The 121,896-nt window shown below is 39.8% G+C and overlaps 1 protein-coding gene across 1 annotated transcript; it reads right to left on the reverse strand.

The window, feature by feature from the left end:
* Positions 1 to 14,696: 14,696 nt before the first annotated feature.
* On the reverse strand, positions 14,697 to 120,493 carry MVB12A (multivesicular body subunit 12A). The gene is made up of 10 exons (XM_053721738.1): positions 120,436 to 120,493; positions 118,538 to 118,640; positions 106,929 to 107,021; positions 99,025 to 99,121; positions 90,116 to 90,245; positions 62,089 to 62,220; positions 50,726 to 50,841; positions 20,122 to 20,183; positions 16,944 to 17,003; positions 14,697 to 16,568 (listed from the first exon to the last, which is right to left on the reverse strand). The coding sequence occupies exons 2-10, from the start codon at positions 118,628 to 118,630 to the stop codon at positions 16,506 to 16,508; spliced, it is 846 nt and encodes a 281-aa protein (XP_053577713.1). The 5' UTR covers positions 118,631 to 118,640; positions 120,436 to 120,493; the 3' UTR covers positions 14,697 to 16,505.
* Positions 120,494 to 121,896: the final 1,403 nt, after the last annotated feature.

A 121,896-nucleotide genomic window follows, 5' to 3' on the forward strand; every position in this document is an offset into this window, starting at 1 on the left:
GACGCTCCAGTCTTTGAACAATGACGGAGGAGGAGTGCTGATTGTCTTCCACATCTGAAATCCGTTGCTCCGCTTGCTGCAGACGTGTGGAGTATTGTCGTATTTCTGAGGTGAGAGTATCCATGCCCGCCTGCAGGGATTCCATTTTCGGAAGGAAAAAGGCTTTTAAGTCCTGTAGTATTGTATGAGAAGTGTCCTGAGGTGTTTCCCTGTCAGGGGGGCCCGGTGGCTCCAGCTGAGGTTCTGGTGTCAGTTTTTGCCTTCTTTCTGTGGGTTTGTGTCTGCTTGACATGATGGGTGTAGCTTGTGTAGCAGAGACCTTGAAGTATTTGTCCACTTTCATGTGGGTCAGTGAAGCAAAAAGTATGGCAATTCTTCTCTTGGTGTAAGTGACTTGCAGGCAGGAGTTATATTGGCGATGCGTAGAAGAAAGAGACAGAGCGTCCCTGTCAGTTCACAGCAGGGCAGCCAAGTTCACGCTATGTTACTGTATTACTGCCGTTTCTGGTGGGAGCTCAGCTGCAGCAAACTGAGAGACTACTAGGGGAAGAGCGAGTGGGGCAGCCAGCATGTGTCAGGGCCACTTGTAAAGACAAGCTTGGGCGATATTGTATTGCTGTCTCATGCAATGGCGTACAATTTGATTTGATGTCCCTTATGAGCGGTCTTCCCTGCCAGGAGAGGCCGGTTAGGAGTGCTGCTGTAACTGCGCAGTTTAAAATGTCTCTCACTTCCAATCACTACTCCCCCTCACTCCCCCCCCCAACCAAGAAAACAGATGTGATATTTCTCTCCCCACTGCACCACAGATACCTTGATGGGAGGTGTGCAGGAGCGGGTATTCAGGTGAGGCGGGCAGTTATGAGGGTGTCTGCAGGGCCTTGTGTGGTATTATGCAAGATAGCCGTCCTCCCGCTCCCACCCGTGTCTCACTGATCTCACCCAATTCCGCCGGGTATTTACTCCTGCAGGTAGCAGAATGTGGCTCCGTTTGTTGGTCCACAGGTCCTCTGGCGACCGATAGGTCTCTGTTGCAGCTCTCGCGCCGTATTCCAAGATGGCGCCTGTCTCCCTATCTCTCCTTACTGTTTCGCGCCTCCGGGGACAAGGGCTGATCAAAAATGCCCTTCACGCTGAGTTTTCAGTTGGGGCTAGATTGGGTATGAACACCCAACAAGAAATGTGCGTGGGGAGAAGCGAAGCAGCACACTTAGACAGGTTTTTTAGGCCGTGTAGTGCCGGAGCTCTTCACTAGTGCTGCCGCTCCGTGGCCCCGCCCCTGTTTCTTTTAATGTTTACTTTATTTTAACATATTTATTTTTACAAAAGGAGCATTGTTTACTATCCCTTTAAGATACTCATTATCTTAAAATATAGATCCTGCAATAACAAATTGTTTGCAAGTGGAACTGGCTAATTATATACTAAGGGACTTGTTACAATGAATATAATTATATCCTAAAGTTACAAATGCTATAATGAATTAATATTTCTATAAACAACAACTGTAGCTATTAGATCAGAGGGAAACTATACATGTGGCAGGGCATTAATTAAGAGATGGATGAATTATCAGGAGATATAAGCTCTTAATTGGTTAAAATGCAAAGTATTTGTATTTCATTGTTTCTAACAAGAAATTTGGATTATCCAGGCATGATAATGACATTTTATTATGTTCTATAGTCAAAAATACCTGAAGATCTATAATATTACGTCCACACACATTTTAATTGAAATAATTTTTATTGCAAAAAACATATACACGGTATATCACATCTTTCACATTTTTCATATACATATCTACATCTCCCTTTTCTGAAAAATGTCTCTGAAAAATGTCTCTCAGATAGAAGTCTCTGATGCTTTTTATGTTTCCACTATCAGAGTTTGAAGAAAGCAAAGTTCCTCAGTGGAGTAGTTGATGGTTGGGTAGTCCGATCTGTAGGTTCTAATAGTTAGTGTGATTATACCTGCGCTCCACATTAGCACCATGGATTAGGGGGCATAACAGATCGTTATCAGAAGATTTGAAATTTTCCTTAATAACCCCTTTCTCACCATGTCACTTCTCCTATATTTTCTTAAAAAACTTTTCTTTCTAACCCTCCCCTTAATTAATTTATAGCAACAATCAACAGTAAACTTTAAACTTTCCCCTTCCCCCCCACACTCAATGTATCCTTAAAATTTCAACTTGCCTGTTCCTCCATTCCACCTGCCATCATTCCGGGGGGAGAGTCCAACCTTTCTTGTCTAGTTCTAACTATCTGCAGTCGCTTGTCTTCCTCCCACCCCCGGGGTGTTATGGGTCTTATCTTGGTGTTTAGTCAGTTGTGTGTCTATCCTCTCAGTCTATGTCGGGTTAGTGTCCATTTAAGATCCAGTAATTCCAGATCTTCAAAAATTGCTCGTGGTTAGCTTGTATGAATGAGGCTGTTTCAGATAGCTTGTGAATTAGATTAATTTTTTCCATAATCTCTCCCCATGTGGGTGTCCCTACCTTCCAGTAACGTGCCACACATATCCTGGTAGCTGTACAGAGAATGTGTATAAATGTGTTTGTGGCTGAATTGAAGGGTTTTATATGTTCATTTAATAAAGCTTGGGTCGCGGTCAGAGTGATGTTTTCTGAGAGCACCTCACTCAACAGTTTAGATAACTTAGCCCATAGCAGTTGTACCCGAGGGCATTGTCCACACACATTTTAACAGGACAGTCTACTCCAAATCTACTCTAATCTAAAACAATAGATAATCCCATTAGCACCATCCCTTTAAAACCTAAAAATTATGGAGTTGACTGTCCCTTTAACTTGATTTTGCTGTCACTTTGTTTACTAATCTGAATGTTTTACCAGTTATTTTATGGGATTGGAATAAATAAAAAAATCACATTGCACAGAATGGGGCTCTTTGTGTTTTATGTAATGGATCAGTGAAGATTCACAGCACAGAATATTCACAAAATAGCAACAGAGCAGCCAAATGTCAAGGTGAACTTTAATAATAAAATGAAAGTGTGGGAGAGGGATATAAAGAAAGTGGAAAAAAAAAGAAAGAATATATATATATACTGTATATTACACTAGTGCTTTGCTCCACAGTGCTACTTGTTCTATCCAATTACAGGAGGACCCACAATTATTGTTTGAAGCAATGGTAGAAACAGAGTAATTACAATTCAAGTAACAGCTACTATTGCAGGGCCCTGGAGTCTGCATTTTTATTCATTAAAAGTAAATACTTGTAATTGTTTTGGTCACTTTGGTAGCACAAACAGTCCTTTTGTGGTGTGCTTAACCAAAAAACCCCTCTGTTGTATCCCTTAAATGAACATTTACCCACAATTTTATTTCAAAGTAGCTGCACATTTCCACTAGTCCCAGTCTCCAGACAAAGAAAAAGCTGCTGTGGACCAATAAAAAAAAGGTGTATTTTTCCCATTTTTTTTAATTGTTATTGCAATGTTATGTATCTTTAGCTTAAAATCTAATACATTTAAATAGTTAAAAGTCAAGTAAAAGATTGTGGCACATGACCTCACCTGCTGCTGAGCTCATGAGCTGCTCTGTATGTCACTGGCAGTGCTGTCTCTCTCTTCTACTGCTGCAGCAAGCTGAGACTGTGGAAACAGTTTAACCACCCATCCCACCAACAGGAAATTGTTCGGGTAGAAGATTTTAGAACACGTGTCGCCACACTTGTAGTCCCCATATACAGCCGCAGAGTAATAGCACTCACTGGGCTGGTACGAGTAACCACCAGACAGACATAGCCTCACCTGCTGCTGAGCTCATGAGCTGCTCTTCCCAGACCCATAGTAATGCTGAAAGTGCAGCTGCGGCATAAGCTGTACAATGTGTGCGACACTCATCGTGCATGTGCGCACGACAAACATTGCATGATCAGCTGGATCAGGGTCAAATATTTTAGAACAAGCCACTTGTAGTCCCCATATACGGCCGCAGAGTAATAACACTGGGCCGGTACGAGTAAACACCAGACAGTGTTCGGCCGGTATTATATGGCAATGACATGTTGCATATCATATGCATTAAGCAGCATAACAAACAATCATTTATTACACAAATAATTAATACAAAAAATGCAGTCGCAGTGGGCAGGGCTAAACTACTGCGTGGCCCACCGGGCATTTCCGGTATGCCAGACGTTCAGTCCGGGCCTGGAGTACAGTGAACTTATTGTCATGTTCAAGAAACCAGTTTGAGATGATTTGAGCTTTGTGACATGGTGCATGATCCGGCTGGAAGTAGCCATCAGAAGATGGGTACCCTGTAGTCATAAAGGGATGGACATGGTCAGCAACAATACAGTGAACTCATTGTCAGGTTCAAGAAACCAGTTTGAGATGTGGGGGGCCGTGGCATACAAACGATGCTCAATTGGTACTAAGGGGCCTAAAGTCTGCCAAGAAAATATCCCCCACAGCACCACCAGCCTGAACCGTTGATACAAGGCAGGATGGATCCATGCTTTCATGTTGTTTACGCTAAATTCTGACCCTACCATCTGTATGTCGCAGCTGAAATCGAGACTCGTCAGACCATGCAACATTTTCCCAATCTTCTATTGTCCAATTTTGGTGAGCCCCAGCGAATTGTAGCCCCAGTGTGATCTTCTGCTGCTGTAGCCCATCTGCTTCAAGGTTCGACGTGTTGTGCGTTCAGAGATGGTATTCTGCATACCTTGGAAGTAACGAGTGGTTATTTGAGATATTGTTGCCTTTCTATCATCTTGAACCAGTCTGCCCATTCGCCTCTAACATCAACAAGGCATTGTCGTCCACACAACTGCCGCTCACTGGATATTTTGTCTTTCGGACCATTCTCTGTAAATCCTAAAGATGTTTGTGTGTGAAAATCCCAGTAAATCAGCAGATTTTGAAAAACTTAGACCAGCCCGTCTGGCACCAACAACCATGCCACGTTCAAAGTGACAAATCCCCTTTCTTCCCCATTCTGATGCTTGGTTTGAAGTTCAGCAAGTCATCTTCACCACGTCTAGATACCTAAATGCATTGAGTTGCTGCTATGTGATTGGCTGATTAGCAATTTGTGTTATCAAGCAATTGAACAGGTGTACCTAATAAAGTGGCCGATGAGTGTAGGTATATCCTGTGAATCTTGCACATGCCCGGTAGGAGCTGGTGCTTCAGAAAGTGTGTTTGTAAAAAGATTGTTAATTTTTAGCTAATGGAAGTGAATTGGAAAGTTGATTAAAATTGTGTTCTCTATCTGATTCATGAAAGTGTAATTTTGACTTGACTGTCCATTTAAGGACTAAAGTTATAAACAACCTTTTGATATTGATTTCCAAAAATGTTATTAATCATAATTCTATATATATGATTTAGACAATACCTACTGCATATTTAAGTTTTAATTACCTCAGAAGTAACTGTATGCAAACACTGCCGGATTGGCAAATAGGGACACCAGGAGATTTCCTGGTGAGCTGGATGTGATGGGCTGGCTGGCAGGCCTATATTAATGACTATAAGCAGGACAGTTTACAAAGGCAGACAAAGAGAACTGAAGATAGGATTTCTCACTAGGGGCCTGATTATCAAAGATTCTCCTGCTTGAAGAGCAATTATAGTGCAAACTTTACAGGGACTGAAATATCTGAATTCCCTAAGAAAAAGGGCAGAACCTGGAAGTACCAGAGAGATGAGAGATGTCTTACATAAAGTTTTCCACTCAAATAAGATAATCTAAAACGATCCTCCAGCGGTGCAAGATCTCTCAAAAGAAATATAGAGGCACATTTTGGTATATTTGGCTAAGGGGCATTCCCTGCATTTATGTATGTGAAGGAGACAGGACCAGTGCAGTATGGCACATGAGAGTTTTGTTTAATTTACATTTTGTGCTTTATATTTTATATTACTTTACACTTCTGATAAGGTTAATTTACATTAAAGCTTTGCACTTTCTATTTTGTATTTTAATGCATTTAGATCGGATTATGATTTGAAAGTTTCTGTGCTGCTTTAGCAAATAAGGATCATACTTCGTTTATTTCTGTATAATTGTTACATACTGCATGGCAATTAGTATTTCCTCTATTGTAAAATAAAACTGACAGTTTCAGAAAGTGGGAGGTACAGGGGAGATACATGGGCTGAAAAGGGGAGTTTCCCAAGGTATGTCTGAAGCTCTCTCACAATTCTAATTGTAATTCTAATTGTAGTGAAAATATTTCAGTTTAATTTGTATTTGCTGCAAACTTAGACTTTATATCAGTCCCTAGTGTTCTGTTAAATTCACTCTCCCCTGTGAAAATCTGTATCCGAGAGAGCTCCATTACGTTCTATGAAAGGCATCTTGTGAAATCTACACTATAATTTCTTTCCAAAATAGAGAATCTTTGATCATCAGGCCCATAGAAAGTAATGAAACTTTCTGTGAAACTGAAGCTGTCAGTTTTATTTGCAAAATATACAAATACATATATAAAGTATGACCCTAATTTGTTAAAGTTACAGAAAAATTGTCAAAACATAATCAGCATTTTAAAAATCCCAACTCTAAATACACTGCTGTATACATAATCTATATGCATTAAAATACAAAATAGAATGTGCAAAGTTCAAATGTAATAAAACTTAAAGGACAAAATCTGTAGTTTAATGTGATATAAAATACAAAGCAGAAAGTGTAAAATTAACTAAACTCTAATGTGATTCAGTGTTATATTGCACTGGGCTTGTCTTTCCTTCACATCCAGAAATGCCCCTAAAAGATATATAGCAAAATCTGCCTTTTTTAATCTTGTGAGTGATCTCGCAGTGCTGGAGGATCATTTTATATCATCTGATCTAAGTAGAGAGCTTTATATCATCAGGACTCTGAAACCATGCAGGGGCAGAGGCGCACAGCAGACTTCTCCCCCAACCTCTTTATCTTCAGGAGAGGGCGATTGCCAACAGTGATGAAACTTTTGACGCTGCACTGTGCATATCATGACTGTTGGCGAGCTGAGGAGCAGGACATAAGAGGTACCTAAACAATAGTAACAGGAAAAGCCGCTACGGAGCAATGATAAAAAAAGAAGCATTATTTAGAACAAGTAAAAAATACAAAATTCACCATGGACGGGCCCTTTCCATGGTGTATTTTGAATTTTTAACTTGTTCTAAATAAAGCTTCTTTTTTTTATCGTTGCTCTGTGGCGGCTTTTTCATGTTACTTTGACTCCACGTCCGCCACACAGCCTCAGTATTCTTTGACCCACGCCAGGCTACACGCCAGAGGAGTTCTGAGTGGTGTTACTTTTTCTTGTACCTAAACAATAAACACGTTTCCAGAAACATAAGAGGAAAAGGACAGTTTTATTCAGCATAGAAACATTAATAAAAAAATACATTTTAAGATGTGTTACTTTTAGTCAGCACTAACACTGAGAACATTTTCCCTTTATAATAAACATTTATAAAATTCCTAAAAATTGGTCGTAGGCTTCTCCTTCTGGGAAAGCATAAAAGGGGCATGATACTAATTTTCTATGTATCTGAAAGCGCAGCCGGTAAATATGTTCTTGGGTAAAAACAAAGGCTAAGTAAATCTGTTTAAATTTAAAGGGACATGAAACCCAAATTTTTTCTTTCACGATTCAGATAGAACATACAATTTGAAACATCTTTCCAATTTACTTCTATTATCAAATTGTCTTCATTCTCTTGGTATCCTTTACTGAAGGTGCAGCAATGCACTACTGGGAGCTAGCTGAATACATTGGTAAGCCAATGAATGATAATAGGTATAAAGGTGCAGCCACCAATCAGAAGCTACCTCCCAGCTCCTGAGCCTACCTAGATATGCTTTTTAACAAAGGCTACCAAGAGAACGAAGCAAATTGGAAACTTGTTTCAAATTGTATACTCTATCTGAATCATGGAATTTTAATTTTGACTTTACTGTCCCTTTAATGGGAAGCTAACAGGAAGTGCATGATTTTGTACAATTCCTTAGACTATTACTCATTGGCCGATAGAGACAACTCCCACAGAAAAAAGTTGTTTATTCATCGCATGAAGATTCATTATTCAAAATTAAAAAAAGCAATGAAATATTCTCTTTTTTATGATACATATTGAGTATAATGTGCCTTTAAGAGTAATTACACACATGCCCATTTCATATTACACACGAAAGTTGACATCAAATTAAAAATATATTACATTTTAATTAACAATATATATATTTTTATAGGTGACACAGACATGCACTGCATTGTCTAATTACTACACAAATCCCCCTACCTGAATAGTTTATGTAGTGCATAAATGGTACAAGGAAAGACCATATTTAAAAAAATAAAAAAAATAAAAATCATCAAAACTAAATTTACCCAAATTACCATAAGGAATTACCAACATGATTATTTTGTATATCGATATATACCAGTGATGTCCAACCATGGAGCCCAGGTGTTTTGGAACTACATTTCCCATGATGCTTAGGCACACTGCAGTCTACTTGAGCCTCGTGGAAAATGTAGTTCCAAAGCATCAGGGGTTCCAACGTTACCCATTACTGATATATATCAATTTTCTGGAGTACAAATGGAATGTAAAACTGAGTAAACTTAAAGGGACAGTGTACTATACAATTGGTTTCACCTTAATGTGTTTACAATGACTTGTTATACCAGCTGTAGAGTTTAAAATGTATGGGGAAATTGCACCTTTAGGTATAATTTATTGTAAATAAAATAAACTGCTAATTAAATCCACAAACCAATGAAATGGTGGGGCTAAGATAGCAGGGAAAGCAGACTTCATTATCTTTTCTGTCTAAATTATTAACACAAGTCTACCTTATTTTCTTTTTTATGGTTTACCCAAAGGCCAATACTTAGAGAGAACAATGCAAAATGACCATTTTAGTACCTCTCTGTCACAGACACCAACTGGGAGAATCATTATCTAAATTACATGTTTTGCTTGTCAAGGCAAGGAGACAACAGGCAAAAACAGAGATTTTAAATGAGAAAATAAAGGTGAACACGCTATTTGTAAACAATTTAATACACTGCAGTAGGTGAAATGGATAATTGGGAACATTTTAAAGGGAAGAAAATATTAGTGTACACTATCCCTTTAAAGGTTTGCATTGTACACAATAAATGTGATAAAGGAATAAAAAAGATAAGCGATCTGCACAGAAACCAGGAGCGAGTGAAGCCAAACGCACATCTGAATTTAGACTCCATCTTAAAGTTCTTCAGCCTAGGCACTACATCACCACGCATCTAGAAGTAAAAGCTAAAATGTCTAAACAGATGTTTGTTTTGTTTTTATCATGAAAATGCATCTTATATGCCAAAAAATGCTAATATTAAATAAACTAGGTTAGATTATAATGTGTATTTTGGTCTTAAAAAGAAAAAAAAAACTTCTTGTAAGAATACTGACGTGCTGTGGCAGGTTGCACTACTAAAAAAAAAAAAAAATAAGAGCAGTAAATCAGTAATAAAGATTTGATTTCCTTCATGTGCTATAATATTATAAATAAATAGTAGAGAAACACGCTTATAGGTTTAAAAAAATAAATACAAAATTGTATTGATCCATTTAAAGGGATTTGAAAGTCAACATTATATTTTAATAATTCTGAGAGAGCATATAATATTAAAAAATAATAATAATAAAAAGTTCCAATTTACAGCCATTATTAAATTTACTTTGCTGAATAAAATACCTACACATATATAGAGGTATACTGGATTATTTTGTTAGTTTTGTATTTAAAGGGACATTAAACACTAAATAAATGCTAGATACGATGCATTCAAAGAAAAGTTTAGTCTGAGAATAACATGTAGATGTATTTTTTTAAAGTTTCTTTAGTTGTTTAAATATTGACAAAATAAGTGTAAAGTTTTAGTGTCTATAAAACAATGGGAGCTGCCATGTTGTAACTTAGGTTACCTTCTCGGCTGTGGCCAATTAGGGACATTTATAATTAGGTCACTAGAGTGTACAGCCAATGGCTGTGTGGAATATAACAGTGTTCTGCACTTCCATTTCTAACACGAGCTGAAAAGCTCACAATTTTAGAATGGAATTAAAGGGAAAGTGGACAAAATAAATAATGAAAGTCAATTGCAATTTTTTTTTATATGTATACGATTTAGCATTTTACAGAGTGTTTAATGTCCATGTAAGCTATTTTGTAAAAAAAAGTGGTTTACATAAATTTCTGGTTAAAAACTTATTCAGGGATTTGATTGCTTGTGTTAAATGTGTCGGCTTCTAACTGAATTAATATAAGTTCAATTGCCAGTTTTGTATTGTAAATCATGTAGTATGGACTTCTGTCTTCTTATGTAGTTTTTTTTTTTTTTTAAATTAAATGCTCTATCTGAAATGCAAAAGTTTATATTTGACTCTCATGACCCTTTAACCCTTTGAGTGCTAATGACCACTCAGAGCCGTCACTAGCACTCTCCCACCTTGAGGGAGATCTGGGGGCTCCCACCCTGGCGATCGGGCCTGCATAGTGACAGGCATCGCCGGGGCTACACGTTAAGCGCGGTGACGTCACGTGCAATAACGTGATGACGTCACCGCGCAACTTTATTTATACTTAACAATGTTAAGTATAGGAGCAGGGGGCATGCTGCTTAGAAGCCTGTATCTCAGGCATCTAAGCAGCTACAGACCCCCCATTGGAAAGGTAATCGCCTAACCTTTCCAACAGTGTAAGTCTTGGGGTCTGAAGAAAAAATAAATAAAAAATTAAAAAATCTTAGCACCCAGGTGGGAAAGTGCTTAGCACTCAAAGGGTTAAAACATAAAACCTATGGAGGTACTGTATTTTACTTTTATTTTCTAAGAAAAAATATCTGAAAGTTTAGGGTATTGTTGATGTCATAGGGTTAAGTACAACTTTGATTGGCTGCCACGATTTTAAATAAAGCATAGGTAATCTATGAATATTAGACATGCACATTTGTCAGTTTCGTTCCCTGTTTAATGCGGAATGAGGCGGCTGCTCGAGGCGTTCTGGTCTTTTCAAGAGCCGCTATTTTTTCTTGAGAAAGTGAGCTTTTACAAAAAGAATTTCGGGAGTGAACGAAACTGCAGAATACACTGTCTAATGATTATGCTCCTGCAATCGTCTCAAACCCCTTACAATTTCCTTTACCGATAATCTATATTTCTTATCGTAAGGCATTAATACATTTTATTTCTAACCTGATAAGCTTTAAAGTCTGACCATTTTTGTCTACTCTTTCTGACCGTTCCGCCCTATGGCCTGCTCCCTGATGCATTGTGGGATGTGTAGTCCCTTCTCTCTTAAGTCTGAAAGAGGTGCAGTTTCTTAAAACAAATAAAGGTAATGAGATCTCTCACGATTAGATTAAATGTGGACACACAAGTATAAAAAAACTTTTTGCTTTTAAAAGGCATTAAATACATAGGTAAATTTGTGTTCCTGTGACACTCCTAATGAGGATAAACCTGGTGAGCAAATAAAAAGTACAACCGTGAAGGTGTTATATATTTAGTAAAATAAGGGAATGTGTTTAAAATGCTAACAAAATAGAGCACTTTATTTTTACACTTTAGAAGGACAATAGACACCACCTGCTTTGGTGTAAAAACAGAGCTTGTTCCTTACTCCCTAGAGAGGCCATAAAGCAAATTATGTAATGGCTTTTGATTTACAGCAGTATGAGGAAAACTTAGGTAGAGGTTTTGCTTTTTGGACTCTCTAATGAGTGTGGGATAAGCACAATTAAAGCTTTAAAGTAAGCTCTAAATGTAGAGTAACTGGGTTAACGATTGACTGCCATTTGGACAAATATATAAAAAATAAATATGCATCAAATGGAGGCTGGGATCTAAAATGAACTTGACATTATTTTGAAGCAGCTTTAGTTTAAGAACTGGGCCTACATCTACCATAATGAGCTCTGGTATAAATTAAATATACCCTGATCATATTTAGCTTACTTATGGGGCCCCATATATCATGCTCTCTTTGGACAAGGTACCTAGCCAGGGAACCTGTCCACCCAAGTTTGGGGTGAGCGGACACTGCCTGCTGCCCACATTTATCAGTGCACAAGCAAATCTTGTGCAGCCCTGCTCCCACGCAACCAGCTGTGCGCTAGATTACAAGTGGAGCTCTAAATATCGCCTTCGCCCAATCGATATTAGTTCTCCACTGAGTAATACCATCGCACGCTAATGTGTACTGGTATTACAAGTTAAGCGCAATGCGAAAGCGTGCTCGCCTTCGCATTGCTGGGAAGCCCTGCTCTCACGAGAATGCGCTTTCATAGGCTTTTATGGGAGCCTCGTTCTGATGCCGTCAGAGACGGAACAGAATCGAAGCGCAATGAAGGAGGTAAGTAGTGCAACAGCATATACATATATATTTACTAGGAACACACAGTTCCCATAGACCCCAATGTAATCCACTTTTCAGAGCAGTTTTTTTTTCCTAACACCCCACTCCCACAAACCTTACCCCCCAAAATACTGCCTAGAGCAGTAATTTTATTAAAAAACAAAAATGCTACAATTATTTTTTTTACTAAAATACACTTTACTGTATTTTGGGGGCATTTGGGGCACATTTATAAAATTAACCAGAGATCTGATCTCTGGTTAATTTTTTAAGTGCTAATTGCTTCCACGAGCTTGAGGTAGCAATAACCAGCCACTTGTAATAGCTGGTTACTTATTGCGCACCCGCAAACGGGCAAATTTGCCAGTTTGCTGACGCGCTATAAATTAGCGCTCATCTTGTAATCTAACCCTGCGTGTGATCAAACACCATGGATGGATCAGTCTGGAATGATTTAACTCCGTGTCTGAGGTGATGAAGAGGTTAAAGGGACACTGAACCCAAATTTTTTCCTTTGTGATTCAGATAGAGCATGCAATTTTAAGCAACTTTCTAATTTACTCCTATTGTCAATTTTTCTTCGTTCTCTTGCTATCTTTCTTTGAAAAAAGAAGGCATCTAGCTTTTTTTTGGTTCCGAACTTTGGACTTTGGAATTTATCCACCAATCAGCAAGAACAACCCAGGTTGTTCACCAAAAATGGGCCGGCATCTAAACTTACATTCTTGCATTTCAAATAAAGATACCAAGAGAATGAAGAAAATTTGATAATAGGTGTAAATTAGAAAGTTGCTTAAAATGTCATGCTCTATCTGAATCACGAAAGAAAAAATGTGGGTTCAGTGTCCCTTTAATATACATAATAATTCCTCATTATATAAATGTATTGTTTAAAACCATAAAAAATACATTAATTATACACAGAAGTCTGACACAGATTTAAACTATATATGGGTCTATTGCTGTTGTCTCAGCTCAGTTGATTAGACGTAAGAGATCCCTAACAAACAAATGTCCACATTTTGGGGACACATTTCTTTTTAAATAACAATCTGCTAATGGAATGATTCAAGTGGATTTAATGTGAGAAATAAATTTAAGTTTGTTTGTGGCTCCCACGCACAAGAGTTGGACATCCCTATGTGCCAGATGCATAAAGGGACACAAGTTAAAGGGACATGAAACCCAAAAAATGTCTTTCATGATTCAGACAGAGAATACAATTTCAAACAACTTTCCAATTTACTTCTATTATTTAATTTGTTTCCTTCTCTTGTTATCCTTTGCTGAAATGTTTATCTAGGCAAGTTCAGGAGCAGCAGAGAACCTAGGCTCTAGCTGCTGATTGGTGGCTGCATATATATAACGATTGTGATTGGCTCATCAATGTGTTCAGTTAGAAACCAGTAGTGCATTGCTGCTCCTTCAACAAATGATACCAAGACAATAAAACAAATTAGATAATTGAAGTAAATTAGAAAGTTGTTTAAAATGTAATTCTCTATCTGAATCATAAAATATTTTTTTGGGGTTTCATGTCCCCTTTAAGTCAAAATAAACTTTCATGCTATTTTGAACAACTTTCCAATTTACTTCTATTATCACAATTACTTTGTACTCTTGGTATCATTTGTTGAAGAATACATCTAAGCAGGCACTCAGGACCAAAAGAAGTGCCTGCCCCTTTAGTACTCTATGGGAGAGGTCCTACACAAGTGTTTATAGCATTGTTGTACATTAAAGTGCCATAAAACCTGTTGAGATCTGTGCATACCCTTAAAGGCTAATTAAGTAAAAAATTGTTTGCATTAAAAAAAATTTAAAAAATTGCTGGCAAAGTATTTTAAAATCATTTTCAAAAATAAGCAAATTTAGTTACAAAGCCATGCTGTCTGGAGTAGTCCTGATCCACCCCCCCTTATCAGTGTTTTAGCATCAGAAACATGGGCATTGTATTTCAACTGAGTTCACAGCAGCTTATTTGCTTCTAGGCATGCTCCCAGCAGATAATGAGTGTTAAAGTCTGCATTCTACTAAATCAAAGGTGGATATAGATGCAGCCATAAAAGAAATTGTGTGGGGAGTTAGAGCTGTACAGTTCAGAAACTAAAGGAAAGGGTTAATGGCGAGGCACTGTAGTATAAATTTGCAGGTAAAATAATTAAAGTACATATTATATTTTGTCTCTATCCCATCTAGTTTTATGTCCCTTTAACACACATACACACTACTGAGGTCATATGAGCATACATCGATTTACTCTCCATCAAAGGGTACCAAAAGAACAAAGCAAATTTGAAAATAGAAGTAAATTTAAATGTTGTTTAATATTGCATGCTCGATCAAGCATTAAATCAAAATGTATGCTTACCCGATAAATTCATTTTGTTCATGGTGGTGAGAGTCTGCGAGACATTACTCATGGAATTCAACTCCTGGCCACTAGGAGGCGGCAAAGATACTCAACATTCCACGAGCTTTTAATCGCTCTCACCTCTCTGGTATCCCAGTCTAACGTATAGCCAAGAAAAGAAGAAGAATAGAGAAGTAGGAAAGGACAAAGCTGGGTAAATAAGGAGCAAACTAAAACTGACAACTATAGGAAAAATACAAGAGGGCAGATCTTGTGGACTCTCACCACCATCATATAAATGAATTTATCAGGTAACCATAACTTTGTTTTTTTTCATAAGGTGGTGAGAATCCATGAGCTAATACTCACATGATCTTATAACCAAGCTGTGAAGTCCATGAGTAAATAGGTGGCAAATTAAGGCAGTCACCTATTCAGTTTAGGACTACTTAAAGGGACGGTATACACCAATTTTCATATAACTGCATGTAATAGACACTACTATAAAGAAGACTATGCACAGATACTGATCTAAAAATCCAGAATAAAACTTACTTAGAAGATCCCAATTTAGCACCGTTGATGAGGTTAGGCTGGGACACACAGTTAGAGGGGCGGGGAAAGCAGGAAGAGCAGACACTTCCCCCCCCCCCGCATATGAAAAGACCCATTACACAAACAAGAGCAGCAGGAGTCTGTAGACATCAGAATACATCTAAAACTTTGGGGCTTGGTTAGGAGTCTGAAAATCATCAAAGTTGCTTTGTTCTCTTGGTATTATTTGTTGAAAGCTAAACCTAGGTAGGCTCATATGCAAATTTCTAAACCCTTGAAGGCCACCTCTTATCTCAGTGCATTTGACAGTTTTTCACAGATAGACAGTGCTAGGTTATGTGTGTCATATAGATAACATTGTGCTCACGCACGTGGAGCTACCTAGGAGTCATCACTGATTGGCTAAAATGCAAGTCTGTCAAAAGAACTGAGATAAGGTGACAGTCTGCAGAGGCTTAGATACAAGGTAATCACAGAGTAAATTGTCTATTATTATAACTATGTTAGTTATGCAAAACTGGGGAATGTGTAATAAAGATATTATCTATCTTTCTAAACAATAAAACTTCTGGAGTAGACTGTCCCTTTAAAATATCCCTGGTTCTGGGAAAGGATCTGGAATAGAGAGGATAAAACTGAGTCATGAATACACAAACTGGTGTAGAACCCACTGAATAAGAAACCCTTTTCCCAGATGGCACAATAGTAAACTGAATCCGCCTAACAAAATTAACTACAGAAGAGTACAGCACTCAGTTCAAGTCAAAATCAAGTGACTTCCAATATTGGTAAGATACATTGACTCACTTGAATAACAAGAGACAGGGATATCATAGAGGTGAGATGGATTAAAATCCTGAGGAATGTTGGATAGCTTTGCCTCCTCCTAGTGGCCAGGAGTTGAATTCCAATGAGTAATGGGCTTATGGACTCTTACCACCTTATGAAAGAAAGTTAACATTTTGACTTTACTGTCCCTTTAATTTTTTTCCTGCTACATAGGACTGAGCAATTGCATTTGGATTCTTTAGAAAGCTACTAAAATGTATGTTGATGTTGCTAAATCACTTTCCCATAAAAATATAACGCTTCTGACACAAACAATACAATAACCTATCACTTAAGTGCAGAAAATGTGTAGATCTTTTTCTCGGTATCCAAAAATTCCCTTTTTCCAACAGTTCTCTAACGGTCAAGTCATTAGGAAATCTAACACACTTCTGGTGGCATTCTGGCCGCAGCACTGCGTTCAACCACAAATCCATAGTTGTACTGGAAAAGAAGTAAAGGAAAATATTAACATAGACTCTATTGTGATAGACATTTAAAGCTAAACAATATATATTTTGAATAGTTTGTGACGGATCCCTTATGAATAGAAGTGGACTGCACTCTCAAACCGGAGTGGGTAACAATCCAAGCCAATTGCAATAAAGCAGGCCGCTGTGTTCGCAATCAGTGACACAGACAGTTACCCCGAAGCCCAATAGGAGAAATCACACGAAATTAGCAGACAACATACAAAATAGTCAGCACACAGCTTGGCTAAAAGCATCAAAGTGAAGAGTTTGTTACAGCATTTGGGCAAATGGTGATAAGCCAAGGAACCACTTTACTGTCTCTACTTAGTATTTATTTAATACTCACTTCATTTTCAATGTCAGACAGAGTTTTGACGCGAAAATTGTTAAAGCTTGAGGAGACAACCTAAAAAGAAAGAATTATCGTTATATTTTACCGTACAAACTTTAAAAGGGTATGAAACCCCAATTTTTTTTTCATGATTTAGAAAGAGCATGTGATTTTAAACAACGTTACAATTTACTTCTATTAGCTAATTTGCTTCATTCTCTTGATATCGTTTTAAAAAAAATATATATCTAAATAGGCTCAGTAGCTGATGATTGGTGGCTGCACATAGATATCTCGTGTGATTGGCTCACTCATGTGCATTGTTATTTCTTCCAGAAAGGATATCTGAAGAATGAAGCAAATTAAATAATAGAAGTAAATTAGAATGTTGTTAAAAATTGTATTCTCTTATGAATTATGACAAAACAACAATTGAGTTTCATGTCCCTTTAATATTATCTAATACAGTCTGAATGTTGCGGAGTTGGTCATGTAATGGAACTTAATTTTTTTCTTTCATGATTCAGATACAGCATACAATATTAAATAACTTTCCAATTTAAATCTATGGTCTTATTTGCTGTGTTCTTTTAGTATTCTTTGTTGAAAAGCTTACACAGGACGGCTCACAATCAGCAATGAACTACTGGGGGCTAAGCTGCTGATTGGTGGCTACTAATATATGTCTCTTGTCTTTGGCTCACCAGATGTGTTCAGCTAGCTCCCAGTAGTGCATTTTTATTATTATTTTTTATGGAGGGTTTTACTTAATATTTGTGTCTATTTAAGATAAACACAACATTTTATATAGGAAGTGAGTTTGGTTATTAATGAACACAGAAGTAAAAAAATGGTGACAAAAATAATTAAAGGGACAGTTTACCATAGAATTTGGTATTCTTTAAAAAGATAGATAATCCCTTATTACTGTCTATTCCCCAATTTTGCATAACCAACACTGTTATATTAAAGGGACAGTCTACACCAGGGTGGGCAAGACATGGGACCGTGACTTTGGAGGTGACCACCTGGATTTTCAAGCCTACTGGCTCTCTACTTGCGAACCTGTCCTCTGCAATCGTTATACATTTTAACCGTGCAGGGAGTTATTACTGTACACACGTAATGAAGACTATAACCAGGTTAGGTGAGTAATGGCTTCAGCATTTATTTTAGTGAAACCTCAGTGAGTACTGCACGGGGACTGACAAGAAGTCACTCATAAAATTAGCGCATTTATCGCATTCGCAACGTCACGGCCTCTGACCACGCCTTCGCTAACAATTCCGCCCTTTAACCGTCTCTGGAAACTCCCTCATTCATAACCCCCTATTGCTGCTACGGGCTGATTGGCTGCCCACTCAAGCGTACACCCAGCAGCGCCCCATGGAAGCGAAAGGAGCCGGTAGTCAGTGCAACACTGGATTAGGGTAGGACGAAACTCACAGAGGAATGAGTAGCCTGCAGAGGGGTAAGCGGAATGAGTGTGGTAGCTTCCATAAAAGTAAGCAGAACATATACCATAGATTGTTCTTAAGTTAGAGGAGCTCTGGGAGGCAAAGGGTTACGGCGGGAGTGTGCGTGGACACGGACTTGGAATCCGAGGAGTGTTTGGTCTGACAGTGCTTGAATCTGACAGTGCTGTATAGCAGATGGACATAAGCAGATTCTATGTAAAGTTGTATCTACTTATGTTTGTCTGCTATACAGCACTGTCAGACCACACACTCCTCAGATAGAATTCCAAGTCAGTGTCCACACCCACTCCCGGTTTAGCTGCTTGTTCACTGCTGGTATTGTTGGAGAGACATAAAAGACCACAATGTTTGTAATAGTTTTTGTGCCTTACCCTCTCCTCAATGTGTCACAGTGCTCAAAATTTATGATACGAGTTTTAATAAGACAGAGTATTGATATAATGTGGAGTAAAGGGAAGCATGAAAGGGAGGGACTGAAGGCTGCTACAAGTGCAGTGAATGGATTGCAAAATGAATGACATATAAGCTGACCAATGATGGGGAATCATGTGATGCAAAAAGAAAAATAAGTAAAACTTTGCTTTGAGTGACAGGGTGGATCAGATGAGAGCAGGAATGGTGGTTGTTTAGTGACTCACATAACGAGCCCCCTATTGAATTGTGCTGTACTATTCTTTGTGTTTTTTGAATAAATACATTATTGTCATTATTATTATCAAGACTGGTGTGTTTTTTTTCAGTTAGGTGATCACGTCACTTGGAAAAAAATTTGAGGTAGCCCTTGCCTTACAAAAGTCTGCCCACCCCTGGTCTACACCTTAGTCATCTTAATGTCTTACCTTAGATTAAGCTGCAAATAGCTTCCTGCACTTTTTCTATATCATGCAGCAGGGATAGTAAAAATTTTATTTTAAAATAAATATTGTCTCTGGCCATTTTGAAATGGCTGCCAAGCTCTGCCCACTGATGACATCACAATCTGGGCTGCATCTAGGCACTCTGCTAAATAGCAATGACAGCCTGTTGAATTCAACTAGTGAGCCTTTTGCGATTGGATGACATTAGCAGCCCAGATCATGATGTTATCATTGGGCTGAGCTTGGCAGCTATTTCAAAGTGACCAGAAACAATATTCATCGTAAAATAACTTTTTTACCATTCCTGTTGCATGATATAGAAAAGGTGCAAGTGGCTGTTTGCAGCCTTATCTAAGGTAAAACTTTAAGATGACCAAGGTGTAGACTGTCCCTTTAATACACGTATTACCTCTGTGATAAACTTGTATCTAAGCATCTGCAGACTGCCCCCTTATTTCAGTTCTTTTGTCAGACTTGCATTTTAGCCAATCAGTGCTGACCATAAACAACTCCACGGGCGTGAGCACAATGTTATCTATATGGCACACATGAACTAGCACTGTCTAGGCTTCAAGGGCTTAGAAATTAGCATATGAGCCTATCTAGATTTAGTTTTTAACTAAGAATACCAAGAAAACAAAGCAAATTTGACGAAAAAAGTAAATTGGAAAGCTGTCCTATCTGAATCATGAAAGTTTAATTTTGACTAGAACTATCCCTTTATTGAAAACTAATCTGTATTTTTTTCTCTTTATTATTATCCATCGGTCTCCTCAGCACCATTTATAATAACCGGTTGTGTGTCTTTGATAGTCACGGTGTATAATACCAATGACTGTTTACTCTGCTCACACTTACACCAGTGTTTGGAGACCTGTTTTCAAACATTGGGTGGATGGTAAATGGAATCCCGTCGATAGCTAAAATGAAGAAAATAAAATGTAGTTAACGGACATTACAGAGAGTGAACAATGATGTGAAAAGACAAAACGATGTACAAAAATAAACATAAACCATTCACACAATCATTTCCTTAAATGATGACACAAATGCAAAACAATAAAAAGTTTTTATCTGTTAGAATTTTTTTTTTTGCGCTGTTACTTGCCTATAACTAAGAGTTTCACCTATGTAAAGCTATAGAGCAGCTCTATACTACTGGGAACTGGGTGGTGTTGGTGTCTACACATATACGCCTCTTACCAGATGTGTTAGCTAACTCCCTGCAGCGCATTACTGCTCTGAAACTGACTTTAACTATGTGTTTAACCCATTTGCAGAGGTTAAAGGGACAGCCTACTCCAGAATTTTTATTGTTTAAGAAGATAGATAATCCCTTTATTACCCATTCCCCAGTTTCGCATAACCAACACGGTTTTATTAATATACTTTGTACCTCTGTGATTAGCTTGTATCCAAGTCTCTACAGACTGCCCCCTTATCTCAGTGCTTTTGACAGACTTGCATTTTAGCCAATCAGTGCTGACTCCTAGGTAACTCCATTGGAGTGAGCACAATGTTATCTATATGGCACACATGAGCCAGCACTGTCTAACTGTGAAACATTTTCAAAAAGCATTGAGATAAGAGGCGGCCTTCAAAGGCTTAGAAAATAGCATATGAGCCTACTTAGGTTTAGCTTTCAACAAAGAAATTCAAGAGAACAAAGCAAATTTGATGATCAAATTAACTTGGAAAGTTGTTTAAAATGACATGCTCTATCTGAATCATAAAAGTTTATTTTTGACTAGACTGTCCCTTTAAGCTCAGTTATATGCAAACAACAGTGCAATAATAACATGCTCTAAAGGGACACGAAACCCAGAATTTTTCTTACACCATTCAGACAGAACATCCAATTATTTTTATTTTCTTCCTTTTCATGATATTCTAGGCATATCTAGGTAGGTAGTGTTCCCTTTTCTAGAGGATTATATGGGAGCAATCTGTGTAAACACTGATGTGGTGCTCTTACAACTGTGTAACAATTGTTAAAAACATTCTTGCAAAACTGCTGCTATATAAATGCTCCAGACACGTGCACACCCCTGAGTTGACCTACCTTCCTTTTTTTTTTAACTAATTGAACAAAGTAAATTTGTAACACCGCTATATCTTATAAATGATCTGCTAAACCTGGTATCAGCTGATGCAGTAACACCGCTATATTTTAGTAATGATCTGCTAAACCTGGTATCCGCTGATGCAGTAACACCGCTATGTCTTAGTAATGATCTGCTAAACCTGGTAGTATCAGCTGAAACAGTAACACTGTTATATCTTATAAATGATCTGCTAAACCTGGTATCAGCTGATGTAGTAACACCGCTAGATCTTAGTAATGATCTGCTAAACCTGGTATCAGCTGATGCAGTAACACCGCTAGATCTTAGTAATGATCTGCTAAACCTGGTATCAGCTGATGCAGTAACACCGCTAGATCTTAGTAATGATCTGCTAAACCTGGTATCAGCTGATGCCGTAACACCGCTATATCTTAGTAATGATCTGCTAAACCTAGTATCAGCTGATGCAGTAACACCGCTATATCTTAGTAATGATCTGCTAAACCTAGTATCAGCTGATGCAGTAACACCGCTAGATCTTACTAATGATCTGCTAAACCTGGTATCAGCTGATGCAGTAACACCGCTAGATCTCAGTAATTATCTGCTAAACCTGGTATCAGCTGATGCAGTAACACCGCAAGATCTTACTAATGATCTGCTAAACCTGGTATCAGCTGATGCAGTAACACCGCTATATCTAAGTAATGATCTGCTAAACCTGGTATCAGCTGATGCAGTAACACTGCTATATATCTTACTAATGATTTGCTAAACCTGGTATCAGCTGATGCAGTAACTCCGCTATATCTTAGTAATGATCTGCTAAACCTGGTATCAGCTGATGCAGTAACACCGCTATATCTTAGTAATGATCTGCTAAACCTGGTATCAGCTGATGCAGTAACACCGCTATATCTAAGTAATGATCTGCTAAACTTGGTATCAGCTGATGCAGTAACACCGCTATATCTTAGTAATGATCTGCTAAACCTGGTATCAGCTGATGCAGTAACACCGCTATATCTTAGTAATGGTCTGCTAAACCTGGTATCAGCTGATGCAGTAACACCGCTATATCTTAGTAATGGTCTGCTAAACCTGGTATCAGCTGATGCAGTAACACCGCTATATCTTAGTAATGATCTGCTAAACCTGGTATCAGCTGATGCAGTAACTCCGCTATATCTTAGTAATGATCTGCTAAACCTGGTATCAGCTGATGCAGTAACACCGCTATATCTTAGTAATGGTCTGCTAAACCTGGTATCAGCTGATGCAGTAACACCGCTGTATCTTAGTAATGATCTGCTAAACCTAATATCAGCTGATGCAGTAACACCGCTATATCTTAGTAATGATCTGCTAAACCTGGTATCAGCTGATGCAGTAATACCCCGCTATATCTTACTAATGATCTGCTAAACCTGGTATCAGCTGATGCAGTAACACTGCTATATATCTTACTAATGATTTGCTAAACCTGGTATCAGCCAATGCAGTAAAACCGCTATATCTTAGTAATGATCTGCTAAACCTGGTATCAGCTGATGCAGTAACACCGCTATATCTTAGTAATGATCTGCTAAACCTGGTATAACCTGATGCAGTAACACCGCTATATCTTAGTAATGATCTGCTAAACCTGGTATCAGCTGATGCAGTAACACCGCTATATCTTAGTAATGATCTGCTAAACCTAATATCATCTGATGCAGTAACTCCGCTATATCTTAGTAATGATCTGCTAAACCTGGTATCAGCTGATGCCATAACACCGCTATATCTTAGTAATGATCTGCTAAACCTGGTATCAGCTGATGCAGTAACACCGCTATATCTTAGTAATGATCTGCTAAACCTGGTATCAGCTGATGCAGTAACACCGCTATATATCTTACTAATGATTTGCTAAACCTGGTATCAGCCAATGCAGTAAAACCGCTATATCTTAGTAATGATCTGCTAAACCTAATATCAGCTGATGCAGTAACTCCGCTATATCTTAGTAATGATCTGCTAAACCTAATATCAGCTGATGCAGTAACACTGCTAGATCTTAGTAATGATCTCCTAAACCTGGTATCAGCTGATGCAGTAACACCGCTATATATCTTACTAATGATTTGCTAAACCTGGTATCAGCCAATGCAGTAAAACCGCTATATCTTAGTAATGATCTGCTAAACCTAATATCAGCTGATGCAGTAACTCCGCTATATCTTAGTAATGATCTGCTAAACCTGGTATCAGCTGATGCAGTAACACCGCTATATTTTAGTAATGATCTCCTAAACCTGGTATCAGCTGATGCAGTAACACCACTATATTTTAGTAATGATCTCCTAAACCTGGTATCAGCTGATGCAGTAACACCGCTATATCTTAGTAATGATGTGCTAAACCTGGTATCAGCTGACGCAGTATCACCGCTATATTCTAGTAATGACCTGCTTAACCTGGTATCAGCTGAAACAGTAACACCGCTATATCTTAGTAATGATCTGCTAAACGTGGAATCAGCTGATGCAGTAACACCGCTATATCTTAGTAATGATCTGCTAAACCTAGTATCAGCTGACGCAGTAACACCGCTATATCTTAGTAATGATCTGCTAAACCTGGTATCAGCTGATGCAGTAACACCGCTATATCTTAGTAATGATCTGCTAAACCTAGTATCAGCTGACGCAGTAACACCGCTATATCTTAGTAATGATCTGCTAAACCTGGTATCAGCTGATGCAGTAACACCGCTATATCTTAGTAATGATCTGCTAAACCTGGTATCAGCTGATGCAGTAACATAGTAACATACATAGTAACATAGTAGATAAGGTTGAAAAAAGACTGAAGTCCATCGAGTTCAACCTATACAAATCTAAAATACTCACAAAAAGCTCCAGTTAAGCTTAAATAACCCCACTAAAAGGTGACATTTAATACTAGCAATCATATCCATGAATTTTGTTTATATACAGAAATGTATCCAGACTATTTTTAAATGTATCTAGGGTATTGGCATTCACTACCTCCTTTGGTAATGAGTTCCACAATTATATTGCTCTTACAGTGAAAAAATGTTTCCGTTGCAGGAGATTAAATCTCCTTTCCTCCAACCTTAAATTGTGACCTCTTGTCAGAAACAATTTTCTAGGAATAAACAGAGCTTCTGCCATCTCTGAATATGGGCCTTGAATATATTTATATAAAGTAATCATGTCACCTCTCAAGCGCCTTTTTGCTAAAGAAAACAGACTCAGTTTGGCTAGCCTCTCCTCATAGGTTAATTTCTCCAATCCCCTTATTAGCTTTGTGGCCCTTCTCTGAACTTTTTCTAGTTCTGCAATATCTTTTTTTGTGATTGGTCCCCAGAACTGCACTCCATACTCAAGGTGAGGTCTTACCAGGGCTTTATATAGTGACAGAATTATGCTTTCCTCCCTTGAATCAATGCCTCTTTTAATACATGCAAGTATCTTATTAGCCTTTGAAGCCGCTGTCCTGCATTGTGCACCCATCTTTGCTTGTTATCTATTACTACTCCCAAATCCCTTTCCTCCTCTGTTTGGCTAAGTCTTGTCCCATTTAAAAAATACGTTGCCTGCTTATTTTTACTTCCAAAATGTAGAACCTTGCATTTTTCTGTATTAAATCTCATTTTCCATTTACTTGCCCATACTTCTAATTTTTGCAGATCCCTTTGTAATGAAAGTTCATCCTGCTCTGACCTAATGACCTTACTTAACTTAGTATCATCTGCAAAAATAGAGATGTCGCTATTTAATCCTTGCTATATAAAGAACGGGGCCCAGTACTGATCCCTGGGGGACTCCACTGATTACCTTTGTCCATTCTGAGTATGATCCATTTACTACTACTTATTGCTCCCTATCTTTTATCCAGTTATTTATCCATAAGCTAACATTTTCAGCTATTCCCAGTCCCTTAATTTTGTGCATTAATCTCTCATGTGGCACTGTATTGAATGCCTTTGCAAAATCTAAGTATATCACATCAACTGATTCCCCTTTATCTATATTTTTACTTACTTCCTCGTAGAATCTAATTAGATTAGTTTGACATGATCTATTTCTCCTAAAACCATGCTGATTAGAACTCATAATCTTGTTTACACGGATATGCTCATCAATATAATCCCTTATAATCCCTTCAAATATCTTCCCCACTATTGATGTCAGTAACACCGCTATATTTTAGAAATGATCTGCTAAACCTGGTATCAGCCAATGCAGTAACACCACTAAATCTTATAAATGATCTGCTTAACCTGGTATCAGCTGATGCAGTAACACCGCTATATCTTAGTAATGATCTGCTAAACCTAATATCAGCTGATGCAGTAATACCGCTATATCCAAGTAATGATCTGCTAAACCTGGTATTAGCTGATTCAGTAACACCGCTATATTTTAGTAATAATCTGCTAAACCTGGTATCAGCTGATACAGTAACACTGCTATATCCAAGTAATGATCTGCTAAACCTGGTATCAGCTGATGCAGTAACACCGCTATATCTTAGTAATGATCTGCTAAACCTAATATCAGCTGATGCAGTAACACCGCTATATCTTAGTAAAGATCTGATAAACCATCAGCTGATGCAGTAACACCGCTATATCTTAGAAATGATCTGCTAAACCTGGTATCAGCTGATGCAGTAACACCGCTATATCTTAGAAATGATCTGCTAAACCTGGTATCAGCTGATGCAGTAACACCACTAGATCTTAGTAATGATCTGCTAAACCTGGTATCAGCTGATGCAGTAACACCACTAGATCTTAGTAATGATCTGCTAAACCTGGTATCAGCTGATGCAGTAACACCGCTGTATCTTAGTAACGATCTGCTAAACCTGGTATCAGCTGATGCAGTAACACCGCAATATCTCAGTAATGATCTGCTAAACCTGGTATCAGTTGATGCAGTAACACCGCAATATCTCAGTAATGATCTGCTAAACCTGGTATCAGCTGATGCAGTAACACCGCTGTATCTTAGTAACGATCTGCTAAACCTGGTATCAGCTGATGCAGTAACACCGCAATATCTCAGTAATGATCTGCTAAACCTAGTATCAGCTGATACAGTAACACCGCTAGATCTTAGTAATGATCTGCTAAACCTGGTATCAGCTGATGCAGTAACACCGCAATATCTCAGTAATGATCTGCTAAACCTGGTATCAGCTGACGCAGTAACACCGCTATATCATGGGTAGATGTGATATGCTATTATCTACTAAGCATTAGTGTACTCCATGTAGAGAATTCCACCCCCACATCTCTTGACTCACCATAATTTATTTTGAGATGCCCTATACCAGCGTCTCTGTCATGTGCTGATGAAAACTAAAAAGACCAAAACAGTTGTCCTCATGTGGAGTCTCTTGCTGTACTATCCTATCCTGATATACTTTAAAGCTGCTCAGGGTAAACAAAATGGTTAGGGCACAGTGAAGCTCATAATATATGTATCCAGAATCCTTTGCCGCAAGGAAAACAATGTTGAGGTGCTCGGTAAAAAATGTGCATGTGTCCTAAAAGGGACAGTATACACCAATTTTCATATATCTGTATGTAATAGATACTACTATAAAGAAGAATATGCACAGATACTAATCTAAAAATCCAGTATAAAACCTTTTAAAAACTTACTTAAAAGCTTAGCACTGCTGATGAGATTAGTTTGAACATCCAGTGAAAGGGACTGGGTGCAAATACCCCCCCCCCCCTTCCCTGCATATGAAAAACAGAATTTATGCTTACCTGATAAATTACTTTCTCCAACGGTGTGTCCGGTCCACGGCGTCATCCTTACTTGTGGGATATTCTCTTCCCCAACAGGAAATGGCAAAGAGCCCAGCAAAGCTGGTCACATGATCCCTCCTAGGCTCCGCCTACCCCAGTCATTCGACCGACGTACAGGAGGAAATATGCATAGGAGAAACCATATGATACCGTGGTGACTGTAGTTAGAGAAAATAATTCATCAGACCTGATTAAAAAAACCAGGGCGGGCCGTGGACCGGACACACCGTTGGAGAAAGTAATTTATCAGGTAAGCATAAATTCTGTTTTCTCCAACATAGATGTGTCCGGTCCACGGCGTCATCCTTACTTGTGGGAACCAATACCAAAGCTTTAGGACACGGATGAAGGGAGGGAGCAAATCAGGTCACCTAAATGGAAGGCACCACGGCTTGCAAAACCTTTCTCCCAAAAATAGCCTCCGAAGAAGCAAAAGTATCAAATTTGTAAAATTTGGCAAAAGTGTGCAGTGAAGACCAAGTCGCTGCCTTACATATCTGGTCAACAGAAGCCTCGTTCTTGAAGGCCCATGTGGAAGCCACAGCCCTAGTGGAGTGAGCTGTGATTCTTTCAGGAGGCTGCCGTCCGGCAGTCTCATAAGCCAATCGGATAATGCTTTTAAGCCAAAAAGAAAGAGAGGTAGAAGTTGCTTTTTGACCTCTCCTTTTACCAGAATAAACAACAAACAAAGAAGATGTTTGTCTGAAATCTTTAGTAGCCTCTAAATAGAATTTTAGAGCACGGACTACGTCCAGATTGTGTAACAAACGTTCCTTCTTTGAAACTGGATTGGGACACAAAAAAGGTACAACTATCTCCTGGTTAATATTTTTGTTGGAAACAACTTTCGGAAGAAAACCAGGCTTAGTACGCAAAACCACCTTATCTGCATGGAACACCAGATAGGGCGGAGAACACTGCAGAGCAGATAACTCTGAAACTCTTCTAGCAGAAGAAAACAGAATTTATGTTTACCTGATAAATTACTTTCTCCAACGGTGTGTCCGGTCCACGGCGTCATCCTTACTTGTGGGATATTCTCTTCCCCAACAGGAAATGGCAAAGAGCCCAGCAAAGCTGGTCACATGATCCCTCCTAGGCTCCGCCTTCCCCAGTCATTCGACCGACGTAAAGGAGGAATATTTGCATAGGAGAAATCATATGATACCGTGGTGACTGTAGTTAGAGAAAATAAATCATCAGACCTGATTAAAAAACCAGGGCGGGCCATGGACCGGACACACCGTTGGAGAAAGTAATTTATCAGGTAAACATAAATTCTGTTTTCTCCAACATAGGTGTGTCCGGTCCACGGCGTCATCCTTACTTGTGGGAACCAATACCAAAGCTTTAGGACACGGATGATGGGAGGGAGCAAATCAGGTCACCTAGATGGAAGGCACCACGGTTTGCAAAACCTTTCTCCCAAAAATAGCCTCAGAAGAAGCAAAAGTATCAAATTTGTAAAATTTGGTAAAAGTGTGCAGTGAAGACCAAGTCGCTGCCTTACATATCTGATCAACAGAAGCCTCGTTCTTGAAGGCCCATGTGGAGGCCACAGCCCTAGTGGAATGAGCTGTGATTCTTTCAGGAGGCTGCCGTCCGGCAGTCTCATAAGCCAATCTGATGATGCTTTTAAGCCAAAAAGAGAGAGAGGTAGAAGTTGCTTTTTGACCTCTCCTTTTACCAGAATAAACAACAAACAAGGAAGATGTTTGTCTGAAATCCTTTGTAGCCTCTAAATAGAATTTTAGAGCACGAACTACATCCAAATTGTGCAACAAACGTTCCTTCTTTGAAACTGGATTTGGACACAAAGAAGGCACAACTATCTCCTGGTTAATATTTTTGTTAGAAACAACTTTCGGAAGAAAACCAGGTTTAGTACGCAAAACCACCTTATCTGCATGGAACACCAGATAAGGAGGAGAACACTGCAGAGCAGATAACTCTGAAACTCTTCTAGCAGAAGAAATTGCAACCAAAAACAAAACTTTCCAAGATAATAACTTAATATCTACGGAATGTAAGGGTTCAAACGGAACCCCTTGAAGAACTGAAAGAACTAAATTCAGACTCCAAGGAGGAGTCAAAGGTTTGTAAACAGGCTTGATTCTAACCAGAGCCTGAACAAAAGCCTGAACATCTGGCACAGCCGCCAGCTTCTTGTGAAGTAAAACAGATAAAGCAGAAATCTGTCCCTTCAAAGAACTTGCAGATAATCCTTTCTCCATACCCTCTTGTAGAAAGGACAGAATCTTAGGAATTTTTACCCTGTTCCATGGGAATCCTTTCGATTCGCACCAACAGATATATTTCTTCCATACTTTATGGTAAATTTTTCTAGTTACAGGCTTTCTAGCCTGAATAAGAGTATCAATGACAGAATCTGAGAACCCACGCTTTGATAAAATCAAGCGTTCAATCTCCAAGCAGTCAGTTGGAGTGATGCCAGATTCGGATGTTCGAACGGACCTTGAACAAGAAGGTCCCGTCTCAAAGGTAGCTTCCATGGTGGAGCCGATGACATATTCACCAGGTCTGCATACCAAGTTCTGCGTGGCCACGCAGGAGCTATCAAGATCACCGAAGGGACGAAAATTTGTTTTATTTTTAGCCTTAAAAGACCTATCCTGAGGAAGGGCGTGGCCCTTTCCCCCAGTGATGTCTGAAATAATCTCTTTCAAGTCAGGGCCAAACAGCGTTTTCCCCTTGAAAGGGATGTTAAGCAATCTGTTCTTGGAGGACACATCCGCTGACCAAGACTTCAGCCAAAGCGCTCTGCGCGCCACAATAGCAAAACCTGAATTTTTCGCCGCTAATCTAGCTAATTGCAAAGTGGCGTCTAAGGTAAAAGAGTTAGCCAACTTAAGTGCTTGAACTCTGTCCATAACCTCCTCATAAGAGGATGCTTGATTGAGCGACTTTTCTAGTTCCTCGAACCAGAAACACGCTGCTGTAGTGACAGGAACAATGCATGAAATTGGTTGTAGAAGGTAACCTTGCTGAACAAACATCTTTTTAAGCAAACCCTCTAATTTTTTATCCATAGGATCTTTGAAAGCACAACTATCTTCTATAGGGATAGTGGTGCGTTTGTTTAGAGTAGAAACCGCCCCCTCGACCTTGGGGACTGTCTGCCATAAGTCCTTCCTGGGGTCGACCATAGGAAATAATTTCTTAAATATAGGGGGAGGGACAAAAGGTATGCCGGGCCTTTCCCATTCTTTATTTACAATGTCCGCCACCCGCTTGGGTATAGGAAAAGCTTCGGGGGGCACCGGGACCTCTAGGAACCTGTCCATCTTACATAATTTCTCTGGAATGACCAAATTGTCACAATCATCCAGAGTAGATAACACCTCCTTAAGCAGAGCGCGGAGATGTTCCAATTTAAATGTAATAACGTCAGGTTCAGCTTGTTGAGAAATTTCTCCCTCAGACAAAACCTCCCTAGCCCCTTCAGACTGGTGTAAGGGCATGACAGAACCATTATCATCAGCGTCCTCATGCTCTTCAGTATCTAAAACAGAGCAGTCGCGCTTTCGCTGATAAGTGGGCATTTTGGCTAAAATGTTTTTAATAGAATTATCCATTACAGCCGTTAATTGTTGCATAGTAAGGAGGATTGGCGCACTAGATTCACTAGGGACCTCCTGAGTGGGCAAGACTGGTGTAGACATAGAAGGAGATGATGCAGTACCATGCTTACTCCCCTCACTTAAGGAATCATTTTGGGCAACATTATTATCAGTGGCATCATTGTCCCTACTTTGTTTGTCACATGCATCACATATATTTAAATGGAGAGGAACCTTGGCTTCCGAACATACAGAACATCGTCTATCTGATAGTTCAGACATGTTAATAGGCATAAACTTGATAACAAAGCACAAAAAAACGTTTTAAAATAAAACCGTTACTGTCTCTTTAAATTTTAAACTGAACACACTTTTATACTGAATATACGCAAAAGTATGAAGGAAAAGTTCAAAATTCACCAAAATTTCACCACAGTGTCATAAAGCCTTAAAAGTATTGCACACCAAATTTGAAAGCTTTAACTCTTAAAATAACGGAACCGGAGCCGTTTTTACATTTAACCCCTATACAGTCCCTGGTATCTGCTTTGCTGAGACCCAACCAAGCCCAGAGGGGAATAAGATACCAAATGACGCCTTCAATAAGCTTTTTCAGTGGACCTGAGCTCCTCACACATGCATCTGCATGCCTTGCTTCTCAAAAACAACTGCGCATTAGTGGCGCGAAAATGAGGCTCTGCCTATGACTAGAAAAGGCCCCCAGTGAAAAAAGTGTCCAATACAGTGCCTGCCGTTTTTTTAAACAAAATTCCCAAGATTAAAATAACTCTCCAAAGTTAAAAACCATTAAATATGCTTATAAAGTAATCGTTTTGGCCCAGAAAAATGTCTACCAGTCTTTAAAGCCCTTGTGAAGCCCTTTTATTCTTATATTGAAAATTAAGAAAATGGCTTACCGGATCCCATAGGGAAAATGACAGCTTCCAGCATTACCAAGTCTTGTTAGAAATGTGTCATACCTCAAGCAGCCAAAGTCTGCTCACTGTTTCCCCCAACTGAAGTTAATTCCTCTCAACAGTCCTGTGTGGAAACAGCCATCGATTTTAGTAACGGTTGCTAAAATCATTTTCCTCTTACAAACAGAAATCTTCATCTCTTTTCTGTTTCAGAGTAAATAGTACATACCAGCACTATTTTAAAATAACAAACTCTTGATAGAAGAATAAAAACTACATTTAAACACCAAAAAACTCTGAGTCATCTCCGTGGAGATGTTGCCTGTGCAACGGCAAAGAGAATGACTAGGGAAGGCGGAGCCTAGGAGGGATCATGTGACCAGCTTTGCTGGGCTCTTTGCCATTTCCTGTTGGGGAAGAGAATATCCCACAAGTAAGGATGACGCCGTGGACCGGACACACCTATGTTGGAGAAATTGCAACCAAAAACAAAACTTTCCAAGATAATAACTTAATATCTACGGAATGTAAGGGTTCAAACGGAACCCCTTGAAGAACTGAAAGAACTAGATTTAGACTCCAGGGAGGAGTCAAAGGTCTGTAAACAGGCTTGATTCTAACCAGAGCCTGAACAAACGCTTGAACGTCTGGCACAGCTGCCAGCCTTTTGTGAAGTAGAACAGATAAAGCAGAGATCTGTCCCTTCAGAGAACTTGCAGATAATCCTTTCTCCAAACCTTCTTGTAGAAAGGATAGAATCTTAGGAATTTTTATCTTGTTCCATGGGAATCCTTTAGATTCACACCAACAGATATATCTTTTCCATATTTTATGGTAAATCTTTCTAGTTACAGGCTTTCTAGCCTGAATCAGAGTATCTATTACAGAATCTGAAAACCCACGCTTTGATAAAATCAAGCGTTCAATCTCCAAGCAGTCAGTTGGAGGGAAACCAGATTCGGATGTTCGAATGGACCTTGAACAAGAAGGTCCTGTCTCAAAGGTAGGTTCCATGGTGGAGCCGATGACATATTCACCAGGTCTGCATACCAAGTCCTGCGCGGCCACGCAGGAGCTATCAAGATCACCGAAGCCCTCTCCTGATTGATCCTGGCTACCAGCCTGGGAATGAGAGGAAACGGTGGAAATACATAAGCTAGGTTGAAGGTCCAAGGCGCTACTAGTGCATCTACTAGAGTCGCCTTGGGATCCCTGGATCTGGACCCGTAGCAAGGAACCTTGAAGTTCTGACGAGATGCCATCAGATCCATGTCTGGAATGCCCCATAATTGAGTTATTTGGGCAAAGATTTCCGGATGGAGTTCCCACTCCCCCGGATGGAATGTCTGACGACTCAGAAAATCCGCTTCCCAATTTTCCACTCCTGGGATGTGGATTGCAGACAAGTGGCAGGAGTGATCCTCCGCCCATTGAATTATCTTGGTCACTTCCTCCATCGCCAGGGAACTCCTTGTTCCCCCCTGATGGTTGATATATGCAACAGTCGTCATGTTGTCTGATTGAAACCTTATGAATTTGGCCCTTGCTAGATGAGGCCAAGCTTTGAGAGCATTGAATATCGCTCTCAGTTCCAGAATGTTTATCGGGAGAAGAGATTCTTCCCGAGACCATAGACCCTGAGCTTTCAGGGGTTCCCAGACCGCGCCCCAGCCCACCAGACTGGCGTCGGTCGTGACAATGACCCACTCTGGTCTGCGGAAGCTCATTCCCTGTGACAGGTTGTCCAGGATCAGCCACCAACGGAGTGAATCTCTGGTCTTTTGATCTACTTGAATCGTCGGAGACAAGTCTGTATAATCCCCATTCCACTGTCTGAGCATGCACAGTTGTAATGGTCTTAGATGAATTCGTGCAAAAGGAACTATGTCCATTGCTGCAACCATCAATCCTATTACTTCCATGCACTGCGCTATGGAAGGACGAAGAACAGAATGAAGTACTTGACAAGAGCTTAGAAGTTTTGATTTTCTGACCTCTGTCAGAAAAATCCTCATTTCTAAGGAATCTATTATTGTTCCCAAGAAGGGAACTCTTGTTGACGGGGACAGAGAACTTTTTTCTTTGTTCACTTTCCATCCGTGAGATCTGAGAAAGGCTAGGACGATGTCCGTATGAGCCTTTGCTTTTGACAGAGACGACGCTTGAATCAGGATGTCGTCCAAGTAAGGTACTACTGCAATGCCCCTTGGTCTTAGAACCGCTAGAAGGGACCCTAGTACCTTTGTGAAAATTCTCGGAGCAGTGGCTAATCCGAATGGAAGTGCCACAAACTGGTAATGCTTGTCCAGAAAAGCGAACCTTAGGAACTGATGATGTTCCTTGTGGATAGGAATATGTAGGTACGCATCCTTTAAATCCACCGTGGTCATAAATTGACCTTCCTGGATGGTAGGAAGGATCGTTCGAATGGTTTCCATTTTGAACGATGGAACCCTGAGAAATTTGTTTAGGATCTTGAGATCTAAAATTGGTCTGAATGTTCCCTCTTTTTTGGGAACTATGAACAGGTTGGAGTAAAACCCCATCCCTTGTTCTCCTATTGGAACTGGATGAATTACTCCCATCTTTAACAGGTCTTCTACACAATGTAAGAATGCCTGTCTTTTTATTTGGTTTGAAGATAATTGAGACCTGTGGAACCTTCCCCTTGGGGGTAGTTCCTTGAATTCCAGGAGATAACCCTGAGAAACTATTTCTAGTGCCCAAGGATCCTGAACATCTCTTGCCCAAGCCTGAGCAAAGAGAGAAAGTCTGCCCCCCACCAGATCCGGTCCCGGATCGGGGGCCATCCCTTCATGCTGTTTTGGTAGCAGTGGCAGGCTTTTTGGCCTGCTGACCCTTGTTCCAGCCTTGCATCGGTCTCCAGGCTGGTTTGGGTTGAGAAGTATTACCCTCTTGCTTAGAGGATGTAGAATTAGAGGCTGGTCCGTTTCTGCGAAAGGGACGAAAATTAGGCTTATTTTTAGCCTTAAAAGACCTATCCTGAGGAAGGGCGTGGCCCTTTCCCCCGGTGATGTCTGAAATAATCTCTTTCAAATGAGGACCAAACAGTGTTTTACCCTTGAAAGGGATGTTAAGCAATTTTGTCTTGGAAGACACATCCGCCAAAGCGCTCTGCGCGCCACGATAGCAAACCCTGAATTTTTCGCCGCTAATCTAGCTAATTGCAAAGCGGCATCTAAAATAAGAGAGTTAGCCAATTTAAGTGCTTGAACTCTGTCCATAACCTCCTCATACGAAGATTCTTTATTGAGCGACTTTTCTAGTTCTTCGAACCAGAAACACGCTGCCGTAGTGACAGGAACAATGCATGAAATTGGTTGTAGAAGGTAACCTTGCTGAACAAACATCTTTTTAAGCAAACCCTCTAATTTTTTATCCATAGGATCTTTGAAAGCACAACTATCTTCTATAGGAATAGTAGTGCGTTTGTTTAGAGTAGAAACCGCCCCCTCGACCTTGGGGACTGTCTGCCATAAGTCCTTTCTGGGGTCGACTATAGGAAATAATTTCTTAAATATAGGGGGAGGAACAAAAGGTATGCCGGGCCTTTCCCACTCCTTATTTACTATGTCCGCCACCCGCTTGGGTATAGGAAAAGCATCGGGGGGCACCGGAACCTCTAGAAACTTGTCCATCTTACATCATTTCTCTGGAATGACCAAATTGTCACAATCATCCAGAGTAGATAATACCTCCTTAAGCAGTGCGCGGAGATGTTCTAATTTAAATTTAAATGTTACAACATCAGGTTCAGCTTGTTGAGAAATTTTTCCTGAATCTGAAATTTCTCCCTCAGACAAAACCTCCCTCCTGGCCCCTTCAGATTGGTGTGAGGGTATGTCAGAACAGTTATCATCAGCGTCCTCTTGCTCTTCAGTGTTTAAAACAGAGCAATCGCGCTTTCTCTGATAAGTAGGCATTTTGGATAAAATGTTTGCAATAGAATTATCCATTACAGCCGTTAATTGTTGCATGGTAATAAGTATTGGCGCACTAGATGTACTAGGGGCCTCTTGTGTGGACAAAACTGGTGCAGACACAGAAGGGGGTGATGCAGTATCATGCTTACTCCCCTCATTTGAGGAATCATCTTGGGCAATATCATTATCTGTGGCATCATTGTCCCTACTTTGTTTGGACACTATGGCACAATCATCACATATATTTAAATGGGGAGAAACCTTGGCTTTCATACATATAGAACATCACTTATCTGATGGATCAGACATGTTAAACAGGCTTAAACTTGTCAACAAAGCACAAAAAACGTTTTAAAATAAAACCGTTACTGTCACTTTAAATTTTAAACTGAACACACTTTATTACTGAATATGTGAAAAAGTATGAAGGAATTGTTCAAAATTTACCAAAATTTCACCACAGTGTTTTAAAGCCTTAAAAGTATTGCACACCAAATTTGAAAGCTTTAACCCTTAAAATAACGGAACCGGAGCCCTTTTTACATTTAACCCCTATACAGTCCCAGGTATCTGCTTTGCTGAGACCCAACCAAGCCCAGAGGGGAATACGATACCAAATGACGCCTTCTATAAGCTTTTTCAGTGGTTCTTAGCTCCTTACACATGCATCTGCATGCCTTGCTCTCCAAAAACAACTGCGCATTAGTGGCGCGAAAATGAGGCTCTGCCTATGACTAGAAAAGGCCCCCATCTGAAAAAGGTGTCCAATACAGTGCCTGCCGTTTTTTTACAACAATCCCCAAGATTATAATAACTATTAAGAGTTATAATCTGCCAAATATGCTTGGCAAAGTAATCGATTTAGCCCAGAAAAATGTCTACCAGTTTTTAAGCCCTTATAAAGCCCTTTATTCTTTTACTTAATCTAAGAAAATGGCTTACCGGTCCCCATAGGGGAAATGACAGCCTTCCAGCATTACATAGTCTTGTTAGAAATGTGGCCAGTCATACCTCAAGCAGAAAAGTCTGCCAACTGTTTCCCCCAACTGAAGTTACTTCATCTCAACAGTCCTGTGTGGAAACAGCAATCGATTTTAGTAACGTTTGCTAAAATCATCTTCCTCTTACAAACAGAAATCTTCATCTCTTTTCTGTTTCAGAGTAAATAGTACATACCAGCACTATTTTAAAATAACAAACACTTGATTGAAGGATAAAAACTACATTTAAACACCAAAAAACTCTTAACCATCTCCGTGGAGATGTTGCCGGTGCAACGGCAAAGAGAATGACTGGGGTAGGCGGAGCCTAGGAGGGATCATGTGACCAGCTTTGCTGGGCTCTTTGCCATTTCCTGTTGGGGAAGAGAATATCCCACAAGTAAGGATGACGCCGTGGACCGGACACACCTATGTTGGAGAAAGACAGATTATACAAACAGATGCCAGCAGGAGTATACATCTGACACTTTGGGGCTTGGTTAGGAGTCTGAAAATCTGCACTATGTTATTAAAAAATAAGCAAAACTAAACATTGTTAATAAAACACTCCCAGATGGGCTATATAAATCATCTACAAAACATTTATGCAAATTGAAATTTGGTGTATAATGGCCCTTAAACAATGATCCTGTGGTCATAGTCCCCTGATGTAGGAGAAAGCAGGGAGCCAGAAACACACAGGGTGGGTAGGGAAATAAGTCTGTCCATACTGTCAGCAGGACAGAAACAAAAGGAAAGTAGGCATATGGGTGGGGTGGGACTTATATAACCTATAAGGTGGAGCTTTGGCTTTCTATCCCATCTCCTTGAAGGGAACAGTCATTGGGCTAGATTACAAGTGGTGCGGTAATGTTAGTTCACAATATTAAAATACCACGCCCGGGCTAATTAAATTTGCACTTGTCCTCACGTAAAGGGTTAGGACTAAATAAAATGTTGCACCAAATACAACATAAATACATTAAAATAAAAGTGTTACACTCATATATAAACTATCTGATAACAAATATTAATAGATGTCTCGGGGTCACATTTGACTCAGATCTTTCTTTCACTCCTCACATTCAGTCTTTGGCTAAAGCCTGCCGCTTCCACCTTAAAAACATCTCTAAAATTAGACACTTCCTTACACAAGACACAACTAAGATTTTAATCCACTCTCTCATCCTCCCCCGCCTCGATTACTGCAACTCTGTCCTCTCTGGTCTCCCCACCTACCGCCTAGCTCCTTTACAATCCTTAATGAATGCCTCTGCCAGACTCATCTTCCTTACAAGTCGCTCTTCATCTGCTGCACCTCTCTGCCAATCTCGTCACTGGCTTCCTCTTGCCTCCAGGATCAAACACAACATTCTCACTCTGACATACAAAGCTCTCAACTGCACTGCTCCCCCCTATATCTCAGATCTTGTCTCCAGATACTCTCCTTCCCGTCCCCTTCGCTCTGCTCAAGACCTCCTACTCTCCTCCTCTCTTGTCACCTCATCACACTCCCGTTTACAGGACTTCTCCAGACTGGCTCCCATCTTGTGGAACTCTCTTCTAGTTTTAAAAGCTTCAAGTGCTCCCTAAAGACTGTTCAGGAATGCATACAACCTACGCTAACCTTACTTTATACCAGTTCCTCTCCTCCATTGCTATCCCCTGAACCCCCCTAGCATGTAAGCTTAAGAGTCCAGCTGTTTGTTGATCACCTTCTCAAGAGCTGACTACAACAGTGCAACTCTTGGCAAGGCCCTCTACCCATTTGATCCCTATAACTGTTTTTTGTACTCCGCCTTTGTTAATAGCACTGCGGAATCTGTTGGCGCTCTACAAATAACCGATAATAATAATAATAATAGAAATATTTAAAAAGGTATATGACAAGGTTTTTGAATGGAAAAAAACTATAATGTATATATCTATACAAATACATGTCTAAATATGTGTGTATGTATATATATATATATATATATATATATATATATACACACATAGGTAGATATGTGTACTTATGTTTAAATGTGTATATAATTTATATACATACATATATACACACACATGTATATATACACTTTTGGAGCCCTTTCCACTCAAATACCTGAAGACATAAAAAACATAATTTATGTAAGAACTTACCTGATAAATTCATTTCTTTCATATTAGCAAGAGTCCATGAGCTAGTGACGTATGGGATATACATTCCTACCAGGAGGGGCAAAGTTTCCCAAACCTTAAAATGCCTATAAATACACCCCTCACCACACCCACAATTCAGTTTAACGAATAGCCAAGAAGTGGGGTGATAAGAAAGGAGCGAAAGCATCAAAAAAATAAGGAATTGTAATAATTGTGCTTTATACAAAAAAATCATAACCACCACAAAAAAGGGTGGGCCTCATGGACTCTTGCGAATATGAAAGAAATGAATTTATCAGGTAAGTTCTTACATAAATTATGTTTTCTTTCATGTAATTAGCAAGAGTCCATGAGCTAGTGACGTATGGGATAGCAAATACCCAAGATGTGGAACTTCCACGCAAGAGTCACTAGAGAGGGAGGGATAAAATAAAGACAGCCAATTCCGCTGAAAAATTAATCCACTACCCAAATCAAAAAAAGTTTCAATTTTTATAATGAAAAAAACTGAAATCATAAGCAGAAGAATCAAACTGAAACAGCTGCCTGAAGTACCATTCTACCAAAACTGCTTCTAAAGAAGAGAAAACATCAAAATGGTAGAATTTAGTAAAAGTATGCAAAGAAGACCAAGTCATTGCTTTGCAAATCTGATCAACAGAAGCTTCATTCTTAAAAAGCCCAGGAAGTAGAAACTTACCTAGTAGAATGAGCCGTAATCCTCCGAGGCGGGAATCCACCCGACTCCAAATAAGCATGATGAATCAAACGTTTAAGCAAGATGCCAAATAAATGGCAGAAGCCTTTTGACCTGGCAGAAAAGATAAAAAATAATAGCTTCAACATAGAATTTCAAAAACTCTTACCATATCCAAAGAAAGTAAGAATCTGACCAAAGAAGTCTTAGGAAAACAATAATTCCTCCCTAATGTTTGTTAGAATTTACAACTTTAGGTAAGAATTGAAATGAGGACAGCAAAAACCACCTTATCCTGATGAAAAAAATCAGAAAAAAGAGATTCACAAGAAAGAACAGATAATTCAAAAACTGTTCTAGCTGAAGAGATGTCTAAAAAGAACAATACTTTCCATGAAAGTAATTAATGTCCAGAACAAGCATATGCTCAAATAGAAGAGCCTGAAAAACCTTCAGAACCAAATTAAGACTCCAAGGAGGAGAAATTGGCTTAATGACAGGTTTGATACGAATCAAAACCTGAACAAAATGATGAATTTCAGGAAGTAACACTGCCTTATCCTGATGAAAAATCAGAAAAGGATATTCACAAAAAAGAGCAGATAACTCAAAAACTCTTCTAGCAGAAGAAAAAACCAAAAGGAACAATACTTTTCCAAGAAAGTAATTTAATGTTCAAAGAATGCATAGTTTCAAACGGAGGAGCCTGTAAAGCCCTCAGCACCAAATTGAGACTCCAAAGAGGAGAGATTGAATTAATGACAGGCTTGATACGGACCAAAGCCTGTACAAAACAATGAATATCAGGATGATTAGTAATCTTTCTGTGAAAAAAGAACAGAAAGAGTAGAGATTTGTCCTAACAAAGAACTGAAGACAAAACCTTATCCAAACCAACCTGAAAAAATAAAATTCTATGAATTTTAAAAGAATGCCAAGAAAAGTAGGTCTTCCAGACTCAATAATAAATCTTTCTAGAGACAGATTTACGAGCCTGAAACATAGTATTAATCAATGAGTCAGAGAAACCTCTATGACTAAAAATCAAGCGTTCAATCTCCATCCCTTCAAATTTAATGATTTGAGATCCTGATGGAAAAAATGGGCCTTGAGAAAGAAGGTCTGGTTTAAACGGAAGTGTCCAAGGTTGGCAACTGGCCATCCGAATGAGATCCACATACCAAAACCTGAGAGGCCATGCTGGAGCCACCAGCATAACAAACAAATACTCCATAAGAATTTTGGAAATCACTTTGGAAGAAGAACTAGAGGCGGAAAGAAATAGGCAAAAAGATAATTCCAAAGAAATGTCAATGCATACACTACTTCCGCCTGAAGATCCCCGGACCTGAATAGGCCCCTGGGAAGTTCTTTATTCAGATGAGATGCCAACAGATCTATTTCTAGAAATGCTCACATCTGAAAAATTGAAAAACATATCTGGGTATGAAAGACCATTCTCCCGGATGTAAAGCTTGATTAACAGAGATAATCCGCTTCCCAAATATCTATACCTGGGAAAAAAAACACATAATTTAGATAGGAGCTGGATTTAGCCCAAGCTAATATCCGAGACACTTCTGTCACAGCCTAAGGACTGATAGTCCTACCCTGATGATTGACATACACCATAGTTGTGATATTGTCTGAAAAATAATAAACGTCTCTTCTTCAAAAAGAAACTAACTGAAAAACTCTGAGAAAGCACGGAGTTCTAAAATATCAAATGGTAATCTCGCCTCCTGAGATTTCCAAATCCCTTGTGCTGACAGAGATCCTCAGACAGCCTCCCAACCAAAAAGACTCACATCTGTAGAGATCATGGTCCAGGTTGAAAGAAACGAAGAGACCTGTAGAACTAAATGATGGTGATCTTAACCACCAAATCAAGAGAGATAAATATTAGGATTCAAAGATTTAAAATGCGAAATCCTAGAATCCCTGCACCATAATTCAGCATAAAAGACTGGAAAGGTTCTTTCTATTGAAAATGAGCAAAGGGAATTGAATCCAATGCTGTGGCCATAAGACCTAAAACTTCTATGCATATATAGCAACTGAAGGAAATAAGAGAGACTAAAGGTACCGACAGACGGAACCCAATAAAATTGTCCCTTGTCTGATAAAAAGACAGTGACACAAACTATCTGGAAACCTAAAAAAGGTGACCCTTGTGTGAGGAATCAAGAGCTTTTGTTCCTGGAAGAACAAAGTGAATCATATGAGATTCCGCATCCTCAGAAAATAATCTGAATGAAAACAGAAAAAAGAAAATATGCATTTATTGTATCTAATGAAAACAAATTATGCTATCACTGACCAAAAAAAGGCAGAATAGTTTGAATAAAACTCCAAAATCCAGTTCCTAAAAATGGAACTGGAAGAAATACCCCAGAAGATTCCAGGTCTGAGCAGCGCTTGAACCCCACGGGTGATCAGCCATGCTTCAACAGTACCCAAAATATATAGGACCGAAACACACTTAAAAAAAGTGTTAGTCTTACTGGAATAAAATCAAAGAAATTTGGACCGAATAGAACCAAATAAATTTCAAAAAAGTCTAAACCTGCCCCTTGCCAGCCAAGCTGGAATACGGCACGTACATCGCAATTTTAGGGAGCTGATTTCGAACTGAAAAATTTCCAATTAAAAACATGTTACTTGGGAAAGAATTCAGGAATTCGTTCCTTAATAAGAACAACCAAACTAGTATAAGCTTAAAGTTTTAGTCTTAGAACTCAATCTTGAAGCCCAGAGTAACAGTTACGAATTGAATCCAATTATAAAACAAATAATTGATTATCTTAGAACAAAAGAAATATGGATTTTTAGAAATCACAAAATTCTTCTAGCTAAAACAGCTAAAGACATAGATTAAACCTCATTTGCGAAAATATTCAATAAAAAGAAGACACAAATGAAATTATTAGCATGATAGTCCAGTTAAAGGACCAGTCAATACACTGGACTTGCATAATCAATAAATGCAAAACAAGACAAATGCAACAGCACCTAGTCTAGTAAATTTTGTCCCTTTAACAATGCTAAAATAAATCATAATCTGATACTTGATCTTAAAGTAAACAGAATTTTTTTTTCCATAAATAAGATACAACCATCTAAAGGAAAATAAATACTATTTTGCTATAGAAACAATAGCATAATTAGTAGGAGTAGAGATAGCCCCAATAAATTGGAGAACCCTCCAAATTGAATTTAACTGCCGGCAAATATAGTTTAAAACCTTTGAAGAAGGAATAAAAGAAAATTCTCAGCCTATTCCATTCTCTAGTATGAGGAACTGGAAAAAAAAAAAAAAACCTCTGAAAACACAGAAGAATAAATAAGCAGAAATAGTGTTTAGCTAGTCTTGAAAAAGAACTAGTTACCTTAATATACAAAATAATCAACACCTTTTCAACAAAGAACAAATGTACTTTAATAAAAAAATAAAATAAAAAAGTAGATTTGTTAGTGTCAATATCTGTTGAAAAAAATTCTGAATGAGAAAAAACATCATCAGAGAAGGATAAATCAGTATGTTGTTGGTCATTTGAAACTTCAATAATTAAAAAAGATGTCAGACAAAGCCTTTAAAATAGAATCAGAAAAATATTCTTATAAATTTTCTAAATATTTCTTGTACATAAGATGTAAAAAGAATAGCAATATATAAAGCATAAATACTAATGGATTCTGCATGTAAAAGTTTATCATGATAACTTATTACAAACCATAGCTAAAGATAAACATTCATAACATTTAAAATAAATGAACTTAGCTTTGGTAGGACTAAACTCAGTCAACAGGAATCCCTTAGATTGTTTTGAAACAGGAACAGTGAAATCTTGCAATATGTAATAGAAAAAACACAATATTTAAAGCAAAATTATCAAATTCCTTAAATGACAGTTTCAGGAATGGGAAAAGAATGCAAAATAATAAGCTTCTAGAAACCAGAAGCAATAAAAAAGTGAGGTTTAAATAATGTGAGGAAAAAAAGTGGAACAAAAAATACGCCCACATTTTTTGGCGCCAAATATGACGCCCACATTATTGGCGCTAAATACAACGCCCATATATTTGGCGCCAAGTATGACGCCACATCCTCTGACGTCAGAACCAACGCCCACATTTTTTGGCGCAAAAAAATGTCTGAATACACATGCGTCAAAAATGACGTTTAAACAGAATACAACTTCCGGCGTCAACTACGGCGCCGGAAATGACGAAATTTTTGCGCCAAAAAAGTCTGCGCCAAGAATGACGCAATAAAAAGAAACATTTTCTGCCCCCGCGAGCCTAACAGCACACAGGGAAAAATGATCAATTGAAAATTTTCAAGGTAAAGAAAAATAAATTGAATTAAAATGCATTATCCCAAATAATGAAACGGACAGTCTGGATTTTAAAGGAATACTGATTATCCTGAATCATGGCAAATATAAGTTTAAAGACATATATTTAGAACTTTACATAGAAAGTGCCCAACCATAGCTTAGAGTGTCATAATAAAATAAGACTTACTTACACTAAGACACTCATCTACATATAGTAGACAGCCAAACCAGTACTGAAACGAGAATCAGTAGAGGTAATGGTATATAAGAGTATATCGTCAATCTGAAAAGGGAGGTAAGAGATGAATCTCTACGACCGATAAAAGAGAACCTATGAAATAGATCCCGTAGAAGGAGACCATTGAATTCAAATAGGCAATACTCTCTTCACATCCCTCTGACATTCACTGCACTCTGAGAGGAAAACCGGGCTCCAGCCTGCTGCGAAGCGCATATCAACGTAGAATCTAGCACAAACTTACTTCACCACCTCCATGGGAGGCAAAGTTTGTAAAACTGAATTGTGGGTGTGGTGAGGGGTGTATTTATAGGCATTTTAAGGTTTGGGAAACTTTGCCCCTCCTGGTAGGAATGTATATCCCATACGTCACTAGCTCATGGACTCTTGCTAATAACATGAAAGAAAAATCATTTATATTCAATTTTAATATTCAATAATGTGTTTTACAGTGTATGTACTGCAGATATTTTACATTCCAATGTTCTTTACATGGGAGAAAAAGTTCTATGTATTTTTAAATATACATATACTGTATGTTACAAAACAAAATTCAGATATATAAAGAAATATTTACTTAAAAATAAATAGAACATTTTCTACTATGTGAAGAACTTTGGAATGTAAAAACAGAATTTATGTTTACCTGATAAATTTCTTTCTCCAACGGTGTGTCCGGTCCACGGCGTCATCCTTACTTGTGGGATATTCTCTTCCCCAACAGGAAATGGCAAAGAGCCCAGCAAAGCTGGTCACATGATCCCTCCTAGGCTCCGCCTACCCCAGTCATTCGACCGACGTTAAGGAGGAATATTTGCATAGGAGAAACCATATGGTACCGTGGTGACTGTAGTTAAAGAAAATAAAATATCAGACCTGATTAAAAAAACCAGGGCGGGCCGTGGACCGGACACACCGTTGGAGAAAGAAATTTATCAGGTAAACATAAATTCTGTTTTCTCCAACATAGGTGTGTCCGGTCCACGGCGTCATCCTTACTTGTGGGAACCAATACCAAAGCTTTAGGACACGGATGAAGGGAGGGAGCAAATCAGGTCACCTAAATGGAAGGCACCACGGCTTGCAAAACCTTTCTCCCAAAAATAGCCTCAGAAGAAGCAAAAGTATCAAACTTGTAAAATTTGGTAAAAGTGTGCAGTGAAGACCAAGTCGCTGCCCTACATATCTGATCAACAGAAGCCTCGTTCTTGAAGGCCCATGTGGAAGCCACAGCCCTAGTGGAATGAGCTGTGATTCTTTCGGGAGGCTGCCGTCCGGCAGTCTCGTAAGCCAATCTGATGATGCTTTTAATCCAAAAAGAGAGAGAGGTAGAAGTTGCTTTTTGACCTCTCCTTTTACCTGAATAAACAACAAACAAGGAAGATGTTTGTCTAAAATCCTTTGTAGCATCTAAATAGAATTTTAGAGCGCGAACAACATCCAAATTGTGCAACAAACGTTCCTTCTTTGAAACTGGTTTTGGACACAGAGAAGGTACGATAATCTCCTGGTTAATGTTTTTGTTAGAAACAACTTTTGGAAGAAAACCAGGTTTAGTACGTAAAACCACCTTATCTGCATGGAACACCAGATAAGGAGGAGAACACTGCAGAGCAGATAATTCTGAGACTCTTCTAGCAGAAGAAATCGCAACTAAAAACAAAACTTTCCAAGATAATAACTTAATATCAACGGAATGTAAGGGTTCAAACGGAACCCCCTGAAGAACTGAAAGAACTAAATTGAGACTCCAAGGAGGAGTCAAAGGTTTGTAAACAGGCTTGATTCTAACCAGAGCCTGAACAAAGGCTTGAACATCTGGCACAGCTGCCAGCTTTTTGTGAAGTAATACCGACAAGGCAGAAATCTGTCCCTTCAGGGAACTTGCAGATAATCCTTTTTCCAATCCTTCTTGAAGGAAGGATAGAATCCTAGGAATCTTAACCTTGTCCCAAGGGAATCCTTTAGATTCACACCAACAGATATATTTTTTCCAAATTTTGTGGTAAATCTTTCTAGTCACAGGCTTTCTGGCCTGAACAAGAGTATCGATAACAGAATCTGAGAATCCTCGCTTCGATAAAATCAAGCGTTCAATCTCCAAGCAGTCAGCTGGAGTGAAACCAGATTCGGATGTTCGAACGGACCCTGAACAAGAAGGTCTCGTCTCAAAGGTAGCTTCCAAGGTGGAGCCGATGACATATTCACCAGATCTGCATACCAAGTCCTGCGTGGCCACGCAGGAGCTATCAAGATCACCGACGCCCTCTCCTGCTTGATCCTGGCTATCAGCCTGGGGATGAGAGGAAATGGCGGGAACACATAAGCTAGTTTGAAGGTCCAAGGTGCTACTAGTGCATCCACTAGAGCCGCCTTGGGATCCCTGGATCTGGCCCCGTAGCAAGGAACTTTGAAGTTCTGACGAGAGGCCATCAGATCCATGTCTGGAATGCCCCACAGGTGAGTGACTTGGGCAAAGATTTCCGGATGGAGTTCCCACTCCCCCGGATGCAATGTCTGCCGACTCAGAAAATCCGCTTCCCAATTTTCCACTCCTGGGATGTGGATAGCAGACAGGTGGCAGGAGTGAGACTCCGCCCAAAGAATAATTTTGGTTACTTCTTCCATCGCTAGGGAACTCCTTGTTCCCCCCTGATGGTTGATGTACGCAACAGTCGTCATGTTGTCTGATTGAAACCGTATGAACCTGGTCCTCGCAAGCTGGGGCCAGGCCTGGAGAGCATTGAATATCGCTCTCAGTTCCAGAATATTTATCGGTAGAAGAGATTCTTCCCGAGACCAAAGACCCTGAGCTTTCAGGGATCCCCAGACCGCGCCCCAGCCTATCAGACTGGCGTCGGTCGTGACAATGACCCAATCTGGTCTGTGGAACATCATCCCTTGAGACAGATTGTCCAGGGACAGCCACCAACGGAGTGAGTCTCTGGTTCTCTGATTTACTTGTATCTTCGGAGACAAGTCTGTATAGTCCCCATTCCACTGACTGAGCATGCACAGTTGTAATGGTCTTAGATGAATGCGCGCAAAAGGAACTATGTCCATCGCCGCCACCATCAACCCGATCACTTCCATGCACTGAGCTATGGAAGGAAGAGGAACGGAATGAAGTATCCGACAAGAGTCCAGAAGCTTTGTTTTTCTGGCCTCTGTTAGAAAGATCCTCATTTCTAAGGAGTCTATAATTGTTCCCAAGAAGGGAACCCTTGTTGACGGGGATAGAGAACTCTTTTCCACGTTCACTTTCCAGCCGTGAGATCTGAGAAAGGCCAGGACAATGTCCGTGTGAGCCTTTGCTTGAGGAAGGGACGACGCTTGAATCAGAATGTCGTCCAGGTAAGGTACTACTGCAATGCCCCTTGGTCTTAGCACCGCTAGAAGGGACCCTAGTACCTTTGTGAAAATCCTTGGAGCAGTGGCTAATCCGAAAGGAAGCGCCACGAACTGGTAATGTTTGTCCAGGAATGCAAACCTTAGGAACCGATGATGTTCCTTGTGGATAGGAATATGTAAATACGCATCCTTTAAATCCACCGTGGTCATGAATTGACCTTCCTGGATGGAAGGAAGGATAGTTCGAATGGTTTCCATCTTGAACGATGGGACCTTGAGAAATTTGTTTAAGATCTTGAGATCTAGGATTGGTCTGAACGTTCCCTCTTTTTTGGGAACTATGAACAGATTGGAGTAGAACCCCATCCCTTGTTCTCTTAATGGAACAGGATGAATCACTCCCATTATTAACAGGTCTTCTACACAATGTAAGAACGCCTGTCTTTTTATGTGGTCTGAAGACAACTGCGACCTGTGGAACCTCCCCCTTGGGGGAAGTCCCTTGAATTCCAGAAGATAACCCTGGGAGACTATTTCTAGCGCCCAAGGATCCAGAACATCTCTTGCCCAAGCCTGAGCGAAGAGAGAGAGTCTGCCCCCCACCAGATCCGGTCCCGGATCGGGGGCCAATATTTCATGCTGTCTTGGTAGCAGTGGCAGGTTTCTTGGCCTGCTTTCCCTTGTTCCAGCCTTGCATTGGTCTCCAAGCTGGCTTGGCCTGAGAAGTATTACCCTCTTGCTTAGAGGACGTAGCACCTTGGGCTGGTCCGTTTTTACGAAAGGGACGAAAATTAGGTCTATTTTTTGCCTTGAAAGGCCGATCCTGAGGAAGGGCGTGGCCCTTACCCCCAGTGATATCAGAGATAATCTCTTTCAAGTCAGGACCAAACAACGTTTTCCCCTTGAAAGGAATGTTTAGTAGCTTGTTCTTGGAAGACGCATCAGCCGACCAAGATTTCAACCAAAGCGCTCTGCGCGCCACAATAGCAAACCCAGAGTTCTTAGCCGCTAACTTAGCCAATTGCAAAGAGGCGTCTAGAGTGAAAGAATTAGCCAATTTGAGAGCATTGATTCTGTCCATAATCTCCTCATAAGGAGGAGAGTCACTATCGAGCACCTTAAGCAGTTCATCAAACCAGAAATATGCGGCAGTAGTGACAGGGACAATGCATGAAATGGGTTGTAGAAGGTAACCCTGCTGAACAAACATCTTTTTAAGCAAACCTTCTAATTTTTTATCCATAGGATCTTTGAAAGCACAACTATCCTCTATGGGAATAGCGGTGCGTTTGTTTAAAGTAGAAACCGCTCCCTCGACCTTGGGGACTGACTGCCATAAGTCCTTTCTAGGGTCGACCATAGGAAACAATTTTTTAAATATGGGGGGAGGGACGAAAGGAATACCGGGCCTTTCCCATTCTTTATTAACAATGTCCGCCACCCGCTTGGGTATAGGAAAAGCTTCTGGGAGCCCCGGCACCTCTAGGAACTTGTCCATTTTACATAGTTTCTCTGGGATGACTAAATTTTCACAATCATCCAGAGTGGATAATACCTCCTTAAGCAAAATGCGGAGATGTTCCAATTTAAATTTAAATGTAATCACATCAGATTCAGCCTGCTGAGAAATGTTCCCTAAATCAGTAATTTCTCCCTCAGACAAAACCTCCCTGGCCCCCTCAGATTGGGTTAGGGGCCCTTCAGAGATATTAATATCAGCGTCGTCATGCTCTTCAGTAACTAAAACAGAGCAGCCACGCTTACGCTGACAAGGGTTCATTTTGGCTAAAATGTTTTTGACAGAATTATCCATTACAGCCGTTAATTGTTGCATAGTAAGGAGTATTGGCGCGCTAGATGTACTAGGGGCCTCCTGAGTGGGCAAGACTCGTGTAGACGAAGGAGGGAATGATGCAGTACCATGCTTACTCCCCTCACTTGAGGAATCATCTTGGGCATCATTGTCATTATCACATAAATCACATTTATTTAAATGAATAGGAATTCTGGCTTCCCCACATTCAGAACACAGTCTATCTGGTGACATGTTAAACAGGCATAAACTTGATCAGAAAGTACAAAAAACGTTTTAAAATAAAACCGTTACTGTCACTTTAAATTTTAAACTGAACACACTTTATTACTGCAATTGCGAAAAAACATGAAGGAATTGTTCAAAATTCACCAAATTTTCACCACAGCGTCTTAAAGCCTTGAAAATATTGCACACCAATTTTGGAAGCTTTAACCCTTAAAATAACGGAACCGGAGCCGTTTTAAGCTTTAAACCCCTTTACAGTCCCTGGTATCTGCTTTGCTGAGACCCAACCAAACCCAAAGGGGAATACGATACCAAATGACGCCTTCAGAAGTCTTTTATAAGTATCAGAGCTCCTCTCACATGCGATTGCATGCCATGCCTCTCAAAAACAAGTGCGCAACACCGGCGCGAAAATGAGACTCTGCCTATGCTTTGGGAAAGCCCCTAAAGAATAAGGTGTCTAAAACAGTGCCTGCCGATATTATTATATCAAAATACCCAGATAAAATGATTCCTCAAGGCTAAATATGTGTTAATAATCAATCGATTTAGCCCAGAAAAAGTCTACAGTTTAAATAAGCCCTTGTGAAGCCCTTATTTACAATCGTAATAAACATGGCTTACCGGATCCCATAGGGAAAATGACAGCTTCCAGCATTACATCGTCTTGTTAGAATGTGTCATACCTCAAGCAGCAAGGGACTGCAAACTGTTCCCCCAACTGAAGTTAATTGCTCTCAACAGTCCTGTGTGGAACAGCCATGGATTTTAGTTACGGTTGCTAAAATCATTTTCCTCATACAAACAGAATTCTTCATCTCTTTTCTGTTTCTGAGTAAATAGTACGTACCAGCACTATTTGAAAATAACAAACTCTTGATTGAATAATGAAAAACTACAGTTAAACACTAAAAAAAACTCTAAGCCATCTCCGTGGAGATGTTGCCTGTACAACGGCAAAGAGAATGACTGGGGTAGGCGGAGCCTAGGAGGGATCATGTGACCAGCTTTGCTGGGCTCTTTGCCATTTCCTGTTGGGGAAGAGAATATCCCACAAGTAAGGATGACGCCGTGGACCGGACACACCTATGTTGGAGAAATATTCATAACTACCTTCAGGTTAGCTCAGTTGGTCTAATGCGGTGTTGGGTTAGCAGTGTTAGTTTTTTTTCAGTTTGCGCTCTCATTTGAAGTCTAGGGGAGAAGAATTTAGTACGGTCGCAATATCTGAAGTCATCGAGTTAGTGTGCGTCGGCTTTCGCTTGCATGCAAATTTTACTTTCAACTTGTAATACGCAAACATAACACTCCTTAAAAATAATAACTTACCAGATATCCCATAGAAATTGGAAGAGTCGTATATGCTGTTCTCAACAAGGGATGATTTTCCTATAGTTTTTGGAGACAATTTCTCTGCTGGTGGATTTGGGGTGGTAGCAGAACTCCTACGGAATATAAGGTTTAGTAAGTTTTTCATAAGCTTATCTAACAAAGATAACAATTTGATTTCCAAAACCTAGAAAAAGGTTCTAATATCTGTACGCTTGAACCTTACTTCAAGGTCAAACCTAAAATACACCTCTTCACAGAATGCAGACACACACCAGTACACAGTGAACAAGCAGAATGCAGACACACACACACCAGTACACAATGAACAAGCAGAATGCAGACACACACACACCAGTACACAACGAACAAGCAGAATGCAGACACACACACACCAGTACACAACGAACAATCAGAATGCAGACACACACACACCAGTACACAATGAACAAGCAGAATGCAGACACACACACACACCAGTACACAATGAACAAGCAGAATGCAGACACACACTAGTACACAATGAACAAGCAGAATGCAGACCCACACACCAGTACACAATGAACAAGCATAATGCAGACACACACACACCAGTACACAATGAACAAGCAGAATGCAGACACACACACACACCAGTACACAATGAACAAGCAGAATGCAGACACACACACACCAGTACACAATGAACAAGCAGAATGCAGACACACACCAGTATACAATGAACAAGCAGAATGCAGACACATACACACACCAGTGCACAGTGAACAAGCAGAATGCAGACACACACACACACACACACCAGTAAACAGTGAATAAGCAGAATGAAGACACACACAAACACACAGCGAACAAGCAGAATGAAGACACACACCAGTACACAGTGAATAAGCAGAATGCAGACACACACACCAGTACACAATGAATAAGCAGAATGCAGACACACACACCAGTACACAGTGAATAAGCAGAATGCAGACACACACACCAGTACACAGTGAATAAGCAGAATGCAGACACACACACCAGTACACAATGAATAAGCAGAATGCAGACACACACACCAGTACACAGTGAATAAGCAGAATGCAGACACACACACTAGTACACAATGAATAAGCAGAATGCAGACACACACACCAGTACACAGTGAATAAGCAGAATGCAGACACACACACCAGTACACAATGAATAAGCAGAATGCAGACACACACACCAGTACACAATGAATAAGCAGAATGCAGACACACACACCAGTACACAGTGAATAAGCAGAATGCAGACACACACATCAGTACACAATGAACAAGCAGAATACAGACACACACACCAGTACACAATGAACAAGCAGAATGCAGACACACACACACCAGTACACAATGAACAAGCAGAATGCAGACACACACACCAGTACACAATGAACAAGCAGAATGCAGACACACACACACCAGTATACAATGAACAAGCAGAATGCAGACACACACACCAGTACACAATGAACAAGCAGAATGCAGACACACACACCAGTACACAATGAACAAGCAGAATGCAGAGACACACACACCAGTATACAATGAACAAGCAGAATGCAGGCACACACACCAGTATACAATGAACAAGCAGAATGCAGACACATACACACACCAGTGCACAGTGAACAAGCAGAATGCAGACACACACACACCAGTAAACAGTGAATAAGCAGAATGAAGACACACACAAACACACAGCGAACAAGCAGAATGAAGCCACACACACACACACACACACAATGAAGAATTGTGTAATTCTTGTGTTATTCTTTGTAGAAAAGATATCTAGATAGGTAGCGTGCACATGCCTGACGCACTACATGACAGGAAATCATGCTTCCGCCTAGTGCTCCTGCTAATGTATAACATTGTTGCAAAGCTGCTGCCATATAGTGCTGCAGACACGTGCACACTCCTGAACTTTTTTTTTTTTTTTTACTTATATGTCTGAATCACAAAAGAAAATGTCAGGATTTCATACCCCTTTAAATCTATGATTATCTTATTATGATTCAATCTGGCCTTTAGTCCACAGACAACAAGGCTAATCACAGTCATACTGTTAGTATAACGTAACCTGTTCTGCAATTATTATCTGATAAAGCCAATTAGGAACAAACATGCAGCAGAGAGCTCAGCAGGGTACATTTCAAGCTGTGAGAATTAGAAATTGCTCAAATTTTCAGAGCTAAAAATTACACGAAAAGGGGGCAAAATAAAGAAAAGATATTGTAAAGTTTTTTTTTTTATTATTATACATAACTTAACATTTTATATACAAATCTCAAGGTATTTACTGTTCCATTATGAGAATATACTAGAGTGGACTTTTTTTTAATAGAGGTTTTTCTTCTTTTTTTAATCTGCTTGTTTTGTAAGGATTTGAAGGTGTTTTCGCCGGCATCCTTGACAGTGGAACTTTGTGAGCAGAAGTAAAATATTGCAAGTTAGATGCAACTGTATTGATTATAAATATTATATTGTATTGTATTGATTATAAAGAATCTGATCTCGCAAAATGACAGCAGTCAAAATAAATAATAAAACATAATTTATGTAAGAACTTACCTGATAAATTAATTTCTTTCATATTGGCAAGAGTCCATGAGCTAGTGACGTATGGGATATACAATCCTACCAAGAGGGGCAAAGTTTCCAAAACCTCAAAATGCCTATAAATACACCCCTCACCACACCCACAATTCAGTTTAACGAATAGCCAAGAAGTGGGGTGATATAGAAAGGAGTAAAAAGCACCAACAAAGGAATTTGGAAATAATTGTGCTTTATACAAAAAAATCATAACCACCACAAAAAGGGTGGGCCTCATGGACTCTTGCCAATATGAAAGAAATTAATTTATCGGGTAAATTCTTACATAAATTATGTTTTCTTTCATGTAATTGGCAAGAGTCCATGAGCTTGTGACATATGGGATAGCAATACCCAAGAAGTGGAACTCCACGCAAGAGTCACTAGAGAGGGAGGGATACAAATAAAAACAGCCAATTCGCTGAAAAAAATTAATCCACAACCCAAATATAAGTTTATTCTCATAAAAGGAAAAACTTAAATTATAAGCAGAAGAATCAAACTGAAACAGCTGCCTGAAGAACTTTTCTACCAAAAACTGCTTCCGAAGAAGCAAATACATAAAAACTGTAGAATTTAGTAAATGTATGCAAAGAAGACCAAGTTGCTGCTTTGCAAATCTGATCAACTGAAGCTTCATTCTTAAAAGCCCAAGAAGTGGAGACTGATCTAGTAGAATGAGCTGTAATTCTCTGAGGCGGGGCTTACCCAACTCCAAATAAGCTTGATGAATCAAAAGCTTTAACCATGATGCCAAAGAAACGGCAGAAGCCTTCTGACCTTTCCTGGAACCAGAAAAGATAACAAATAGACTAGAAGACGACTTCCTGAAATCTTTAGTAGCTTCAACATAATAGTAGCTTCAACATAATATTTCAGAGCTCTCACCACATCCAAAGAATGTAAAGATCTCTCCAAAGAATTCTTAGAATTAGGACACAAAGAAGGAACAACAATTTCTCTATTAACCTCTTAATGACCACAGCACTTTTCCATTTTCTGTCCGTTTGGGACCAAGGCTATTTTTACATTTTTGCGGTGTTTGTGTTTAGCTGTAATTTTACTCTTACTCTTTTACTGTACCCACACATATTATATACCGTTTTTCTCGCCATTAAATGGACTTATAATTTACTATAATTTTTTTTATAAAATATGAGGAAAAAATGGAAAAAAACACACTTTTTCTAACTTTGACCCCCAAAATCTGTTGCACATCTACAATCACCAAAAAACACCCATGTTAAATAGTTTCTAAATTTTGTCCAGAGTTTAGAAATACCCAATGTTTACATGTTCTTTGCTTTTTTTTGCAAGTTATAGGGCCATAAATACAAGTAGCACTTTGCTATTTCCAAACCACTTTTTTTTTTTAAATTAGCGCTAGTTACATTGGAACACTGATATCTTTCAGGAATCCCTGAATATCCCATGACATGTATATATTTTTTTTTAGAAGACATCCCAAAGTATTGATCTAGGCCAATTTTGGTATATTTCATGCCACCATTTCACCGCCAAATGCGATCAAATAAAAAAAAAAAGTTCACTTTTTCACATATTTTTTTTACAAACTTTAGGTTTCTCACTGAAATTATTTACAAACAGCTTGTGCAATTATGGCATAAATGGTTGTAAATTTTTCTCTGGGATCCCCTTTGTTCAGAAATAGCAGACATATATGGCTTTGGAGTTGCTTTTTAGTAATTAGAAGGCCGCAAAATGCCATTGGGCACCACACGTGTATTATGCCCAGCAGTGAAGGGGTTAATTAGGGAGCATGTAGGGAGCTTTTTTGGGTAATTTTAGCTTTAGTGTAATGTAGTAGACAACCCAAAGTATTGATCTAGGCCCATTTTGGTATATTTCATACCACCATTTCACTGCCAAATGCGATAAAATTTGGAAAAACGTTAAATTTTTCCAAATTTTAGGTTTCTCACTGAAATCATTTACAAACAGCTTGTGTAATTATGGCACAAATGGTTGTAAATGCTTCTCTGGGATCCCCTTTGTTCAGAAATAGCAGACATATATGGCTTTGGCATTGCTTTTTGGTATTTAGAAGGCCGCTAAATGCCGCTGCGCATCACACGTGTATTATGGCTAGCAGTGAAGGGGTTGGGGTTAATTAGGTAGCTTGTAGGGTTAATTTTAGCTTTAGTGTAGAGATCAGCCTCCCACCTGACACATCACCCCCTCCTGATCCCTCCCAAACAGCTCTCTTACCTACCCCACCCTACAATTGTCCCCACCATCTTAAGTACTGGCAGAAAGTCTGCCAGTACTAAAATAAAAGGCATCCCCCCCCTTTGCATATTTACATATGCTGCTGTGTAGGATCCCCCCTTAGCCCCCAAACCTCCCTGCCTCCCCCCCCCCAAACAGCTCTCTAACCTCCCCCTCTACCTTCTTGGCAGCCATCTTGGGTACTGGCAGCTGTCTGCCAGTACCCAGTTTACAATATATAGTCTCCTTTTTATTTGTTATTTTATTTTTTCTGTAGTGTAGCCCAAGACCAAACGCCACCCCCTCCCAGATCCCTTAGATTACTTTTTTGGGGCATTTCTTCCCCCCCCCCCTTCTTCCCACTTATACTTGATAATTTCTGTAGTGTAGCGGTTCCCACCCGCTCCCTCCCCATGCACGCGCCCGCCCGCCGCCCCCCGACTGTCCCGCCCCCCTCTGTGTCTTAGAACCCATCGATGGCCGCCCACCCGCCTCCCACTGCAGCTCCCACCCACCAACGAATGCGGCCATCAATGTCCGGTGTAGAGAGGGCCACAGAGTGGCTCTCTCTGCACCGGAGGGGTACAAATTGTTATTGGAGGATGCCTCGATATCGAGGCATCCTGCAATAACCGGAAAGCAGCTGGAAGCGATCAGGATCGCTTCCAGCTGCTTTCCAAACCGAGGACGTACGCCATACGTCCTCAGGCGTTAACTGTATTTTTTCTGAGGATGTATGGCGTACGTCCTCGGTCATTAAGGGGTTAATGTTGTTAGAATTCACAACCTTAGGTAAGAATTAAAATGAAGTCCGCAAAACTGCCTTATCCTGATGAAAAACCAATAAAGGAGAATCACAAGAGAGAGCAGATAATCCAGAAACTCTTCTAGCAGAAGAGATGGCCAAAAGGAACAACACTTTCCAAGAAAGTAGTTTAATGTCCAAAGAATGCACAGGCTCAAATGGAGGAGCCTGTAAAGCCTTCAAAACCAAATTAAGACTCCAAGGAGGAGAGATTGATTTGATGACAGGCTTGATACGAACCAAAGCCTGTACAAAACAGTGAATATCAGGAAGTTTAGCCATTTTTCTGTGGAATAATACAGAAAGAGCAGAGATTTGTCCTTCCAAGGAATTTGCAGACAAACCCTTATCCAAACCATCCTGAAGAAACTGTAAAATTCTAGGAATTCTAAAAGAATGCCAAGAGAATTTATGAGAGGAGCACCATGAAATGTAAGTCTTCCAAACTCAATAATAAATCCTTCTAGAAACAGATTTACAAGCCTGTACATAGTATTAATCACTGAATCAGAGAAACCTCTATGACTAAGCACTAGGCGTTCAATTTTCATACCTTCAAATTTAATGATTTGAGATCCTGATGGAAAAACGAACCTTGAGACAGAAGGTCCGGTCTTATTGGAAGTGGCCAAGGTTGGCAACTGGACATACGAACAAGATCCGCATACCAAAACCTGTGAGGCCATGCTGGAGCCACCAGCAATACAAACAATTGCTCCATGATGATTTTGGAGATCACTCTCGGAAGAAGAACTAAAGGCAGGAAAATATAAGCAGGTTGATAACACCAAGGAAGTGTCAACGCATCCACTGCTGCCACCCGAGGATCCCTGGACCTGGACAGGTACCTTAGAAAGTTTCTTGTTTAGATGAGATGCCATCAGAACTATTTCTGGAAGACCCCACATCTGAACAATTTGAGAAAACACATCAGGAGGGAGAGACCACTCTCCCGGATGTAAAGTCTGACGACTGAGATAATCCGCTTCCAAATTGTCTATACCTGGGATATGAACCGCAGAAATTAGACAGGAGCTGGATTCCGCCCAAACAAGTATCCGAGATACTTCTTCATAGCTTGAGGACTGCGAGTCCCACTCTGATGATTGACATATGCCACAGATGTGATATTGTCTGTCTGAAAACAAATGAACGGTTCTCTCTTCAATAGAAGCCAAAACTGAAGAGTTCTGAGAATCGCACGGAGTTCCAAAATATTCATTGGTAATCTCGCCTCTTGAGATTTCCAAACCCCTTGTGCTGTCAGAGATCCCAAAACAGCTCCCCAACCTGAAAGACTCGTATCTGTTGTGATCACAGTCCAGGTTGGACGAACGAAAGAGGCCCCTAGAACAATACGATGGTGATCTAAACACCAAGTCAGAGATAGTCGAACATTGGGATTTAAGGATATTAATTGTGATATCTTTGTATAATCCCTGCACCATTGATTCAGCATACAAAGCTGGAAAGGTCTCATATGAAAACGAGCAAAGGGGATTGCATCCGATGCTACAGTCATGAGACCTAAAACTTCCATGCACATAGCCACTGAAGGGAATAACTGAGACTGAAGGTTCCGACAGGCTGCAACCAATTTCAAACGTCTCTTGTCCGTTAGAGACAAAGTCATGGACACTGAATCTATCTGGAAACCTAAAAAGGTTACCCTTGTCTGAGGAATCAAATAACTTTTTTGTAAATTGATCCTCCAACCATGTTTCTGAAGAAACAACACTAGTTGATTTGTGTGAGATTCTGCAGAACGTAAAGACTGAGCAAGTACCAATCGTCCAAATAAGGAAACACCGCAATACCCCGCTCTCTGATTACAGAGAGTAGGGCACCGAGAACCTTTGAAAAGATTCTTGGAGCTGTCGCTAGCCCAAAAGGAAGAGCAACAAATTGGTAATGCTTGTCTAGAAAAGAGAATCTCAGGAACTGATAGTGATCTGGATAAATCGGAATATGAAGATATGCATCCTGTAAGTCTATTGTGGACATATAAATGCCCTTGCTGAACAAAAGGCAGAAAAGTCCTTATAGTCACCATTTTGAAAGTTGGTACTCTTACATATCGATTCAAAATTTTAAGTTTCCAAAACTGGTCTGAATGAATTTTCTTCTTTGGGACAATGAATACATTTGAATAAAACCCCAGACCCTGTTCTTGAAACAGAACTGGCATGATTACCCCTGATAACTCCAGGTCTAAAACACACTTCAGGAAAGCCTGAGCCTTTACTGGGTTTGCAGGGATGCGTGAGAGAAAAAATCTTCTCACAGGCGGTCTTACTCTGAATCCTATTCTGTACCCCTGAGAGACAATACTCTGAATCCATTGATTTTGGACCGAATTGGACCAAACATCTTTAAAAAATCTTAATCTGCCCCCTACCAGTTGAGCTGGAATGAGGACCGCACCTTCATGCGGACTTGAGGGCTGGCTTTGATCTCTTAAATGGCTTGGATTTATTCAAATTCAAGGAAGGCTTCCAATTGGAAACAGATTCCTTGGGGGAGGGATTAGGTTTCTGTTCCTTATTTTGTCGAAAGCAACGAAAACGGTTAGAAGCTTTAGATGTACCCTTAGGTCTTTAACCCTGAGGCAAAAAAACTCCCTTCACCCCAGTGACAGTTGAAATTATTGAATCCAACTGAGAACCAAATAACTTATTACCTTGGAAAGAAAGAGATAGCAATCTGGAATTATAAGTCATGTCAGCATTCCAAGATTTAAGCCACAAAACTCTTCTAGCTAAAATAGCTAAAGACATAGATTAAACATCAATTTGGATTAAATAAAAAAAATGGCATCACAAATAAAATTATTAGCATGTTGAATCAAGTTAACAATGCTAGATAAATCATGATCCAATACTTGTTGCGCTAAAGATTCCAACCAAAAGGTTGAAGCAGCTGCACCATCAGCCAAAGAAATTGCAGGCCTGAGATGACCCGAATAAAAATAGGCTTTCTTTAGAAAAACTTCAAGTTTCCTATCTAAAGGATCTTTAAAAGAAGTACTATATTCCGTAGGAATAGTAGTGCATTAAGCAAGAGTAGAGATAGCCCCATCAACTTTGGGGATCTTTTCCCAAAACTCTAAAGTAACTGCTGGCAAAAGATACAATTTTTTAAACCTTGAAGAAGGAATAAAAGAAGTACCAGGCCTATTCCATTCCTTAGAAATCATATCTGAAATAGCTTCAGGAACTGGAAAAACCTCTGGAAAAACCACAGGAGGTTTATAAACAGAATTTAAACGTTTACTAGTTTTAATATCAAGAGGACTAGTCTCCTCAATATCCAATATAATCAACACTTCTTTAACAAAGAATGAATGTACACCAGTTTAAATAAAAAAGTAGATTTGTCAGTGTCAATATCTGAGGAAGGATCTTCTGAATCAGATAGATCCTCATCAGAGGAGGATAATTCAGTATGTTGTCGGTCATTTAAAATTTCATCAACTTTATGAGAAGTTTTAAAAGACCTTACATTGATTAGAAGGCGGGATGGCAGACAAAGCCTTCTGAATAGAATCAGCAATAAATTCTTATAAATTCACAGGTATATCTTGTACATTAGCTATTAAAGGAACAGCAACAGGCAATGTACTATTACTGATGGACACATTCTCTGCATGTAAAAGTTTATCATGACAATTTAATACAAACCACAGCTGGAGATATAACCTCCACAAGATTACAACAAATGTACTTAGCTTTGGTAGAACTGTTATCAGTCAGCAGGGTTCCAACAGTGAATTCTGAGACAGGATCAGATTGAGACATCTTGCAAATGTAAGAGAAAAAACAACATAGAAAGCAAAATTATCAATTTCCTTATATGGCAGTTTCAGGAATGGGACAAAAAATCTTGCGCCAAAAATGACGCAATATACTTTGGCATTTTGTGCCCTCGCAAGCCTAATTCTGCCAGCGAATTTAAAATGACAGTCAATTGAAAAAAAGACTATACCCCAGGTAAGAAATACATTTTCCTAAAAATGCATTTCCCAGATATGAAACTGACAGTCTTGCAAAAGGAAATATACTGAAACCTGAATCATGGCAAATATAAGTACAAAACATATATTTAGAACTTTATATAAATACATAAAGTGCCAAACCATAGCTGAGAGTGTCTTAAGTAATGAAAACTTACTTACCAAAAGACACCCATCCACATATAGCAGATAGCCAAACCAGTACTGAAACGGTTATCAGTAGAGGTAATGGAATATGAGAGTATATCGTCGATCTGAAAAGGGAGGTAGGAGATGAATCTCTACGACCGATAACAGAGAACCTATGAAATAGATCTCCCGTGAGGAAAAACATTGCATTTAATAGGAGATACTCCCTTCACATCCCTCTGACATTCACTGTACTCTAAGAGGAATCGGGCTTCAAAATGCTGAGAAGCGCATATCAACGTAGAAATCTTAGCACAAACTTTCTTCACCACCTCCATAGGAGGCAAAGTTTATATAACTGAATTGTGGGTGTGGTGAGGGGTGTATTTATAGGCATTTTAAGGTTTGGGAAACTTTGCCCCTCCTGGTAGGATTGTATATCCCATACGTCACTAGCTCATGGACTCATGCCAATTACATGAAAGAAAAGTAGATTGCAATGATGTTTTTCTTTGCATATTTAAACATTTTATATTGTATATTTTATGTCAATTAAAAGGGACAGTCTAGAACCAATACATAATTTTGATTACTTATTGTTACATACCAGAGAAGAAGCATTCTGCAAATGGTCCCACATCTATAATATTGTTAGATATACATGAAACTTTTAAATATTCATCAGTTAGGAGCCAAAAATGTCCACCAAGCTCCGCCCACTTACTGCGTGTATATTTTGGTATGTTAAGTTTCTCCAATCACGATCGAATCGTGAATACATTTTCTTACTAGCACATGCTGATTTGTGAATGCGAAACTTTAAATAGCTAACTGAAAAACATTAAACGTGCACGGCTAAACTGTCATACAAGAAAACAGCTAACTGGACAAAAAGAAAGCTGTGGGCGGAGCTTGGTGGACATTTTTGGCTACTAATAAACAATGATTATTTAAAAGTTTTATGTACGTCTTACAAGCTTATAGATGTGGAACCCGATGCAAGATGCTTGTCTGGTATGTAACAATAAGTAATAAAGAATAAGTATTAGGTCTAGACTGTCCCTTTAAAGGGATACTAAACCCAAATTTTTTCTTCTGTGATTAAGATAGAGCAGCAATTTTAAGCAACTTATTAAGTTACTCTTGTTATCAATTTTTTCTTCAATCTCTTGCTATCTTTATTTGAAAAAGCATGAATCTATGCTAAGGAGCCGGCCCATTTTTGGATCAGCACCCTGGATAGTGCTTGCTGATTGGTGGCTACATTTTGCCACCAATCGGCAAGGGCAACCCAGGTAATGAACCAAAACTGGGACAGCTCCTAAGCTTACATTATTGATTTTCAAATAAAGATAGCAAGAGAACGAAGAACATTAATAGGAAAAAATGAGACAGTTTCTTAAAATTACATGTTCTATCTGAATCATGAAAGACAAAAATTGGGTTTATTACCCCTTTAAGTACAATATCCAAACTAAATTCACTTCTAACGCAGCTTATAGGGTGCAATATTTATAACAGATGAAATTCCCAAACCATAAACTCACATGTCACAGAAGAAACTTACATGGACTGAGCCAAGCTGGCCCCGTCTAAAGAAAGTCCTCTAATACCAGCGTTAACACTTCTTGGTTTTGGAGTAGGACGTAGGAGAATAGTGTTGACTTTCTTGCACCACAATGCCAGGCCGCTGATCTCACTGGAGAAGACACCAGAGACAATCATATTAACATAAAAAATAAATCAGGATCCATCTAGACCAGTGATGGCGAACCTTGGCACTACAGATGTTTCAGAACTACATTCCCCATGATGCTGGACTGCAGAGTGCCTAAGCATCATGGGTAATGTAGTTCTGAAACATCTGGAGTGCCAAGGTTCGCCGTCATTGATCTAGACTGTATGTATATACCAGGCTTTCTTGAATACCATTACTGTATCTGACCCTACAATTTCTGATTGGAGGCTAATCCATTATTACCTCACTGTTGTACTTTCAACTTAAAGGGACAAGAAACACAATTTTTTTCTATTATGATTTAGGTAGAACATACAATTTTAAACAACTTTGCAGTTTAATTCTATTATCTAATTTCCTTCATTCTCTTGGTATCATTTGTTGAAGAAGCAGCAATGCACTACTGGTTTCTAACTGAACACATGGGTGAGCCAATGACAATCAGTATATATATGCAGCCACCAATCAGCAGCTAGCTGCTCCTGAGCTTTCCTAAATAAACTTTTCAGCAAAGGATAACAAGAGAAGGAAGCAAATTAAATAATAGAAGTAAATTGGAAAGTTGTTTAAAATTGTATGTTCTGTCTAAATCATGAATGTCTTATTATGACTTTAGTGTCCCTTTAATTTCAGTGTCTCTTCAGTTTTTATTTTAATTTAATTTTTTTATCAATGAGCTTGACATCTCTACAACACCAACAGGAGCGAACCTGAGTGCAGAGTACATAGCGCTAACCTTGCAGTTAAACTAAAAGATATAGAATGTACACAGCACCTTACTCTTAAACAATTCCTTTATTAGGACAAGATGAAATACATGTGACATTTCGGGCCTTTCAGCCCTTAATCATGCATGAAATATTGCATGTATTTCATATTGTGCTAATAAAGGAATTGTTTAAGAGTAATGTGCTGTGGACAGTCTATATCTTTTGGATTTTTGTGAGGTTCTAGCAGATAACGTCAGTTTGTACTGGCACACCTGCTGTATTATTGCTGGGAAGCTTTTCCATTACTTGCAGTTAAAACTAAGAGACATCAATATTTTTGATGCACAGTGTGTTGCAATAGTTTGCTAGGGCTGTTTAGTATTATTATACTACTGTTTGCAATGTCCCTTTAAGAAACACACAAACGTACATTCCTAAACTTTTTAATAGCCTTAGCATACTATAGTATCTTCTTAAATCACAATTGTCTTCAAAAAGGAGATACAGACAACATAGTATCATTTTTTTTATTTTTAAGGGCCATTATAACTGGAAAATGACATTTACAGTACTAATCTGTTTATAGCATAATATTTTAAGACTATCAACCCTGTAGCTCTGTGTGTTTAACCCCTGCAATTATAGGGTTAAACACACAGTAGAAATCCAATCCGAGCACATCGGCAGTAAATGTGAATCTCAGCAGTGTGGAGGGTGCATATTTTCAAAACAGTTTACATAACATACAGGGCTAGATAACGAGTGCGCACTCTTGTGCACAAGCGCTACTGTGTTTTTCCAGCTTTTTGCGTGCAACGGAACTAGTGTGTGTATTAGTTGAAATCAAGATTTACGCTTGTCTGTTTAGTGCTTGTGTAAAGGGTAGGGGAAGGAAAAAAAAGTCGGAATAAACAACACAAATACACTTAAAAAGTACAGATCAACACTATCTGATAAAAATGATTTAATAAAAAAAAAATATTAACATTATAAGGCTCAAAGATATATGGCATAAGGTGTTTTAACAAAAAAGGCAGCAAAGGGCTTTTACACACACACACATTATATATATACATGCTAAGCCCTGGGTGCTAATAGCACTCTCAGGAAGCTGTGCTGTCTCCAGAGTCACAGGCAGTTAACCCCAGACAAGTCTGGGTGCAAGACCCATAGGGGAAATTACAAAATAAATTAATACAACACACAGAGAAAGGCCAGCACTCCTGGATTAAAAGCAAACCTGGAAGAGTTAGTTACCGCATCTGGCCAAATAAGACAAGACCAGGTACCACGTCAAGGTCTTTTCCAAATCCTGGGTCCCTAAAACAGCCAAGTTTAAGTCTGTGAACCCTGACTTGTTCCCAGTTTGTTTTATTGGGAGCTGGCATTTGTGTGGGTGTATTAGGGACCCAGATTTTGGAAGAGACCTTGACGTGGTACCTGGGCTTGTCCCATTTGGCCAGATGCGGTAACTAACTCTTCCAGGTTTACTTTTAATCTTAGCGTAGAGCTTGTGAGAGCTGGACTTTCTCTGTGTGTTATATATATATATATATATATATATGCACACACACACACATATACTGTATATATATATATATATATATATGCACACACAATCACATTCCAATGGTCTTCACATAAGGGAATATATTCTAAGTATTTTTAAATTATTATTATAGGTTATTTGTAGAGTGCCAACAGATTCCGCAGCGCTATAAACATAGGCGGAATACAAGGAAACATTTATAGGGATCAGACAAGTAGAGGGCCCTGCCAAGACTCGCACTGTTGTAGTCAGCTCTAAAGAAGGTGATCTACAAACAGCTGGGCTCTTAGGCTTATATGGTAAGGGGGCTCAAGGGGATAGCAATGGGGGAGAGGAAACGGTATAAAGAAAGGTTAGTGTAGGTTGTATGCATCCCTGAACAGTAGAGTCTTTAGGGAGCTCTTAAAGTTTTCAAAACTAGGGGAGAGTCTTGTGGAGCGAGGCAGAGAATTCCACAAGATGGGAGCCAGTCTGGAGAAGTCCTGTAAGCGGGAGTGTGAGGAGGTAACAAGAGAGGAGGAGAGGAGGAGGTCATGAGCAGAGCGAAGGTGACGGGAGGGAGAGTATCTGGAGACAAGGTCTGAGATATAGGGGGGAGCAGTGCAGTTGAAGGCTTTGTATGTCAGAGTGAGAATTTTGTGTTTAATCCTGGAGGCAAGAGAAAGCCAGTGAAGGGATTAGCAGAGAGGTGCAGCAGATGAAGAGCGACGTGCAAGGAAGATGAGCCTGGCAGAGGCATTTATTATGGATTGTAAAAGAGCTAGGTGGCAGCTGGGGAGACCAGAGAGGACAGAGTTGCAGTAATCGAGGTGGAAAGGATGAGAGAGTGGATTAAAATCTTAGTTGTGTCTTCTGTAAGGAAATGTCTAATTTTAGAGATGTTTTTAAGGTGGAAGCGGCAGGATTTAGCCAAGGACTGAATGTGAGGAGTGAAAGAAAGATCTGAGTTTAGTGTGAACCCAAGACATTGGGCATGCGGGGTAGGAGTAATGATGGAGTTGTCGACAGTTATAGAGAGATTGGGGTGGAGATTTTGGAAGAAGGTGGGAAAATAAGGAGCTCAGTTTTGGAGAGATTTAACTTGAGGTAGTGAGAGGACATCCAGGAAGAGATGTGAGAAAGATAGTTAGTGACACGGGTTAGCAATGAAGGCGATAGGTCTGGTGCAGAGAAGTAGATTTGGATGTCGTCAGCATACAAATGTTATTGGAACCTGTGGGACTTTATTAGGGAACCTAATGATGACGTGTAGATTGAGAAGAGAAGGGGACCGAGGACAGAGCCTTGCGGTACCCCAATAGAAAGTGGTGACAGGGCAGAGGAGGCCCCAGAGAAGGCTACACTAAAGGTACGGTTTGACAGGTAGGAAGAGAACCATGAGAGGGCTGTGTCACAGATGCCAAAGAATTGGAGTGTTTGGAGCAAAAGAGGATGGTCAACAGTATCAAAGGCTGCGGACAGATCAAGGAGGATAAGCAGAGAGAAGTGGCCTTTTGATTTTGCTGTAAGTAGGTCATGGTAACTTTAGTTGAAATAAATCTTTATTGTGGGCAACAATCATTGAAAGACAGTACAACCAGTGATTAATCAGATATGACATCTATAATGCACAAAATTACAATTTATAGAAGCTTACATTCCTTTAGATGCCCCCCGTCCTGTACCACACCGGTACTTGTGGGATAGGAGTGACTGACAATATCTAGCATATCTCTGTATATACGCTTTGCCCTTTTTATACATTCTTATAAAGTAATAATAATAGATTCCCCATAACATAAAAAAAAAGAAACAAGGGGTACAAAAGAGAAAGAAAAACCTAAAACATAAAACAGAAAAAAAAACAACAACTACAAACTAACTTCATAACTGTGGTACTAGTGGTGAGCATCTTTTTGCTCTGATCATTTTTTGTCTAGGCTCTGATAGTTCCTGTAAAGAGATAACATCTAAGAGTTGAGTCTAGTCTACCGAAGAAGGTGTGGTCCCAAACACCCGCCTTATTTTTAATTAAGAGTTCCCTTGTTTGTCGTTCGTATAATATGGTTTATTGTAGCATGATACATATAGTCTTATTCTTTCTCATTCATTATCCAGTAAAACCATATTTTGGTGAACTGTTCCCTATCACCTTGTATAGAGGCCGATATTTCTGACATAGTATATAAATGCTCTATCTTGCCCATTATCTCCTGCCACTCGGGGGCCCCTACTTTCCAGTGTCTGGCTATACAGACTCTGGTTGCTGTACATAGAGTCTTAATAAATGTATTTATGACCTTATTATATTGTGTAAATCTATAGTTCAGGAGTGCATGCGCTGGAGTCAAAGTGATATGCTCTTGGAGTAACCTATTTATAAGTTCCTGGAGTTTTTCCCAAATAATTCTAATTTGAGGGCATGTCCACCACATGTGGAGGTATGTACCCCTTTCCTGACAACCTCTATAGCAGTGATTTGACCCATTTTGAGAGAAGTGGCATGTTTTCTCAGGTGTGAGATACCATCTAAAAGCTGTCTTTATACAATTTTCTCGCAGGTCGGCGTTAATCAAACCCCTACTAGTATCAAACATCACCTGCTCCCATTGTTCCCTTGATAGATTCAGTCCAGTATCATGCCCCCATTTGGTCAGTAGCGTCGAGATGCTCGGCTCTGCGGCTGTCTGTAAGGCTATATATAGTTTTGATATCAGCTGTCTCTGTCTGTCTGGAGCAGTGCAAATCCGCTCCAAGGGGGTCATTGTCTGAGCTGTCCAAGGGTAGCAGTAGCCCTGCACCGCCGAGGAGAGCTGTAGGTATAGGAACCAATGCAATTTCAATGGCTGTATTTTGTCTTGCAGTTGAGAATACGTCTGTATATGTCTGCCCTCCAAAAAATCTGCCACCCTGTAGAGTCCCTTATTGAGCCACTTCCCTACCTGTACACGAATCTCAGGTGGAAGTAAAGCTCCTACCGGCTTAATGCCTGTGCTTGCCGGCATCAGTTTCAGGGTGCCTGTGAGAGATCTCCAAATCTTGATGGTGTTAATCATGGCCAGTGATCTAAAGCTTTGTTCCTCCAGTGAATGCCCCACTTCCCATAGAGCATCTGCAGGGCAGTCATACCCCCCCAAACCCGCCTCTATCTGGGTCCAAAGGATCTTAGGGTTATTCTGGTTTAGTAAAGAGGTCTGGGCTAGTCTGGCCGCATAGTAATAATCTAACAAATTCGGCATGCCCACCCCCCCTAATTGTCTGTGTCTGGATAACGTACGGGAGGCTATTCTCGCTTTTCTATCCTGCCTCAGGAAGTTGTTAAGGGACGATTGCAATTGAAGCAATTCTGGTTTAGGTATCATCATGGGTAAAGTTCTAAAAAGATACAGAATCCTGGGCAGGATATTCATTTTAATAGCAGAGAGTCTCCCATACCAGGAAAAGTTATAGGTTTTCCATTTCTTGAGGTCTTTGTCTATGGTCTTATAGAGAGGGGCGTAATTTAAGTTATGTAAGGAGTGATATGATTCCGCAATTTTAATACCTAGATATGTAATCGATTTTTTGGCCCATGCGAACTCAAAGTTGGCTTCTATTAATTTTTTTGTATGTGCTGGGAGAGATAAAGGTAGCGCCTCACTTTTCTCTAAATTGATCTTATAACCTGACACCAGTGAGAAGTCATGGAGCGTCTGGTAAAGGTTAGGGAGAGATATCAAGGGTCTAGTTATGGTTAATAGAACGTCATCTGCAAAAAGCGATATTTTGTATTCTAAATCCCCCACCCTTACCCCAGAAATGTCAGGATTTTGTCTTATGGTTGCCGCTAGTGGCTCTATGCATAGGGCAAAGAGCAATGGGGACAGGGGACACCCCTGCCTCGTGCCACTAAGGATCTGGATGGGTCTGGATTGAAAACCTGCCGCTCTAATGACTGCCGTTGGGGTAGAGTAGATTCCCCTTATCGCCTTCATAAATGCCCCACTAAATCCCATCTCCGTCAAGATCGTGGTCATGTAGGTCCAGTCTATCCTGTCGAACGCCTTCTCCGCGTCCAATGAGAGGAGCAGAGAAGGCGTCCCTGTGGCCTTTAAGTAGTCTACAAGTGTAATGGTCCTCCTAACATTATCAGGAGCCTCCCTTTCTGAAATAAACCCCACCTGGTCTGGGTGGACCAAATGTGGTGCTATTTTCCTGAGCCTATTTGCTAGTATTTTCGTGAGAATTTTAACATCCTGATTTATCAGGGATATTGGTCTATAACTTTGACAGTTCTCTGGGTTTTTACCTGGCTTAGGAATTACTACTATCTTGGCCCTTAGGAGATCTGTCGGTATTTCTCTACCTCCCATGACATCGTTGCAAAATTTCTGTAGGTGTTTGACTAGATCTGACTTGAAAATTTTGTAGTATTCTGCCGGGTAGCCGTCAGGCCCCGGCGCCTTGCCTAGTTTCAGGTCCTTAATTGCCAGGAGGATTTCCCCTATCGAGATGTCAGCGTTCAGGTCATCATTATCTTGTGTGGAGAGTCTAGGAAGGTTGGCCCTGTCTAGTAGTCGTCTTAGGGTCTCCTTAGTCTGTGTCGTGTGTTTTACCTTTTTCCCATCATAGAGGGAGGAATAATAGTCAGCAAAAGTGTCGGCTATCTCCTGTGGATGGGATGTGCGGTCCCCATCCGGTTTTTGCAGTACCGGAATGGCGAAGTTTCTAACCCTTTCTCTCAATTTGTGGGCTAAGTATCTATCCGGTTTGTTAGAGTAGAGGTAGTAGTGGGCCTTTAATGTCTGTATTGCCCTGACTGAGTGGGAATCTAGTATTTTGGTCAAGTCTTTTCTCTTAGCTTGAAGGGTCTTAAATACAGTAGGGGAGAGTGTTTGCTGGTGTCTTTTCTCCAGTCCCTCAATCTCTGTCTGGAGTCTCTGTTTAATCTCTAGTGTTTTCTTAATGGCTCTCGTCTTTGCTTTGATAAGTAGTCCCCTAATGAATGGTTTGTGGGCTGCCCAGGTATTAATGGGGTTAGACGTAGAGCCCACATTCTCCGACCAATATTCACCTAATGCCTTAGACATAGCCGTATGAGTATGTTGGTGTTTAACTGTTATCGGGTCAAAGGCCCACGACCTCTGTCTGTTTAGGTTTAAGATACCTGTCAGTTCAATCTGTACCAGTGAGTGGTCAGACCACACACAGGAGTGTATGGATGAAGTGACTATGTTTGGCAATAAGGTTTGGCTAAGAAAAATGTAGTCTAATCTCGAGTATGTTTTGTGGGCATGGGAGTAGAATGTATAGTCCGTTGTCTTACCGTATTTAGCTTCCCATGAGTCTAGGATATTATGTGTGGCTAGGGAATCCCTAATGGATTTCGCTATATTATTGTGCCTCTGTTGTTTATTAGTCACTTTGAGTCCTGGTCCTGTTTTGTGTGGGGTCAGGGATATATTAAAATCTCCAGCTAGAATAATCCTGGTCTGTGACCATTGGGTTAGTAGATGCGATATGTGTCTGAAAAAAGAGTCTTGCTTCTCATTAGGGGCATAGACATTACAGATAGTAACCGGAGTATTCTGTATAGTCCCTCTAACAATAAGATATCTGCCTTCCGGGTCTATTATAGTTTCCTCAGTGAGGAATTGAAGTGAATGATGAATTAAAATAGATACCCCCCTCTTTTTTGTGTCAGTAGTCGAATGATAGTGTATGGGAAATTGTTTGGACCAGTACTAAGGAATCACCTTTTCGATAAAATGGGTTTCTTGTAGCATTATGACCTCGGCTTTCATTCTAGTATATTGGGTAAGGGCAGTTCTACGTTTAACTTCCGAGTTCAGACCTCTCACATTGTGTGAGATTATTCTAAGCTTTTGGGTCATTACATAAAACTTACCCTCCCTGAGTCTATAGCGGGACCACCTTCCTTCCTATCTATATATCTTGTACCACATAAACAAAAACAAAACAGAAACATTTTAAAACCATACTTAGCATGATAAAGTAACATTTTAACTGCTGTAATACAAAAGTATTGAGTGTCTGGGCCTAGCGCCCATGCACCCCATTCAAGCATAGTGCAATAACAACTTACCAAATAGGCATAACAAACGTGCAATAAATATCAAACAAATAACCTATAATTCTTTGTGTGTAAATAATAGATAGGTAGCCTGAGATATTTAAGGTACCATCTACTCTTGTATAGCTGGCCTACTGATTTGGGCAACTTTTTTCTTTTTTTTTTTTTTTTTATCTTCCATAACAAAATACCAGATCATGTTTTCTCCCCCTCCCTCTAAACCAGTATGTCCATAATGTCTTTGGGGGTTAGAGTTCTTGATTCAGGGCTTTCTCTGGCCCTTTGGCCACTGCAGCCGGCCTCAGCTGCCTATGTATCTAATACCAAGTCTCTCATTATACAGAGGGAGGAAGATAGCTGGCTCTGGCCTAAGGCTCACAGTTCAACAAGAGTCCCACCTGTGGAAAGAAGGGTCAGTACAGTACTTATCTGTGTAGGATCTCGTCCTGGTATCTGAAGAGTTTCTGTCCCTCTTCAAGTTTTTTGCTTCTTCTTAGTGACCTGTGACCAATTTCGAGTTCTGGAGTGGGCGCTTGATGTATTCAGTTTCCCTTCCTCCCCTCGATGTGAGTCTGGGGATAGTCGGGGGGAGTCCAGGCCAAGATGTTGGCATATTTCAGGTATATCCTTTGGGTCCCTTATTGTAAAGGTCACCCTGTTCTGACTGATGTTAAGGGCGAAAGGGAATCCCCAACGGTAGGGGATCTGGTTTTTCCTTAATAGCTGTGTAAGTGGTCGCAAAGCACCCCTCTTCTGAAGTGTCTTCAGACATAGGTCCTGGAAAAACTGGACCACCGAGCCCTGGAACTTGAAGGTCGGGTTCTGTCTTGAGGCTGCCAATATTGCCTCTTTTTCTCTGAAGCGGAACATTCGGACAATTACATCCCTTGGAGGGGCATCCCCCTTGGGTTTTGCTCTCAGAGCCCTATGGGCCCTTTCCATCTGGAATAAATGATCTTCAGATTGCCCTGTTATGGCCTGGAAGAGCTGAGTCAGATATCTTTCCAGATCACCAGGTGACACAGATTCGGGGATCCCTTTCAGTCGGATGTTGCATCTGCGACTCCGGTTTTCCAGATCTTCCATCCGCTCTTGGATTGTATCTAGCTCTAATTGTTGTGAGGCCACTTGTTGGGATAGTGTAGAAACCTCGTCGAGTGTAGAAGTTTCGTTGTCTTCTAGTGTTGCTACCCTGTTGCCTAAGTCTTGGACCTCTTGTTTAATGTCAGCTAGACTGCTGGTGACAGACTGTTGCATAGTGTCCATCTTTTCCAGGAGCTTCTCAAAACTGGACGATATGTATTGCTTGGATACCAAGTGTTTGATGTCTGCTTTAGTGACAGGTGTCAAGTCATCCATAATGGAGGTGCTATTGGTGTCCGAATCTGCTTCCTCCTCCGGGTCTTTAATTGAAGTCTCTATTTGCTTGTCACCCTTAGCTGGTTTAAAGAAAAGATTTGCAGAGGTCATTTTGCTTCCTGCAGCAGATTTGGGTGGTTTTCTTTGAGACATGTTAGAGGTAGATAGAGATGTTGTCTTAGCTAGGCTGGGGTTATTCCTTAGGCTGTAGCAGGATAGGTCTACAATCAGTATTGGCGGTAATCTAGGGCAGGCTAGGAGGGAGCCTATCTCCTTCCTAGAAAGGATTAAAGTCTCAATTTATTTTCTGACTTCCAGCCCTGTGTAGAATGGCATCTGAGGGGTGATCGGTAGTGTGGCTAAGGGAGTAAAGATGTCTGTGCTCCCCTATGTTGTAGCATTTAATTGCCAGCTTCCATTTGTCCTGCAGCCCTAGATTTATGCATCCCTGTAGGGACTGTAGCTCATGAACTCACTATCCACCTTCCCCATATAAGGGATAGTCCTGCCCCGGCCAGGTGAGTGTTATCAGCGTAATATGCTTTGGGCTTCTGCTGTGGGTCTTATACAGTATATGGTTGCTACATGTCCCCCTATTTAGCCGGGTCTACCTGACTGTGCATGTCCTTTAACCCTCGGGGTTACCTGTGGTGACCGGGAGTTCAGGGCCTTTTCTCTATTGTGATCTCTCACTTATTATGGCTCCCGTTGTCTTCTCCTCCATACCCCGCCTTTCAGTGTGAACTCACCCGGTCCGGAGTACAGTCCACAGCGCAAGTGCTGTCCTGGTAGGTTGCGGCAGAGGTCCGGTATGTCATTCTAGGAGTCAGGCCTTCCTCGTGGCTGTTAAAGATGGCGGCTGGTCTCCTACCCGGCTCAGCTCCGGGAGCGTGTAACAGCTAAAGCTGCCGTTTGTGTTTGTAGTCCGCAGCCGGATCTAGTGTGGGGAACCCAGCGTTCACTCCCCTCACTTATCTGCCTTTTTAGTGGGTAATGGTGATCTATTTAGGTCATTTAATCACACTCTGTGCACGGAGCTGTTTGCCTATGCGTCCTACATGGCGCTCCCTCAGGCTCCCGTCAGGTCATGGTAACTTTAAAGGGACACTAAACCCAAATTTTTTCTTTCATGATTATCAATGTTTTCTTCGTTCTCTTGCTATCTTTATTTAAAAAGCAGGAATGTGATACATAGGAGTCGGCCCATTTTTGGTTGAGAACCTGGGTTATGCTTGCTTATTGGTGGGTAAATGTAAGCCTCTAATAGCAAGCGCTATCCATGGTGCTGAACATAAAATGGGCTGACTGCTAAGATTTACATTCCTGCTTTTAAAAAGAAAATTTATGCTTACCTGATAAATGTATTTCTTTTTTGACACAATGAGTCGACGGATCATCTTAATTACTAATAGGATATTCACCTCCTGGTCAGCAGGAGGAGGCAAAGAGCATCACAGCAGAGCTGTTAAATAGCTCCTCCCTTCCCTCCCACTCCAGTAATTCGACCCAAGTTAGGAAGAGAAAGGAAAAGCCAAGGTGCAGAGGTGTCTGAAGTTTACAATAACCCACAACCTGTCTAAAAAAGAACAGGGCGGGCCGTGGACTCATCGTGTCAAAAAATAAATAAATTTATTTTTTAAGACACTATGAGTCCAATGATCATCTTAATTACTAATGGGATTCAATACCCAAGCTAGAGTGCACAGATGATACGGGAGGGACAAGACAGGGAACCTAAACAGAAGGCACCACTGCTTGAAGAACCTTTCTCCCAAAAAACAGCCTCACCCGAAGCAAAATTGTCAAATTTGTAAAACTTTGAAAGAGAGTGTGAAGAGAAGACCAAGTAGCAGCCTTGCAAATCTGTCCCACAGAAGCTTCATTTTTGAATGCCCATAAAGAAGCAACAGCCCTCATGGAAGGAGCTGTAACTCTCTCGGGAGGCTGCGTCCATGAGTCTCATATGCAAAACGTATGATACTCTTCAGCCAAAAAGACATAGAAGTAGCCGTAGCTTTCTGTCCCTTGCGTATTCCAGAGAAAACCACAAGCAAAGAGGAAGACTGACGAAAGTCCTAGTCGCCTGCAGGTAAAACTTTAAAGCACAGATCACGTCCAAATTGTGCAGAAGTCCTTCCTTCTTAGAAGAAGGATTAGGACACAAGGAAGGCACAACTATTTCCTGACTAATGTTCCAATCAGAAACAACCGTAGGAAGAAATCCTAATTTGGTACGTAAAACTACCTTATCTGAATGGAAAATAAGATAAGGAGACTCATTGTGATAATTTTGTCTCACCAAACTTTAGAGAAAAAATAAAATAAATGGAATGTAGCTCTATTCTTGTAAACAGCTAGTAAATATAACTTAATATACTAGCATGCACAAGGTGAGCATTTACTTTTAGTAATTGAAATGAAAGTATGGATTATACCTCTATGAATGAAAATAGTAAATCTTATGTAAGAAACTTATTAAGCTTCTAATATATAAGCAATGATTCGTTAATATTATGAACAAAGAAAAAATGAGAAAAAATCCTTTATATTCAGGATAAGAAATGAGTTGATAAAGTTCAATTCTTGATAAAGTAATGTTCAAGTAACTTTCCTTAAGTTTCACGCACTCACACAAACACTCTAAAATATATATACAATGTTCCAACACACACGCAATATTGACCAGCAAGGAGGAGGTTAATTCAGTGTAATACAGCTCAGGTAAGTAATGACACTTAGCGTTATATTTGGAAACCTTAAACTTTGTATACAATACGATACCAATACCAGCGTGGTAATAAGACCAGATTTCCCCAGAAGCGATGATGAAGCGTGGAGAGCGGAATAAACAGCAGAGTAAATACTAAACCGGAGAAAATTAGAGAGCGGCGTTCCGGTAGCAGCTTGTGTGAGTGCGGCTTCAGCTGCGTGAGATTGAGTTCCGGTAGCGTAGGAATATGATTAGAAGACTCAGTCCAAAAGGAATCAGGAAAGAAGTGTAGCAAACTTTGATATACAAACAGCCTTCAAAAAATAAAAATACTTAAGACCTGAAAGGGAAAAATAAACTGCTTGGAATAAGCAGTAGCACAGGATGAGAGAATCCACTTTAATTTTCAGGCACTGAGTAATGGAAAAGCACTTCCTTAAATAGGAGGAAGTGCTGATAGTCAGAAAGTCTTAAAGGGATATCACATCCCCCCCTTCTCAGGGAATCACCCCCGGGGATTCCAGACCAGGTTTAAGGGGGTAACGATGATGGAATGACTTCACCAGACGAGGGGCATGAACTTCTGAATGAAGATGCCAGGAATCATCCTCTGGACCATAACCCTTCCATCTGATGAGATATTCTAATCTTTGTCGTCGAATCCTAGAATCCAGTATTGATTCAACTTCAAATTCCTCTGGAAGATCCACTGAGATAGGAGGTGGAAGATCAACTGTCGTGCGTGTCATTGAATCAAAAGGTTTCAATAATGAAATATGGAAGGTGGGATGAAACTTGTAGTCCTTGGGTAACGTGAGCTTGACCACATTGGGATTTATTATCTGCTCCACAGGGTAAGGTCCCAGAAATTGGTTAGCCAATTTCTTGCTAGGGACCTGAAGTTTGAGGTTTTTAGTAGAGAGTAATACTAGGTCACCTATTTTATATTCAGGTCCAATTGAATGTTTCCGATCATAGTATTTCTTTTGATATTCCTTAGCTTCGGCTAGATGTTTTTTCAATACTCTCAATCAATCTTGAAGCTTGGAAGAAAAATCTAAAGCTGAAGGGGAATTCACTGTTTTGTGGGACAAGGTTATAGTATTAGGATGGTACCCATAAGTTGCGAAGAAGGGGGATGTTTTGGTTGAGGAACAGAATGAATTATTATGAGTAAATTCAGCCATAGGAAGGTAAATTAGCCAGTCATCTTGTAAATGTGAAATATAACAACGTAAAAAGTGTTCAATAGTCTGGTTGAGTCTTTCTGTCAACCCATTTGTCTGAGGATGAAAAGCAGTAGTGTAGCGATGATCAATTTTCAGTAATTTACACAAAGATCTCCAGAAGGAAGAGGTGAATTGGGTACCCCTATCAGTAATAATATTAGAGGGTAAACCGTGTAGTCTTACAACCTGATCAAGAAATACTTTGGCTGTAGTCATGGCAGTTGGTAATCCCTTAAGTGGAATAAAATGAGCCAGTCTTGTTAAATGGTCGACTACTACCATGATAGTGTTATATTGTTGTGATGCAGGTAACTCCACTATAAAATCCATGGCAATAGTACTCCATGGTTTATCTGGAATGGGCAGAGGTCTAAGTAACCCTATGGGTTTTTTATGTTCAATTTTATTTCTAGCACAATTCTCACACTTAGAGACGTAATCATAAATGTATTTATTCATCCCTGGCCACCAAAACTTACGACGGGTAAGTTCAATGGTTTTCTGTATCCCTGGGTGACCAGATATGGTGTCATCATGGGTATGTGTGAGAATGGAAGATCTTATTTTATCAGGTATGTATAACTTTTCTTCATGATAAAATAGACCTGTAGTAGGATCTTTGGAACAATTTTGTAATGGTATTGAATCATGTTTTAGAGCACTGTAAATCTCTTCTTCTAAGGGTGTTAAAGTACCTATTATCTTTTCTGGAGGAATAGTGAAGTTAGGTTGTTCATGTGGAAGTAACTCATAAATACGTGAAAGTGCATCTGCCTTTGTGTTTTGACTCCCAGGTTTATAAGTTATTAGAAAGTTAAAGCGATCTAGAAAGAGTGACCACCTTGCTTGTCTAGCTGTTAAAGTCTTATTCTTTTTTAAGTATTCTAAATTTTTATGATCAGTATAAATAAGGAATGGAATTACTGATCCTTCTAGTAGGTGTCTCCATTGTTCTAGAGAACACTTAATAGCAAGGAGTTCTTTGTCTCCAACACTATAGTTAGCTTCAGCACAAGTCAACGTTCTTGAATAGAACGCAATGGGATGAACTTCACCTGTCTCCTTATTTTGTTGGGAAAGAACAGCCCCTATGCCTGTATTAGATGCATCAACTTCCAACAGGAACTGTTGATCAAATTTAGGCAGTGTTAGTATTGGAGCTGTTGTGAACATTTCCTTAAGACTATCAAAAGTCTTCTGGGCTTGTTCAGACCACTTAAAGCGCTGTTTTATACTAGTTAATTGTGTTAATGGTTTTATCACTGAGGAGAAGTTTTTTATAAATTTACGGTAATAATTTGCGAAACCAATAAATCGCTGTAATGCTTTTACTGTAGTGGGTTTAGGCCAGTCTTTAATTGCGGCTACTTTTTCAGGATCCATTTCTATTTTGTTTGGGGTAATTATATAACCCAAAAATTTTATTTTAGAGACATGAAAAACACATTTTTCTAGCTTTGCATATAACTTATGCTCCTTGAGACGTGTAAGAACCCACCTAACATGTTTTTCATGTTCTATGGGAGATTTCGAATAAATCAGAATATCATCTAGATATATGATGACACAGATATCCATTAGATCATGAAAAATCTCGTTGATAAAATGTTGGAAGGTTGCGGGAGCATTGCTTAAACCAAAGGGCATTACGTTATACTGGAAAAGACCATAGCGGGTTCTGAACGCGGTTTTCCATTCGTGCCCTTCCTTTATGCGAATAAGATTATAAGCGCCCTTTAGATCTAATTTCGAGTAGATTGTGGCCTCATTTAATCTTTCGAGTAACTCTGGTATGAGAGGTAAAGGATACCTATTTTTAATTGTTATTTCATTCAATGCCCTGTAGTCAATAATAGGTCTTATTGTCCCATCTTTGTTGCGTACTAAAAACAATCCTGCAGCAGCAGGGGATGTTGAGTGTGAGATGAACCCTTTTCGCAAGTTTTCATCTAAATATGATCTTAGATATACCAATTCTTCTTGCGAAAGAGGGTAAATCTTACCATGTGGTATTTGAGATCCCGGTATTAAATCAATGGGACAGTCAAATTCCCTATGTGGTGGGAGGTTTTCTGCCTCCTTGAGGTCAAATACCTCTGCCAGGTCCTGATAAATTTGTGGTAGCTCATGTTCTATAGTAGAGATTACCTGATAGGGAAAACAAGTCTTTGTACAATAATCAGAGTCAAATTTTACTTGTGGTGATGACCAGTCAATATGAGGATTATGTATTTGTAACCAGTTAAAACCTAAAATAATAATATGCATGTAGATAGGTATGAGGTCAAAAGTAATATATTCGGAATGTCCTTGGTCAGTTGTTACGAGTAAAGGGATTGTCTGATGAGTAATGGGGCCCTGTTGTATAATAGAACCATCAATAAGTTTAACTGAAACAGGATGTGTCTTGACAACAGTTGGAATTTTATTGAGCTTAACATATGCTATATCTATATAGTTTCCTGACACCCCAGAATCAATCAAAGCGTTAGAGCGCACGTTTTTCTGATCCCACTGTAAAGAAAAGGTGAGAGTGAGATGGGGGTTTTGAGAAATGTGAAAAATATTGTGATTGAAACTACCCTTACCCTTTTTCTGTCTCAATAGAGATGGACAATTTGTGACGGAGTGGTCTTTTTGTCCACAATAAAGACAGAGATTTTCTAATCTACGTCTAATTTTTTCCTCTGGGGTTAGAGGACCCCTTATAGTTCCAATTTCCATAGGAACCTGGTTTGAAACAGCTTTTTCCATGGTTGTAAAACAGGGATATGAACGTCTGGGCACAACTTCATAGGAAGCTTTTTCAGCCTTTCTTTCACGTAACCTTCGGTCCAAAGTGGTGCTTAATTTCATTAACCCAATCAGTGTGTCAGGCATCTCTAATCGTGACAATTCATCTTTAAGGGATTCAGAGAGACCCAATCTGAATTGATTCTTTAAACTGATCTCGTTCCATTGAGAGTCATCTATCCACATTTGAAATTCAGTAATATATTCTTCAATGTTTCTTTTCCCCTGTTTCATAGATCTTAATTTATTTTCAGCTGTTATTTGAGTGTGTGAATCCTCATACAAGGCAGTCATAGCTAGAAAAAATTCTTCAAGCGAATCCAATATTGAATGTTCACTTTCAAAGAATCTATTGGCCCAGGAGCGTGGCTCCCCCTGTAGGAAGGAAATAGTGGTACAGACCTTTATCCTTTCACTATGGTATGTTTTAGGTCTAAGTGAGAAAAGAAGTTTACATGCACTTTTAAAATCCCTGAATTCGCTGCGTTTGCCAGAAAATGGTTGTGGGTATTGTATGTGAGGTTCAGCAATTCCTGTTTCTTTCCCTGACATACAATCTTTTATTAAGGTTTTAAGAGCTTTATTTTCAGTTTGTACCTCTGTTAATGCTCTAGCAAGATATTCTAATTTCTGATGAATATTAGAAAATTCATTTTTAATTTCATTAAGATCCATCTTCCAAAAAAAAAAAACTTTCTTTTTGTGGCCTGAAAATTCTGTGATAATTTTGTCTCACCAAACTTTAGAGAAAAAATAAAATAAATGGAATGTAGCTCTATTCTTGTAAACAGCTAGTAAATATAACTTAATATACTAGCATGCACAAGGTGAGCATTTACTTTTAGTAATTGAAATGAAAGTATGGATTATACCTCTATGAATGAAAATAGTAAATCTTATGTGAGAAACTTATTAAGCTTCTAATATATAAGCAATGATTCTTAATATTATGAACAAAGAAAAAATGAGAAAAAATCCTTTATATTCAGGATAAGAAATGAGTTGATAAAGTTCAATTCTTGATAAAGTAATGTTCAAGTAACTTTCCTTAAGTTTCACGCACTCACACAAACACTCTAAAATATATATACAATGTTCCAACACACACGCAATATTGACCAGCAAGGAGGAGGTTAATTCAGTGTAATACAGCTCAGGTAAGTAATGACACTTAGCGTTATATTTGGAAACCTTAAACTTTGTATACAATACGATACCAATACCAGCGTGGTGATAAGACCAGATTTCCCCAGAAGCGATGATGAAGCGTGGAGAGCGGAATAAACAGCAGAGTAAATACTAAACCGGAGAAAATTAGAGAGCGGCGTTCCGGTAGCAGCTTGTGTGAGTGCGGCTTCAGCTGCGTGAGATTGAGTTCCGGTAGCGTAGGAATATGATTAGAAGACTCAGTCCAAAAGGAATCAGGAAAGAAGTGTAGCAAACTTTGATATACAAACAGCCTTCAAAAAATAAAAATACTTAAGACCTGAAAGGGAAAAATAAACTGCTTGGAATAAGCAGTAGCACAGGATGAGAGAATCCACTTTAATTTTCAGGCACTGAGTAATGGAAAAGCACTTCCTTAAATAGGAGGAAGTGCTGATAGTCAGAAAGTCTTAAAGGGATATCACACTCATACTGTAATGCTGAGAGTTCTGACACTCTCCGAACAGAAGAGGTAGCAACAAGAAATAAAACTTTCCAAGATAACAACTTAATATCGAAGGAATGCATAGACTCAAATAAAGCCCCTTGAAGAACCTTGAAAACTAAATTAAGACTCCATGGAGGAGTAACTGGTTTAAACACAGGCCTGATCCTGACCATGGCCTGACAAAAATGATTGTACAGTTGGTACATCCGCCAGACGTTTGTGTAACAAAATAGATAAAGCCGAAATCTGACCCTTTAGAGAACTTGTCGATAAACCTTTCTCCAACCCCTGCTTGGAGAAAATTAAGCATTCAATCTCCAAGCAGTCAGCTACAGAGAAACTAGATTTGAGTGAAGGAGGGACCCTTGAATTAGAAGGCCCCTCCTCAACAGAAGTCTCCCATGTGACAGAAAAGACATGACCACCAGATCTGCATACCAAATCCTGCAAGGTCAAGCAGGAACAATGAGGATCACAGACGTTCTCTCCTGCTTGATTCGAGCAATGACCCGATGAAGAAGCGCAAACGGAGAAATTTGGTATGCTAGCCTGAAGATCCAAGGAACCGCCAGAGCATCTATCAGCTCCGCCTAGGGTTCCCCGGACCTCGAGCCGTATCTCGGGAGCTTGGCATTCTGAGAACACTTCCAGATGGAGTTCCCACTCCCCCGGATGAAAGGTCTGCCTGCTCATGGAGTCCGTCTCCCGTTGTCCACCCCTGGGATGTGGATGGCCGACAGGCAACAAGAATGGGCCTCCGCCCACTGAATTATCTTGGTTACCTCTGTCATCGCTAAGGAACTCCTCGTTCCTCCCTGATGATAGATATAAGCCTGATAAACTGAACCGAGGATAACTGAGGCCAGTCCAGAAGAGCATTAAATTTCGCTCTCAGCTCCAGAATGATTATAGGAAGAACAGACTCTGACTGAATCCAAACTCCCTGAGCTTTAAGGAAACTCCAGACTACTCCTCACCCTATAAGGCTGGCGTCTGTTGTCACAATCACCCAAGAAGGTCTGTGAAGACAGATTCCCTGGGAAAGATGATCCAGAAACAAAGTATTATTCGAGGAGACAAATCCGCATAATCTCCGTTCCATTGCCTGAGCATGTTTAACTGCAGAGGTCTGAGATGGAACTGAGCAAACGGGATGATGTTCTTGCCACCATCAGTCCGATTACCTCAATGTACTGAGCCACTGATGGCCGAGTAGTGGACTGAAGGACTAGACAAATATTGATAAACTTGATTTCCTGACCTCTGTCAGAAAAATCATCATAGATGGGGAATCTAATATAGTTCCCAAGAAGGATAACTCTTTGAGATTTACCTTCCTTACAAGAAGAATAACACCATGTCCGTGTGAGATATTGATTGATAAAATGATGGCACCTGGACTAGGATTTCGTCCAAATAGGGTGCCACTGTAATGCCCCGGAGAAAGGGCTGATTGTTGGCCTGAAACGTTGCTTCTGTTTGTATCCCACATTGCAAAATAAAAGGTTTTTGGATTTGCACCAGCTGGAACATCTTTGTTTTCATAGACTATTGAGTTGTCAGCAAATATAACCGGACTAGTTGCGCAACAAGTTAAACCTCCCATACGGCTAGAATTACAAACAAGCCGTTGGGAGAAGGAGATAGCCATTAAACATAATGAGAGTAGCTGCCTAGAAAAAGCAAACCTCCCGATCGGCTGCTAAATTAAAATAAAGCCGTTGAGAGTTGCCATCCTGTTGTACCTAACACAAAAACATAAGAGACACTTCTCCACGTCCCCAGTGCCTGCAGAAACTGCCCATGACTTAACCCTTCCTAGGGATAATGTCATCTTGTGTCCATTATTAGTATATACTAAAGTGCCAACATTTCTGTGTCCGTACCCCAGAAAATATGTTAGCACTTACCTCATTGTCTGCCTGGCAGCAAGGCAGTACCCAGGTTTAAGAGGTCCTCTCAATCCCATGGACCAGGAAAGAAACGAAAGTCCTGAATAAAATTCCCTCAGATTTTCTTAGTCAGGGCAGCATCAGTATGGGAGGCGCAGTGAGAATTATGTCCCACAAGTTCCCATTGCTCTAAAGCCACCAAAAGCTCTACTGTAGAGACTGATATGGACTACGGCTACACAAGCAAGATAACAAAGAAAATTTGATAATAGGAGTAAATTAAAAAGTTGCTTAAAATGTCATGAGTAAAAAGGATATGCCGGCTACTAGCAACAGTTGAAAAAACTGTTGCTAGTAGCCGGCATATCCTTTTTACTCATTGAATGCCTGCTGTTGTCCACCGCTACTTTGTTTCGGCTGGCTCCATTCCTCCCCTCACCTTGGCGTGCTTTTGGATTTCCACCCGTACACAAGAATCCTGCAGCGGCACTTCCGCTTTCTTGCTTAAAATGTCATGCTCTATCTGAAAGATAGATTCTTCACATAACCGGGCATCTATATTCCGGTCGAGGGATGCCACTATACATAGGTTCGCGGAACTGGTATTTGAATTAACACCAACTATTGACCTACGCTAAGTATCTAGCAGAACCTCTTTGCATGACTGTGCATACTAACGCTTTGGGAGCTACTTAACCTCTACTACGGCATAATTGCTATCAGTTTGTTCATTCATTTCTGTGTGCCTATGCTTTGTATACAATACTAAATGCTTGATGTGAGTATTTAGGTGGGACTGTGCTCTAGACGACTTAGATCCCAATTAATACCTGCCCAGTATTTACCTCCGGTATTGGGGGTTCAGTGTGCAGCAGGGTGTAGTCGGTCTAGTTAATTTCTCACCTGTATTTAGATGTATATATCTAACTAGGAGATTCCTTTCCTAACCACTTAGATCCCATTACACATCTGCCCAGGCTATACCTCCTTACTGTATTGTTGGGGGTTCTGTGAGCAGTAGGGTGTAGTTGGTTAGGCAACTCTCCTATTTACTTGTTTGGATTATCTTTGCGCCTGTGCCCATCCTGACCGGTCAGATCTTTCCAGGTAGAATTGTGTCTACGTCTATGTAAATTTTATTTTTAACTATGCACTTTATTGTCTACACACTATTGCCTAGATTTAGAGTTTTGCGGCCAAAGGGGTGTGTTAGCTACGCGTGCTTTTTTCTGGCCGCACCTTTTAAATACCGCTGGTATTTAGAGTTCACAGAAGGGCTGCGTTAGGCTCCAAAAAAGGAGCGTAGAGCATATTTACCACAACTGCAACTCTCGATACCAGCGGTGCTTACGGACGCGGCCAGCTTCAAAAACGTGCTCGTGCACGATTCCCCCATAGGAAACAATGGGGCTGTTTGAGCTGAAAAAAAAACTAACACCTGCAAAAAAGCAGCGTTCAGCTCCTAACGCGGCCCCATTGTTTCCTATGGGGAAACACTTCCTATGTCTGCACCTAACACCCTAACATGTACCCAGAGTCTAAACACCCCTAACCTTACACTTATTAACCCCTAATCTGCCGCCCCCGCTATCGCTGACCCCTGCATATTATTTTTAACCCCTAATCTGCCGCTCCGTACACCGCCGCCACCTACATTATCCCTATGTACCCCTAATCTGCTGCCCCTAACACCGCCGACCCCTATATTATATTTATTAACCCCTAATCTGCCCCCCACAACGTCGCCGCCAGCTACCTACAATAATTAACCCCTAATCTGCCGACCGCACCTCACCGCTACTATAATAAAGTTATTAACCCCTAATCCGCCTCACTAACCCTATAAGAAATAGTATTAACCCCTAATCTGCCCTCCCTAACATCGCCGACACCTAACTTCAATTATTAACCCCTAATCTGCCAACCGGATCTAGTCGCTACTATAATAAATGGATTAACCCCTAAAGCTAAGTCTAACCCTAACACTAACACCCCCCTAAATTAAATATAATTTAAATCTTACTAAATAAATTAACTCTTATTAAATAAATTATTCCTATTTAAAGCTAAATACTTACCTGTAAAATAAACCCTAATATAGCTACAATATAACGAATAATTATATTGTAGCTATTTTAGGATTAATATTTATTTTACAGGCAACTTTGTATTTATTTTAACCAGGTACAATAGCTATTAAATAGTTAAGAACTATTTAATAGCTAAAATAGTTAAAATAATTACAAAATTACCTGTAAAATAAATCCTAACCTAAGTTACAATTAAACCTAACACTACACTATCAATAAATTAATTAAATAAAATACCTACAATTACCTACAATTAAACCTAACACTACACTATCAATAAATTAATTAAATACAATACCTACAAATAAATACATTTAAATAAACTAACTAAAGTACAAAAAATAAAAAAGAACTAAGTTACAAAAAATAAACCAGGTACAATAGCTATTAAATAGTTAAGAACTATTTAATAGCTAAAATAGTTAAAATAATTACAAAATTACCTGTAAAATAAATCCTAACCTAAGTTACAATTAAACCTAACACTACACTATCAATAAATTAATTAAATAAAATACCTACAATTACCTACAATTAAACCTAACACTACACTATCAATAAATTAATTAAATACAATACCTACAAATAAATACATTTAAATAAACTAACTAAAGTACAAAAAATAAAAAAGAACTAAGTTACAAAAAATAAAAAAATATTTACAAACATTAGAAAAATATTACAACAATTTTAAACTAATTACACCTACTCTAAGCCCCCTAATAAAATAACAAAGACCCCCAAAATAAAAAAATGCCCTACCCTATTCTAAATTAAAAAAGTTCAAAGCTCTTTTACCTTACCAGCCCTGAAAAGGGCCATTTGCGGGGCATGCCCCAAATAATTCAGCTCTTTTGCCTGTAAAAAAAAACATACAATACCCCCCCCCCAACATTACAACCCACCACCCACATACCCCTAATCTAACCCAAACCCCCCTTAAATAAACCTAACACTAAGCCCCTGAAGATCTTCCTACCTTATCTTCACCATGCCAGGTTCACTGATCCGTCCTCCGAAATCTTCATCCAAGCCCAAGCGGGGGCTGGCGATCCATAATCCGGCTGAAGTCTTCTATCAAGCGGCGGCTGAAGAGGTCCAGAAGAGGCTCCAAAGTCTTCATCCTATCCGGGAAAAAGAGGAGATCCAGACCGGCAACCATCTTGACCCAAGCGGCATCTTCTATCTTCATCCGATGACGAACGGCTCCATCTTGAAGACCTCCAACGCGGATCCATCCTCTTCTTCCGACGTCCAAATGAAGAATGAAGGTTCCTTTAAGGGACGTCATCCAAGATGGCATCCCTCGAATTCCGATTGGCTGATAGGATTCTATCAGCCAATCGGAATTATGGTAGGAAAATTCTGATTGGCTGATGGAATCAGCCAATCAAAATCAAGTTCAATCCGATTGGCTGATCCGATCAGCCAATCAGATTGAGCTCGCATTCTATTGGCTGATCGGAACAGCCAATAGAATGCGAGCTCAACGTAGCGGCGGGGTACGGAGCGGCAGATTAGGGGTTAAAAAAATTTAATAGAGTGGCGGCGATGTGGGGGGGCCTCGGTTTAGGGGTACATAGGTAGTTTATGGGTGTTAGTGTACTTTAGAGCACAGTAGTTAAGAGCTTTATAAACCGGCGTTAGCCCAGAAAGCTCTTAACTACTGACTTTTTTTTGCGGCTGGAGTCTTGTCGTTAGATTTCTAACGCTCACTTCAGCCAAGACTCTAAATACCGGCGTTAGAAAGATCCCATTGAAAAGATAGGATACGCAAATGGCGTAGGGGGATCTGCGGTATGGAAAAGTCACGGCTGGAAAGTGAGCGTTAGACCCTTTCCTGACTGACTCCAAATACTAGCGGGCGGTAAAAACCAGCGTTAGGAGCCTCTAACGCTGGTTTTGACGGCTACCGCCCAACTCTAAATCTAGGCCTCAGTGTGCCAATTTAAAAAAAAGATTTTTTTCACCTGTTGTGAGGCCTGTGGTTTGCCCATGGGGCGAAATGTCACAGATTTTCAATAAAAAAATTTGGATACATTTACATTTGAGCTTTTACTTTTTGAAAAGAGTGCTGAATTCCCTGTCTTTTTGCAACAAGATTTCGTTCTTGTTTACCCTTCTGAATTTGCTTCACGACATTTGTATTTAAGGGTCTGCACCATTTGCCTTCGGGCAACTAAATGAAGACGGTTACTTTCTAACAGTCTTTCTATGTTTAGCTCTGTACCAGCGTTTGCTTCCCCTCTGCTTAATTCATGATATATATATATATTTATATATATATATAATATATATATATATATATATAATATATATATATATATATATATATATATATATATATATATATATATATATATTCATATTCTAACAATTTCAGATAAGTAGCAGTTTTGTTTTGTTTTTGCTGGCAAAATAAACTTTCATGATTCAGATAGGGCATGTCATTTTAAACAACTTTCCAATTTACTTTTATCAACAATTTTGCTTTGTTCTCTAGGTATTTTTAGTTGAAAGCTAAACCTAGGTAAGCTTATATGCCAATTTCTTAGACCTTATCTGAATATATCTGCCTCTTATCTGAATGCATTTTGACAGTTTTTCACAACTAGAGGGCGTTAGTTTACGTGTGCCATATAGGTAACATTGTGCTCAAGCCAATGGAGTTACCTAGGAGTCAGCACTGATTGGCTAAAATGCAAGTCCGTCAAAAGAACTGAAATAACGGGGCAGTCTGCAGAGGCTTAGATACAATGTAATCAAAGAGGTAAAAAGTATCTATACTATAATAGCATTTGTAACGCGTCCGTCGTTGTTGCCAGTTGCGCACGCATCCTCAAAGGAATGTTGGCGGAGCAAGGCAGCCAAAAGAATGTTGGATTACGAAAATAACAGAGTGGTGCCGCAGGTGGATTCTTTCACCACCCTGCCATTTTCGGAATCCAGCTGAATGCAGCGTAGGCAAACACAAAGCCTTAAAAAACAAAACAAAACAAACAAAAAAAATAAATACACGCAACCGCCCACACGAAATATCGAAAAAACACTTACCCGCCCGCAAGAAATAAATAAAAAACACGTAACCGCCCGCACAAAGTATAACCAAAAAAAAACTAACCTCCCGCACGAAGTATTAACAAACACCTAAACCACAAACCCCCACATCGCAAAATAATAAAGTAATTAACCCCTAATCCGCAAATAACAATTCAAATATTAACCCCTTAACTGCCAACCCCTCACATCGCAATAAACCTAATTAAACTATTAACCCCTAAACCGACAAACCCCCACATAGCAATAAACCTAATTAACCCATTAACCCCTAAACCGCCAACCCCCATCGCAATAAACCTAATTAACCTATTAACCCCTAAACCCCCACATCGCAATAAACCTAATAAACCTATTAACTCATAAACCCCCAACCCCCCACAATGCAAATAACTAATTTAATTACTAAGCCCCCTAACCTAACACCCCCTAAATTAACCCCAATACTAAGTTACACTTAAATAAAACCTAACATTAAATTACAAAAAAATAAATCTAAAATTACAAAAAATAAAACTCTAAAATTAGAGAAAAAAATTAACAAAATGATAAAAAAAAATAAAAAAAATAAACCTAATCCCTATGAAAGTAAAAAAGCCCCCTAAAATAAAAACACCCCCTAAACTACCAATAGCCCTTAAAAGGGCCTTTTGTAGGGCATTGTCCTAAGTTAAAGTGAACTTCACGCAACTGCCCCACGGCATCGGATAAACTTTGCAAAATGAGGGTGGGTTTAATTCATCAAAATTTTTATATTTCATTATTTTTAAAATCTTTTCCTTTTAAGCGCTCCGACGATAAGCGCATCTCTCCGGCACGGCATTTTGTCAAATTGATTAACAGATGAAGATTCTTAAAAGAACGAATCCTTGTTTCCCCCCGGGCCGTGACGTTTATGCAAAGGGAAACAAGGATTTGTTCTTTTAAGAATCAACATCTGTCAATCAATTTGACAAAATGCCGGGCAAGAGAGATGCGCTTATCGGAGCGCTCAAAAGGTAAAATTTAAAAAAAATAATGAAATATAAAAAATGTTATGAATTATTTAACCCACTCTCATTTTGCAAAGTTTATCCAATGCCGTGGGGCAGTTGTGTGAAGTTGACCTTCACTTTAAACAGCTCTTTTACATTTAAACATTACTAAATCCTCCCTAACTGTAAAACGCCCAACCCACCAAACCCCCCAAAATAAAAGAAACTAACACTAAAAAAAAACTAAACTACCCATTCCTGCTAAAGGGACATTTGTATGGGCATTGCCCTTAAAAGGGCATTTAGCTATTTTACTGCCCTTAAAAGTTCCTGAAGTCCGGCGGAGAAGGTCTTCTTCCAGGTGGCTCCATCATCTTCTATCTTCACCCGGAGCGAAGGTGGCGCTGTCTATTTAGAGGTAAAATCTCTTCCCCTTTTACATAGAGATGTTCAGGTGATATTTTTCGGTCAGCTTTTTACAGCTATGCATATGAGTATTATGTCCCTTTAAAGGCTACATCAAGAGGCACAAGAATGTGCATCAATACTACCGCGCCAGAAAAGCTGTGTGTGGCACAGCTAAATAATAAATATCTACCATATGAGTTTTATATATGTTTTATTATCTGTGCCACACAGCCTTTCTGGTGCAGTAGTATTGATACACATTTTTGTGCCTCTTTTGATGTAGCCTATACGTATATACTGTACACTTTTGTACATCCTCAGTAGGAGCTTAACCCTCAGAAAATGTGCATGTTTTGATAATGGAAGTATATTGGAAACTGTTTTTCAAATTGCATGTTTTATCATGAAACTTAGCCAAACAGAGGAGGAAAGGGATTTGGGAGTAGTAATAGATAACAAGCTAAAGATGGGTGCACAATGCAGGACAGTGGCTTCTAAGGCTAATAAGATACTAGCATGTATTAAAAGAGGCATTGATTCAAGGGAGGAAAGCATAATTCTGTCACTATATAAATCCCTGGCAAGACCTCACCTTGAGTATGGAGTGCATTTCTGGGGACCAATCTCAAAAAAAGACATTGCAGACCTTGAAAATTTTCAGAGAAGGGCCACAAAGCTAATAAGGGGAATGGATACTTTATGAGGAGAGGTTAGCCAAACTGGGTCTGTTTTCTCTAGAAAACATGTGCTTGAGAGGTGACACTTTATTTAAATATATTCAAGTCCCATATACAGAGATTTCAGAAGCTCTGTTTATTCCAAGAAAATTGTTTGTGACAAGAGGTCACAATTTAAGACGGGAGGAAAGGAGATTTAATCTCCTGCAACATAAATGTTTTTTCACTGTAAGGGCAATCAAATTGTGAAACTCATTTCCGGAGGAGGTAGTAAATGCCAATTCCTTAGATACATTTAAAAATGGTTTGGATACATTTCTGGCTAGAAACATAATTCAGGGATATGATTAATTGTGTTAAATGGGTCACCTTTTAAAGGGATTAATTTAAGGTCAACTGGAGCTTTCTGTAAGTATATTAGATTTGTATAGGTTGAACTCAATGGACTTTGGTCTTTTTTTCAACCTCATCTACTATGTTATTGTGGTTGCATACACAAATAAACAAAAAAAAAAAAGAGTAAAACGTGATGTAAGGAAGTACAACTGACGGTCACATATTTTACATAAAGGAGTACATTCTTAATGGGATCATTTCAAATAAAAAAATAATAATAAATAAATAAAAAAAAAAAAAAAAATATATATATATATATATATATATATATATATATATATAAAAAAATAAAGGCATCATATGTACCCAAATCGCTGATAAGGAGGTCCAAGTTGTTTGTTTTTCATTGTTATTTTGATTTCGCACACAGTCTGTTCAGTGTTGTTTAACGGTAAAAGTTTAGCGCACAGTCTTTTCTTCTTAGATATTGTAACCTCTGATAAAAAAAAGAAAGTGAGAACATTAAAGGGATGCTAAACACAAATTTTATTTGAAAAGCAAGAATGTAAGCTTAGGAGCCGGCTAGTTTTTGGTTCAGAACCTGGGTTGCGCTTGCTGATTGGTGACTAAATGTAGCCAAAAATAATAAGCCGGCTCCTTAGCTTAGATTCCTGCTTTTTCAAATAAAGATAGCAAGAGAACGAAGAATAATTGTTAATAGGAGTAAATTAGAAAGTTGCTTAAAATTGCCTGCTCTATCTGATTCATGAAAGAAAAATATTTTTAAATACATATTCCTTTATGTTTATATATATATATATATATACACATACATATATATATATGTGTGTGTATGTGTGTGTGTTGGTGTGTATGTATGTATGTGTGTGTATATGTGTGTGTATATGTGTGTGTGTGTGTATGCGTATGTATGTGTGTGTGTGTGTGTGTATGTGTGTGCATGTGTATGCGTGTGTGTGTATGTGTTGGTGTGTATGTGTTGGTGTGTATGCGTGTGTGTGTATGTGCGTATGTGCGTGTGTGCGTATATATATATATATATATATATACACACATATATATATATATATATATATATACATACACACACATACATACATACATACTTCTACATATATCTGGAGGTATTTTTGCACAAATATATATCTATCTATCTATATATACACACACATATATACATACATACATACAGTCGTATGCAAAAGTTTAGGCACCCCTGACAATTTCCATGATTTTCATTTATAAATAATTGGGTGTTTGGATCAGCAATTTCATTTTGATCTATCAAATAACTGAAGGAGACAGTAATATTTCAGTAGTGATTTATTGGATTAACAGAAAATGTGCAATATGCATCAAAAACGAAATTAGACAGGTGCATAAATTTGGGCACCCCAACAGAAATATTGCATCAATATTTAGTAGAGCCTCCTTTAGCAGAAATAACGGACTCTAGATGCTTCCTATAGCCTGTTATGAGTGTCTGGATTCTGGATGAAGGTATTTTGGACCATTGTCCAAATGAGCGTTTACATACCTCAAGCGACTGTTTGTGGCGTGGCATCACTCTCCCATACAGCTTCTCCTTGTGCGCTGAATTGTTGAACGATGCACAGTGACACCATCTGCAGCAAGATGATGTTGTAGGTCTTTGGAGGTGGTCTGTTAGCTGTTTTTGACTTTTCTCACCATCCTTTGCCTCTCCGATATTTTGCTTGGCCTGCCACTTCTGGCCTTAACAAGAACTGTGCCTGTGGTCTTCCATTTCCTCACTGTGTTCCTCACAGTGGACACTGACAGCTTAAATCTCTGCAATAGCTTTTTGTAGCCTTCCCCTAAACCATAATGTTGAACAATCTTTGTTTTCAAGTCATTTGAGAGTTGTTTTGAGGCCCCCATGTTGCCACTCTTCAGAGGAGAGTCAAAGAGAACAACAACTTGCAATTGGCCACCTTAAATACTTTTTCTCATGATTGGATGTACCTGTCTATGAAGTTCAATCCTTAATGGGCTCACCAAACCAATTGTGTGTTCCAATTAATCAGTGCTAGGTAGTTACAGGTATTCAAATCAACAAAACGACAAGGGTGCCCAAATTTATGCACCTGTCTAATTTCGTTTTGATGCATATTGCACATTTTCTGTTAATCCAATAAACCTCATTTCACTACTGAAATATTACTGTATCCTTCAGTTATTTGATAGAGTAAAATGAAATTGCTGATCCAAACACCCAATTATTTATAAATGAAAATCATGGAAATTGTCAGGGGTGCCTAAACTTTTGCATACGACTGTATGTATATATATATATATATATATATATATATATATGTGCGTATAAAAATACCACCAGATATATGTAGAAATATGTATTTATGAATAAATAGAACAAATTCTACTATGTGAAGAACAATGGAATGTGAAAGATTCATATTTTCATGTCGGGTTAGCTCACTTGAAAATATGTCATCGGGTTTGCGCACAAGTGGTTTTTTTCCCCATTTTTCCTGCTCCATTGACTTCTATGGGGGAAATGTGTGAAAATTGTCACAATATTCTAACTTTTGCTTTTTGTGCGCATCCGGTGTGTGCTAGTGCATGTGTGTCTGCGTTCTGCTTGATCAGTGTGTACTAGTGCATGTGTGTCTGCGTTCTGCTTGATCAGTGTGTGCTAGTGCATGTGTCTGCGTTCTGCTTGATCAGTGTGTGCTAGTGCATGTGTGTCTGCGTTCTGCTTGATCAGTGTGTACTAGTGCATGTGTGTCTGCGTTCTGCTTGATCAGTGTGTGCTAGTGCATGTGTGTCTTAGTTCTGCTTGATCATTGTGTGCTAGTGCATGTGTGTCTGCGTTCTGCTTGATCAGTGTGTGCTAGTGCATGTGTGTCTGCGTTCTGCTTGATCAGTGTGTGCTAGTGCATGTGTGTCTGCGTTCTGCTTGATCAGTGTGTGCTAGTGCATGTGTGTCTGCGTTCTGCTTGATCAGTGTGTGCTAGTGCATGTGTGTCTGCGTTCTGCTTGATCAGTGTGTACTAGTGCATGTGTGTCTGCGTTCTGCTTGATCAGTGTGTGCTAGTGCATGTGTTTCTGCGTTCTGCTTGATCAGTGTGTGCTAGTGCATGTGTGTCTGCGTTCTGCTTGATCATTGTGTGCTAGTGCATGTGTGTCTGCGTTCTGCTTGATCAGTGTGTACTAGTGCATGTGTGTCTGCGTTCTGCTTGATCAGTGTGTGCTAGTGCATGTGTGTCTGCTCTGCTTGTTCAGTGTGTACTAGTGCATGTGTGTCTGCGTTCTGCTTGATCAGTGTACTAGTGCATGTGTGTCTGTTCTGCTTGTTCAGTGTGTACTAGTGCATGTGTGTCTGTTCTGCTTGTTCAGTGTGTACTAGTTCATGTGTGTCTGTTCCGCTTGTTCAGTGTGTACTAGTTCATGTGTGTCTGTTCCGCTTGTTCAGTGTGGACTAGTGCATATGTGTGTCTGTTCCGCTTGTTCAGTGTGTACTAGTGCATATGTGTGTCTGTTCCGCTTGTTCAGTGTGTACTAGTGCATATGTGTGTCTGTTCCGCTTGTGTGTACTAGTGCACGCGTGTCTGTGTTCTGCTTGTTCAGTGTGTGTCTGCATTCTGCTTTATCAGTGTGTACTAGTGCATGTGTGTCTGTTCCGCTTGTTCAGTGTGTACTAGTGCATGTGTGTCTGCCCGCTTGTTCAGTGTGTACTAGTGCACGTGTGTCTGCGTTCTGCTTGTTCAGTGTGTGCTAGTGCATGTGTGTCTGCGTTCTGCTTGTTCAGTGTGTGCTAGTGAATGTGTGTCAGCGTTCTGCTTGATCAGTGTGTGCTAGTGCATATGTGTCTGTTCCACTTGTTCATTGTGTACTAGTGCATGTGTGTCTGCGTTCTGCTTGTTCAGTGTGTGCTAGTGCATGTGTGTCTGCGTTCTGCTTTATCAGTGTGTACTAGTGCATGTGTGTCTGTTCTTCTTGTTCAGTGTGTGCTAGTGCATGTGTGTCTGTTCCGCTTGTTCAGTGTGTACTAGTGCATGTGTGTCTGTGCCGCTTGTTCAGTGTGTACTAGTGCATGTGTGTCGGTTCTGCTTGTTCAGTGTGTCTGTTCCACATGTTCAGTGTGTACTAGTGCATGTGTGTCGGTTCTGCTTGTTCAGTGTGTCTGTTCCACATGTTCAGTGTGTACTAGTGCATGTGTGTCTGCTTGTTCAGTGTGTGCTAGTGCATGTGTGTCTGCTTGTTCAGTGTGTGCTAGTGCATGTGTGTCTGTTCCGTTTGTTCAGTGTGAGCTAATACACGAGTGTCTGCGTTCTGCTTTCAGTGTGTACTAGTACATGTGTGTCTGCATTCCGCTTGTTCAGTGTGTACTAGTGCATGTGTGTCTGCCCGCTTGTTCAGTGTGTACTAGTGCACGTGTGTCTGCGTTCTGCTTGTTCAGTGTGTGCTAGTGCATGTGTGTCTGCGTTCTGCTTGTTCAGTGTGTGCTAGTGAATGTGTGTCAGCGTTCTGCTTGATCAGTGTGTGCTAGTGCATATGTGTCTGTTCCACTTGTTCATTGTGTACTAGTGCATGTGTGTCTGCGTTCTGCTTGTTCAGTGTGTGCTAGTGCATGTGTGTCTGCGTTCTGCTTTATCAGTGTGTACTAGTGCATGTGTGTCTGTTCTTCTTGTTCAGTGTGTGCTAGTGCATGTGTGTCTGTTCCGCTTGTTCAGTGTGTACTAGTGCATGTGTGTCTGTGCCGCTTGTTCAGTGTGTACTAGTGCATGTGTGTCGGTTCTGCTTGTTCAGTGTGTCTGTTCCACATGTTCAGTGTGTACTAGTGCATGTGTGTCTGCTTGTTCAGTGTGTGCTAGTGCATGTGTGTCTGTTCCGTTTGTTCAGTGTGAGCTAATACACGAGTGTCTGCGTTCTGCTTTCAGTGTGTACTAGTACATGTGTGTCTGCATTCTGCTTGTTCAGTGTGTACTAGTGCATGTGTGTCTGCATTCTGCTTGTTCAGTGTGTACTAGTGCATGTGTGTCTGCATTCTGCTTGTTCAGTGTGTACTAGTGCATGTGTGTCTGCATTCTGCGTGTTCAGTGTGTACTAGTGCATGTTTGTCTGCATTCTGCTTGTTCAGTGTGTACTAGTGCATGTGTGTCTGCATTCTGCGTGTTCAGTGTGTACTAGTGCATGTTTGTCTGCATTCTGCTTGTTCAGTGTGTACTAGTGCATGTGTGTCTGTGTTCTATTTGCTCAGGGTGTACTAGTGCATGTGTATCTGCATCATGTTCGTTCATTGTGTACTGGTGTGTCTGCATTCTGCTTGTTCATTGTGTACTGGTGTGTGTGTGTGTGTGTATCTGCATTCTGCTTGTTCATTGTGTACTGGTGTCTGTGTGTGTGTATCTGCATTCTGCTTGTTCATTGTGTACTGGTGTGTGTGTGTGTATCTGCATTCTGCTTGTTCATTGTGTACTGGTGTGTGTGTGTGTATCTGCATTCTGCTTAATCATTATGTACTGGTGTGTGTGTGTATCTGCATTCTGCTTATTCACTGTGTACTGGTGTTTGTGTGTGTGAATCTGCATTCTGCTTATTCACTGTGTACTGGTGTGTGTGTGTCCGCATTCTGCTTGTTCGCTGTGTACTGGTGTGTGTGTATCTGCATTCTGCTTATTCACTGTGTACTGGGGTGTGTGTGTATCTGCATTCTGCTTATTCACTGTGTACTGGTGTGTGTGTGTATCTACATTCTGCTTATTCGCTGTGTACTGGTGTGTGTGTGTGTATCTGCATTCTGCTTGTTCATTGTGTACTGGTGTGTGTGTGTGTATTTGTATTCTGCTTATTCACTGTGTACTGGTGTGTGTGTCTGCATTCTGCTTGTTCATTGTGTACTGGGGTGTGTGTCTGCATTCTGCTTGTTCATTGTGTACTGGGGTATGTGTCTGCATTCTGCTTGTTCATTGTGTACTGGTGTGTGTGTCTGCATTCTGCTTATTCACTGTATACTGGTGTGTGTATCTGCATTCTGCTTATTCACTGTGTACTGGTGTGTGTGTCTGCATTCTGCTTGTTCATTGTGTATTGGTGTGTGTGTGTATCTGTATTCTGCTTATTTGCTGTGTACTGGTGTGTGTGAATCTGCATTCTGCTTATTCACTGTGTACTGGTGTATGTGTGTGTCTGCATTCTGCTTGTTCAATGTGTACTGGTGTGTGTGTGTATCTGCATTCTGCTTATTCACTGTGTACTGGTGTGTGTCTCTGCATTCTGCTTGTTCATTGTGTACTGGTGTGTGTGTCTGCATTCTGCTTGTTCAATGTGTACTGGTGTGTGTGTGTGTGTGTGTGTATCTGCATTCTGCTTATTCACTGTGTACTGGTGTGTGTGTGTCTCTGCATTCTGCTTGTTCATTGTGTACTGGTGTGTGTGTGTGTATCTGCATTCTGCTTAATCATTATGTACTGGTGTGTGTGTGTATCTGCATTCTGCTTATTCACTGTGTACTGGTGTTTGTGTGTGTGAATCTGCATTCTGCTTATTCACTGTGTACTGGTGTGTGTGTGTCCGCATTCTGCTTGTTCGCTGTGTACTGGTGTGTGTGTGTCCGCATTCTGCTTGTTCGCTGTGTACTGGTGTGTGTGTATCTGCATTCTGCTTATTCACTGTGTACTGGGGTGTGTGTGTATCTGCATTCTGCTTATTCACTGTGTACTGGTGTGTGTGTGTATCTACATTCTGCTTATTCGCTGTGTACTGGTGTGTGTGTGTGTATCTGCATTCTGCTTGTTCATTGTGTACTGGTGTGTGTGTGTGTATTTGTATTCTGCTTATTTGCTGTGTACTGGTGTGTGTATCTGTATTCTGCTTATTCACTGTGTACTGGTGTGTGTGTCTGCATTCTGCTTCTTCATTGTGTACTGGGGTGTGTGTCTGCATTCTGCTTGTTCATTGTGTACTGGGGTATGTGTCTGCATTCTGCTTGTTCATTGTGTACTGGTGTGTGTGTCTGCATTCTGCTTATTCACTGTATACTGGTGTGTGTATCTGCATTCTGCTTATTCACTGTGTACTGGTGTGTGTGTCTGCATTCTGCTTGTTCATTGTGTATTGGTGTGTGTGTGTATCTGTATTCTGCTTATTTGCTGTGTACTGGTGTGTGTGAATCTGCATTCTGCTTATTCACTGTGTACTGGTGTATGTGTGTGTCTGCATTCTGCTTGTTCAATGTGTACTGGTGTGTGTGTGTGTGTATCTGCATTCTGCTTATTCACTGTGTACTGGTGTGTGTCTCTGCATTCTGCTTGTTCATTGTGTACTGGTGTGTGTGTCTGCATTCTGCTTGTTCAATGTGTACTGGTGTGTGTGTGTGTGTGTGTGTATCTGCATTCTGCTTATTCACTGTGTACTGGTGTGTGTGTGTCTCTGCATTGTGCTTGTTCATTGTGTACTGGTGTGTGTGTCTGCATTCTGCTTGTTCATTGTGTACTGGTGTGTGTGTGTATCTGCATTCTGCTTGTTCGCTGTGTACTGGTGTGTGTGTGTCTGCATTCTGCTTGTTCAATGTGTACTGGTGTGTGTGTATCTGCATGCTGCTTATTCACTGTGTACTGGTGTGTGTGTCTGCATTCTGCTTGTTCGTTGTGTACTGGTGTGTGTGTGTCTGCATTCTGCTTGTTTATTGTGTACTGGTGTGTGTGTCTGCATTCTGCTTATGCACTGTATACTGGTGTCTGTGTCTGCATTCTGCTTGTTCAATGTGTACTGGTTTGTGTGTCTGCATTCTGGTTCTTCATTGTGTACTGGTGTGCGTGTATCTGCATTCTGCTTATTTACAGTGTACTGGTGTGTGTGTATCTGCATTCTGCTTTTTCACTGTGTACTGGTGTGTGTGTCTGCATTCTGCTTGTTCAATGTGTACTGGTGTGTGTGTGTATCTGCATGCTGCTTATTCACTGTGTACTGGTGTGTGTGTCTGCATTCTGCTTGTTCGTTGTGTACTGGTGTGTGTGTCTGCATTCTGCTTATTCACTGTATACTGGTGTCTGTGTCTGCATTCTGCTTGTTCAATGTGTACTGGTTTGTGTGTCTGCATTCTGGTTGTTCATTGTGTACTGGTGTGCGTGTATCTGCATTCTGCTTATTTACAGTGTACTGGTGTGTGTGTATCTGCATTCTGCTTTTTCACTGTGTACTGGTGAGTGTATCTGCATTCTGCTTGTTCATTGTGTACTGGTGTGTGTGTGTGTATCTGCTTTCTGCTTATTCACTGTGTACTGGTGTGTGTCAGCATTCTGCTTGTTCATTGTGTACTGGTGTGTGTGTCTGCATTCTGCTTGTTCATTGTTTACTGGTGTGTGTGTCTGCATTCTGCTTGTTCAATGTGTACTGGTGTGTGTGTGTGTCTGCATTCGGCTTGTTCATTGTGTACTGGTGTGTGTATCTGCATCCTGCTTATTTACTGTGTACTGGTGTGTGTGTATCTGCATTCTGCTTGTTTATTGTGTACTGGTGTGTGTGTGTCTGCATTCTGCTTGTTTGCTGTTTACTGGTGTGTGTGTGTGTATCTGCATTCTGCTTAGTCACTGCGTACTGGTGTGTGTGTGTATCTGCATTCTGCTTGTTCGATGTGTACTGGTGTGTGTGTATCTGCATTCTGCTTGTTCGATGTGTACTGGTGTGTGTGTGTGTGTGTGTATCTGCATTCTGCTTGTTCGATGTGTACTGGTGTGTGTGTGTGTGTATCTGCATTCTGCTTGTTAATTGTGTACTGGTGTGCGTGTGTGCTTGTTCGTTGTGTACTGGTGTGTGTGTTTGTATTCTGCATTCTGCTTGTTCGTTGTGTACTGGTGTGTGTGTGTCTGCATTCTGCTTGTTCGATGTGTACTGGTGTGTGTGTGTGTGTGTGTATCTGCATTCTGCTTGTTCGATGTGTACTGGTGTGTGTGTGTGTGTATCTGCATTCTGCTTGTTAATTGTGTACTGGTGTGCGTGTGTGCTTGTTCGTTGTGTACTGGTGTGTGTGTTTGTATTCTGCATTCTGCTTGTTCGTTGTGTACTGGTGTGTGTGTGTCTGCATTCTGTTTATTCACTGTGTACTGGTGTGTGTGTGTATCTGCATTCAGCTTGTTCGTTGTGTACTGGTGTGTGTGTGTGTCTTATGCATTTTCAGAGGGCACCGGTGTGTGCTTGTTTATATAATCAGGGCCCACCTACTCATTAGATGTGGCTAAAACATTATAGCCAGGATAAGATCAATGTCTTACTCGGGTCTATGAATTCTGAAATATAAGCGAATCCCACAGGTAGAGGTGTTTTGTCAGTAACCATTTGAATGTCGGTGACCACTTGCTCCAGAGGGCTCTACAGTAAATGTGAACATAAACAACCACGAATATTAATGTAAGAACAATACAGGAGAAAAGGGAGTACATTGGGGGAAGTGAGCAGGGTATTGAATCTCTGGTTAATTTTCTGAGCGCTAATTGTTACCACGAGCTTGCGGTAGCACGAACCACGAGCTTGTAGTAGCACAAACCTGCCACTTGTAATGGCTGGTTAATTATCGCACTCCCGCAAATAGGATAATTTAGCGCTCCACTTATAATCTAGCCCAAAGAGTGAAAAAAACCTCTGGGTAAATACCCTGGAAGTCTAAATTCTACAAATAAATAATTTTGTGTAGCAGTTTTGAATTGGGTGACCGCTATTAAGATTACAGTCCAAGCATAGCACATTTTTGTGTTAAACCAATAATTCCATCGTTGTAGTATTTGACCTATATTTGCTATACATTTCTTGGAAACCTATGGGGTATTCCTAAAACCAGGAAAACATAATTAACCTATTTGGGTTTACTTTTCTTTAGCTACACTAGTTTTGTAGAAATTGTGATAAAGAAAAAGGCAAAAATGTTTAGTTTTTGTTTGCCCCATTTTCAGTATTAACCCTTTCATGACAGGGTTAATTTGTCTATGTAAACAAGTTGAAATCCCGTTAACGCGTGATTTCAATGTTGGGAACGGGTCAAGGGGGCGTCCCTATGACACTTTTTTTTTGTTTGCCCCATTGGTTTGCTTTGTTCCCATGATATTCTGTGTTGAAGAGATACCTAGGTAGGCATCTGAATCATGATAGGGCAGGAAATAGTGATGTCACCAGCTCTTGCAAACGGATAACATTCTTGCAAAACTATAGAAGTAATAGAAGTAAATTACAAAGTTGTTTAAAATGTCATGCTCTATCTGAATCATGAAAAAAAAAATTTGCGTTTCATATCCCTTTAAATTCCTATTTACTGTTATTTTATGCACCCATATAGGGAATCACAAGAGAGGCTTGTCTGTTAAAAAAAAGGTTATGGGTTCACTTAAAGGGATAGTAAAGTCTTAAAGGGACACTAAACCCAAAAAAAGTTATTTCATGATTCAACAAGAGAATACAATTTTAAACAACATTCCAATTTACTTCTATTATCTAATTTGCTTCATTCTTTAGATATCCTTTGTTGAAAAAATATCAATGCACAGGGGTGAGCCAATCACACAAGGCATCTATGTGCAGCAACCAATCAGCAGCTACTGATCCTATCTAGATATGCTTTTCAACAAAGTTTATCAAGAGAATGAAGCAAATTAGATAATAGAAGTAATTTAGAAAGCTGTTTAAAATTGCATGCTCTTTCTAAATCATGAAAGAAAAAATTTGGGTTTCATGTCCCTTTAACCCCTTAATGACAACTGACGTACCAGGTACGTCATGCATTAACAAGCAGTTAATGACAATGGACTTACCTGGTACGTCAGTTGTCTAACAGAGTGCTGGAAGTATTGCAGTGATGCCTCGATATGGAGGCATCCTGCAATACCCCTTTACAAGACTCCGATGCAGAGAGAGCCACTCTGTGGCCCTCTCTGCACCGGTAGTGATGGTGCCTTTGACCGGTGGGAGGAGGGAGCTCATGCGCACACTAGCCACACTGACACCAATGAAAAAGTAAGGGGAAAAAAAGTTATTTTATTTTTTTTATATTTAAAAGGATCTGTGAGGGGGTGGGGGTATTGTGGGGGGGCTGCTACACTACAGAAATAATTAAACACAAATAAAAGTTATAAATACAATTAAAATAAGTTTGGTTTGTGGGGCCAAACTGGGTACTGGCAGACAGCTGCCAGTACCCAAGATGGCGGTAATTAGGTAGGGGAGAGGGTTAGAGAGCTGGAGGGGGGGATCAGGGAGGTTGGTGCTAAGGCAGGGGTCCATCACAACTAAAATATTTAATAATTTTTATTTTAAAAAAAAAAAAAAAAAACTCTTTTATTTAGTACTGGCAGACTTTCTGCCAGTACTTAAGATGGCGGTAACAATTGTGGGGTGGGGGAGGGAAGAGAGCTGTTTGGGAGGGATCAGGGGGTGGGATGTGTCAGGTGGGAGGCTGATCTCTAAAATTAACCCTGCAAGCTCCCTACAAGCTCCCTAATTTAACCCCTTCACTGCTGGGCATAATTCACGTGTGGTGCGCAGCAGCATTTAGCGGCCTTCTAATTACCAAAAAGCAACGCCAAAGCCATATAAGTCTGCTATTTCTGAACAAAGGGGATCCCAGAGAAGCTTTTTCAACAATTTCTGCCATAATTGCACAAGCTGTTTGTAAATAATTTCAGTGAGAAACCTAAAATTGTGAAAAATGTAAAGTTTTTTTTTTTATTTGCTCGCATTTGGCGGTGAAATGGTGGCATAAAATATACCAAAATGGGCCTAGATCAATACTTGGGGTTGTCTACTACACTACACTAAAGCTAAAATTAACCCTACAAGCTCCCTACATGCTCCCTAATTAACCCCTTCACTCCTGGGCATAAAACATGTGTGGTGCGCAGCGGCATTTAGCGGCCTCCTAATTACCAAAAAGCAACCACAAAGCCATATAAGTCTGTTATTTCTGAAAAAGGGGATCCCAGAGAAGCATTTACAACCATTTGTGCCATAATTGCAGAAGCTGTTTGTAAATAATTTCAGTGGGAAACCTAAAGTTTGTGACAAAATTTGTGAAAAAGTGAACTTTTTTTTTTTTTTTTTATCGCATTTGGCGGTGAAATGGTGGCATGAAATATACCAAAATGGGCCTAGATCAATACTTGTCTTCTAAAACAAAATATATACATGTCAAGGGATATTCAGGTATTCCTGACAGATATCAGGGTTCCAATGTAACTAGCGCTAATTTTGAAAAAAAGTGGTTTGGAAATAGCAAAGTGCTACTTGTATTTATGGCCCTATAACTTGCAAAAAAAGCAAAGAACTTGTAAACATTGGGTATTTCTAAACTCAGGACAAAATTTATAAGCTATTTAGCATGGGTGTTTTTTGGTGATTGTAGATGTGTAACAGATTTTGGGGGTCAAAGTTAGAAAAAGTGTTTTTTTCCATTTTTTCCTCATATTTTATAAAAATTTTTTTAGTAAATTATAAGATATGATGAAAATAATGGTATCTTTAGAAAGTCCATTTAATGGCGAGAAAAACGGTATATAATATGTGTGGGTACAGTAAACGAGTAAGAGGAAAATTACAGCTAAACGCAAACACTGCAGAAATGTAAAAATAGCCATTGTCATTAAGGGTAAGAAAATTGAAAAATGGTCCTGTCATTAAGGGGTTAATTAAACTTTCATGATTCAGATAGAAAGTGGTTTAAAATTACATGCTCTAATTTACTTTTATCATCAAATTTGCTTTGTTCTCTTGGTATTCTTAGTTGAAAGCTAAACCTAGTTAGGCTCATATGCTAATTTCTAAGCCCTTGAAGGCCGCCTCTTATCTGAATGCATATGACAGTTTTTCACAGCTAGATAGCGCTAGTTCGTGTGTGCCATATCGATAACATTGTGCTCATTCCGGTGGAGTCAGCACTGATTGGCTAAAATGCTATATTAATATAAGCGCGTCAGTTTTGCAAAACTGGGGAATGGGTAATAAAGGGATTATCTATCTTTTTAAACAACAAACATTTTTGGTGTTTACTGTCCCTTTAACAAGAGAGTGGATTATTACGGTGAAACCAATGCTGAGCAAAAATTGCCAAAAGTCATTTAAGAAAGGAAACTGTGAAAAAAAACTGGGTCCTTAAAGGGACACAAAACCCAAACATTTTCTTTCATGACTCAGACACAAACAATTTAAAAAAACGTACCTATTCACGTAGTATATTATCTAATTTGCTTCATATAGAACATGCAATGTTAAAGGGGCATGAAAAACACAATTTTACTTTCATGATTCAGATAGAGTATGTTATTTTAAATAACTTTCCAATTGATTTCTGTTATCTAATTTGTTTTGTTCTCTTTATATCCTTTGTTGAATAGTATACCTAGGTAGGCTGCTGATTGGTGGCTGCACATATATGCCTCTTGTAATTGGCTGTCAGCTAGCTCCCAGTAGTGCATTACTGCTCATTCAACAAAGGATACCAAGAGAATGAAGCAAATGAGTTAATAGAAATAACTTGGAACGTTGTTTAAGAGATTGTATGTTCTATATGAATCCTGATTATTTTTCTGTAAATGTGAACACAAGTTTTATAGTGTAATTTATTTATATAGGGTGTACCCATGTTGTGTGCACCACACCATTATAAAGCCCCATTTTTAAATATTAGGCTACATTAGATATTTCCTAGCGTATAGCGGCCATTTTATTAAAGGCACATAAAAGTGCAAAAAAAAATAAATGCAGGTAAATTATTTTGCAAATTAAACACTCAAGAAAAGCATTGCACTACTGGGAGCTAGCCGAGCATGTCTGGTGAACCAATTGCTTTAAGCTAGCAATCACCAGGTAACCCCTAGTAGTGCACTGGTGATCCTGAGGTATGCTTTTCAACATAGGATACCAAAAGAACAAAGTAAATTTAAAGGGACAGTCAACACCAGAATTATTGTTGTTTAAAAATGTAGATAATTCCTTTATTACCCATTCTCTAGTTTTGCATAACTAACACTGTTATATTAACCCCTTAACGACATATGTCGTACAGGGTAAGTCTTGCACAAACCGGTCTTTAAAGACCAGCGACGTACCCTGTACGACATTAGGGGTTTAAAGCGTCTGGAAGCGATCGTGATCGCTTCCAACAGCTTTCCGGTTATTGCAGCAATGCCTTGATATCGAGGCATCCTGCAATAACCCTTCTTTCCCCTACGGTGCAGAGAGACTCACAAACTCTGTGGCTCTCTCTGCACCGGACATCGATGGCCGAAAATCGTTGGTGGGTGAGAGCCGATGTGGGAGGCGGGAGGGCGGCCATCGATGGCTTGTTTGATTAAGAGGGGGGCGGGATTGGGGGCGTGGTCACCGGGGGCACGCAGGGACGCGCGCGTGCACGGGGGGTGGCGGGCGCGTGCACGGGGAGGGAGCGGGTGGAAACCGCTGCACTACAGAAAATAACAATACTTATAAGTAGGAGAAAGGGGGGAGGGAATGGGTTTAATAAATCACTAAGGGATCAGGGAGATGGTCTTTGGAGGGGAAGCTACACTACAGAAAAAGAAAATATATATATATATATATTTTTTTTTTTTGTATAAACTGGCTACTGGCAGACAAGCTGCCAGTACCCAATATGGCTCCAAATAAGGTAGAGGGGGAGGGTTAGAGAGCTGTTGGGGGGGGGGGGGGGGATCAGGGGGTGTGATGTGTCAGGTGGGAGGCTGATCTCTACACTAAAGCTAAAATTAACCCTGCAAGCTAAGGGGGGAACCTACACAGCAGCATATGTAAATATGCTATATAAAAAAAAAAAAAGATACCTCTTTATTTTAGTACTGGCAGACTTTCTGCCAGCACTTAAGATGGCGGGGACAATTGTGGGGTGGGGGAGGGAAGAGAGCTGTTTGGGAGGGATCAGGGGGTCTGATGTGTCAGGTGGGAGGCTGATCTCTACACTAAAGCTAAAATTAACCCTGCAAGCTCCCTCAAAGCTCCCTACAAGCTACCAAATTAACCCCTGCACTGCTGCGCAGCAGCATTTAGCGGCCTTCTAATTGTCAAAAAGCAACGCCAAAGCCATATATGTCTGCTATTTCTGAACAAAGGGGTTTCCAGAGAAGCATTTACAACCATTTATGCCATAATTAAACAAGCTGTTTGTAAATAATTTCAGTGAAGAACCGAAAGTTTGTGAAAAAATTTGTGAAAAAGGGAACGATTTTTTTTATTTGATCGCATTTGGCGGTGAAATGGTGGCATGAAATATACCAAAATGGGCCTAGATCAATACTTTGGGATGTCTTCTAAAAAAAAAATATATACATGTCAAGGGATATTCAGGGATTCCTGAAAGATATCAGTGTCCCAATGTAACTAGCGCTAATTTTGAAAAAAAGTTGTTTTTGAAAAAGAAATTTTGAAACTTGTATTTATTGCCCTCTAACTTGCAAAAAAAAGCAAAGAACATGTAAACATTGGGTATTTCTAAACTCAGGACAAAATTTAGAAACTATTTAGCACGGGTGTTTTTTGGTGGTTGTAGATGTGTAACAGATATTGGGGGTCAACGTTAGAAAAAGTGTGTTTTTTTCCATTTTTTCCTCATATTTTATATTTTTTTATAATAAATTATAAGATATGATGAAAATAATGGTTTATTTAGAAAGTCCATTTAATGGTGACAAAAACGGTATATAATATGTGTGGGTACAGTAAATGAGTAAGAGGAAAATTACAGCTAAACACAAACACCGCAGAAATGTAAAAATAGCCCTGGTCCTTAAGGGAAAGAAATTAAAAAATGTCCTTGTCCTTAAGGGGTTAATACACTTTTTACCTCTGTGATTACCTTGTATCTAACTAAGCCTCTACAGACTGCCCACTTATTTCAGTTATTTTGACAGACTTGCATTTTAGCCAATCAGTGCTCACTCCTCGGTCATTTCACGTGCATGAGCTCAAAGTTATCTATATGAAACACATGAACTTATGCCCTCTAGTGGTCAAAATGCATTCAGATTAGAGGCAGTCTTCAATGTCTAAGAAATTAGCATATGAACCTCCTAGAATTAGATTTAAACTAAAGAATACAAAGGGAACAACGCAAAATTGGTGATAAAATAAATTGGAAAGGTGTTTAAAATTGCATTCACTATTTAAATCATGAAAGTTTTTTTTTGGACTTGACTATCCCTTTAAGCATGTAACTATGGCTGATATTTTACTGTACTTGAATAAAACGCTACGTGCCTAAAGTTTACTTTGACTGCAGATTGTGAGACCGGCTCCTTCTCAAGATATGCCGATTGGCCTGTTAGCAGAGGACAGTGAGGGAAAAATCGGGCACAGCAAGGGATCTGGCAGTTGATAGATCCCAACAGTAGCTTCTGAGTTGCAAGCGGGATGTCTACCAGCCAGGCAAGTTAATTCATTCTATTACTTTCTTTATTTGAAAAGCAGGAATGTAAAGTGTAGCAGCCGGCCCACTTTTGGTTCATCACCCTAGTTAGTGCTAAATGTAGCCACCAATCAGCAAGCACTATCCAGGATGCTGAATTAAAAATGGGCCGGCTGCTAAGCTTTACGTTCATGCTTTTCAAATAAAGATAGCAAGAGAATGAAGACAAATTGATAATAGGAGTAAATTAGAAAGTTACTTAAAATTGCATGCTCTATCTGAATCATGAAAGAAAAAATGTGGGGTTAGTGTCCCTTTAAAGGAACACTTTACATTCCTGCTTTTTAAATAAAGATTGCAAGAGAATGAAGAAAAATTGATAATAGGAGTAAATTAGAAAGTTACTTAAAATTGCATGCTCTATCTGAATCATGAAAGAAAAAATGTGGGTTTAGTGTCCCTTTAAAGGGATAGTCTAATATGGTTTAACACTATGAAAGCTTTGTTCTATTTTGTTTGAGTTACAAAGATCTTCTTTGAACATTGTTCCATGACCTTTTAGTTCACGTGTTGTATGATATCATTTGCTTTCCTTTTTGTCACATTTTTAGTTTGATTATACACACTGTTATAATTTTACTATATTTATTTAATTTTTTTGGATCCTAATTAACCTTTGACCTTCTGACAGTGCAGCGTACTCACAAAATGACCTCATGATAATGACGTTATTGACTTTTTAAAAGATCATCAAACCATTTCTAAACTCATAATTAGATTTACCTCTTGTGTTGAGCTGTAGCACAGATAAACGGCAGATTTCTGGTTAAATCCTTTAACAAAATTAGCAGATGCTCCCTCTATAGTAGCTACAATCTGTAGAAAACACAAATATTGTTTAATACTGAGCTCCTAAAAGTATTTTATAAACGTGTGGGTCTCTAGTACAGATTATATATAACTTGATACAAACACATTGTTTTGAGCTTCAATATACAGTGGGACCTCGGTTAACGAACGACTCGGTAAACGAAATTTCGGTTTACGAATGAAAATTCTGGGAAAAAAATGCCTTGGTTTACGATTTTTTTTCGCAATACGAAACAAGTGTCCCGGTTTTGGAGCCATTTGCAGCAAGTTGTTGAGCCTTTTGGAGCCATTTGCAGCAAGTTGTGGAGCCTTTAGGAGCCATTTGCAGCAGGTTTTGGAGCCTTTTTTCTCACCTCCGGAACGCATTAATTGGTTTTCAATGCATTCCTATGGGAAACCGTGTTTCGGTTTACGATTTTTTTTCGCAATACGAAACAAGTGTCCCGGTTTTGGAGCCATTTGCAGCAAGTTGTGGAGCCTTTTGGAGCCATTTGGAGCCTTTTGCAGCAGGTTTTGGAGCCTTTTTTCTCACCTCCGGAACGCATTAATTGGTTTTCAATGCATTCCTATGGGAAACCGTGTTTCGGTTTACGAATTTTTCGCAATACGAAACGTCCCGGAGAACGCATTAAATTCGTAAACCGAGGTCCCACTGTATTTAATACCCTATTCTTATACATTCAAATTGTCCATATATACAGCAAAAAAAAAAATAAAAAAAATCAATAAGGCTATTGGTTATATTTGAATGGTAGAACAATTGTTCCCCTTGAAAAGCAAGAATGTAAGTTTAGATGCCGGCCCATTTTTGTGAACAACCTAGGTTGTTCTTGCTGATTGGTGGATAAATTCTAAACAAAAAATGGGCTGGCTTCTTAGCTTAGATGCCTTCTTTTTCAAATAAAGATAGCAAGAGAACGAAGAAAAAATGATAATAGGAGTAAATTAGAAAGTTGCTTAAAATTACATGCTCTATCTGAATCACGAAAGAAAAAAATTTGGGTTCAGTGTCCCTTTAAATTTTAAATGTATAGGGAGAAACAAGTGAATATTAAATGGAACGTGAATATTCTTAAAGTGACAGTAAACACCTTGATATCCTATATTATAAAAGGCCAAGTGTGTTTGTCTGAAGCCGTCATGCGCAGTAGAGACTGCGCGCGGACAAACACACCTGGCCTTCAGCTGCAGAGTAGTGCGCACTGCGGAAGCTGCCTGGTGGGGGCGTGACCGGCGTGGGGCGTGCCGTGATGGGGGCGTGGCCGGCGGGCGTGACGAGGAGGCGTGGCCGGCGGGCGTGACGAGGGGGCATGGCCTCACGGGAGCACGCGGGAGGGGCGTGGCCGGCGGGAGAGAACAAAACAGAGGAAGGAAGGAAAGAAAGAAAGCGAGCAGAGAGAGGGGAGGGAAGAGCAAAAGAGGGAGAGAGAGCACAAGAGAGTGGGAGAGAGAGAGGGGGGAGAGAGAGCTTAAAAGAGAGGTGGGAGAGAGAGAGCGCAAAAGAGAGGGGGAGAGAGAGCGCACAAAAGAGGGGGAGAGAGAGAGCTCAAAAGAGAGGGGGGAGAGAGAGCGCAAAAGAGAGCGCAAAAGAGGGGAGAGAGAGCGCAAAAGAGAAGGGGGAGACATAGTGCAAAAGAGGGAGAGAGAGAGCGCAAAAGAGAGGGGGAGAGAGCAAAAAAGAGGGAGAGAGAGCGCAAAAAAGAGGGGGAGAGAGCGCAAGGGGGAGAAAGCACAAAAGAGAGGGGGAGAGAGCGCAAAAAAGAGGGGGAGAGAGCGCAAAAAAGAGGGGGAGAGAGCGCAAAAAAGAGGGGGAGAGAGCGCAAAAAAGAGGGGGAGAGAGCGCAAAAAAGAGGGGGAGAGAGCGCAAAAAAGAGGGGGGAGAGAGAGAGCTCAAAAGAGAGGGGGGGGAGAGAGTGCACAAAAGAGAGGGGGGAGAGAGCGCAAAAGAGAAGGGGGAGAGAGCGCAAAAGAGAAGGGGGAGAGAGCGCAAAAGAGGGGAAGAGAGCGCAAAAGAGGGGAAGAGAGCGCAAAAGAGAGGGGAAGAGAGAGAGCAAAAGAGAGGGGGGAGAGAGAGCAAAAGAGAGGGGGGAGAGAGAGCAAAAGAGAGGGGTAGAGAGAGCAAAAGAGAGGGGGGGAGAGAGAGAGAGCAAAAGAGAGGGGGGGAGAGAGAGCAAAAGAGAGGGGGGGAGAGAGAGAGCAAAAGAGGGGGGAGAGAGCAAAAGAGGGCGAGAGAGAGCAAGAGGGGGGAGAGAGCAGATGAGGGGGGGAAGAGAGAGAGAGCGAGCAAAAGAGGGGAGAGAGAGCAAAAGAGGTGGGAGAGAGAGCAAAAGAGGGGGGAGAGAGAGCAAAAAAGGGGAGAGGGAGCAAAAAAGGGGAGAGAGAGAGAGAGAGAGAGAGAGAGAGAGCAAAAGAGGGGGGAGAGTGCAAAATAAGGGGGAGAGAGAGAACTCAAAAGAGAGGGGGGGAGAGAGAGAACGCAAAAGAGAGGGGGGAGAGAGAGGGAGCAAGGGTTGGAACCGCGGTACCTAAAAAATTGGCCCGTGTACACGGGCTTTAGGACTAGTTTTTATATAAAATGCTTAGTTATGCATAATTTCACACCGTTGCAATATATTTTCATTGTATATTTTGCCCCATTTTCAGGTAATTTAGCTCTGAAAATTGAGGATTTTCTATTTCTCAGAACTTAAAATGCACCCTGCTGACTTATTAAGGTTAACTTTGCTACATATGTGTCCCTAATTGGTTAGTTGATAACAACTGCAAAGCAATGTACTTCATTCTAACATTATGATCGAAGCTATCCTTTATGTCTGCGGACTAAAGCTCAGATTGGCTCCTTGAAATACGGCAAATGATGGGTGGCCTTTTAAACAATAAATAATTGTAGTAGAAAGGATTTTAGTTTCTTTTAAAAATCTCTAAACTTGTCTGATATGTCATTCTATAGCAACACAACAGAATTGTGTATTCGCTGTACTTTTAAAGTAATAGAAACTAAAATGTGTATGGTGCATTTGAATTTTAAATAGATGCATTTTCTTTCCAATGGCATGGAGAGTCCACAAATCCATTCAATTACTAGTGGGATATTCACTCCTGGCCAGTAGGAGGAGGCAAAGAGCACCCCAGCAGAGCTGTTAAGTGTCACTTCCCTTACCCATAACTCCCAGTCATTCTCTTTGCCTCTGTCAAGGGAGGATGTGCGAAGATGGTGTCTGAAGATATTTAATCCTTTAATGGGTACTTTTCCCTGCAAGCAAGGCTTTGCTGTGTCCATGTCCATCTCTTTAGTAAGAGTAATGGTGGCTCTTAGCAGTTAGAAGGCGGCGAGGTAGTCTTTGCTTTACTTTTAACAACAATGCTACTCTCCATAGAAAACCAGGGTTGGTTATTTTGTTTTTTCTTTTTCTACAGGTCCCTGTCAGAGGTTGCAGTGTCTGACATACCTAAGAAGCTGTTCCTGCCCTGCAGCTATTCTCTACAGGTAAGTGCTTTTTACCTTCTAGGGTAGGAGGATATAGAGATTTTAACTACCCTGATATAAACTGGGCCAATGAAACTAGTAATTCAGATAAGGGGGATAGATTTATAAAGGTTCTCAGGGATAACTTCTCGTCACAATTAATAGAGGAGCCAACTAGGAGTAAAACTATATTGGATTTAGTGCTATTAAATAATACAGATATAATATCAAACATAGAAGTCAAAGAACATTTGGGTAACAGTAATCATAACATGGTCACATTTGAAATTTCTTTTCATAAGCAGTGTATTAAAGGTTTAACCAAGACTTTTAATTTTAAGAAAACAAAATTCAACAATTTAAGGAAATCATTAAATAACATAAATTGGGACAAAGTATTCTCTAATAAAAATACAGAGGATAAATGGATAACATTTAAAACTTTGTTAAATAAATATACATATCAACAAATATCATATGGTTATAAAAATAAAAATAAAAAATCCAAGCCAATGTGGCTGAATATAAATGTGTTAAGAGAAATTAGGAAAAAACATAGGGCATTTAAATTATTCAAAGAAAATAGTACAGACTCAAAATTCCATATTTATAAGGAATGTAACAAAGCATGCAAAAAAGCAATCAAATTAGCCAAAATTGAAAATGAAAAATGAATTGCAAAGGATTCTAAATCTAACCCTAAAAGGTTCTTTAACCCTTTGAGCGCTAATGACGGCTCTGAGCCGTCACAGAGTTTCTCACTCTGGTGCTAATGACTGCTCAGAGCCGTCATGAGCACTCTCCCACCTTGAGGGAGATCTGGGGGCTCCTTACTGCTCCTACCCCGGCGATCATGCCTGTAGAGTGACAGGCATCGCCGGGGCTTCACGTGATGTGCGGTGACGTCACACGCAATTACGTGATGACGTCATCGCGCAACTTTATTTATACTTAACAATGTTAGGAGGAGGGGGCATGCTGCTTAGAAGCCGTATATCAGGCATCTAAGCAGCTACAGACCCCCAAGACCCGTTGTTGGAAAGGTAATCACCTAACCTTTCCAACATTGTAAGTCTTGGGGGTCTGTAAAAAAAAAAAAGTTTTCAAAAATAATAATAAAATATATATATATATTATCACCAAGGTGGGAAATGGCTTAGCAGCCAAAGGGTTAAGTACACAAATAGCAAAAAAAAATCTAAGAAAGACAATATAGGTATATTAAAATGCGGGGAGGGTAGCATGATTAACAGTGACAGGGAGAAGGCTGAGATACTAAACCAGTTTTTTCTTCAGTATACACAAGAGAGGAACCATTGGATGATACTTTGGAACAAAATAGAACATGCCAGCCCATACCATTAATTGGGTTATGTATAGAGGATATCAGGAACAAATTGGATAATATTAAGGTAAATAAAACTCCAGGCCCAGATGGAATACACCCAAGGGTGTTAAGGGAATTTAGCACTGTTATAGACAAACCTCTACTTTTTCACTGTAAGAGCAATACAATTGTGGAACTCATTACCAAAGGAGGTAGTGAATGCTAATACCCTAGATACATTTAAAAATTATTTGGATACATTTCTGTCTATAAACAAAATTCATGGATATGATTGCTAGTATTAAATGGGTCACCTTTTAGTGGGATTATTTAAGCTTAACTGGAGCTTTTTGTATATATTTTAGATTTGTATAGGTTGAACTCGATGGACTTCAGTCTTTTTTCAACCTCATCTACTATGTTACAGCGCAGTGCCTTACTTATACTCTGTTGGGACAAAGTTTTATGATCGGAGCTTTCATTTATTGGGCTCCTATTAGATTTCCCTTCAAGGTTAAGCCTCATTATATTTCGTTATACACCTTTAGGCTATGTTTTTAATTGACGCCATTTTATTTTATACATCCGTGGCGGCGGTACACACTTTAGCCTGTGCTTCCTGCCACAATCTGTGTTTTTGGTGCCCTTTGTTGCATTGCACCATAGTTCATTTTATATACTGTGTAAATAGTTATGGAGAAGTAATTAGTTGCTTTATAACTTTAAAGCTTATATTCAGTTGTCAGGACATTTCTCCTGTCCTTTTCCGTGATTCCCTGGTGTTTGCTGCCGTCTCGTGGCAGTTTGATGTTATAACATATGTTTTAATCAATGCTTATTTTAAAGGATGCCACCTTCTATCTCCTTCATGATAAGGCGTTTTCAATTATTACGGCCAATATTTGTCTATTGTATTTTGTAAATTCAAAATTATATGCAGAAGACATGTATAAATTTATATTGTAGGGGGAACTATAGTATAACCAATCTCATAACAAGGAGATTTTTAGCCCTTATGTTCATCTGCTTGTGACTCTATGTTTAGCATATGGACTTTTATTGTCTTTCTAGAGGTTGTCTCCTAATGTTTGTAACTTCAGGATACCTCAAGACATAAATCTATTTATTTTTTAATAATATTTGGTCACTATTATGTTTATATTTTAGTTGACTGACAACCTGTCCTTTAACAGAGTTTTTTCTCTGATGTCAGCTTGACGCTGGAAGTTTATAGCCACAAGGCTGCTATATAGCGGTCTTGTGTTTCTTTTACATAACGTCTAGTGAACTTGCCAGATGTTCTTTCTTAAGTTTAGGCCTTGGTTAGTTCCAGGCTTGTGTTTAAGTCTGTTGCTCCTCTTTGGAGTTTTGATCTTATTCTTAGCGTTCTACTCCAGGCTCCATTTGAGCCTATGCACTCTGTGGATATTGATCTGTTATCCTGGAAAGTTTTGAATACTTTTCGCTCCTTTTTATGCTCGTTGAGTCTTTGAGCTTGCGGCTCTGCAGTAGTATTCTCCTTCCTTATCTTTCATGCTGGTAGGGGGTCCTTTGTGCCAATTTGGGATTTCTTCCTAAGGTAGTGTCAGACCGCAATATCTATAAGGATTTTGTCGTTCCTTCGTTCTTGTAACGCACGTGGGATACTCATCTATCAGACCAAACTCGGCCAGTAGTCTTGTTATCTCGGCGTTGAGCCGGAATGATAGGGAATATCCCAGAGCAGAGAAAGTTAGTGAGATGAGGAAGGCGGCACTCACCACAGGCAGGACAGTCCCAGCGGCAACGGCAGAGCAGTCCAAGGATGAACCACTAGAATAGTCAGGCAGGCAGGGTTTGGCAACAGCAAAGCAGTCCGAGGGAACACCACTAGAATGGTCAGACAGGCAGGGTTCGGCAATAGTAATACAATCCAGCAATTAAGGGGTAAAGAGGGTAGAGTAGTCAGACAGGCAGGTTCAGCAATAATAATTCAATCCAGCAGTTAAGGGGTAAAGCAGGTAGAGTAGTCAGACAGGCAGGTTTAGTAACGGTAATAAGGCACATAGATAGAACGATCTGTCACACCCAGGAGCACACAAAGTAACACCTATACTTGGGCAGTGACAGATCGTTTGTAACAATTTTAAATAGGCGCAGGATTCGCGCCAGAGGTCTGACCGGCATCAGCACGCATCCGGACCCGACACTGCCCCTGGCAACGAACAGGGAAGGAGACGCTGCACCCCTAGCAATGGCTAGAGCGGTGCGGCGTGACAGGTCTGCCATAATCCTTCCTCTCAGTAGGAACGCTTGTTGCATATTATGATATTGTGCGTGCTCTGCAGTACGTTCTGCAAGTATCTAGAGATTTTCATCTATCTCCTGCCTTATCTCTGATTTTCGTAAGGGTCAGAAGGCCACTTCTCTTGAGAAGTATTTGGTTTTTGAGACAGTTGGATAACAGCCTCCTGAGAGGATTATGGCTCTTTCCACTAGGACTGTCTCTTCTTTCTGGGCCTTTCAAACTGGTGCCTCTGTGGATCAGATCTGCAGAGTGGTCTCTTGGTCCTTGTTACATATATAAAAAAAAAAAATGTAAATTCCACAATCTATGTTTTTTTGCTTCGGATGAGGTTTCTTTTGGGAGGAAAGTTATTCAAGCGGTGCCTTCTGTTTAGGCCGGTCTTTCTTGTTCTCCCTCCCTTACACTCTGGGTCCTCTAGCTTGGATATTGGTTCCCACTAGTAATTGAATGGATTTGTGGACTCTCCATGCCATTGGAAAGAAAACAAAATGTATGCTTACCTGATAAATTCTTTTCTTTCCTGGCATGGAGAGTCCACGGCCCGCCCTTATTAGTCAAGACGGCTTTTTGTCATTTTCTAAACCTCAGGCACCTCTATACCCTTGTGTTAGCTTCTTTTTCCATTTTCCTTCAGCCGAATGACTGGGGATTATGGGTAAGGGAAGTGACACTTAACAGCTCTGCTGGGGTGCTCTTTGCCTCCTCCTGCTGATTTTCAGTGGCATATGCACATATGCTGTACGGGTCCGTGCACCAGCATTCAAACTCCACACTTTCTCTGAGAGCCAGCAATAACTTGTATGACATACATTAAAGGGGCGCTGTACACTAAATTTTAATTTGCATAAATGTTTTATAGATTAATCATTTATATAGCCCATATTGGGTTGTTTTTGAAACAATGTTTAGTTTTGCTTTTTTTTTTTTTTTTTTAATAACATTGTGCTGATTTTCAGACTTCTAACCAAGCCCCAAAGTTTTAGATGTATACTGATGTCTACAGATTCCTACGGCTCCTGTTTGTGTAATTGGTCTTTTCATATGCAGGGGAGGGTCTGCTCTTCCTGCTTTCTCAGTCCCTTTCAGTGGGTGTCCCAGCCTATTCTCATCAACAGTACTAAACTGGGAGCTTGTAAAAAAGTTTTTAAAAGGTTTTATACTGGACTTTAGATCACCATATTATTCTTTATAGTAGATCTTATTACATGCAGTGATATGAAAATCGGTATATACTGCCCCTTTAAGTGTTCACTGCAATGCACACCACCGCCAGCTCTGAGCAAGCATGGTGTTTGAATCCTGACCCTCTAGTCACATGTAGCATATGTGCGTATGCTGCTGAAACAGTATTAACGTTTAAGTACTTCTGCTAATGGATGTATATTGAAATGCATTGATCCAAATTTAAATTTTGACATTACCAAGCCTTTAATATAGCATTCATATATTAACCCCTTGCGCATATGGACGTAGGTACTATGTCACACAGTAAATTGTACTTTGTCCAGAGTAATGTGTTGATGTAATATCTACGTCCGGCACAGAGGCGCATTCTGCAGTCTCTGCTTTTAGCTTAGACAGCGGGAGCCGCAACCAGGCGGCACAAGGCATCTGCCTACATATGATAAAAAAACACTGATCATGTGCCCTTAACATATAAAGCCAGATCGCTGATACTCTCTGTGTCACTCTCTGTGAGGATCCTCCATTGGTGACGAGTGGGAGCGGTGAGAGGAAAAGAGGGAGGCAGGTGGGCAGCCCAGGGGAAGTGGGGGTTCCCTACACTAAAGCAACAAAGGATGTAAGAGAAAAGAAAGATATGGGGCCCTACAGTACAGAAAAAAAGTGCTCTCGGACAGGGGAAAGGTGTGTGGGGGGGTCCCTACTACAGAAAAAAAGATTAAATCTAAAAGAAAAATAATTTGTTACTGGCAGACTAGATGCCAGTGACAAACAGGATGGGTAGAAGAGTTGTTTGGGGGGGGGGGGATTAGGAAGGTGGGTGGGTAAGGAGGGATCCCTACACTACAGAGATTTGAAAAAATAAATAAAAGCTCTAAACTGCATACTGGCTGTTGGCCAGTACCTAAGATGGTGGCAACCAATGGAAGGGGAAGAGAGGTGTTTGGGAGGGATTAAGTAGAGATCAAGGTGTGGGAGGTGTCAAGTGGGAGGGTAATCCCTACACTAAAGCAAATATTAACCCCTTCACTGCCAAGAATTTCAGAAGTGTAGTGCGCAACTGCAATTAGTAGCCTTCTAATGCATGTCTGCTGTTTCTGAACAAAGGGAACTCCAGAGAGGCTTTTACAACCATATGTCTTATGACTGCAGTAGTTGTGAGTAAATCATTTCAGTGAGAAACCCAAAGTTTGCAAAAAAGTTAATGATTTTTTTTTTTTATATGATCGAATCTGGCAGCCAAATAGTGTCATCAAATATACAGAATGGGCCTAGACCAGAACCTTTTCATAGGTAAATAATAAAAAAGAGAGAGAGAAAAAAAAAAAAAAGAGAGAAAGAGAGAGAATAACTCGTTGTGTAGTTCATTAACAAATCTAGACAGGCCAGAAGGCTTGTTTTTCCCACAGAAAACCTCTGGAACACATTGTTTCCAATGCAGCAAAGGATTCTGGGTAAGATATGCAAATTAGGTTCACAATGACATACCTTTTTACTTCAGGTCTGCTTTTAAGCAGATTACCTTAACGCCAAAGCATTGCTGTTCACATAGCTTATAAGCTTAGCTAGGGCTAGTGCAGTGATTCATAACCATCCCAGGACAGACTGTTTAATAGTTATTGCTACTCATCAGCTGGGAGAAGGTTTGAATCACTGCTGGGTGAAGTTGATTTCGGGCAAACAACATTTAAAATTAGGTGGCGGTAAAAGGTGAGTTTAAGACCCTCCACTACGCACAAAATATGGAGAAAAATAACTCGTGTAGTTCATTAACAAATCTAGACAGGCCAGAAGGCTTGTTTTTCCCACAGAAAACCTCTGGAATACATTGTTTCCAATGCAGCAAAGGATTCTGTATATATATTAGAAATTGATATGGGGCGAGTAGGTTTGGTTGATCTGAGGTCTGTGGATCAATACAAAATGAGTAGATGGTATAACATGTCTAGATTAAGAAGGGTGATTAGCCATCAGTACCAAATAAGTAGCGTCTCTGAATTTAGGTAGGAGATTTTTGGATAAAAAAATGAAACACAAAAGGTAGCTTAATAGATTTTGAGGGCTTTCAAAAATGTTTGCTTTCAGATATCCTGATCAGGCTGCAAAATAGGGAATGTGAGTACAGCCTCAATTGTAAGAAATATTGTGGGAAAATAAGAAACGCTCAGTACAATACCATTAGATTTTTAGCAAAAAAATCCCTAAAGAGGACAATGTACACAGTCAAACAGTTGTTTTTTTTTGTATTCAAAGTAACTGCAAGGATGTTTTTCAATAGGCTGGGCTCTTTCATCTACCCTCACTGCCGCTACCTCCTAATTACATAGCTTTTCTATAGCCGATACTGCAGTATTGACAACAACAGGCAATTTCAAATGATTAGTTGTCCAAGTTACTACCCATGCAAAAGTTAAAAAAAGTCAAAATTTGACACTAACCAATTTTATTCATGTCCCTACTGCCTTAAATTGAACCTGTTCTGGTCTACACACTTTGCATCAAGTGAGAAGAAGATACATGCTATCTATACACTTTGCCAAATGGCCAGCTAATGTATACATTTTTTAAATAATTAAAATATAAGGAAATAATTTGATCTGGTTTAAAATAAAAATATAAACAATTTACAATAAGCTATATCACAATGGCTAACCGTATGTATAGAGGGGTGTAGTGGGTGTGGTGTGGACAGGTGATGTGATGGGTGGAATCAGAAGTGGCGAGTAACATTTTAGCACTTCTATATATGTCTATATGGTGTACATATGTATTTATGTGTTAATATGTGTATATATGTCTGTAAATACATATATATACATATGTACACAGATATAGACATATAAATATACAAACACATACATTTTTAGACATGTATATGTATTTCTATGTTAAAGCCCTTTGCCTGTCTGACACCTCATCTTTGAGCCTTTATAACTGTGTGCAATATTTATTTTTAATATTTTTTTTTAATTGGTGTTATTATGAGTGTAACTGTACTTTGTAATGTATTTTTGATGTGTTTTGTGCAACGTTTATGTTTTGCAAAACAGTTAACCAAAGCTCTGAAGTGGCGGTAATCATTCTAGCGTAAATCGCAATTGCGCTCAAGCGATCGTGTTTACTTTCAACTTGTAATACCATTGGTAGGCCGTCGAGCCCCTTGTCACTCTGGCAAAAATGTGTGCGGTCCACTCATTATCTGGCCCATAATGTTTGGTCATAAGAATAAACTATTTAAAAAATAAAAAGGTAAATCTTACCATGGTATACCCTTTCGGACAGGTCGGCTGACTTGAAGCCCATGCCAGTCCAGTGAGCGGTTTGGGAGGTTCCTCAGAGACGGAAACGGACATCCTGAATATACTAAGAGAAGGAAGCAAAACAAAATAGATCATAGAAGTAAACTAGAAAATTGTTTAAAATCATATTCTCTATCTAAATCATGACAGAAAAAAATTGGGTTTCATGTCCCTTTAATCTATAAGATTGTAAACAATAATTACAATGGAAGGGTGTAATATATATATATATATATATATATATATATATATATATATATATATACACACACACACACATACACATATACAGACAACCCAACTCTCCCTGAAGTTCAGGGAGTCTCCCTGATTGTAATAGCGGCTCCCTGATGCCAGCAAATGGAATGCAATCTCCCTGAAACTCCAAGTACCATGATCCAATGTGGCCCAATAACGGAAAAGTGCTTCTTTACGGAATGCCTTTAGTTGCTGGGACGTTAAAGAACCCTAAAAGCCTGCATCAGTAACCAAAAAGCCCCCCTGATTTTAATAAAATAAAACACACATGCTACCTTATTTACTGCGCGTAATTAAACTTCGTATTCTAAAATATTTAAGCATTCAACAAGCGTAAGATCACTGGAAAATAGGTTTGTTGTATGTGGTTGTGCAATAAAGCTACTTTTGTTTGTAATGTGAGTTTAGTGGGAAGCTACTTTAATGATAAGTCTCTATCTTATTCAGGGTTTCAATGTGTCCAATATATAACTGGGGGGGGGGGGGGGGTGGCGGCGCAGTAGAGGGTGAAGGTAGTTTAGGTCCATTCAATTTACTTATGGGTATTATTATAATATATAGTTTTATGCAACTCTAGAATATAGGTTTATTTTGGCTAGGTTTTTTTTTATATCCCCTTAGTAATATGGGTTCTTCTTTGTTTTTATTATCCATCTCTCTTAGATTATATGTATCTTAAGGCTGCCTCCCAGTTTGTTATGTATCAGAGATAAAGTATAGGTCATCTATCACTATAGGTTCTATAGGATCTGAATGATATTTACCGTTTGCCTTTATTGTGAATTAATGCTTTTAGGTGACATATTAAGTACAATATTTTGTGTAATATTTTCTTCTTGTGGTTTCACTTTTTCATGCTTGTATTTTGTACATAATATCCTCCTCTGTTTAGCTCAATTTACTAATATCTTTCAATATTTACCTTGTCCCCTTTAAATGTTGTGCTAACTACGTAGCCAATGTTCTTATCCAATCATTGTGTTTTTTTACCTTTTTTAAAACAGTGAACATGTGTATCAATTTATGTCTATGATTACGGTCTTTGCGACCGAAACCGGTCAGACTTCTTACTGGCTACGTTTTGAAGTCCCTTCTTTGATGTCTCCATGACTTTTTATTTTGTTCTAATCAAGGTAATATTTTTTTCTAAAGGCTACTTGGACTACCTTCTTTTCTGAAGAATTTAAACTATCAGTCCTATGTCTCCCAGGATACTAAATATCAAATTGTGTTATAAATAGCGGCAACGCCACCTCCAAAGCAACAAAAGATGCAATTTGGTCTGTTTTTAATATCACAGGGTCGTTTTTAAACTCTGGAAATGTAATATATCAACTAGGTTAATAAAACTGTTTTACAACCAAGTATACAAAACCATTATATATATATATATATATATATATATATATATACACATACATATATGTACATGGAATAGGCAGATTAACTAGTTGTCATTGCTTAGATTTCTTCTAAATTAGTACTGATCAAACTATCACTGCAAGTTGGAGAACCCCAGCCAGCCCATCACACACACCCATCGCATTGTATAACGTTTAAAATACATCAATACCCCCCTCAAGCAAGACCACGTAACTTACCACAAAACACAACCACCTATACGACAGGTAAAACTACCCTTTTCACTTCCTGATTGGAAAAATCTGCAACACGCATGCGCTAAACTTCGTGACTCGTAAAAACTACAGTATCCAGTCGGCATCGCGTTTACGTAAAAGACGTAAAGTTAGGCATGCGCAATTGCGCATTTGTATTAGTCTGTCACCACAATTAACTGAGGGGCCCAAGAGTAACGAAATTGCTATAGTTGTCAGTGTCACCGTTTGCGGGAAAGACTTTGAAGTAACGTGAGCTGTCAGAATAGCTTAGTCTAGGCATATGCTGGTGGCTGGAAGGAGACATATTTAATGGGGTACTATACAGTCCCTTGTTACTATTGTATCCGTTCGTCTGAACGTTAGATTTACAATTCTAAATGATTATGGAACGTTAGGCTAAATAGCCAGTGGACAAGGCGCCGTTCTGCTATTATTTTACAGCCCTATAGCTGATATTGAGAATATACTAGACCTGAAAATTCATAATAAGTTTAATGCTGTTCTTTGCTACCTGAGGAAAAAATGTTACATACTTTGTAATTGTCAGATTTAGAAAATTAACATTTGCAACAAGCTAGGGTGACCGTGTGTAACATTATTCTAATAAAATACAGATAGTGACTGCTGGTGTGTGTATATTTTTCTGTATCATTACACAGTATATACACTAGGGTTGCCCCTTTTGCTCAGAAGATTCCATTTCCTGGACACTTTAAATGGGCGTGGCTTGGGGCGTGGCTTCTTGTAGCCTCATATGATAACATTTTTACAATTTTGGTTTGCAATTATAAAAATAAAATAAATAAAAAAAAATATTAAAAATGTTATTTATATTTTTTATTTATATTATTATAATTTATTATTTTCCACAAGTTGTGTGCTGTCCTGCTGTCTGTGTCACTATGCAGCATGCTGCTATATGTATTCAATATTTACAACTGTCTGTCACTTGGTAATTTACAGTATACAGGCAGGAGCTAGGACCTGGTGGACTATGCAGTGTGTGCTGACATCCGTGACGTCACACCACACCACCACGGAGCTCGTCGCACTGCCTGCTGCTGCCTGAGAGGCTGATTCATAGTATTGACTCCAGTCTCCACCCCCCACTTGCACGTGCTGTAAGGAGCTCTATATGCCTGCACAGTGATCTCAATGTATTCACTGTGCAGGCGTAGCTCCTCCCCAGCCGTCATGCCTATAGAGGCATAATCGCACAGGCTGAACTGTGCGGTCCTTTCAGCCTGTGCTCTGTCTCCTCCCCCAGCCTCTTGATCCGTTGTTTGATAGGCTCCCTGGCTCACGTGATGGCCCCCACGAGGCTCCTCACGGCTCAACGGCGCGAAAATGAGCTGAGAGGAGGCTTTTGCATAGAGCTCTGTAAAAAAATTATTTCAAACTTGAGAAAACTTCTAAAAACGACTTAGTTTGCTGGCTGCCTGC

This window comes from Bombina bombina, chromosome 7, assembly GCF_027579735.1.
Source record: "Bombina bombina isolate aBomBom1 chromosome 7, aBomBom1.pri, whole genome shotgun sequence".
Taxonomy (NCBI): Eukaryota; Metazoa; Chordata; class Amphibia; order Anura; family Bombinatoridae; genus Bombina; species Bombina bombina.

Bases quoted from the DNA above. Each gene is read 5' to 3' on its own strand.
- MVB12A (XM_053721738.1), bottom strand. From the start codon at position 118,630: ATGTCCGTTTCCGTCTCTGAGGAACCTCCCAAACCGCTCACTGGACTG. The intron at 99,122-106,928 runs GTAAATCTAATT...CATTTACTGTAG, and splicing joins GCTACAGCTCAACACAAGAG to AGCCCTCTGGAGCAAGTGGT. The intron at 90,246-99,024 runs GTAAGACATTGA...TTTTTTTATCAG, and splicing joins TTCAGAATTCATAGACCCGA to AGGTTACAATATCTAAGAAG.